The sequence below is a fragment of the Silurus meridionalis genome, chromosome 15 (genome assembly GCF_014805685.1).
Source record: "Silurus meridionalis isolate SWU-2019-XX chromosome 15, ASM1480568v1, whole genome shotgun sequence".
NCBI lineage: Eukaryota > Metazoa > Chordata > Actinopteri > Siluriformes > Siluridae > Silurus > Silurus meridionalis.
In genome coordinates this window covers 13,143,185-13,262,809 of record NC_060898.1, presented here as the reverse complement: position 1 = coordinate 13,262,809, position 119,625 = coordinate 13,143,185, and the positions used below count along the sequence as shown (strand labels likewise).

The window sequence follows — 119,625 nt, the reverse complement described above, 5'->3', positions numbered from 1 at the left end:
AGCAATACTTTAAATGCTATAATACATTTCTAAGACTTGGTTGTTGTTGTTGTTGTTGTTGTTTACTACAAGCTGAATACTTTTTTCACATAAATATATGTTCAGATACATTTAAAAGCTTATTTCAGATCTTTGTGGCATCATAAAAAAAAATGTAAAGGATTTTGGGGTAATTTTATACATATTAGTAAATATTTATGAGTAAATATTAGGCATAATATGTGAGTGGTCTGTAGGGGTTGATCAGTTCATCAGATTATTGATTAGAAATAAATACCCGAACATTTAACCATTGTATTTAGAAATGGCATAAACAACATGAAGTTGCTGATATATAAGTTGCTGATATGTATATATATATATATATATATATATATATATATATATATATATATATATATATATATATATATATATATATATATATAAATACTCTTGAATCTGAGTTTGAATGCTATGTTCTCACCTTCCTAAAGAAAGTGTGGGGAAAACACCAGGGCTCCATTTAAAAAGGATAAACACTGTATATGTGAGAGCCCATTAAGTGACCTGTGTGCAAGTTGTATCAGATACACTGGCATTTCTAATCTCCACTACAGGCCAGTGGAAGCAATTAAGTGATTTTTTTATAGCAAATTTATTTGCATCTAGTTGAAACAAATTTGGTTTAAAATGTGGCATACAAAATGAGATACACACTCCTACTGTAATATAACATGCCAGGCAATATGTATAAGATGTACTCCACATTTTGATGCAATATGCAGACAAACAAAAACAACAAAAAACAAATGAATAATCCTTGAATTGTGCAGGCATTAATTTTTTTTTTATATATATATAAAGAAATTAATTACCAGCCATGATCACATCCAACAATTGCTTCCTAATTTTGGCCTGTAGTGCATGTTTTTGGCACATAAACATGAACATGTCTGTAGATTTTCTTGTAAGCATAAACATTTTGCCCTTTTATTGATTGTGTATGGCATCAGCTTTTACTTTGAAAACTTCTTGAGCAGTTTCTTCCCCTTGGAGAGTAGTCCTTTTTTCTTTTTCAGGTCTCGCGGCCCCCTGGCAGGATTAAGGGGATGGGCGGAGCCCACAGGGAGCATCGGACGCACAATCGGGGACGCCGGTCTTCCCATGACTGGTGCTGGAACCGTGTTTTCCACTGGAATCTAATGAGAGAACCATCAGGGGGACAGGGAAGGGAATTAAATGTCATCTATCTTCACCTGTCAATAGCTGACCTGAAAAGATAACTGGTGCTGTGCTGCTTTAGTGCTGAGCAGTGTCTCCAATCACATAGTGTGAGCTAATAGTAAAAAAATATATAAATCAATTTGAAATATGAGGTGAGCTGTACCATGATAAATGTTTTAATACCTTAAAACTATTAAATGGCATCTAACCATGATATTGTTGAACTCTTGAATCTGATTAAGGGTGATTAATATTTTGTAAAGCCAGCTCTGTCAATAGTGCAGCTTCAACTCAAGTATATATTAATGCACTTGTTCCAGTGTGCTATTGTTTCTATAGTAACACTCTTTCACAAGGCATAACCAATTACGCTCCAGATAAATTGGATATTGTAAAGAATGTGTGCAATCTGTGGTAACTGATTATGTTTAATTAGACAATTATTTAAAATGTATAGAAGTCTCCATTGTCAGCACTTCATCAGTCAGAGACAAAACTGGTTTGTTGTTGTTTCACTTCAATAGCTTATAGCTGATATAATGTGAACTGTATTTAAATGCAACCATAATTAGTTAAAACCTATGTCATTGTTTAATAAGTAAACAAGAAAACAGCTAACAGCTGTGGTGTATGAAGAACAAAACGTGTTTGGACCTTCTAGAAAATAATCAATTTTGGGTTGTAACTGTAATGTCGGCTTTAGTAAACCACCCCATCACTCTTATCGATTGCATTTGGGGTAAAGTTTATTTTATTTTTGGTTAAACTTTTTTCTTTTCAATTCTTTACCAGAAACGAGAAAACTTCTTAGATAGAAAATGACTTTCCTCTACTGTTTTAGCCAAGCAGGTAAAAATAAAGCAAAGGAAAGCAGTGAAATTATTTTAGAAAGGTTCACAAGTCAGACATGAGAAATAAACCAAAAAATACAAATCACATAAATGAACACAGACATCCACCGATTCGGCGTCATGAATTTTTGCTTCAGCATTGCATTTATTTCTGTTGATTACAGTGAAGTAATGTGTTTGGGTTTAGGTTTTTTTTAATGTGCATGTTCTCAGAGCAGAATTTGGAAGACGGTGTGATACACAAAAAAGAAACAAAGCCTCTTAAATAGAACACAATACAACACACAGGCCAATGTGTACTGTTCTTATATAAAAAGGTAATAAAGTTCATTTTGAAAAAGGCATGCTTGTCTATTGACTTGGTCATTTAAAACGGGTTTTAAAGCACAAACCCAGCTTTAGAGTCTCATTCTCATGTTTTTTCCTCGATGCAGGAATGAGATTCAGTCTTTCGTCATTTCGCTGCCAATATCCCACAGTGTATGTGCTAGCTGTGCTGTCTGTCTCAGTTCACGGTGGGCTTTGCTTCTTCCATTCCAAAAAAAGCAAGACCGGAAACCACGACTGCACGTTCACCACACACAAAACAAACAAGCACAAGAAGAAAAAAGAAAAACACAGAGACGGCGAGCAGACGGAACTCAAACGGAGGATGGATGGACACAGGGCCTAGCGCTGAGAACGGCGATGGTGTACCCGTTTAGGCTCTGGGCGTGGCGTCGGCACTGGCTCTTCCTGCTCATGGTGGGACGGAGTCTCTGTGAGATAGACCTCCACGTCATCAGGCACTTCTTCTAGAAAGTTGGAGGGAACCAGACCACGATGTCCATTTATCACACCCTGTGGAACAAAAATAAGCAGAAGTTAAGCACAAGACATGAAGTTAACTAAGCAAGGTCACGCTTTGAGCTTTACAATCTAATGCAGATGTACCCAAACGCTTTAAAAATGTTTTCACGGTTAGTCAAATTCACTTATATTTTCCACAATTAATTTCAATTTACATTTTTTGCAGCTTAAAAATAAAACAAGTATTATGTTAAATTAAAAATTATGTTTTGCACAGTGGGATTTCACAATCACTAATGCACTCCCATACCATCAGAGGTGCGGCTTATTTACACTGATAACAAACCAGATAGGCCCTCTCCTCTTTAGTCTGGAGGACATAGTTTCCAAAAAGAAATAAAAACAATTCTGGAATTGTTCCACAATTTTGCAGTGAACATGGGGCTGCTGCACTTCATCCTGCAACTTTTGGACAAGCTGGACTTACGTGAGAATCCTATTCGTGGACTTCAGTTCAGCCCTTAACACCATCATCCCAACACTCCTCCAGACCAACCTAACCCAGCTCTCTGTTCCTATCTCTACCTGTCAGTGGATTACTAGCTTTCTGACAGATAGGCAACAGCTAGTGATACTGGGGAAATTTATGTCAAACAGCCGTACCTTCAGCACTGGTGCCCCCCAGGGATGTGTTCTCTCCCCACTGCACTTCTCCCTGTACACCAAAGACTGCATCTTTACAGACCCCTCTGTTAAGCTCATGACGACTGTGATGAATCTGCATTTAGAAGCGAGGTTCAGCAGCTGGCTGTCAGGTGCAGTCATATTAACCTGAAGCTTAACACAGGAGATTTCAGGAGAAACCCCCTACACTCCCCCCACTCACCATCATGAACAGCACTGTAACAGCAGTGGATTCATTCAGGTTCCTGGGAACCACCATCTTTGAGGGCTTGAAGTGGGACAATCACATCGACTCTATTGTTTACAAGGCCCAACAGAGAATGTATTTCCTTTGCCAACTGAGGAAGTTCAACCTGCCATAGGAGCTGCTCAAACAGTTCTACTCAGCCATCATCAAGTCTGTCCTGTGCACTGCAATAACTGTCTGGTTTGGCTCAGCTACACAATCAGACATCAGAAGACTACAGAGAGGTTCAAAAAGCTAAAAGGATTATTGATGCTCCCCTGCCCACACTTCAAGGACTGTATACATCCAGAGTGAGAAAAAGGACCCAAAAAAATCACCTTGGTTCCTCACATCCAGGCCATATGCTTTTTTAACTTTTGCCATCTGGCTGACGCTACAGAGCACCAAGCACCAAGACAGCCAGGCACAGGAAAGGTTTCTTTCCCCATGCAGTCTACCTCAAACACTTAAACGCTCTCCCCATTGTCCAATAAAATAAAACATATGTGCGATACCACTTTTAATAATCTAAATCTGTACTTTTTTGTGCAACAAAACTTGTACTTTATTTTCTTTATAAAAATGTGCTACAACTTATATACTTTTATTGTTTTTTATTTATTTATTTCATAATTTTTTTCCATGTGCAACTGAAAGCTTCTGTCACCAAAACAAATTCCTAGTAAGTGCAAACATACTTGGCAATAAAGCTCCTTTTTTTACATTTCTGATTCTGATTCTGACTTGTAAATGCAAGTAATCTATCACAGATTGTAGTCTATCACAGATTGGTTAAGTTCTGCCCATCTTTACTTCTGAGATAATCTGCCTCTCTATGATACACTATTTATAACCAATCATCTTACTGACCTGTTGTCAATTAATCTAATTAGTTGCAAAATGTCTCCAATTTTAATAACACTTACTTTTTCCAGACATTCGGTGCCCTGTCCTAATGCGACATGTTGCAGCCATCAGATTCAAAATTACCTTAATTTTTCCTTAAAATTGTACTTTACCTCAGATTAAACATTTGATATGTTTTTTTTATATGATTTTGTGAATAAAATATGCATTTATGAGATTTGCACATAATTGCATTCTGCTGTTATTTAAATTTTAAAATGGGAAAACAAGGATAAAGGTTTATTACTAAGTCTATTGTTTAATCAACAGATTGTTTAATCTAATTGTGAAATCAACAGACATTATCACTGAACAATTCTACATTCTGGGCTTGAAAGAAATCAGCCACAGCCTCACTTCTTCATATCATTCTCCTGGAGGTGTTGTCACTCTAATAACAAATTGTAATCCTTAATCTGAGTTGATGCCTTTTTACCAGTTAAGATTAAATCTCATATTGATTTTATTTTATTAACTATTTTTTTTTTTTTTTAATTGTTATCTAACACATTTCACTTTATAACAATCACTGTTTGTCACTCATGTGAAAATAGTTTGCTTTTATAAAACCTTTACATTCTAATTTTAAGTAGCAAGCCAATGTGATGGTCTCAGCTGTGTTCATCAGTTGTCCCTTTTTGTAGACCGCTTGAAGGTTTTTTAATCTCCCCACCAGTCTTGAATTTTGTTCACAAATGCTGAATTAAATTTCCTGTTTACATCTTCATTTAATAATATAATGCTAATGTTTTTGGTACAGACTCTTGCTAATTTTCCAGTTGCACAAGTGTCTAAAAGTATCTAGATCCTTTGCCTGTTCATTCTGATTGACCTCTTTTTGGATTATGTATTGTTTTTTTATTAAATCATTCCTATGTAGAAGTTCAAATAAAGAAAGGTAACCACCCGAATAACCCGTAAAGATCTCTGGAAGTTTTGTTAAGTGTTAATTACTTACATAGTAGAAACCGTCTTCATCAATCTCCCCAAATACAGCAATGATGTCACCAGCACAGAACGTCAGTTCCGCCTGGATCAGAAAGCATCAACTGCGTTAACAAAGGGAATGACTAGAAACACATTAAATTTGTTTGTGTGTGTGTGTGTGTGTGTGTGTGTGTGTGTGTGTGTGTGTGTGTGTGTGTGTGTGCGTGTGCGTGTGCGCGCACCTCAACATCTGCATTTGGTGAACTCTCCCTGGGGTCATAATCATAAAGAGCAACCATTCTTCTTGTAGCCACTGGGTGCCGGCCGCCTTTTCGACTGTGCTCTATAGAAAATAAGAAAAGAGAAAACCTCTTATATGTGGAAACCTTACAGTAGTAGATTATTAAAGAACATTAATTCGGGAATGTAGCGAGTTAAACCAGAAACATTTCTTCACACTGTGGTCATAAACTCCTACATCAGACTGCATTAGTTAGTCTCTTAGGTGATCTGCTACTGCAATAAAAATAATTGCAGAGCAAGCAACTAAAGCATGACTATGACAACAGAAGTAGCACAAGCAGAAGTGAAATACAATGTGCGCAACAAATCAGTGGGACAACAGATCGGTACAACAGTGCTTGTTCTTTTCCTTTTATACCACAGCAATTAGCAAATACATAAAAACAGTTACTATAACTGTTATTTCTTACATTATTGCAGCTATACAGTAGACAGCTATTTTTCATTCGTTAACCTTTTTTGTTTCTTAATGTTAATAATAAGGATAAAAAAATGCAGCTTGTCATGTTACTAGTTACTAACATGCAAGGTGATTTGTCTAGCAGCCAGATGTGCTTTTAGAGCTCTTATAGAAAATGTATTAATTAACATTCAGAACCAGGAAATCAACAATGTTCTACAATAGTTTATATGAACTAATACAGGGTCCATACAGGGCCACAATACAAGGTATTTTTTGCTATCCTTAGCTCTGTTTACTGTTGGAGGTAACAATGACTTCCCATGTTTGCGTGGGCTCTCTTGCATATATTCTCATTTCCTCCCATTCAATACCAACAACAAGCCAGAAGATTCTGGCTTCTATAAATTGCTCCTAGGTGTGAAACAATGTGTGAAAATGTGTATGCGTTGTGTCCTGCGTTCAACTGGTTTCCCAAACAGGGTTTATACTCAAATATTAGAAATTCATGAATGAACAAAGAGTAAAACATGTAGATGTTAGAAGATGCAGTACCTATTCTATCCACTGGGGTGTTGAGGGGTAGAAAGCCCTGTTTCATGAGCTGATCCATAGTCTCCTCATCATCAGCCTGTATCTCTGACACCATGTTACATGGAATGAGGCCAGAGCGGCCACGGATCTCTCCACGATAAAACCCATCAGTGTCTTTGTCTCCAAATACCTGCAAGAGAGGTTGGTAAATAACAGCAATGCATATCTTAATTACAGTGAGCATATGATTTAAATGTGATGAATGAGGAAAATGAAAATGAGAAATGGTGAAGCAGGAAGTGAATAGGCTTAGAAAGGAGGACATGAAAGCAGCTATTTAGAGGATGAAAAGTAAAAAATCGGTGGGCCCAGACATACCAGTAGAAGCATGGAGATGTTTAAGAGAGATGGCACTGGAGTTTTTATGTAGACTTCTTAACAAGATTCTGGAAGGTGAATGGATGCATGAGGAATGGAGAAGGAATGTGCTGGTACAAATTTTTAAGAACAAGGGAGATGTAAAGACCTGCAGTAACTACAGGGGAATAAAGTTGATCAGCCACACAGTTTTTTCAAGGTTATGATAAAGAGTAGTGGAAGTCTGAGAGAAGAGGTGACCATCTGTGAGCAGCAGTATGGTTTCATGCAGAGGAAGAGCCCCACAGATGCATTATTTGCTTTGAGAATGTTCACGAAAAAAGTATGGAGAAGGTCAGAAGGAGTTGCATTGTGTGTTTGGAGATTTGGAGAAAGCGTACAACAGGGTGCCGAGAGGGGAGTCTGTATGAGGAAGTCTGGAGTGACAGAGAATTAAATTAGGGTGCTGCTGGACATGTATGAGGACAGTGTCAAAGCAGTCAAGTGTGCAGTAGGAACGACAGACTGGTTCAAGGTGGAGGTTGGACTGCATCAATGATCAGCAGAAGGATAGGTAGAAGAATGCTGAGAATGGAGCTGCCAAGAAGGAGGAAAAGAGAAAGGCCAAGTAGAAGGTGCATGGATGTGGTGAGGGAAGGCATGCAGGTAGTTTGAAAGAGGCAGATGTAGAGGACAGGGTGGCATGGAGACAGATGATCCGCTGTGGCTCCCCCTAACAGGAGCAGCCAAAAGAAGAAGAAGAAGATATGATAAAATATTATCAGTTGTGGCACTCTCACAACATCTCACCTTGATGATCTGTCCTTCTTTAAAAGGAAGTTCTTCATCAGCAGCATCTGGGTTCGGGGACATGGAGAGAGGGTCATAGTCGAACAATGCTACAAAGATACGGAAGGGCTCTTCAGGCTCGAACTCGTCATAGTACGGAGGAGACCGCCGTTCTCGGTCCCTGTAACCTAAGAAATTATAAAGATAAGACTGAAAACTATTGTTAAGCTCATGTTTGGTTACTTCCAAAATGTGTTTTCCTGTGTAAATAAAACTACATCTTCAGCAAATCCAACTTCACATGCATTCATACATTCAGCAACCTGAAAAACCTTTAACCATGATGTCATTTTAGGTCATTTATATTTGTTGAATGACCAATGACCAATGGATTGAGTGTTGACTTGTAAAATCTTCTTGTGCAATTTATTTGCTATAATTTTGAGTGGGGTAATAAGGAAGCAGGTGATGATGCAATGAAATGGTACAACACACTTAAATGGAAACATATAGCATAAGCTGCAGGCCAAATGTGTTTCACTTTGAGTTGAATAAATGCAAACATGGACAAAAAGAAAACACTGCTTTAACCATGCTGTAAAAAGGATCCATAAAGTCTTTATTCTAATTAGTTTTGGATAATGTTACACCTTAAGATGAACACCATACATCTTGTACAACTTACTAAGCCGTGCCAAAGATGGAATGGCAAATGTACCCAATGTGCATTAGAGAAAGCTGATGCAATGCAACATATGTAAGTTTTCGATCACCTGTGAAAAAAACCTTTAAGATTACCTTGTGTTACAAACGGGTGTAACGTACTACCCTTAACTTTTTTTCTAAATTCATGCACAGCCAATGTCAAAGCCTGAAGTTCAGAAGGAAAGGGAAGGGTTTAGCAGGCATCTCATGTCAGGTCAGTGCAAGAGAGAAGCACATTCTGTAAGCAGGAAGCAGACACTTTACTATCAAGGGCAACCATCTTATACCTAGTGTGCATCCCTGAGGTCATAATGCAAGCCTTTATTTTGGCAGTCCAGCGTTTCAACCTCATGCGTTTCAGAAACTTGCTCATGGCATTTTCTTGCACTTTTGTCTCACTGTGCTCTGATAGAACACTGAGCAGCAACACATACCATAAGGAGGCCTGTGGCAACCATGCCTCCGTGAACACCATGTCCTGTGCCGAGCTACACGGCCACAGTAAACATCCTCCATGACTGGAGAACGGTTCCCCTCACTGTTACTCTCAGTGGTTATCTCTGAGGGAAACACCAACCAAAGAGATCTTATCATAAACAGACCACACCACCTTGCTTGGCCTTGCCTAACAAGTCTCTCTGGTTAAGCAAACGAGGCAGAGAGACTGCCATCAAATGAGGCAGGGAGAATAATGTCTATATCCCTAAAAACGTCTCTAATTCTTTTATGTCTTCCAAGTGCTGGCTTAGAAAGCAATTTTTATATTGTGATGTTTTTACCTTGGAGCTTAAACAAGATTGGGACATAGCTGAAGATCAATGATATAATGCTGAGCAGGGTTAAACTGTGTCAAACATGGGGTTTACTGACCAATAGCAGGGACCATGAGGGGTCTGCGCTGAGGTTGAGAACCTCCATGACCTGGCCTTCTATTTGAGTTCCGATCCAACCTTCCTGAGGATGAAACGTTGCCACCGACCTGACAGCAGAAAAGACAACTAAAGTTAAAGATGTTAGTATTTTACAGCACAGAACTACAGCTCTCAAACTCAGAAGGTTAGTAGGATTTTAGACATTTCAGCTTAGATTTATGATCAAAACCAATCATACATTTACCAAATTTAATGAAGCATCCTCAACACAAACAACCAATTATTTGGAAGCAAGAACTACTATTTAAATCTTTCAGAAATCACTACTCATAAGGAATCAATCTCCTAGTTTAGTTATAAAGAGTTGGTAATCATACTATAGATACTGTAGATGCTGCAAACAGCCAGACTGTATGGGGGTTTGCAAAGCCCAGATGTTTTGTGAAATGTGTTAATTTATAAAGATGAACAGCAGTCTTAAGCATATAAAGCTGCACCTTAAGACCACTGTGTGAGTTGCGCCGTCGTCCATCCTCCAGTTGCATTTCAGAGTACAGCTCTTCCTCATCCTCTTCAATAATGTCAGATAAGTCTGACCCTCGGCTGCTTTCTGTCTGGTACTCTTCACTGTGACTGTATTGGGACTGTGGCAATGAAACAACCATTCAGCTCAATCTAAAGATTTGGGTATTTAGTTTTGACAGAATCTCCATCCAAACTACAGCTACCCTACTTACTAAAAAATAAGGAATTTTAATGTAATAAACAGCTATTATTAATCAGTAACATTTTAACAACTGGAACTATTCATGGTTACAACAAACTATATTGTGCATGGTATATTTGAGAATTGCATAGCTTATTGCATAGAAATTGTATAGAGGGACCATGAAATGGTTTTAACAAATGAGAGGACAACATTAACAGGCTCTATAGTATGTGACTAGCAAGCTAGCAATTTTAAGGCTAATAAATTATGAAGTGTTACTATAGTTAATGCATTTAAATTAATCGCATGTTTAGTCTAAACTGTGAAATGCAGATTGGTTAAATGCTTCATTATGATTTGCTTACATGGTAATATATCATAAGAAACATTCACACTAAACATATGAAAATAAGCACTCCCTATCAGGCTGGAGACCTCCCTGTCAATTAAAAAATCTGGAACTATCCATAAATATATCATGAAGAAACCTTTTCTCTTATTCTAAGAGCCAACCTTTTGTACTGAAACCTCCATAGTTTATATGCTGACCTTGATAACTTGAAAAGGTTTAAAACGGGCCAACGAGATAAAATCAGTACTTAATTCTAAGGTTCCTTTTTATTATTCAAAGAAAACAATATATACATACTAAATAATCAGTTTGACAAAATAAGCAATTACTGCTTTTTGCCTTTCTAGAGCAACAACATGTGATATTGGGCTCCCGTACCTGCCTGCCCAGTTCTGAGCCCCTGAGGAAGTCATCCACAGATGCTCCCCTTCTGCGAGACTGATAGCTTTCCTCATCCTCTTCCTCATCTGAGTTCTGAGAGTGAAAGCCCTGACTTCGCCTCTCCATCTATATACAACAAAAAACTTTCAGACACCTCAGTAACCATGCCTGCTGCATTCCAACAGATTTTGCAGTGTGTCAAGAATCTTAATGAGGTCCCAGTCAAAATATTCCTAAGTAAAAAAATGTACTGCATCAATCAGCACTCACCCGGCCGCTCTCTGCAGCCACTCTTTGGGCAGCTTCACGGGCGATGGCTTTGGCCATTGTTTCCGGGATAAGTGTGCCTCTGGGCTGGGGGAGGATTCTCTGAGGAGAAGGTGAGCGGCGGTTAGGGCATGGTGGTGCCTCGAGAGTGTGTCCATGTGGCAAAGCTGGGGGAAGGCCAGACGGAGAACAGACAGGTTCCCATGGTTGTGCAGGACCCCCAGCAGGGTGAAGCATGCCTGGGACCTGCTCTTTGGTTTCCAGTTCTCTGGCACTTGGTGGTCTCTGAGGTTGGGGAAGGGGCAGCTGGGGAATGTGGGGTTGAGGCATTGGAATTGTGGGCTGAGGTATTGGGATTGTGGGCTGAGGTATTGGAATCGTAGGCTGGGGATGGGGGAAGTGGTGAGAAGGTAGAGGCTGAAGATGAGGAGGAGATGGCTGAGTAGGATGGGGAACAGGATGAGGCTGAAGATGAGTGACTGGCTGATTTGGGCAAATAGCAAGAGTTTGAAGATGGGAACATGAATCAGGGCCTGCATGAGGGGGCAGAGGTTGCATTGGAGGTGCGAGTGCAGGTCGCAGAGGAAGGGGCTGGGGCACTTGGTGTTGTAGAGAAGCTTGCATGTGGTGAGGTGGAAGGTGTGCTTGGGGTGGAGGCACGAGCAGGTTGCTAGGAATGACGGCGACATGCGAGTCCTGGCTTTCGCCTTGTGCTGATAAAGTCCTGACCACAACCTCGCGGGCCTCCAAACACTGGATACAGTTAAGATCCACTGTTGCAAAGTCAGCCAGTGGGTACAGCACCTCAGCAATCTGAAACCAATAATAATTGCAAATATTTGTAGCGGTCTCCTAGTTTTCTGATGTATTTAGTCAAATTACACCCCTGAATTTGAACACACTGAATTTCATTCATGACAAATTGTATGATTTTACAAATCCATCATTACATTTTGATGGAGTCAGGTTTTAATTTATTTTGGCCTTTGTATTGATTGTGTTCATCACAGTATCCATTTCATATTGAGAAACAGTCAACAGAAATACTATAAAACAGTACCAGCACAAAATATATATATTTTTAAATATGTATACAATTAATTAGTCAGCTCTGTTTTATATTTGAATTGAATAGTCTAACTACAGTGTATTTAAAACAGTTCACATCACTTCTGCTCACCCAGACAAATATCATTTTCCCTTCTGATTTCCAACTCAAATGCTCACCTGCTCCAGCTCATGAAGTTTTGTTCCTTTAGCTGATGGGCTACATAAGTTGAGTTTGGAATACTGAACATTTTTCACTCTGCTTGGCAGTGGATGCAGAGAACTAGGGTTGAAAACCCCTGAAGTTTGAAGAGTAGTTGTAATGACTCATATTCTCCAACAGAGGGCAGGAGTATTGCCTAAAACAGCTTCCCCAGCCCTGAGCCAAGAGTCAAGTTAATGCTAATCAAATCAGTCAGTCAGAGTTTTGACAAGGCAGAATTAAAGCTCTTAACTCTGCATGAAAGTACATCTCCAACACCTACCGGTCTAAAACATGACAAATATTTTCTGATAGATTCCCACAGTTTATTTGAAGTTTGGAAGGATTACATAAGTATGGCTGGTGTTGATAACTGAAGAGATTCACACACTCACCCTCTGGCCTTTTGTGCACACTGCGTAGCCAATGACATTGGCACCATTGGAGGTCCCCATGGGAGTCAATGATGGAGGCTTCCAGTGGACCTGCAGAATCCCTGGAGCCTGTCCACACTGAACCTGCACCTCATTGGGGGGCAATGGAGGGCCTGTAAGGGATAGATAATCCAGTACAATTAGTGGAGTTTGAAACATATTGTCTTTTTGGTTCAGGGCATTTCCATCCCAGAAGAAACAGTCGATTTTTATGGATCGATACACAAGTGCTTTACACTTTCTTTGATGAGGAAAAAGCTCCAAACAGGCTAATTAATTCAAGTTAATGGTTTGTTCATCGAATTAGGTGTTTAGGTGTAAATGCAATATATTTAAACACTAATTACTAATTACTTAGTTTGTCCATGCATAATGTTAAATACAGATGATTCGTTCACTTTTTTTTGTAAAATTTAATTTGTCTGTAAACACTGATTCCCTATAAAAGAGATTTCTGTTGCAAATGAGAGTGGACAGCATATTTATTGAGTACAATTTGGACTGCTGCGTTGCCACACAAGTATGTTCATCTAAAAAACTGCTTGGAATTTAAGGATGGGTATGTTTTAAATAATTAAATTAAAAGAGATTATATAAGACTGTTTTAAATAGTTTGTAATCTGAATTTTATCTTTTTTTCTACACTCTAGTGTTAATGATGTATTTTATTTTCAGTTTCACTGGCAAAGTTTGGTCTCAGGTATTAAACCTTCCAAAGCTATTTTAGTCATTTTAATAGCCAGGATTCATTCCAACTATTACTTATATCTATTGATCTCTGTATGTATAAGGCCAGACTTTGAATACAAAAAAGTATAGTTATATAAATAAAAGACACGAGTTGCATCTAACCTGCAGCCTGTGTGCAAAACTCGACCCCAGCCTCCTTTTTCTCGCGCTGTTCCAGTGGCATGTGCCAGGGCACCTGGTGTGGTTTGGCCACCACCCTCACCTTGTACACGGTGGTGGCTTTCAAGTTGCTGAAGCGCAGTTTGTAGCAGCATGGCTTCACCACTGCATGCTCAATGCCATCCAAAAACACTGTGTGGGAATAGTTGCTGTTGCTGGGGAGCCAGGAGAGCTCTGCTGAATCACGCATGATGTTGTCCAAGCGCAGGCCTGTTGGGGCCACCGTGACGTTCCGTCCGACCAGCAAGGTGCAGCGGAGCTCATCAGACAGACCACGGTCTGTCACACTCTGCACCGACACGCGATATGTGCAGGCAGCTAGGTCCAGCTTTTCAACTAGAAGTTTGGTCCTGCCACTGAAGGGCACAGTAGCACGCACCTCCCCGTCCACTAAAATGTTGTAGCCATTGATGTTGCCCCAACCAAAGGGCACTAGAGGTTGCTCCCAAGCCACAATGACGCTCCTTGCCAGCTGTTTGATTAGGTTGATTTTTCTCGGGTAAGGCACAATGTCATCAGACAGCTCCTCAGCATCCAGAGTGCCAGTCCCATTACTACAGGGCCCAAGAGAGTCAATGCTTAAACTGTCCAGGGAAATGCCTCCGTCTATGGCTGTCAGGCTTAAAGAGCCATGCTCCAGCTGGCCCAGATCCTCTGCTCCATCCATCATTGGCTTTTCCTTGTCCTGGACAAACTCTACAAAATTCGAAGGGACCAAGCCACGCTGGCCATCCAACAGTTCTCCTGGAAGAATCCCAGAAGATGAAGACTGACACACTAATTCAGGACAACAACATATGACTCATGCAATTCAAAACAAACATTATGTAACATAAATGCTATACTTCTGACACACATAACTTTAAACTGTAAAATGAACACATAACATATTAAGTCTACATACTGAATGTAAAGAACCCTCTATCAATAGAAAGGTTCTCGACCAACAAGGACAAAATGATTACTTGCTGCCTAATATATAACACCCACTAACAGGTGCCATGATGAAGACATAATCAGTGTTATTTACTCACAGGTCAAAATGTTATAATGTGATAATATTATGTCTGTTCGGTGCACATTTAGGGTGTTTCTACCTAGAAATGCAATATACAGTGTGAAGTCAATGAAAGAGATCCTTTTAGAATCTGCTGAAAATCAATCCGGGAATGTTGATGATCCGGTAATAAATTTTGAAAAAAAATAACACTTCACTTGCACAATTTTTCTGATTGGACACTACAAATTATCCTGTTTTATTTAGTGTCTTGGTCATTTAAACCAGGGCCAAAATAGAGAAATTTGTAAATATTGCAAAAAACATAGAATCTTCTAGAACAGTGGTCCCCAACCTTTTTTGCACCACGGACCAGTTTAATGTCAGACAATATTTTCGCAGACCGGCCTTTAAGGTGTGGCGGATAAATACAGCAAAATAAAATTATACGAGCAGCAGAAAAACGTATTTTCTAAATATAATAATAATAAACGTGAATCCACTGTGTTGTTTTTTGTTCATTTTGCTAGCTTTGGGGTTCGAATTTAGCGGTAATGTATTATGTGTTACCGGCCGGAGCAGCCCCTTTAAGAAGGTAGCGGATGGAGGTAACACATGTGACCGAGGCATCTTGACATGCATCATTTGTGAGTCATGGACACGTGGCGGAGAGAATCCGGTAATTTTTCCAAAATAAAACATCGTTTAGAATCAGATAAAAAATAAAACGGAAATAATGTTAGTTATGTATGTTCTTTCTGTGCGGCCCGTTACCAATTGACCCACAGGCCCGGGGGTTGGGGACCACTGAGTACTTTATGAACTGGGAAAAAAAAAGTAAAAAGTCATACATTTTAAACCTATTATATGCAATTATATATCAAAATGGCAATACTGTGTATCATAACCAAATCTCGACAGTTCAATCTGCATCCACAGCTCTAAATTATGATCTCAAGATAGATATTTAATTAGTGCAAAAAGGAAAGCGTTCTAAAACCAGAGCTAGTGACTCAGTGAAAAGATGCTTTAAGAGCCACATTTTTTTTTTTCACCCGGCCATGTAGCTGTGGGGTGCTTAACAAATTAGCCTCCCTGACGATTTGCAGTTTAATCTGTCATCCCTTAAAGAAGCAATTACTAAACACCTGCTGAAAACTGACATTAAATTCAACCCAAATGACTTATTATATCATACACATCCTTGGGAGTCCTGGATTGAAACAAAACAAGCCAAAGGTTTTGAGAGTGTGGGTCACCTTCATAGAATCCATCATCATCCATGTCTCCATATACATAAAGATATTTTCCAGCAACAAGAGGCAGCTCAGCCTCAGGATGCTCATTGGGCCCATCATAGGGATTATAACTGTACAGAGAATGGGAGAGAAAGATTTGAATATGTTTTATTATAAACAAAAAACTCAAAAGTAGTCGCTGCACCATGGTGAAATATTAAAACATTTCCTTAGAGAGAACTTGATATTTCAGTTTAAGATGTTTTCCTAAAAATGTGTAAGTATTGGTGCAAATGAGCACAATTTAGTTTTTATTTACACTTAAATTAAGGGAAAGAAAGCTCTTATTTGCAACTCAATAAAGTACAACAAAAATCTGAAAAAAAATAGTGTCTCTTTAGAATCATAACAATAATAACGATCCTTATTATTATTCAAATGACAGCAGACTTTTTTTAACAGCAGAAGCTAAAAAAATCTGTACCTGTAGCGGGCAGTGCAAAGCCGAACCTGTCCGGTGTATCTGGCCTTGGACCTTGGAGCTGGACTCACCTTATCGTCCATCTGTAATCACAAATTATTATTGTCATTTAAGGCATAAAAATTGCTTTTAGGCATATCCTTATTATATATCACTTACTATTAATTCTGCATAAAAACATTAGAATTAAATGAAGCTTGGAAAGATGTAGCAGACTGTTGATGCCTATGGTGAGTTTAGGTGGCCGTGGTTTGTAAATCTGACAACAAAAGTAGTATGAAGCTGAAACTTAAAACATGTACACCACAGAACATATTTACACAAAGTGCATTATTTCATTTGCACTAAAAATGTTTGCTTTAAAAGATATAAATACAGTTGAAAATTAATGGGTGACTAATTGGTGCACATGCTACATTTCTACAAGAGACAAATTACAAGCTGCACAAAAGACTCTTGGCTTGCTTGTGCCAACAGCAGAAAAAGAAGCAATTTACAAAAACAAACACATAGTAGATGAAAGACTACAGGACTTTTAAATTCAATGAGATTTGAAGATGATGAACACACCTCTGACATGCTCAGTGATCTTGGTCTTGCTGCTGTGGTGAAGTCAATATGCAATGGAGTCTCAGGCGTGTCTCTGCTGACCTGCAGTGGCTGGAGGAGCTTAGTGATTAGCGAAGAACCTGAAGATCTCTCATCACCTGCACAACATAGAGTTACACAGCCAAACGCCAGCGCCTGTCAATCACCGCCTGGGCCTGGACAGTCACCTGAGAGAGACACTCTGGGTTGAATTTATATGAGAGAGAATGTTTCATTAAGCTACATGTTCATGTATAACTTACAGAAATTATGAAATAATCAATTCATTCATGTATAGGGAATTAAAGCGTTGGGGCAAACCACAATCTTTCAGTTTTAGTTGCATTTTTGCCCTAGATAGTATTCTCTTATTTGTTTAAAATATTTCTCTCAGCATTGACTGTCTTTAGCCATCATACAGCAATACTGTAATAAATGCAAAATAACTACAAAATATAGTGCACACGCAAATATATATATATATATATATATATATATATATATATATATATATATATATATATATATATATATATATATATATATATAAAGCATCCAAGAAATTATTCACATCATTTTACTTTTTCCACATTTTATTATGTTACAGCCTTATTCCAAAATAGATCAAATTCATTATTTTTCTCAAAAGTCTACAAACCATACTCCATAATGACAATGTGAAATAAGTGTGTTTTAAATCTTAACAAAAAATCACATGTACTTAAGTATTCACAGCGTTTACTTAATACTTTGTTGAAGCACCTTTGGCACCAATTACAGACTCAAGTCTTTTTGAGTTTGATGCTACAAGCTCGGCACAACTATTTTTGGGCAGTTTCTACCATTCTTCTTTGCAGAACCTCTCAAGCGCCATAAGGTTGAATGGGGAGCGTCGGTGCACAGCCATTTTCAGATCTCTTCAGAGATGTTCAATTGTGTTCATGTCTGGGCTCTGGCTGGGCCACTCAAGGACATTCACAAAGCCACTCCTTTGTTATCTTGGCTTTGTGTTTAAGGTCGTTGTTCTGTTGGAAGATGAACCATCTCCCCCAGTCTGAGGTCCAGAGCACTCTGGAGCAGGTTTTTATCAAGGATGTCACTGTATATTGCTGCATTCATCTTTCCCTCGATCCTGGCTAGTCTCCCATTTCCTGTCATTGAAAGACATCCCCACAACGTGATACTGCCACCACCATGCTTCACTGTAGGGACTGTATTGGCCAGGTGATGAGCGATTCTTGGTTTCCCCCAGACATGACGCTTGGCATTCAGGGCAAATAGTTAAATCTTTGTTTCGCAGGGTCTGAGAGTCCTTCAGTCTGAGAAATGGCTTCCATCTGGCCACTCTACCATACAGGCCTGATTGGTGAAGTGCTGTAGAGATGGTTGTCCTTCTGGAAAGTTCTCCTTTCTCCACAGAGAAATGCTGAAGCACTTTGAGAGTGACCATTAGGTTCTTGGTCACCTCCCGGACTAGGCCCTTCTTCCCTAGTAGCTCAGTTTGGCCAGGTGGCCTGCTCTAGGAAGAGTCCTGGTGGTTCTAAACGTCTTCCATTTACAGACGATGAAGGCCACTGTGCTCATTGAGACCATCAGTCCACAGATCTGTGCCTCGATACAATCCTGTCTTGGAGGTCTACAGACAACTGCACTGTTAACTGTGGGACTTTATATAGACAGGTGTGTGCCTTCGAAGATCATGTCTAATCAACTGAATTTACCACAGGTGGACTCCAATCAAGTTGTAGAAACATCTCATGGATGATTAGTGGAAACAGGATGCAGCTAAGCTAAATTTTGAGTGACATGGCAAAAGCTGTGAATATTTATGTACACGTGATTCTTTACAATTTATTTTTTATTTTTGAATACATTTGCAAAGGTTTTGGAACAAAACCACTGCGATAAACAGGGGATTACTGTATAGTAAATGACTCCACCTACCTTTCCCAGTGCAACTCTGCAGCTCGTTGAGGAGGTTACAGATTGCTCTCCGTGACCTGCTGGTTTCTGGCCAGAGCTCAGGATCGTTGTGAAAACCCAAGTGAAATTTCTCCAACTCTTTGGACAGAATGTTACACTTCTCACACTGTGTCCGGCATTTTTGTTCCAGGTCGTAAACTTTGCCCTTTGTGGTTTGTAGAAGAGAGAAAAAAAAAACAGATCATGTTTTGAATCTATGAATCATGCATCATTGTGCTTGTTTGACTTTTTACATTTTATACAGCATAGACATTAATCCTTATTTAAAACGTTGCACTGAATATGTGGCACAGATATGAGACATGTATTAAAAATCACTTCAAAAATATGCTACCACATCACAACACATCAGAAATGTATTTGCTTTTTTTTACATGCAAAGATTTCCACCGTTCACTCTGACAGCAGATGTTTATATTTTGGACAAGTCTGTATGCAACATTCATTTACATGATGATAATAAGGATGAATTAGTTCAACTGATAGACAGTCACAGTGAGGTTTCTCATTATGTGTGTCATTTCCTGTCATCATCTTTATCAACGGCCTGTGCTTCAGTTTAGCAAATCTGTTAAGAGAGCTTAATGAGATCATATCTTGTCCAAGACCATTCTGAACTCTATAGGGATGTTAATTAAAGTGGTCTAAGGCTGCTTTCATATACATGTATGTATTAAAAGAGTTTTTCTCCACTTATTAGCATGGCGGAGAACACCATTAGATGTGATATCACTGTACTGGCTTTTGGCATTATTATATAATTATCTAATCATTTATTTAGAACCCATACTGTGCCTTCCATTGATACATGTTTGAATTATTTTTATTTCCAGTGCTGTATTTCTTATTAATGAATTATGCAATTTAACCCAACATACTATTCAGCCACCCTTCTTTCCCTTTCTATCGAATTATCTGTCACATAAAACCAAACAGGGAAGTCATTATGGTACAAAATGCAACACGTTTAGTGTAACAATTGATGCCATTCACACAAATCCCCATTTTAGGAAATTAGTTAGAGGATGTGTTCATGATCTTACCTCTAGCAGATTAACCTTTTCTTCATGGTCTTTATCAACCTGAGCCTGAGCCTGAGAAAATAAACACACCATAAGTATCTTTATATATCGTTATCCCACAGTGCCATTCAGGTGTTTAATCAGATGGTGTTGATTTATTCCTATAACTGCTCTGAATGTTCTGGCTGTGACATAAATCATAAGATTATATGAATGAACTTGTTCCTCAACTCTATTGTTTTATTTTAACAGCTCGTTTACAAGAGCTTGTATGGTGGTCGGTCCACATAACGACATAACGTAAAACATATAATAAACACAAGATTTATAGAAGTTTATAGCTGCTATATCACAAGTGATAACAGGAAATCTATTAACAGATGTTATAGCTTAAACTCATGAAAGAAATTGTAAGAGAAATCTATTGTGGAACTGACTACTGTGTGTGGTGTGATACTGTGTAAAGTTTGTCTGTGTGTGTGTGAGTTCCTCTTCTTTATCGTGCCTTAGTTTTTGCTTTTCTTATTCAGGACAATAATGTTTAAGAAAGCATGAAAACAGGTGCAATAAAAAGCATATGGCCTATCAGCAGGAGACTGCGATTTCCATTTATGACCATGACAATGAGTGGTCAGAAGGAGTCAAGATAGGAAAATTGTCCGTCTCCTTAGAATAAGCCTTTATTTCGAAATTCGTTTCTTTGCATATCCCAGCTTGTAAGATGCTTGGGTCAGCCATTATAATGCAATTCTGATGCAGAAGGGATTAAGGGTCCTGCTCAGGGGCCCAACAGTCATGGGCGTAAATTTCATTTAAGAGTAGGGGGGGACAATAATTATAAAATTTCTCGTGAGCAATTTTTGAAGGGGGACACAAATAATACAGTCAAATTGTACTTACAGTATAAAGACAGTGTTCCCACAGTGAAAAACGTTGTTTCTATCATTATTATTGTAGCATGGAGACTGCGTCAATTACAATGGTAATTCAAACTGCTTTACATAAATAAAGTAAATCTATCATAAAAAAAATAATCACAACAATAAAAACAAGGAATTAAAAAAAAAGGTTTAACATTTTATTTACAAATTAAGACACTTAAGAACAGAATAGAAATTGATTATAAAAATACAGTGGGGACATTTCAGATGTAGCACAGCGCTCATTTAGTAAATGCACAGTTAAAGAATATGCTAATTGTGTGTTAATGCTAAGTTAACATTATGCCAAGTCGTCCTAAATAAAACACTGCATGGGAAACGGCTTTGGTGTGTTAGTGTCAGTGCACTATGCTACAAGCTATTGTAAACAAGCTAACGTTAACTAGGTAAGTCATATTTTAATCGCTAATATAGCAGATTCATGGAAAATTACATCATTAATCAGCATTTTTGCCGCAACTAATTTATGAATAAGTCTGCATCAACTACATTAAAGAGAATCGTTTTATTTAAAGTGAATAAAATACCCTAGTTAATGGAGTTGAACATTAATTGAGCCGCAGCCACACACCTGACTCGTGTGTGTAGAGTAGGTGAGATGAACCGCACACCTGACTCGTGTGTGTAGAGTAGGTGAGATGAACTGGGAACACAGGCAGTGGGTCAAACCACTGTGAGGAAGGGGGGAACTCGACTGTTTCTAAATGCATTTTTGCGTTTTTTTTTCTACTTACACAATTATTTAGGTATGCATACATATATTTTTCACAATAGAGAGTGCGATATTTATTTATTTATTATCATGAGGGGGGGGACAATGCTCGGATGGGGGGGGCATGTCCCCGGGATTTACGCCCATGCCAACAGTGTTGCTGGGGCTTAAGCCACTAACCTTCAGACCATTACCAAAAGCTCATATGCAAAAGTGGACTGATACTGCTTTCTTCAATGTGTGTTATGTCAATTTTTGGCTGGCTTCACATGTCTTAGTGGAAGCGGTCACCCTCCCTGATAGGTAGCTGTCATACTGCATGAGAGAGCTGGAAGGTGGGTAGAAATCAGCAGGTTACCAGATTGAAAAGAAAAAAATAAACAAAATCCTGCATATGTGTGTTTGTGAGTGTGTGTGTGTGTGTGTGTGTGTGTGTGTGTGTGTGTGTGTGTGTGTGTGTGTGTGTGTGTGTGTGTGTGTGTGTGTGAGTTGCAGAGTCTTTGCCTTCGCAGAAGCTGGATCTCCTGCTGTGTGGAGCTGAGGATCTCCAGGGCTTGTTCATGCTCTGTCTCCAACTGCTGCTTTGCTTCTGCAGCCTCACACATACACTGACGCACACACACACACACACACACACACACACACACACACACACACACACACACACACACACACACATACAAACACAGAAATATTCATAATAAAGAAATATTTTTACAGATTTTTCCTTTCTCTTTGGAGACAAAAAAATCATCAGCTTGTAAACAGACGAAACTGCATTAAGCAACAAATCATGATGCTATAATATATATGATACCTGGAATTAATATCTATGGAAGAATATTCAAGACAATATTCAAAAAGACATGCAAATTGTGTTTTGTATTTATATATATATTATATATTGTATTTTCCATATGTGGACGCATAAATTGTGACATAATCCAAACGCAATTGCACGATAATTGCCCATTTGCGTTTTTGCTTTTGCGCATGCACAGTGACCGCCAAATTTCGAATGGAAAAGCAAAGTCCATTTGCAACTGTATTTCCTGTGTCTTACAAGTTATGACTATGTCATATTTAAATAGCAATATTAATTACCACGTTTGCTTTTTTACTTTCTCTGCGTCGCGTATGTAGACTGCCAAAACTCAGACGGAATCGCAATTTTGCATTTGATTTTCCTAAGCCTTGCACGGTTTGCATTAGCATTTCCGATTGCTTGCACTGAAAGCTGTCAATCAAGTGTCAGGGGGGCGTGTTTGTATTGTGAAGTGACATCACTCACAGTCGACAGCCAACAGGGAAAATGCCAGTAATAGACAATTTTGCGGAATGTAATAAGCAATTGAGCCTTCGCAAAGCAATTGATTGACAGGCGTTCTTGTCATGGCGGCATTGCTTGTCTGACATAGCAACACTAACTAAGGAGGGCGGGTTTTTACAAAGGGCCAATTGCTTATACATTTATGAAAACTGTATTTACCTTACTCCATGTAGAGTATATCAACTGTCATCAGCTTGCTAAAGCTAGCGAGCATCATAATGTCATCCACAATTTCACTGACTATCACCGTTGTTCAAAACATTCCGCAAAATCATCCATCACTGGCATTTCCCCTGTTGTCAGTTGACTATGAGTAAAAATGCATTGGAAATGCAAATGCAAAAGTATTTTTTTTTTATGTTTTGCCAGGCTACATACGTGACACAGAAAAGGTGAAATAGCAAATGTGGTAATTAATAATGCTATTTAAATATGACATGGTCATAACTTGTAAGACACGTGAATTAAAGTTGCAAATGGACTTAGCTTTTCCATTTGAAATTTGGCAGTCACTGTGTATTAAAAATGGTAATGCAAGATTTGCAATTGATTTTATATATTGTCCGGAATATCCTTCCATTAATATTCCTGTGGTATAAGAAAAACCACATTCTGCTGACAGGAAAATAATCACTTCTTTTGTCACACACTGGCATCATCATACTACTACACACTATCAACTCACAAGTTTTAACAAACCATCCTGCATTGTTTTATAAAAGACTTTTGCAATCCTTATGAATGAGTGATGAAGGCTATACATATCTACAGTAACTTTGTATACTATTAAGCTTTTAAAAAAAGAAAAGCAAAGGTACATCTTTAAACTAAACAGGAAGTGAAGTCGGAACAGGAAGTAAACTCAGAATTAAGCATATGAAATGTGTTGTAAGGCTTAGAAACATAAAGCAGCTTAAAGGCTCTGACTTATTTCTCCAACTTTATTTTTCCTCTCAGTGAGAAGTTAAGCTTCTCTCTCCCTCTCCCTCTCTCTCCCAAAGACACACTCTCAGTGCTTTGCATAATCACAGGCTTGTCTGAGGCATGATGGAAGTTCATTTCAACACAGTGAATAAACAACCCTACTATATTAATCTGTCTATTAAATAAGTAAAGCACTGCTTCTATATTCATTTCTAATAATCATTTCATCTCCTTTCCATATTTAATGAGAAATCAACCTCCCCTTGCATAGTAAAAAAACTTTCTAAGATGTATCATCAAGAAGTTAATGGATCACAAGCAAATGATCCAGGGAAACAAAATTAATGACTTGTTTTGTTATCTTAATCATTGTCGTGTCCCCTTCCTTTTTCCCTCCATCATTCTCTTTATTACATAATCAATAATGACTGGCGTGGAAAGAACAAATACTTTTTCCATTTTTTACCTCAATCAATGTAAGAGGAAACACACAGATCATAGACCAGAGTACAAAACCAAACCTTTTTCTACATGCAATCAGCTTGGTCCTGCACTTTAATATCACCTTTACTAATGTATTAGCTTTATGTAAGCTTTTTAGAGGTTAAAGATACTTTCACTATTGCTATCACTTCCAGTAATCCATTGCAATACTTCAATATACAGTACATACTTTAAAAGTACAGTAAATTCAGAGACAACAGGAAAACTGATAAAGCTTTACTGATAAGTGAAAATTAAAACGTATGTTACTGAGCCCTTGCAGTGGACCTGCTTTAGAACAATAACATGACTTATTTTATGTGATGTAATATAAAGGGTTATGGGCAGCGTCAAACAGAAATGTGAACCTCAAAAACTTTAAGGTAGTAAAAATGACATGCATTGGTTATAAAACTGCCAGGACTAATATAATCCACATATATATGTTGCATAGAGTAATAAGATTTGAATCCTGAAACATCCATAAGTGATGATTTTGTTATTTAATAAATCATATATTGAAAACATGAGCAAGTGTGCTACAAATTAATATCATTTTGAAAATAACCTTATCAGTAAAGTCAAGGCTTGAAGGAATAAAAATGTGTGCTAAGTGACTAAAACGTATCCCGTTTTATCCACTTTTGCAATGCTTATGAATTTACATATGAGTTATGAAGGGCGGTAAGTAGGTAGTTAAAAAGTTATTATTATAACTAATGAAATTGTAAAGTTCCCTACCTTTAAGGCCTGCTCAAGATTCTCCAGTTTGCCTCGGAGCTCATCCTTTTCCTGTCTTGCCGAGTCTCTCTGCTCACTTACACTCGCCAACGTCTTTCTGAGCTTTTCATAGTCTGACTTTACCTTAACATAAAACAGCGACAAAAAAAAGAAGTAGAAAAGACATTGACGGAACTCTCGTTCAGACTGTTGTGCACTTACATGCATTGTGGATCTTGCTTATTGTACTGATGAATCAAAGCATTGAACATTTCAATTAAATCTATGGGGGAAAGTATCCACAAAAGCTCAGCTGATTCAGCTGCACTTTTTCCCGAATCATGAAACACAATCACAATCGGAGACGTAAGCACTATTATTTCCAAACATCATTAATCTTCCTGACATGTTCATTTATTAGGAGTTGCACTTTCTCACTCGACTCTTGTACATACAGACCCATAAAACAAAAGAAACAAAAAATTTGGGATGATTCCTGAAGACCCAATTATAAATGCAAAAAAACAAACAAAAAAAAGATGAATGAATGTTATGTGTAATAAATGTTGCCTTTCGGACTTAATCGGTTTCTATATAATAAATGTGTATATAAACAATTATACATATTAGAAATCTTAAAAAATCTTAACATATAAAAAAAAAACATTCGATAGCATAACTCTTACAATGTAGTTTCTGAGATTTAAATATAGTGGCTCTATAGTCTATAGTTTTTTTTATGTTATTGATTTATTGGTTTGTGCCATTTTGTATATAATAAAGATTACCAGGACAGATCAGGGCAGTAAAGGGTAAAAAAACGTGTTTGCAAAAAAAATATAAAATTTGATGACATTGTACAAACAATATACCTAAACTTGCACCACACCAGAAGGTAGCAGCAGTAGGATCTAAAAACAAACAACTCCATCGTAAAGCGAAATCATTTTCTTCTTAATTGTCATTACTCAATCCGCTCCTATCGCTAATTGCATGGAAATAGAGCGGGGCATGCAAAACAAGATTCAGCTCTATGTTTGCCAGTTTCTGTTTTTCTTGTAAAAAAAAAAACTTTCTTTCGGCTTCTCCCGTTGGGGGTCGCCACAGCGGATCCTCCGCACGTTTAATTTGGCACATGTTTTTACGCTGGATGCCCTTCCTAACACAACCCTCCCCAATTTATCCGGGCTTGGGACCGGCACTGAGAGTGGCTGGGGATGGTTCCCTGACCGGGAATCGAATCCGGGTCGCAGCGGTGGGAGCACTGCGTCTTAACCACTAGACCACCAGGGGACCTTGTTTCTGTTTTTCTTGTACCGTATACAAATGCAAACCACCACCACCTTTTGGTTTGGAAGAGGTGCCAGTACAGAATGCAACAAAATCAGCTGTTGTCTCTCTGGTGTGTTCAGGAGACAGCTGTTTTTATTTATTTATTTGTTTATTTATTTATTTTATTCAGACTTGCTCTAACATTCCAATTCTGTTTAGAAGCTCTGTAATCTGTGTTGTCTATGGACACGTGCGCCATCTCATTTATCAGGAAATATTTCATCAAAGCAGGACTTGAAGAAATGAACTGATTTGTATCTCACATCATTTGAAGCATTGCAGATAAGAAAATGTCTGCCCTGATGTCAGAGTGCATCAATCCTGGGTGTATTTACTCTGTCTTCCTCGTGTCGTTAACACCTCACCCATATGCCGAATGCATCCTTGATCACAGAGTGGGGTGGGCGAGAGTGTGTGAGACGCAGGGTGGGCGAGAGTCACTCTGATTGAGCAGCAGGCATTTTATCTCCAACACTGCTCTGGGGTTCGAACAGATGGTTCCTTTTCACTGGGCAGCAAGCGAAGAAGAACAAGATGAGGATTACACTGAGAGAGACAAGCCGTGCCCAGGCCACTTGGCAAAATTCACCATCGATAACAACACCATTAGTGGCCGGAGTCCCAATTTGTGCTCTCAGAGTGTTATCCATTGTCGGTGGTGAGAAGACAATAGTTTCAGTTTGAATGCCACCAGAACTTATCCAAATAACAGCTGCTGACGGCAAATCTGAACCCCTTCAAATTATACATTAAGGAACAGGATTTTTACCAAAGAGATAATATTTCCTGCATACAGGCACAAAAAGAATAGAAGCCTGATGTTTTAAAATTTTTGAGCCTGTTGTAGAATTCAATTCAGCAATATTCTGCATGTGACAAAATGCACAAACTGAATGCCTCACACTTGTACATTTGCATTTGAGAGAGAATCATGTAAGTGGGGAAATAAAAAATGTTGATTACATATTCTGTATTTACAATTATAAGCACTGTGTGCTAAGCTTGCTGGCTTCACCAAATGCAAGTGAAATTAGGGGTAAATGAATCCTGTTGAAATTGAGCTGAAAGTGCCAACTTTCCATGGAGTTAATACAGTTTTTTTGGATGAGGGATAACATTGGACCAAAATTATTCCCTCATTATTTTACTTATGAGTGAGCAGATCATTAGTCTACATTTGATTTTAAGTTTATATATAAGTCCAAAGTGTTGTCACTGCCAGTAAAGTAAGCCAAACATTAAAACAAACCTATCAGAGTGCTAGCAAAACAATTGTGAGACAAAATGAAGTATTTGGTAGATTTGAATAAATAGACATTGCACTGTTGAGCTCAGAAACAACAAAAGGCTAGGAAGACAGGTTATGGTAAATGAAAGGAACTGTTCGTGATCCATATGATATTGACCTTATATCACAAAACATATGCTGACAGAACTGGCTTTCTTGTGTTTATTGATGATGCAGAACAATGAATTCTGTATCAGATTTAGACAAATTCTTCAAAATTCTTTGGATGGCAATCCAACTCTTTTTAAGGCAAAGAAGTGGACTGCTCTGCAATGGCCAAGTCAATCAAATGACCGTAATCTAATTCAGCAAGTATTTCTCTTGCTGACGGCAAAACTAAAGAACACGTAGGAACAGAGGACCTCTGCAGTAAAGTGCTGATAGAGCTTCACCAAAGTTAAAACCCAGTTTTTGATCATAAACATGGATTCCAGACTTCAGGCAGTCACTGACTACAAACAAATTGCACACGTTTTAAAAATTATCACATATTTTATCCAATTACTTATGATCAGTGGGCAGGCTAAACATACAAAGTGCTAAAATTCCAATGCAATTCGCACATTCATAACAGAATTGTTTTCACAAATCAGCTATTTGTGTGGGTTTTTTTTATTATATATAAACACCTCATTAACAGTAAAAAAGCAAAACAAATCAAAGTAGATATAAAATAATTTCAGACATTTAATACTAACTTATACTATGCTTTACTTTACAGAAGACACTTAAAAACAATGTTTTCTTAGGATTATAAACTGAGCTGAGTTCACATCAGGCCGAGGTTATTAATGGCTATTGATCAGACCGTGGTGTCAGATTGTGTTAGATGGATGCGGTGAAAGCCACAAGAAATTTTTAAAAAGCTGAGTAAAAAACAGACATATGATCTGTTGATAAACTCCTACCTCTTCGTGCTGCTCCGCCTTCAGGCTGTGACTGAACAGCTGTAGATTCAGGCGTTTCCTCTCTTTTTTTGCACGCTGGAGCTCATGCTTCTGTTAGATAGAAAAAGAAAGCAGATGATTAGCTTTGTGCAGTGCAGTAAAGCATGGGGTGAAGAATTTCGCATGCATTGGAGGCCAATTAGGATACAAATGGGGATTACATGATTCATCCTAATTCAATCCATCCTCAGATTCAATGGTGTGTACATAATGATAAATCTCATGGGGGTTCACCAGAAAATGATGCCACAAATTTATATTGACTTTTTTTATGTAACACTTTATGACTGATGCATTTTTGTCTAACCAGTTTCTACTTCAGTGGTCAGAAATAAAAGCATCAGCACTAAGATACTTAGTCGCTCTCCAAACCATGTAAACCAGATCTTCACAGAGCTTGTTGTATGCACAGGGGCAATGCAATGCTGGAAATGGTTTGAGTTTCCAATTTCAAGTAAATGCATAATTTTACAAATGCACAACACCATATAGTGTATGATATTTTACCCAAATATCAAAGAACTTATACATAACTATTTGATACCAGTTGTATGATACAGTGGTAAACTCTTCACTATATCACAGTGTTCTAAAGTAGCAACATTGAAACACATAAAGTAGTAATTTCTGAATTGTCACCTTTGTTCAGTTTTCTTATTAACCTTAATTGGAAGGACATTTGTAAATGCACAATCAGATTGTTATACCGCTGTACTCTATATAGCAAAATATTGTGGACATCTGAAATGAACACCAATATGAAATGGCAAAAAGTTGGAAACACTCAATTGAATGGTATGCCTTTGTTTGCTGTAGAATTATGATCTTCACTGAAACTTCTTCTTTCAGCTTCTCCCATTAGGGGTCGCTACAGTGGATCATTTATCTCCATACTACACTTTCCTCTACATCTGCCTCTTTCACACCAACTACCTGCATGTCTTCCCTCACCACATCCATTAACCTCCTCCTTAGTCTTCCTCTTTTCCTCATTACTGGTGGCTCCATCCTCAGCATTCTCCAAACAATGTCCCCCATGTCCCTCCTCTGCACATGTCCAAACCATCTCAATCGGGCCTTTCTCACCTTGTCTCCAAAACGTCCTACATACTCCCAATGAAAATCTCAACATCTTTAGCTCTGCTACCTTCAGCTCCACCTCCTGTCTTTTACTCAATGCCACTGTCTCTAAACCATACAACATCGCAGATCTCACCCCAGTCCTATAAACTTTCCCTTTTACTTTTGCAGATACCCTTCTATCACAAATCACTCCTGCCAATCTTCTCCACCCACTCCACCCTGCCTGCACTCTTTTCTTCATTTCTCTAACACACTTTCCATTACTTTGCACTGTTGACCCCAGGTACCCTGCAACCGCACCACTACACTGTCCTCCCTCTCTTTCACACATGTACTCTGTCTGACTCCTACTGACTTTTATTCCCCTTCTCTCCAGCACGTACCTCCACCTCTCCAGGCTCTACTCAACCTGCTTCCTACTCTCACCACAAATCACAATATCATCTGCAAACATCATAGTCCATGGAGACTCCTGTCTGACCTCGTCCGTCAACCTGTCCATCACCACTGCAAACAGAAAAGGGCTTAGAGCTGATCCATTATGCAGTCCAACCTCCACCTTGAACCTGTCTGTTGTTCCTTCTGCACACTTCACTGCTGTCACATTGTCCTTATACATGTCCTGCACCACCCTCGCATACTTCTCTGACACAACTGACTTCCTCATACAATACCACAACTTCTTTTTTGGCACTCTGTTGTACGCTTTCTCTAAATCCACAAATACACAATGCAACTCCTTCTGACCTTCTCTATACTTCTCCATTAACATTCTCAAAGCAAATATTGCATCCGTAGTGCTCTTCCTCATCATGAAATCATACTGTTGCTCACAGATGGTCACCTCTTCCCTCAGCCTCGCTTCCACTACTCTTTCCCATAACTTCATGGTGGTACTGATCAACTTTATTCCCCTGTAGTTAATGCAGGTCTGCACATCCTTCTCCATTCCTCAGGCATATTCTTACCTTCCAAATTTTCCAAAAACTCCTTTGGTCAACAGTAGCCTAATTTCCACCCGTAACCTGTTGGCTAACAATACCTGTGGCGATCAACAGAGCTCTGACCCAAGCCGAAATAAACAACACCAGTCAGCCTTCGTAGGCATCAGTGTCCAGCATCACTAATGGTCTCATGGTAACTCTGTCACGTTCCAAATTCAGTCTAAGTTAAAACTTAGTTAAATCTAAGTGAAGGCTTCGATGACCAAGTTCATATTAATGCACATGGTTACAAAAGGGATTTTCAACAACTATATCTGGTTGTAATGGTCAGGTGTCCACATACATTTGGCTACACAATGCAACTCTAGTTAGAATCAGAAACTGGTTATTGCACTCCAGACTACCTTGATAATGCTCTTAATAACACTTAATATGGCAAACTGTAATATATGAACAAACTTACTTGCTTACAGGCTTACTCAAGCTAACATTTCCTCCAGGGCACAAAACCCTTTGGCCTGCATAAACTACAAATGAGCTCCACTTTGTCACCCTTCATTTCATGTGCCAAAAAAAGAAGAGAGCTATTAAAAGCAATGCACCGCTTTCAGCCATCATGCACATCTTACACTGCCTAAAATCAGTACAAGCATCATTAAAAAATGAAGAAACAATCAGCAGCATCCAGCCGTAATCATGGTCTGGTAAATACCTGTTTAATGGGATGGCAGTAATTTAATATGCAGTGTGTATTGATTAAGCATCACTGAGAAGTGAGAACTAGATAAAGCACTGTCTTTGGGTTTCATTTTAATGGGTAAGGCTGAAAGAGCATACAGTATATGCTCATCTTTTTTTGCCACAGAAAGCTGTATATAGTAGAACAATTATTATTACACATTTTAAATTGCAATATTACTATTACTATTATTGTCGAATAAGCAGGGCTGGTATTGGACAGATGTTTTTTTTTTTACTTTTAAAAGATGAAGATTTAAAAAAAAGGAGGTGAAAGATACAGTTCTAAAGATTTTTTTTAATGAGTCTCACAAGCTCGAGGTGTGAGTTTCCATAATGTTAGTCAAACCATTTCAATGCTCAATGCTAAATTTTTTCCTGTGAATATGAAAGATATATGTATCTAAAGAATACTTTAACACTCTTAAAACAGGTGTACAATTTCAGCCTTTTTGCTGGTAATAAATTCAATCAGGGACACTGATTCAGGCTCAATTCCTTCATTACTTCATTTGTTATAGAAAGCATTTTTTATAGACTAAACTTTTAAAGCAGTGATAGTCTTTTAATTTAAACACAACGCTATTAACTGAAGCAGGCATCTGACTTGCAACATTATGCAGCTTTGACAGGCGTAACAGTAACCCGGGAGTAAAAAAAAAGAACACCAAATATTGGTGTATTATCTCACACTTTGCTTTTAGTGAATGATTCTTTTGCATGCCTGTATAACTGAAGAACAGGGCACATTTTAAGGAGTTTTTAAGGAGCTTCTGGTTTAGTAGAGGACTTTCAAAGCCGCTCATTGTCGCTCAACTCTGACTAAATGTTCAGTCGCCTGCTAACCACTTCACATGTCAAAGTGCATCAGCTGCCCTGCTTCTGTCTGACATCCTCATGGTGATCAGAGTGAACTGTGCCTCTCCGTTTGTCAGATGCAGCATCAGCACCAACATGACAGCTTCTGTACAACAGGAAACTGAACACAACATGGCCTGGCACAAATCTACTGTGAGGGCATTTATTTGTGAGAATGCAGCTGGGAACATTCAGGATGTCATGTTCCATCTCATCAGACCACCAGTACAAATCAAATAAAAATCCATTGTAGTCTGATCTACACCTTAGTCCAAATACAGTTGATCTGTCAAGAGAGGTTAGTCATCTGACATTTACTTATTTAAATTTACACCTGAGCTATGCTATGAAGCCACTGAAATATGTCTGTGAATTGCATATATTGCATATTTACATGCAGTTCTTCAGTGACTTAAACAAATATTATTAAAACCGTACCGTTTTGCTGAGTACTCAAAAGTTAACGTGTAAAGGCAGAAATCTTGCAGAAATGAAAACAGGTTTTTTTTGTACTCACAAAAATCTAATAAAAGCCAAGTCAAGTCAAGTTTATTTCTATAGTGCTTTTCACAACAAACATTGTCTCAAAGCAGCTTTAAAGAAATCAACAGTTAAGGTGAATGGTGTGCATTTATCCCTGATGAACAAGCCGTGGCGCCTGTGGCAAGGAAAAACTCCCTTAGATGTTATGAGGAAGAAACCTTGAGAGGAACCAGACTCAAAAGGGGAACCCATCCTCATTTGGGTGACATCAAGAGTGTGTTCATAAATCTTTCAACAATACAGAACATTGGAGAGTGAGAATAAGCTCATCTATACGGTTACTTATGCCATGTCACATGTAACTTTCATCAAAATAGACACTTTTTACAACCATGAATCAGCAATTTTAAAAACACAACACATTAAACCTTAAGCTGGATAGGCTACAACAGTAGAAGTCCACTTCAGCGTAAACTACTATCCAGCAAGAACTGGAATCTGCGCACAATCTCACAGAAAATGTGAATGGACAATGATACAATGTCTTTGTGAAAAGTACTATAGTAATAAACTTGAATTAAATTTAATTTAATTTAATTAAATTGAACTAAAGATTGAAAAATAGTATGAAGGTGATGTTTTTCCATTTTTCAAATGAATATGTTCAACATGCTTCACAGTTCTGTGTACTCAGTAGAATTTTAAATGTGAAAATCCTGGGAGATCAGCAGTTTTTTAAACCCAGCACATCTGGCACTAACAGCCATGCTACTGTCAAAGTCACTGAGATTACATTTTTTTTAAATCACATGATGGTGATTCTGGCGCTTTTCAGTCTGCACTGTCAACTCTTTTGCCATTTTGCTCTAAACCGGGCATAGATATTTTGAGGAGGTAGGAAAGTTAATTTTTTTTACAAATATAAAATGGGCAGCCATGTGCAGGAAAAAGATGACAAATCAACATCGAGCATCACCGTTACCCTGACCAGAATCCAGAACAAAGTCCTGCTAACAACCATCTGCAAAAAGAGAGAGATAGAGAGAGTGAGAGACAGTAATTAAGACTGACACTCAAAGCTGAACCTTAGCCCTTGGCCCTCATTCCTGCAGATGCTCAAAGAAGCTCTACTCATTTGTGCACATTCACCTCCCCCCCACCCCATAAACATGGCACAATTGAGTTTCAAGATTCAGGGTTTAGGTGAAATTAGGTTTTGCAACATTTTAGTGAAAAGGGTACAAGATTAAATTGGCAAGATGATGAAAAACAGCATCTAAAAGAGCTTAAAAGGTCTTCCTTATTCCTTATTGTAGCTGTATTATTCTTAACTGTTATAAAGTGTGTTTTTAGCATTAAACCTCATCCAATAGTCATTAGTATTCATAACACAGACTTCATTAGCAACATTCATTAGTTTTCTAAGAACCTTCTACATGAACAAAGAAGCTTTTTTTAAATCATATTTTTTGGTTGAAAAATGAGGAGTCGTATCAACAAAAATGAGCATAAATTTTTTTTCAATAAATTGCATTGATCAGGCATAACATTATGGCCACTGCCTAATATTGTGTTGGTCCCCCTTTGACCTCCAAAACAGTCCTGACCCATCATTAAATTGTAACAGCACTTTGAGGTACAGCAGCAATCTTGGATCGAACCACACGGGCCAGCCTTCATTCCCCATGTGCATCAATGAGCCATGACGCTTATGTCGGTTCACCACTGTTCCTTCCTTGGACCACTTTTGAGAGACACTGACCACTAAAGACCGGGAACATCACACAGGGGCTGCAGTTTTGGAGATGCTCTGACTCAATCAAATCAAACTCATATCCTTACACTTTACCATTTTTCCTGCTTCTAACACTTTGAGGACCCAAACCTGTTCCAGCATGACATTGCCCCTGCGCACATAGTGACCTTTGACTTCAATCCTATTGAAGACCTTTGAGATAAATTGGAACACTGACTGCACCCCAGGTCTCCTTACCCTGCATCAATATCTGACTTTACTAATGCCCTTACAGCTGAATGAGCACAAATCTCCAGCACCACACTCCAAAATCTAGTGCAACATCTTTCCAGAAGTTATTATTAAGAGGTTATTATAACAGCAAATAGAGACTCGGTGTGGACAGAGATGTTTAAAATGATGTTCAAATCTTATCAGACAAACTTTTGTCTATATAGTGTATGCTATAAACTCAAAACACTAATGACTACCTACCTACCTACCTACCTACCTACCTACCTACCTACCTATCTATCTATCTATCTATCTATCTATCTATCTATCTATCTATCTATCTATCTATCTTTCTATCCATCCATCCATCCATCCATCCATCCATCCATCCATCATTTTTTTTTGCTATCTATCTCCTGCTCAGTAAAGTGCTATATGCATCATCCCAAATCCCATACTAAACAGTTATGGAAAATAATGTGCCCCCAGCTGTTATTCATGTAATGGAACAGCTTCTATATAGCTATTTTAGGATTGAAAGCTACAATCCAATTACAGTGTACAACTCATCTTGCAAGATATAGGTTAGGTTTGTGATGTAAACTGAATATAGTGACACTAACTTGGCTCTGTTGACTAAGGTTTATGAATGAACTGAATTATTTCAATTAAATTCTAGTCTATTTTTATAGCACTTTTACAAAACATAGGACACTGCCTAAAAGCAGATTTTCACAGATAATGCGTTAATAAATAATTAATAAGATTGATCTTTATAGGGGTAGGTTTATCCCTAATAAGAAATCTGGTAGTGAATGTGGTAATAAATAATAATAATGAAACTCCCTGAGATGGCATAAAGAAGAAACCTTGAGGGGAACCAGACTCAAAAAAAGACTCAAAACTCCATTTATTACATCTAAACATTGTTGAGGTGTGCAGTGATGGTGATCAGCTGCAACCTGTAGTCCTGAGTCAGTGTAGCAGACTATCATATCTAAACATATTTAATTTGGGCAAAGAGAACACTTGTGCTGTATGGATAAGGAACAAAGGTTTCATTTGATTGGAGTAATGAAATGCTTTTATATAATTAATGAAAGGAACATCAAACATGAATATGACGCAGACCAGGATGGAGATGAATGAATTTCCTAATTTAAACAACACAGACTCTGAAAATAAAGGCTTCTGGAGAGGCATTTTGAATGATGCATCAGTAACTATGTGTAAAAAATAGATTTTGTCGATAATGAACTGAAAAAACAAACAAAAACTAAAGGGGGGAAAAATAATTCCATGATATTTGACCTTTAATAACCTCAAACAAAGACAATGAAGTTACAGTCTTCAGTGAGCAGCTGCCTGGTTGGTCCCTCAGCACCGTAAAATCACTGCCACATTATTCCTCCCTCTGAGATTTGGGCTTCATATAGGAGGCCAAGCATAACATTTCTGCAAGTTTGCATTGTACCACCAAAACAAGCTCCAATAATAAAAAGCAGTATGTGTGTAAATATGCATCTCGGCTCCTATGCGATCACTCAGTCAACATCTGAACATGTTGGGTCAGCGTCAATTTCCGCTCGAGAGGCAGCTGCAATTTCGCACGCGATTGAGGTTGTAAAATAGACAGGCAATTCATTTATTTAGACACTCAATTGCTCTTCCACCAGGTCAGGAAGGATGGGAATTTACTGCTGTGTCTTTAATTAATGTCTCTAAGCATCAAGTGATAATTTGTGTCCTGTTTCCAATGTCACTGACTAAATGTAAATTGTAGAAGGCAACAAAATTTATTTGTGTCATATTATTGTTATATATGGTCATTCTAAAATTCCACAAATGAACTTACCAATCTAAGAAAATTTCAAGCTTGAAATTAATACAAAATAGTCTTAATATAACTCTTTTTAAATTATAATAATCTCATAATAAGAAATATCATTGCTGAGACTTTTTTTTGAGCTAGCAACCCTGATGCTGGACCTTACCACACTAGAATGTCTGTGCGAGGTATTTAGTATAAATGACCATGAGTTGATGAGAGGACACTTTATCCACAGAGGCTAGTTCATATTACACAACTATAAATGCCCAGAGACGTCTATGCCAAACCCTGATATCCAGTGTGTCATCTTTAATCCATGATATTGTCCTGTCCATGTCAGCTTCTAAGCCACATCTGAGTCATGAAGGGGATTAAATAAAATTCCAAGAGTAAATCTGGGTTCGCTGATATTTTAGGATATTACGATGAATGCAACTGTGGCTGCAGAACAACTGGACAGTAACTGCTTTATAAATCCGCCAATAGGCACCCAGCAATATATTGTCATTCATTTGGCACATAACAGCTTGTTAACTGCTATTTGGTCGCTGATTAATAAGTAGGATTTCAGTATCATAGTCTGCATGTAAATCCTAATTACTATTTTTTACTGATTTATTTAAGAGCAAACAAACCCATCAGAATATAATATTATATGAAACCACAATCTGTTTCTCATCAACACTGGCTAAGGTAGATAGCTAAAGCAGCTTGACGTATTATTTTCTCCAAAATGTCACAATTTTACAAATAATGCCTCGGTTGTATCATTGGCCAGTGGCTGTAATCTACTTACAACACTGACACCAGCATTAGTGTACTTAATGTGCACCAAATTTTATCTTAACTGGTCATACAATTCCTGTTAGACAGTTATTTAAATTGAACTGTCTACCCAACAAGCATTTAAAGTTTTATATTACATGCAATACATGCAAGTTATAATAAGTTACAGAAGCACCATTAGTGCTTGGACTCCGTAGCATGAATAACACATAAAAAGAAAAAGGAGAAAGAAAAAGAAAAAGAACAATCCTCTTGCTTGGCCCCTTATAAGCCTCGTCACGTGTTCCTGCGGCACAAGTGGCTCTGCTCTGTCTGGTAGAAACCGCGCCTTCACACTGACATTTGAGAAGGAAATTGAAAGTGATGTGGAGAAAAGGTGAGCTGATTAAACTTACTAAACTCTGGCATGCTGAGATTTTGTTTTTCACCTCCCGCTCGAGAATCTGACACCTCTTCCTCCTCTCACTCACTTCAGTTTCCTGTTGGGGAAAAACACAGCAAATCTCAGTCTTTAAGGTTGACTTCTGAGGTTTCAACAACTGATTTGAGCAATCTTTAATCGCAACACATCACAATGTTTTAATAGTGAGAATAAAGATTAAATACCTTTTTATACACACACACAAACTGTAGTTGAACGTATCCCATTTAACATGGTACAGAAAGACAATATGGATCATTTATTTCCACATTGTTACTGTTTTAATTATCTAACCTACAGCTTGGACTGAATTTTGTGAGTCATCCTGGATAAAAGCAGCAGTCGAGGGAATAAACTGAGAACAGCCTTAGAAGTTTTCCACTTTTTGCTAACATTACCATCTGTAGTAATGTACCTTTGGAGACATGGGACTGAGACATTTATTCATCTCAAACAAAAGAGATCAATATGGCAGTGCTATAGTCATTTAGTTTGTCCGGCTTTCTTACTTCCTCATTTATCCACTCTGCTCAAACAGATCTTTAGCTTTTATGCTAATTTTGCTAACTAGCCGAGTTGAATTTCGTTAACTGGATTTCTCATTAATACAACATGATTATCGCTGGAAAGCTGAAAAAAGATTTTAGGAGCAGAAACTTGGACATCAAATCGTTTGTCCTGTTAAATGTTTTATCTGCTCTAAACAACTCCCCTTCTGACACCACAGAAAATACAGCATGAATCAGTAAACTACAGGGTCTAGAATCCATTCATATATCAGAAAATAATAGATATTATATTTTATTTGATGTTTTCAGGATGGTTCTGCTTTTTATATCAGGTTTTATTCACTATGCAATTGACAACACAAAAAATGCAAATGTAATTGATGCATGACTAAGATGTAAAACTGTGAGTTACATAGTGGATAAAGTCTTTAGTGCTCATGACGTAAAAAGCTTTACAGCAGCCAGTGTCTGTGTACATCATCAGTGCGTGTGCGTGTATGCCGTTGCTATAGAAACCTCTTCAGGTGAAAACAATAGCCATGAAAGCAAACAGCTGGGCTAATGTTTACTTACAGCTTTTCTAGCTAACGGCTGCCGGGTAAAATCATGCACATTTAGTCAAGCGTGATCAGAGCTGCATGGAAATACTGACAGCTGCACATTTCATACAGTCGTTAAACACTCGTCGTTAAACAAATTCAGGCAGGTGATATGTTAATATTCATTATAACAACATAACTAAATTGTAAACTAAAAAAAATGGAATCTCTGTGTACGTTTAGAGCAATTTTTGCTTATTGTCAATGGCCTATTGTGGCATTTATTTATTTTTTTTATATATTTTAAAATAGAATTGCTTAAAGTGTAGCTTCTTGCATAGATTATCTGGAAAAATGTAATTATGCATGTATTATTTTCATTTAAATTATTGCACAGTTTTTAAAGAGCTGTATCTTAAAATGAATGCATGTTTGTCAATGTGGCTGATGATTGTATTTGGAGCATTGCTCAAGGAGCCACGCTAGAATTAGGATTAGTCAGAAGTGTCTCGTCTGCATTAGCACTGTACTTTAGTGAGAGTCTCGGGAGAGCGAGACGAGACTCTACACGGAGACGGCGTGGGATTTAGAAACAGACATGCAGCATGCCTTCTTTTCTCAGCAGCCCCATCTGAGCTCAGCCGAGCGAGGACAAGAGCAACAAGAGAGGAGGAGGAAAAGGAGATGGAGGGTGGAAATGAGGATGAGGAAGATCCAGAAAAGAGCTGCCATCAGCGCCGGCCGCCTCCGCCACTGTCTGAGACGTCACACCCACACGAAAATAAAGTTAACTCTCTAGAAAGTCAACGTCAAGATTTTTGCCACGCCCCTTTCCAGCTCTATCTCAGACACAGAGTTTTACCCACATTAACATCATGCTTTAAACTTAAAAGTGCCCCTGAAATTACAGTTGATGTTTTAGGGTTTGTCTTTTGAACCAAAGGAGGTATATTATTTTAATTATTTTTAAAGCTTGCCAGGAAGGGCAAAGTTAATTGGAATTGATATCTTGGACAATATCAACAAAAATGTTGGCGCACACCAGGCTAGTAGTTTATAATATGTTTATTTTAAATGTTTAGATTTGGAGAAACACAAACAATATTAGATTGATTAAAAAATATAAGTTATGTGGCTTTCCACCTCTTAAAGATATTTAAAAGACAATAAGTTCACAGGGATCCCACAGGACACAGCAAAAAAGGTTTTAACTATGACGTGAGCTTTTGTTTGAAGGACATACATGTAACTTTATTGCAAATAAAGGCCTTGTTGTTTTACATAAAACCACCAGAAGGACACTATTCCCCAGGAAAATCATACAGTCATTCTAATAAAAGAACTTCATTCTGACTAGCAACAGAACGACAGTGATCCACAAATTTGGAACACTAAACAGACAGATATAGAAAGCAGCACTGTGTTACACTAATAGTAACAGTCTCTCAGTTGTAAGGACACCAATACAAATAAAAAAATAAAAAATACATGTTTAATTGTGTTCTTGTTTTTATTTTATCGTTCATCCCTTCCAGAAAAGAATATTCATACTGTAATATATAACATACTTATTTATTCTGTACTTATATATTTGTATACATTTTTATTTCAATAGTAACAAGGTGGAGTTTTGTACATGATTTTTTAAACAAATGTAATATTAACTTGGCGCTGTTCAATGGTGAAAAACGCAATCACTATCTGCTGAAGAAAATGACTGAGCAGCTCTGGGGTTAAGGGCCTTGCTCAGGGGCCCAAGAGTGGCAGTTTGTTGTAGCTGGGATTTTAACTCACGACCTTCAGATCCAAAGTCCAATGCTTTAAAAACTAAGCTACCACCTCCCACAACTCTCTATTTATACACAACCAGGGCTTCTTCAGCAGGAGCAAGTAACATTGCTTTATCTACCACTAAAGCATCAGAAGCCTCCTGGTGTTGTCCCTGCAGCTCTCTGTGACCATCAGACTATCTAGCAATCGACACCATTTCAAACAAGAACTGCAAAACTCTACAGTTATGTGGTACAGGTTATCATTCAGAGAATCAGAGAATCAGGTAAAAAGCAGTTTTGGTTACTTTACACTTTCTGGAAGGTTTTGCACTATCCATATGCCATCAAAATATGTGAAGAGTACATATCTTTCCCTGAGACGATAGTTTCCTCTCTGAAACATCGGAATCATTTCTGAACAAATGCTTTGTGTGTTATTTAAAATATACATTTAACAACATTTACATTTTTGCTTCTTCTCTATCTGTAGACAAGGGAATCCAAAATCCTGTCTGTAGTAATCACACCAATTACAAATACAATACAGAGATTTTTAAATCTGAACTACTCCTTTAATCTCAGACCCGCATGACATTGCGTGACTCTGCATGACCTCGTCTTTCTCCATCTGCTTCCTGTCTGTAAATCTTCTCTTTTTGTCTCTCTGCTACACTTGCTGTGAAACCATAGCTGTCTCAGAGGCATGAATTTGTGAACAAGCAGTGAACAAGCAGAACAGCAGTGTGGCCCATCAATTACACAAGAATCCTAAGTAATAAGCCTGTTTAAATGTAAATTTCAAATGTTCAAATGTAAAAGAGCAAATTTAATTCACACCCAAATGTACACCCAAACTTAGCATCTAATATGTACGGCATATCCAAGAATTCATTACTTTTCTAGCTATAAAGCTAATGTAGCTAAAAAAACAATAGAATTCTATAGCCAGTTTAGCATCATACATTCATCAAGTTGATCAGTAATTTAAACCAAATTTGTATACAGTCACATTTAAAATTGATGCCACACTCATAAATTCAGGACTGCACAAAAATCATTCGAAATATCTGCTCAAAAAAATTAAATAAAAAGATTTCTTTCCACACTAAATCATAATCATGAGAAGATTAATTGTTTAAATCAACAGTACTTTACATTTTATTTCCCATATTTACATTACATTTTCACAGTATTTACATTTCCTGAAGAAAATGCGAATGGTGCTTGACAGTGCAAAACTCGTGATCAGATACGCTTCCTTGTCAGTGCAAAGTGCACAAAGCAGTTATCCTTTTTTTGCCACATGTCTATGTTGCCCATTATTTTCCAGGATGTGAAATCAATGACTTCGTGTGCCATCGAATGAAGGTACAAAAAGAAATTCTGGAAACAAAAAGCTAGTCTGGGATTCAGAATAAGGTAAAGGTGTGGTTTAATGCTTGAATTGATTTGGATAATAATATTTAATTAATAGCACAGTCGGTGTAGTCCTGGTTATAGAGTTACAGGCTGACATGATAAAGCGGAGTTACTGCTGCCACCCTACAATTAAATTTTCCTATAACAGCACATCCTGTGTGGCATGTCTCTTAAACACCGCAATTTTCCAAGATTTACTATTGCTGCTTTTTAGCCATTTACATAGTTACATTTATTGTTGCTGCATGACCATTAGTTATAGTTCTTAATTTTTATATTTCTCCCATCAGTCTCCATACCCCCCTGTCCTCTGCTTCTGCCTTTTTTCAACCCAACTACCTGCATGTCTTCCCTCACCACATCTATAAACCTCCTCCTTGGTCTTCCTCTTTTCCTCCTTCCTGGTGTCTTCATCCTCAGCATTCTCCTACCGATATACCCCATGTCCCTCCTCTGCACATGTCCAAACCATCTCAATCTCGCCTCCCTCACCTTGTCTCCAAAACATCCTACATGCGCTGTCCCTCTGATAAACTTATTTCTAATCCTGTCTATCCTCATCACTCCCAACGAAAACCTCAACATCTTCTACTACCCATGGCAGAAAATTGTATTAGTGAACAACATAATCAATATAATTCAAACACACAAACACACACACACACACACACACACACACACACACACACACACACACACACACACACACACACATATATATATATATATATATATATATATATATATATATATATATATATATATATATATATATATATATATATACAATTCAAAATTGCTCTGTAAGGCAATTATGTGATGCTGAAATGAAAACTACAAGAATGAAAGTAACTTCAGATATGCCCTGCTTCAACAAGAAACACTATATACATTTTGTTTTGGCTGAACTAATTATACACCTGAAGCTCCATGACTATATGTAATATTTTGCAGCCAAATATTTAAAAAGTCTCCTTGTAGAAGAAAAACTGCAAAGCTGACAGTGTACTTACAGACACTCTGAGACAACATATGAGACACGAGTGTTGCTCTCTCATGGAGGTTTCCTCTATAACCATGGCAACCAAACAGCTGCTGTGAAACGTTTCGTGTTACAAGGTCCGAGAAATGAAACCCCGAGCTGATCGATCGGACGTTAGACACAAAACAAAACACATGACACACAAACCACAGTGAAAGTGAGTGTTTATGAGTTTTGGACATGCACACTCAAGTGGGAATGATATATAGTGATATAAATGTCTATGTATTAATTATACATAAGGGTAGAGCAACTTGAGCAATTTTTCTCTCATCCAGAGCTGCTCACATGCTGCAAAAACAAATGATGAAAAAGATTTTTTTTTTTAAATAAAAACAAAAGCAGGGAAGAAAAATGGGAAAGAAAAAATGTCTACCTGTGTCAGTTTGTTTTCTACAGCATCTTGACTGATGGATGAACATATTCCTTTCCTCTCTTCTCGTTCATTCTGCTGCTTCCTCTGGGTGTGTTAATGTCAGTGTGTACTGGGCCTGCGTATCTCTCTCTCTCTCTCTCTCTCTCTCTCTCTTTCTCACACTCATTCTCTCTCTGCAGAGCTCCCCCCACCATGCATCATGGCTGCCCCTGCATCCTCCTCCCACCTCCCACCTCCCCGATCGTGTGTGCGTGCGTGCGTGTGTGTGCGTGAGTGTGTGTGTGTGTTTATGTGTGTGTGTTTATGTGTGTACAGAGAGGTGATAACAAACGAGGTTTCTCAGGGAGTGGTGAAGTCATGGCCCTTCTCCTATTGTGCCAAAAGCCACCAGAGCTAACTAGGGTGCCTAATTAGTCAGATTAATGCCGCTCACCCACTCACTCGCTGTGCACAGTATTAAAAAAAAGGAAAGGACAGAAGAGGAGAAGCTCTCTTTCTTCCTCTCTGGAAGCATCTGTTAGAGAATGTGAGCAAGAGGGAAATCCCACAAAGTCTGCTCTGCATGACGAGGTGTAAAACGATGCCATACGCGGCTTTAGTCCAGCTGCAGCACTGCCACAGGAGGCGTCACAGGCAGAAAATGTGATAGAAATGTGGTTCTACTTTTGGACGATGTGGAAATGATTCGTCTGACAGAACGGAATTATTGAAGGATCATGTAAAACAAGGTGAAAACTATTCAACCTCTAAGTGAAGAATATTCAATATCTGATACACTTCGAGGCAAATGGCATCATAAGTATAAAAATAGGACATTGTTTTCCTATAAAATTTTAATTACCTGCTAAATAAAATATTAATAGAATGTTTAAGAATGTGTCAGACACGTTCCAAAAAAAGTTGGTCTGCAAATCAAACTAATATACTAAATGCTGTATATTTTTGCACTACCTGTTAAAAGCTTGAACACACCTTCTCATTCAATAGTTTTTCTTTTATTTTTATTGCTTTGGATAATTTATATTAATACTGAAGACACTGAAATTATGACAGAACAATTATGGAATTATTTAGTCAACAAAAACATGATTCTTTAAATAGCTGCCTTTTGCGTTGATGACAGCTTTGCATACTCTCAGTCAGCCTCATGATGTAGTCACGTAGAATGACAATCTTGAAGGAGTTCCCAGATGTGTTGAGTACTTGTTGGCTGCTTTTCCATTTTCACTGATCTAATGTCAATTCCTTGTGTTTCTTGGCCCAAACAAGTTTTTTCTGCTTATTATAATTCCACAGTAAGGGTTTCTTTGCTGCAGTTCAACCATGAAGGCCGGATTCTGATTCTGAGTCTGAACAGTGGATGTTAAAATATGTCTGCTACTTAAACTCCGAGAAGCATTTATGTAAATCTGCAGTTTCTGAGCCTGGTAATTCTAATAAACCAATCCACTGCAGCTGAGGTAGCTCTTGGTCTTTCCTTTTCTGGGACGGTCATCATTAAAGCCTGTTTCATCATAGCGTTTGATGGTTTTGGCAACTGCACTCTAGGATACATTTGAGGTTCTTGGGATTTTTAAGATTGACTGGCCTTGATTTCTCAAAATAATGATGGACTATCTTTTCTTTTTACTTACCTAAGTGTCTTGCCATAATATGCATTTGTACAGTAGATGTTGAAGCACTAAAAGGGTATTGACTCTGTACTCACAGCTGATGGTCTAAAGCAAATCAAGAAGGGAAGAAATGTCACAAATTAACTCTTGAAAGGCACACATGTGAACTGAAAACCATTCCGAGTGATGGAATCTGATAAACGAATGCCTTAAGTGTGCCAAGTGCCAACTAGTGGACAATCTAAAATACAAGTAGCCCCCTGGCTTACGATAGATATGCTTTCCGATGACCCCATCATAATTGAAAATAGCGTCAAGACATGACCTAGCATACCCAGGAGTCTGGTGATCAGCATGGGGTTGTAATTTAACAAATTACAGTAACTAATTTAGCAAATCAATTTATAGTACTGTAATGTATAACCTTTACAGTATATATGTATGTTGCAGTGGGTGCATGGACGAGCACCGGTTCACGAGTAGAAGGTGGAGCCAGACGTGCTCTGTTTCAGTTTCTGGTGACGCTGATAAAGAGGAAAAGTAAAAAAAGCAAAATTGGGCTTTGAAACACAAAAAAACCCAGAAAAAAATATGCACTGTAACACCGAGACAACTGGACGCTGTTGACCGCTAGTGTGAGTAAGTCTTCTCACAAGGCTGGAGATGCGCTCCTCCTGGCAGGGTCCCAACTCATCGTATGAAACTTAAAATAGCGTAAAGTTTTTAAATGTTTTGTATATTTTCTTTTTTATATTTTGTATCGCTATCTTCAGAATCAGAATCAGAAAGAGAAACAGCTTTATTACCAAGTATGTTTACACACACAAGGAATTTGACTTGGCAACAGGAGCTTCCAGTGCAGGAGGAAGTACAGATATAATATAACAAAATATAAGTGAAACAAACAATTAAATAATGCACTATATACAAAAGTAGAAATATTGTTTAAATGAATGTACAGATATGGTATTTACAGGTCCGCAGTTTACAAATGTACCATTCCGATCCTTTGTATAAACGTGTCAGTTATGATGACCAATGTGTAGTTATGAATTTTTTAATTGTTTATGTTGAGTATAGCCTGCGGGAAAAAATGTTTTTGTGCTTGGCTGTTCTGGTGGACGATGCCCTGTAGCGCCGAACAAAAGGCAACAGTTTGAAGAGAGAGTGGGCTGGGTGCGTGGGGTTCAAAGTGATTTTCTTATCCCTTTTCTCCACTCTGGAGGAGTGAAGATCTTGAAGGTTGGGCAGTATGCCACCAATAATTCTCTCAGCAGTCCTGACTGTCTGCTGTAGCCTCTTAATGTCTGATTTGGTATCTGAACCAAGCCAGACAGTTATGGATGTACACAGGACAGACTCAATGATGGCCGAGTAGAACTGTTTCAGCAGATCCTGTGGTAGGTTGAATTTCCTCAGTTGGCAAAGAAAGTACCACCTCTGCTGGGCCTTTTTAGCAATAGAGTCAAAATTATTGTACCACTTCAGGTCCTGAGAGATTGTGGTACCCAGAAACTTGAATGACTCCACTATTGTTACAGTGCTGTTCACGATGATGAGTGGGGGGAGTGCTGGGGGATTTCTCTTTAAGTCCACAATCATCTCCACTTTTTTATATTAGAGGCCAAACTGAAGTCTTCAAACGAGATCCTTGCGTAGGTCCCAGGTCTATCAAGATGTTGCAGAATATAATTCAGTCCCATGTTGACTGCATCATCCACAGACCTGTTTGCTCTGTAGGCAAACTGAATAGGATCAAGCAAGAGTCCAGTGATGTCCTTCAGGTAGACCAGGACCAGTCTTTTAAATGACTTCATGATCACCGACATGAGAGCAAAAGGTCTGTAATCATTAAGACCAGTGATTTTGTTTTTTTTGGGGACCGGAATGGTAGTAGAGAGTTTGAAGTATCAGGGAACTACACACAGCTTCACTGATTTGTTAAAGATCTGAGGGAAGATGGGGGCCAGTTGGTCAGCACAGACTTTTAGACAGGCAGGTAAAACACCATTTGGGCATGAAGCTTTCCTAATCGTCTGTCTTCTGAAGTCTCATTTCACATCCTCTACACATATCTTAAGTGCAAGTTGAATGGAGGAAGAGGCAGGAAAGGGAGTTGCAGGGGGGTAGGTGAATGTGTGAAGTGCAGATCAGAGGGGGTGGTGGGTGGTAGACTGGGCTTTTCAAACCGGCAGTAAAACAAATTCAGATTTTCAGCCAGTTGTTGATTCTCCACAGACTGGGGGGTTGTCTTGTACTTGGTGATGTTCCATAGTGATGCTGGGTCATTGGCTATTTTTTCAGCTTTTCATAGCTTTTCATCCAATATATGGTAAAATATGATCTCCTTTGTTAGTTTGTTCCTGGCCTGGTTATACAATAGTTTATCCCCACTTCTATAAGCATCCTTTTTGCCATGAGAAAGCTGTTTGAGTTTCCCAGTAAACCATGGTTTATCATTATTGAATGATACAAATGACCTGGTGGGAATGCACATATCCTTGCAGAAACTGATGTATGAAGCTACAGTCTCTGCGAGCTCGTCCAGATCAGTGGCTGCAGGTTTAAAAACACTCTAATCAGTGCAATCAAATAAGGCTTCTAATTCCTGCTCTGCTTCATTAGTCCATGTTTTAGACCATCCTTAGTACAGGTTTATCTGAAAATCAGATTCTTCCTGTTGGTTGGTATGAGATGAACTAGGCAGTGATCAGAGAGCCCCAAAGCTGATTGTGAGACAGAGTGATATGGATCCTTTATTGAGGTGAAACAGTGATCCAATATATTACTGTCTCTATATATTATTGTCTGTATTTTGGCAGTTCACGGGAAAGATTTGCTTTGTTAAAGTCTCCAAAAATGATTACAAGAGATTAAAAATCATCATCGTAAGCTTAAAAAATTGTAAGTCAGACAATTGTAACTCAGGAACTACCTGTATCAAACATTTTTCAAGTAACAATAGGTCTCATTGATTAATCTTTTAGTAAAGTTGTACTTGGAACTAAGGTTTTCCAAAGATTTACAAATGTTTCAGAAACACTGCTTGTAGTAGTTATGTAGTAATAACTACACATCTCCAAATGTAGTAATGACTACAAAGAATTCTAAAGAATTCAAGGGCATATTAGTGAGTATAAAACATTTGATCAGGGTAAAGCTGGACAAACATTTTTTTTTTTACGCAAATCTCACAATTATGGCAATAAAATGTTTATTAATATATAATATTAATAATAAAATACAAGTAATAAATTGTCTATCAGCTAAGGCATTTGTCTACTTCCTTGGTGCCGTCTCTAAATGATCAATTTTATTGAAGTTAATTTATGTTATGGGTTTGTTGGCTTACTTTCAAACATAGCTAACAAATGAAATCAACTGGTTTTCACAAAACGTACCCTTAGTTTGTTGCCTAATGAACGAGTCTTTCAAAGCATTTCTATGAGTCCCTGTGTACATATACACTAATATGCTAAATGCTGTAAACATAATAACATGTAACCTCTACAGTATTTTCTATAGGTTTACCTACACTCATGAAATTTACACATTGAGGGTTTTTTTCCCAAAATACCCAAATTCTTGTGTAAATGTTTATATTAAGATTTATAAATAAATCGGTTAATGAGACCCGTTGTGTATAACAGATGAATTCGACCAAACAAAATTAATGCAGCTGAGCCATTGTAGCATGTGGGCTACCAGAGGCACACAATAACCTTCTATCTACCTTCTAACTACTAATAAGATGAAACATTCTTCTAGGATAAAAGTAATGGCACCCTACAAATAGAAAAAAAGAAATCTTTTCAAATAACACAATACATAGATTAACTTGTTGTCCAGCATACCTTCACATGGAACACATAAACAAGCACACTAATCCTTGTTTTGGGCCTTACATGATAGCGAAAATATGAGGTTTAGCAAACAAGCCCTACTTATTTCTGCTTACATGATTACATGTCCACGTTTGTTCTTATCCTGTCAAGTGCTTGGTGAAATAAACTCAGCTAATTCATCCACATTTGGCAAGGAGCAGGCAGAAATCAATTGGGGAAATAGCTTCCCAGAGTAACTGCAGTCACCATAGAATTCCCAGTGGCCGTTCAGGCTCTTAAATATATGTGCTGTCATGGGACGTGAACAAATTACCCTCGAGACACGGGTTTCAAATACACCCCAGAATGCACTGTAAAAAATAGGTCAAAAAAGGATGATTCTTTTACTACATGCTGCAATCATGGCTTGGGGTACTTTAATAAATATATTTTACTGATGTAAGAATTTGTGAAATATTTATTTTCTGTCATCTTAATGCTATAAATTGTCATCACTCAAATTGTAGCCTCTGAATGGTCTAACTGGCCACAGTACTAATTTTCCTATTGCAGATTTTGGCAGGTTTTGACCAATGACCAAACCTTTGTAACCATGCATTATTAAATTATGGATTATGGAACAATCGAAGAGTCGATGCTTCAAAAGAAGAATCCTGATTCCACTACAAATCTCATAGGTGAATCTTTGCAAAAGTATTATGAAATGACAATCCTGCCAAAATATGCTTAAATATATGCTCAATGTCTGAGTTCACATAGATCTACTGGTTTTCTCCCAATAAGTTCATATACAGCCTATTATGATAATGCTGTAAATAAAAATGTAAAAAGTAAGAAGCTTTTAATTTTAACATGCGTGAATAAATCCAACCAACCCTGTGACAGATTTGAGTTTCACTTTCTATGATCTGTGACACAGAAGCATATTGGTGGTAGGGAATACATTTTTTAACAATGTCTGGAATATTCTGTAAAGGTTTATTCTATTCTAATTGATTTTTGTAAGTTAATTTTTCATTGTTTTTCAGGGCATTGATGTTGCGTTATACGCTATACATGTTCACACAGGCAATTTAGCCGATTTAATTTGATTTGCCAACATGTGTAATGCAGATTTTGTCTGCAGTGTGGCCTTGTGCTTATTTACTTGTTATTTTTTAGGTTTATTGAACCAAAATGTTTCTATAATTTTTCTTCTATATCTTTGTGTGATGTTCTGTACATTGTGTCTTTAAAATATCATGAGGCATCATTTTACCAATGTTTATGCACATTGCACTTTAAAATGATAAATAAAAGACATTGTCATTTACGTCTATTACTTGACAGGGATTTTGGGCGCTTTATTAGAAAGTCTGTGTGCTGTGTTTGAAAGAAAATAAAAGTTGTTTTACCCACTTGTTGACTACATACACACAATTCGACTATGAAGTCGACTAAGTGCAAGACCTGACCATTCTGATTTGACTATGTAAATTTACTATGTAAATACTTAGTCAATTATTCTGATATTTAATTTCAATTAATATAAATAAATGGACTGTCACAATTATTAAGGTTTATAGTTAGATATAATGTTGTGAAACATATATTAGACAAATTAGTTCCTGTAAGGCTTTACATTTATAATATTGGTCATTCCCTCACTAACATTTTCTTTCTTTTTTCTTTGCAACCCCCCCATCTCTCTCTCTCTCTCTCTCTCTCTCTCTCTCTCTCTCTCTCTCTCTCTCTCTCTCTCTCTCTCTCTCTCTCTCTCTCTCTCTCTAAAGAAAAAACACAGCTCGCCATTTTACAGGGAAGCCAGAAAGTGCAAACTCATCTGTCTTGAAGACGTGCTGGGAGACTGTTGCATAAGTGTTGCTGATACAAACTTCACCAAAAGCATCCAAAACATTACATAAAATATAAATATAAATATAAATATATATATATATATATATATATATATATATATATATATATATATATATATATATATATATATATATATATATATACAGGAGTGCAGAATTATTAGGCAAATGAGTATTTTGACCACATCATCCTCGTTATGCATGTTGTCTTACTCCAAGCTGTATAGGCTGGAAAGCCTACTACCAATTAAGCATATTAGGTGATGTGCATCTCTGTAATGAGAAGGGTGTGGTCTAATGACATCAACACCCTATATCAGGTGTGCATAATTATTAGGCAACTTCCTTTCCTTTGGCAAAATGGGTCAAAAGAAGGACTTGACAGGCTCAGAAAAGTCAAAAATAGTGAGATATATTGCAGAGGGATGCAGCAGTCTTAAAATAGCCAAGCTTCTGAGCGTGATCATCGAACAATCAAGCGTTTCATTCAAAATAGTCAACAGGGTCGCAAGAAGCGTGTGGAAAAACCAAGGCGCAAAATAACTGCCCGTGAACTGAGAAAAGTCAAGCGTGCAGCTGCCAAGATGCCACTTGCCACCAGTTTGGCCATATTTCAGAGCTGCAACATCACTGGGTGCCCAAAAGCACAAGGTGTGCAATACTCAGAGACATGGCCAAGGTAAGAAAGGCAGAAAGTCGACCACCACTGAACAAGACACACAAGCTGAAACGTCAAGACTGGGCCAAGAAATATCTCAAGACTGATTTTTCTAAGGTTTTATGGACTGATGAAATGAGAGTGAGTCTTGATGGGCCAGATGGATGGGCCCGTGGCTGGATTGGTAAAGGGCAGAGAGCTCCAGTCCGACTCAGGCGCCAGCAAGGTGGAGGTGGAGTACTGGTTTGGGCTGGTATCATCAAAGATGAGCTTGTGGGGCCTTTTCGGGTTGAGGATGGAGTCAAGCTGAACTCCCAGTCCTACTGCCAGTTTCTGGAAGACACCTTCTTCAAGCAGTGGTACAGGAAGAAGTCTGCATCCTTCAAGAAAAACATGATTTTCATGCAGGACAATGCTCCATCACACACGTCCAAGTACTCCACAGCGTGGCTGGCAAGAAAGGGTATAAAAGAAGAAAATCTAATGATATGGCCTCCTTGTTCACCTGATCTGAACCCCATTGAGAACCTGTGGTCCATCATCAAATGTGCGATTTACAAGGAGGAAAACAGTACACCTCTCTGAACAGTGTCTGGGAGGCTGTGGTTGCTGCTGCAATGTTGATGGTGAACAGATCAAAACACTGACAGAATCCATGGATGGCAGGCTTTTGAGTGTCCTTGCAAAGAAAGGTGGCTATATTGGTCACTGATTTGTTTTTGTTTGGTTTTGAATGTCAGAAATGTATATTTGTGAATGTTGAGATGTTATATTGGTTTCACTGGTAAAAATAAATAATTGAAATGGGTATAAATTTGTTTTTTGTTAAGTTGCCTAATAATTATGCACAGTAATAGTCACCTGCACACACAGATATCCCCCTAAAATAGCTAAAACTAAAAACTACTTCCAAAAATATTCAGCTTTGATATTAATGAGTTTTTTGTGTTCATTGAGAACATGGTTGTTGTTCAAATTAAATCCTCAAATAAAATTAATCCTCAAAAATACAACTTGCCTAATAATTCTGCACTCCCTGTATATCTATCTCCCAGCACGTCTTCAAGACAAATGAGAGGTAGATGCATCTCATAATGTAAGTTAATAAATATAAAATAAATATATATATATATTTTATATTTATTCACTTACATTATGAGGCGCATCTACCGTAAAGTGCCTGCTATAGAAACAATAAAGGATTACAGTGAGCTCATTAATAATAAAATGTAGTTCATGTTACAGACGGAACTACTGTCAGAACCATGCTGTTATACAAAAGTAATGTAGACCTTCTGACCAGTCCAACTTAAGAATTAAACCGTATTGCTGTATAATTTTCCATGACAGCAGCTCTGACAGTAGTGCAGCTGCAAATCACAGGTTTATATTAATGTGTTCTTTATAACGTGTTATCATTTCCTTAGTATGAATTCAGTCACATCGATCTTCTATGGTGAACCATCTATATAAATCAACATTTTTGTGTGTAATTGCTGATTTGGACAAGTTTGCTGTAAAGAGATGTCTAGTGCCAGGCCTTTTGCAACAGTAAAGCTTGTAACTATAGGTTTAACAATTTGGAAAGGGTCTGCAGAGTCATATGCCTTGTGGTTTCTCTGTAACATTCAGTAGGTACTTTGGGTCTTATATAAGAGAGTATAAAATGCAGTTGACTGTTTGTTGCTTCTATAATGTAAGTAATATAATGTTAGTAACAGACTTGCCTTGTAGACATTCCACTGCATTAAATGTAAACACGTGAATAAAAGCTATGGCACGCCATGGATTTTTTTAAATAATAAAAATGATAATTCTAAACAATTGTAACTATGGCCAAAGTGTAGTGGTACCATACCACCGAGTCTTAGTATTTTATTAATAAAATATATATGACACTGATTGCTTTATACCGTACTTGAAATGTGGTTAAAGAAGTGTGTGTGTGTGTGTGTGTGTGTGTGTTACAGGTTATTACAGAGGTGGTTCGAGGTCTGCAGACAGTCTGCAGACAGGAGTCCGCATAATACAACCGTCTGTGAATAGTCACAGTTTCTAATTGTTGTTTCTTCTGAGTTCAGTCATGAAGAAAAGGATTGATCGAAAAGAGGCAGGGGGTCAGAGCCGACATGGCCGAAGAGCTGAAACAGAGCTGCATTAAACGTCTCCTCCAGTCGATGCGATGGAGAGGATAATAAGGTTACTCTGGTTCCTCTGGAAGAACAGAGTCTAATTCTGAATCTAATTCTATTAGATAGGAGCAGCCTGGAGCTTGAATCATGCTTTCATTCCCTCATCTCTCACGTCCACATCCACACCCTGAGAACTGCACAATCGCGAAGCCCTCGACTCAAGCGTTTGTTTGAATTTGCTAATTAACTAGACGGCGCCTCTCTCGCCACCGTTATTAGTCTCTATTAATTATCAGCTACTGTCATTATACTTATGACTGTTATTATCCTCCAACCAATTACACCAACAATGCTTGAACCGCACCCCAGCATTTGCCCGGCGGTGGTATCGCCATGACGATGCTAAGGGCGGGAAGAGGCACAAGGTCATTCGTCAGCAATGAGTGATTCTCTCCATGCTGTCTGTCATGGCAGGTTGCCTGGCAACCAGTCAAATGGATGCAGAGATCACACGTGATCCAGAAGTAACTCTTTGCTGCATCTTATAAACAACAGCATTTAATTAAGTTTGGATGTAAGCCAGCTTTCGCATGCTCATCGTTTTCATACTCTACTTCGGACAAAAGATTTCTGCACTCCCCTTTGATCCCCAACTATAATCCTATTTTTCCATTGTCCCATGTAATCAACTAAAGGATGCTGAAAAAACAAAACACTTTGGCTAATGTGTCCTTCTATGAAAAGTGGAATTTCATGTGTCTGATTTGGCCGAGAACACTTTGTTGGACAAGAACAATTTGAGGATCCAAAAATAGTATACAAATCACATACAGACATACATTCATACACATACAGTAAGTAAAATATATTCTGACAGGAAATACAATTCTATAAGCGATAAGGAGGCCATGCCTTTTTGTTAGAGGTGTGCAAAGACATTATGTAGAATATATAATTAATAAATAAATAAAAGATTTTTCAATCTGAACTCATGTTATGGACAAAGGAAGACACAGAGACAGCACCACATTACAATGTCGCATCACCTTTCCTGCAGCTATTAAAGATTTTTCAATCTGAACTCATGTTATGGACAAAGGAAGACACAGAGACAGCGCCACATTACAATGTCGCATCACTTTTCCTGCAGCTATTAAAGCTTGTGACCGCATGCACCGCTGTGGTCAGTCGGTTTCCCATCACCCATCTGCCCTGATAGTGGGACAGTTGCCAGGGCAACGATGGCTCCCAACATCACACAACTTGCCACTTGGGACCTTGGAACGGCCTTTAGCCTTCTTCGCCGCTGTCATTTTGGTTTACATTTATCTTTAGCACGTGCGGAGGTGAAGCAACAGAACAAATGAGGCAGGAAAAGAGCATGGACCACTTGAAACTGGAAGGCTCCCCAAAAACCTGATCCTTAAACATGTCAAAACGCATGAACCTACCTTGCTAGTGGAACCTCTCATACGTCTGTAACTTTAAGTGTAAATGATTGTGTAATGTTAAAATAAATAACTTAACATTCAAAGGCTGAATAGGAAATAAAATAGAAAGATATGGAACAGAGTAGGGAGATTTATAAATTAAGGATAATGATAAATACAATATTTTTGCTAAGGAAGCACCAAAAACAAATTCCATGCAAAAACTCCTCAAACTCACTAGTGATTTGTAGAGCTGCTTCTGCTGCCTCAGTGTGGCCACCTCAAGCGTCAAGGTTCGATTTGTCTCCTCCAGAAGGCGAAAACGGTTCAGGTTGGACAGGTGAATAGGCAGGACCTCGTGTTTTAGCTGCAGGAAAAGATGGAAGAAAATTGTATAGGAGAAATGTATTGAATAATTATGGAGGCTGTCAAGCAGGAATGCATCAATAAGAGCTAAATGAGCATGCCGGTCTAAGAAGCCCAAGAAGCCATAGATCCAGTCCAGAGCCTGAGGCTCAGATGTTCATAAAACCAAACAGCAGCAATCAGACAAAATCAATTTTCACAGGAAAAGTCGTTGGGATGGGTTAAGATGCTACTGTGGCATACCACATGCAGAGTCATGTCCGAGCGTTTTCACTGCTGCTTACCGACTCTGCGACACTGAGACACTGTGCTGCTGCCAGAAATAAAAGTGTGGGCGTGCTGTAGCTTTGCTTTGGGAATGCTGCACTCACAAAACCCACTCCATTTTCCACCCATGTCCATTACTGATCATTTATTCATGACTATTATTCGGCTGTGTCAAAAACGCTGCCAGGAGACCTTCGGGAAAAGAGCGCACAAGCTTCAAAGGGAATATAGGGAATAGAGCAAAACATGGAAACAAAAAAATCAAGCTATTTAAATAAGTATACAGACTGATTACAACCAGAACCTGCAGTGGGAGAACATCCTCCTCTGGCCAGAACATGTAATCACATGTTTTTATAATGTTATATTATAAGACAGTCTAAAAGTCTCAGAGGAGTAAAGACTAATAAGTTATTAGTAATGAGAATATCAGAGTTATAACTAAAACTAGTTGAAATAACGTAATTGAGTATAACTTTAATTAAAAGAAAAATGTGGTCAAATGTGACTAATGTTCTAATAAGCATATACCTAACAATAGAAATTGTAAATTCATTAAAAAGTAAATATAATGTATAATAACTATATAATATTTATGGAATATGTTCTGGGCTTTATAACCACTGCCCCTGATTTGATTATTTTCCTATAGCACTATTCCTATTCCTCTATTATTTTTCTATATCAGTATTCCATATCAAATTGAGAACTATTGCAATTAATGAACTGGTTTTTATACTCCTAGTTACTACACATTTAATGCTGTGGAACATCCTTCGGAACAAATTACCTCCTCTTATCACTTTATATAGCCATAAGCAATGGGTTCCTTTCAGTACCAGACCCTAATTTTTCTCTATCAAGAAGATAATAAGAAGCAAATAACCAGTAGCTTGTCATGTTATGGATATTTATAAGAAAGTGTAGTCTTATTAAGTCTTTTCTGTGCCTGGAAGAATTAAATTTCCAGCCTTACCTCTGTTATAAAGTGCTAAACCTGGATACGTCTTCCACAATTTTTAAGTCACCATCTTCCTACACAAATGTCAGTAATTACACATTTCTCTATGTTAACGGCTGTTGTAGAAAATTAATCAACACCTTCTACATGATAAACAGCAACATGCATTATTATTATTGTTTATTTTATTTCCATTTTATTCATATTCATGGTTTGCACGGGTTTTTTTTTTTTTATTACCTTTACTACCTATACCAATTTCTCTCACTTTATTCATTCGCAGTCTTTTTCTAACTTTTTAATAATTTAAGTTTGCACTGATTCTGCATTATAGTGAGTTGAGTTGAATAAAATGAATAATCAAATCATTTACTATGTATTCTAATATTTCTGATATGCACATTATTGTGTTTAGTTACGAGCTAGAAAATTTTCCCTCAGGGTAAATTTGTCTGAGGTGCAAAAAAGGTTGGGGACCAATTGCTTTCACCATGACAGGAAAGTAATGAACCACAACGGCACCAAACTATTTTTCATTCTTAAAACCCTTTCACAGAAGAGACTACAGATTTGACAGATTTTTTTCAACTTTTTGGTGTGTGTATGTGTATGTGTGTGTGTGTGTGTGTGTGTGTGTGTGTGTGTGTGTGTGTGTGTGTGTGTATGTGAGCTATCCTACATAATCCCAGCAAACTCCTACACCACGCTACAAACACTCACAAGCCAGGCAGCCTGTTGGTTTTCCAGTTGGCAATTGTGCAGCTCTAAATCATCACACCAACCAGCAAGGAGGCAGAGATTGAGCCAATGAAGCTAGCTTCTTCAACACACAGCCAATTACACATTTATCAACTAACAGTTCAATCAAAAATGCATTTTAAAACCATTCACTCCTAGCAGTTAAACAGCTGGTTAGAAGCCTAATCAATACATTCATTTGTTGACACTCTTTGTTGCATTGCAATAATGTGACACTGCAACATTTCATGCTTTTTAGAAAGGAACAGGGTCGTGATAAGTAAGCATCTGAGGCATCTCAGTGATAGACAGTATATGTTCTCTTACTGAAGCTCTAGCTATGTACAAACACAAAATTGCTTTCTCCTTTACTCCATCTCAGGTAGTGACATTTTTACATTGTACAGTCCCCAGTTGGAAAAACATTCTTCTGAAAATTGCCTGTCACAAAAGTGCAAACTCGCACAAATTCCACTTGAATAAATTCCTCCTGTTTTTACCTCATCCTAGGGAGGGGTGGAGAAGGGAACAGTGCCCAGGAAGACACACCTACGAACAATGTTTACTGCTACATGCCCCTATGAGCCCCCTGGGAGTGGGGCATATGCATTCTAGAGAGCATTTATTTGGACAAGCACAAAGCGTGCACAGGATGAGTCAGCAAAAATGTAGTCATTTATATATTTTAAAAAAAGTGCAAAAGTTTTAAAAAGGTGTGAAGAAGTGCTGTAAAGTAAAAATGCTTTCAAAAATATATATTGTTATATAATTATTATAAATGCATTATAATTATAATAAATATACAGTATATATATATATATATATATATATATATATATATATATATATATATATATATATATATATATATATATATATATATATATATATATATATATATATATATAATGTTTTTTTTTTTAAGTTACAAAATGCAATAATACAAACTTAAACTTAATTATAAAAACTTAAACTTAATAACTCAAACTTAAACAATTCATGCGCTTGCTTAAAGTCAGGGATTTGTAGTATCGGAATTCAGGTGTGATTAACCAATTATACTATGCAGGTGCTAATAACCATCAATTTCATTTGTATCTTGAAACACAGCCATTAACTGAAACAGAAACAGCTGTGTAGAAGGCTTAAAAGATCTTTCTCAGGATTTCTAAACAGACTGGGGGTTTAAGATGTGCTATTCAAACTATTTTAAGGAAGCACAAAGAAACGGGTTATGTTGTGGATGGATGACGCAGTGGTCGGCCAAGGAAACTTAATGCAGCAGATGAAAGACACATCATGCTTGGTTTGCCTTTGGCAAAGGAAGATGTCCAGCAGTGCCATCAGCAAAGAACTGGTGGAAACCATTGGGATCCAGGTACACCTATTTACTATCCGGAGAAGTCTTGTCTTCAGGTACACGCATCTACTATCCACATAGGTTTTCTTCATGGAAGAATTGCAGTAAAAAAAGCCATACCTCAGAGACCTCTTCTTTCCTCACACTGCAACACGCTGTCTGAGATCCTTCAGCACTGCTTGACATGTACCACCTTCTCTCAGGATGAGAGGTAAGTATACTTCAAGGCTGTTCTCTGTTCTGGCAATGAGATGGTGGAAGGAACTTCCCCTAGATGTCCGAACAGCGGAGTCCCTAGCTATCTTCAAGCGACGTGTGAAGACCTACCTCTTCCTGAAACACTTAAACACTTAAAAAATAAAATAAAAAACCTCTAAACAGAGCTGTAGGCTGACTTATATTAAGTTGTAATCTAGCGTACCAGTGTAGATTTACTCATTGCTAGAGACTCAAAGCACTTTTGAACGTCGCTCTGGATAAGGGCGTCTGCTAAATGCCACAAATGTAATTGTAAATGTATACCTCAGACGTAGAAACAAGGCTAAGCAACTCAACTACGTATGAAAAAATCAAACCCGGGGTACAGAGAATTGGCAGCACATGCTCTGGGATCATGATTCAAAATGTGAGTTATTAGCAGGCTGTAGCAGGAGGCACTTAGTTTGGAGTTGAAGATTTTAGCATTTTGTCCTCAATGCTGAAAAAAACAGGCAAATACTTATTCATCATGCAACACCATGAGGGGGACTTTAAATGCATTTTGCAGCAGGACATCAACTATTAAATATAAACTATTAACACTTCCATTTTTTAAACCATTCTTACTTTACAACATTTAATCACACTTGCCTAAAACTTCTGTACTGTATTGTATACATATATACAATGTAGGCAATGGTTTGTGAAAACCTGACCATTATATTCAATTGTGCTTTTTAAACATCCTATTCCTCATTTGCTCTTATAATAACCTCCACTCTTCTGGGAAGATGTTCAACTAGATTTTGGAATGTGCTTGTGAAGAGTCATGTTTGTTTGCCACAAGTGCATTAGTAAAATCAGGTACTGATGTAGGGTGAGGAAGCCTGGGATGGAGTCGGTGTTCCTAATCATCCTAAAGGTTTTCATAAGGTTGAGGTCGAAACTCTATAGCAGGCCAATAAATATCCTCTACTCCAACATATGTAAACCATATCTTCATGGAGATCACTTTGTGCACAGGGGCATTGTCATGATGAAAAAGATTTGGGTCTCATAATTCAAGCAAAGAAAAACATTTATTTCCATCAGATCCGAAGACATCCTTAATAATTGTGTGCCTCCAACTTTGTGGTAACAGTTTGGGGCAGAATCACATATAGCTGGAAAATGTCGGGTGTGTCAATACTTTTGTCTATTTTGTGCATCACACTGGTGTCAAATGACAGACCAAATACTATGAGAATCGTAAAAAGAATCTAATAGAATAGAAAATTTGCATACTAAAGGATTGTCTACTTAGGAAAAAATAGCAAAAACACCCCATCAACTGGAAATTTCACTTGGGGTACTTCCAGCTCCTTCCCCATGTATGAAACTTAAACGAACATGGCCACACACAGTGTTAAAGTTCCCATTCTTTTGCCTTTAGATCAGTTAATATACAGACACAGTGCTTAGTTAAATCTATACCAGTGAGCAAACTATGAGAAACCATGTTTTTTTCTACAGATGTTAAAAGTGTAAAGGTGTGAGAGGCGTTCACCTCACAGTAGCCCATTTTCTGGACAAACAGCTCAGCAAAACCTATGCATGCGTGATACTACTTGTCCTGATCCTGCAGTAGCATAAAAGCATGGCAATACTGAGTAAAACATTCTGCATAATGTTACATATTTAATGCTCAGTATTCAGACAGGCTAATCACCACCATTTAATTCCCTATTTAATCAATAAGTCAACCTCATAATGGGATGATTAATCAGATATATAAATAGTTGGTAGTTGCAGCCCTAATTTTCTTTAAGCCACAATTAACCAAACACAAAAAAAAACCCATCAAAACATTCTTTAGGTAGAATATTGTTTACAGTTTTTAAAGTTGCTTTTTTTAAGTTGATGCATTTAATATAACAAAAGCTAAAGGATGTTTTGGTGTATAAATCCTAGCAGATGCTAGAGAGGAAAAAAGTGTCTTATATCCCTGAAAATACGTTTAATTACAGGCAAATATTTGTAAAAGGACTGGGTTCAGACTCATCAGTCGCATTGGTGGTGAGCCATCATGAGAACAGACTGCAGCAACTGTGAAGCATGGCTACAGTCCACACACAAACACACACCTACGCACACACACACAAACACACACAATTGCCAATCTATATAATAGCACCTGTACAACAGGTGTGAGTTCAACTAGTTATAAATATAACCTGAAGGGCCTCTCTCTCTCTCTCTCTCTCTCTTTCTGTATTTCTCTCTCTTTCTCTATCTCTCTCTGTCTCACAGTCACTCTGTCTTGCTTTTTCTCTGTCCTGCTCTCTCTCACTGTCTGACTCTCTCTGCTGTTTACAGGACATGCTTGGACTTTTCTTCTACACCCAAATCATCCCAATTAGAACTACTTTATTGAGCATTGTGTATTTTTTTTATTTATTCATCAATATTGAAGGTAAAGAAAACCAGAGAACCCAGAGGAAACCTATACAGACACCTGGGACACACAGAGAGAATAATACCAAGCTTAAGATTGAAGCAGGGACCCTAGAGCTGTGAGACAACCCTACCTCATGCAGCGCCATGTCAATTATACAGCGTTATGCATTTTTAATAGTAAATGTGTTATACATATTTCATAAACAGCCGGGTAATTATTAAAACCAATCACAAATATTGTACACATATGGAACCTGTTGTGTGCAACTGACAGCTCTTGCAGAAGCAAGTGGGTGTAAGAGGTGGATGGGTGGGGCCTGTCTCCTATTGACAGGAGAGGTTGGTGTAATGTGCATCCCTGCAAAAATAATGAACAAGAAAAAGGGGTAGAAATGTAGGTTTTGAAACCTAATCAGCTACTTGTTACCATAACTGTTGTGCATTTCTAAACGACTGTTTCCCCTTTGTAATATTTTTACATCAGAAGTGAAAGAGTCATTGGAGAAACATTAACCCACAAGCCCAGTGATGACTGCACCCCCGCAGTTAAATCCCTCACACACACACATACACACACACAGCAGCTAAGATGTGTGTGTGCGCGCGCGCGCGCCAGAGGCTAAGGAGGGGCAGGTGCATCATCGTTAACATCTCAGCATCTCTTTCTTACACACACACACACACACACACACACACACACATATCTTAGCAGTGCAACAGCTAGCTAGCACCTCATGCACATTCGAGCACATGCTCACCGCCTCCACATTGTAACAGCGTGCGTGCGTGCGTGTGTGTGTGTGTTGCACGGTACCTACCAAGGTTGAAGCTTTCCCTCTTCTTTTTCAACCCCTCTCACACCATCATTATCAGCTGCAGGCGTTGCGGCACCGTGGCAATGACGACATGTCTACGATTTGTGTGTGTGTGTGTGTGCGCGTGTGTCCAGACCACTGCTGGGAGCATCTCCAGGCTCTCGTGGAGCCAAAGCATGGAATTACTCACGCTTTCTCTCACTCTCTTCAGCCTCTCTCTCTCTCTTTTTCTCTCTCTCTCTCTCACACACACACATATACACACACACACTATAATATGCGCATGCTCGCATTCGCACGCCTTTTGCCATCCCTTTGCGCGCGCGCGCGCTCACATACGCACACACGACTGGTACTGATGTAGATACCGAGCTGAACCGCATGAACAGCAATAGTTACACAGTTAAAAGAAAGTTACAAAAATGTAAAATAATAAAAGCAAACTGTTTTATATTATTTTGTTTTCTGCATTTAAATATTTGTTTAATAAATGAATTTGTGAATACCCGATAAACAGAGTAAAAATAAATAGTAAATCATTGTATAACATAAATCGCAAAATGTCATTCACTCAAACTCAGTTTGCTAGCAATAACTTATTTCTATATATCTGTATACCATCTGTATATACATACATTGTGCATAAACATATTATTTATATCTCATATTTAAAATTTGTATATCTCATATTTCTATACATATTTTGTGCCTTACACACATCTTTCTTTCAATTTAAATTTCTCTACATTTCAAAAGTTTGGACACACCTTCTCACCTTCTTTCCAATTTTTTTTTTTGTATTTGTATTTTTTGTATTTTTTGTATATGGACTTATAAATGGACTTATAAGACATAAGTGTTAAACCATCCAGAAAATGTTTTACAAAGTAGCGACGTTTAGCTTTGATGACAGCTCATGGCATACTCTAATCAGTTTTTTAAGGTAGTCTCCTAAGATGGTTTTCAATTCACAGGTCTGTTTTGTCTTTAAGTGCTTTAGACCATCAGTTGTCTTGTGCAGAGGAAAGGGTGAGTAGAGAGTCAATAGCCCTATTAGTGCAACTATTGTACAAATACAGATTATTGCAAGAAACACTCAGTTACGTAAAAATCAGTCCATCTCAAAGAATCTCAAGAAGTTTAAATGTATGCCCAAGTGCAGTTAACAAAACCATCAAATGTTTTGATGAAACAGGCTCTTATAAGAACCGACCCAGGAAAGGAAGACCAAGAGCTACATCTGCTGCAAATAATGACCAGATTCAGAAACTGACAATTTACATAAAGTTTCTTAGAATAGCAGACGTATATCAACATCCACTGTTCAAAGAAGACTGCATGAGGCAGGTCTTCCTGGTCAAACTGTGGAAAAGAAACCATTACTTTGAAAGAAAAACAAGCAGAAGAGACTAGATTGGTCCAAGAAATGGACATTAGATCAGTGGAAAATTTTCATTTGGTCTGTTGAGTCCAACTTTGATATTTTTGGTTCTAGCCGCTGTGTCTTTGTTAGACGTACAGAGGGTGAACAGATGGTTTCTGAATGTGTGGTTCCCACTGTGAAGCATGGAGGAGAAGGTGTTCTGGTGTGGGGGTACACTTCAGGTGACACTATTGGTGATTTAGACAAAATTAAGGCACACTTAACCAGCATGGATACCACAGCATTTTGCAACATGCCACACCATCTGGTTTGCACTTAGTAGGACCATCATTTGGTTTTCAACAGGACAATGAAGCCAACCACACATTTAGTTTATGTAAGAGCTAAATGTCCAGAAAGGAGAGTGATGGAGTGCTGCATAAGATGACCTGTCTTTATTATCACCAGATCTGATTCCAACTGAGATGGTTTTGGATGAGCTCGATTGGAGAGTGAAGGAAAAACATTTACAGGCTCTCAACATTTTTGGGAACTTCTCATGACTGTTGGATAACCATTCTAGGTGACTACATCATTAGGCTGACTGAAAGAAAGCCTAAAGTATGCAAAGCTGTCTTGATAGCAAAAGGTGGCCACTTTGAAGAATCGGAAATCTAAAACATGTTCTGGGATATTTAACATGTTTTTGTTTAAAGCATAATCTTATACATGTTCTATTATAGTTTGTATGTCTTCAGCATTAAGGTGCAATGTTGAAAATGCTATATAAAGTTGGATCTATCCATCTATCTGTCTATCTAACTAACATTTAGCAAAAACATTAATTTATTGTAAGACAACAGTGGCTGATTTAATAAGCTAATCAAAACATTATTTTGCACTTTATCATTTTTAAAAAGTGCAAAAGGTAAATAAATTGCAATCCCGGCATGTTCATGTTCCACAATCTTGGCAGTCTCTCAACATCATGCCAGTCTCTTTTCACCAGCAGTTTCACACCATATGATGAGATGTGTGTGTGTATATATATATATATATATATATATATATATATATATATATATATATATATATATATATATATATATATATATATATATAAACATAATCAATTTAAAGATTTAAAAAAAATTCAATATTATCATTATCGAGTTACAGTTTAGTGTGTAGGGAACACTGCCACTTGCGAATATATATATATATATATATATATATATATATATATATATATATATATATATATATATATATATATATATTATATATAAAGCAGTCACAGACCAATTTAGCAGTGCCTTTTACAGTCTCGCCATTGTCTCGTCTCTGCAGTGTCATATCTTCTTATCAGTCACTCACTGATTCAGCATTCTATGACCATCTCACCTTCAGTAGTGTCACATTGTCTCAGCAATCTCACACCACCTCACATATTAGTAAATACTGATTCCATTAGAAGCGGAAATTGGCTAGCAAACAAAAGAAAATATATGCTGCAATTAAAAATATCTAATAAAACAATGTGGAGTTTACAAATGCTGTTGTGTTTTTAAAAAAGTTAATTAACATATGAATTTTGAATGATTAAAAGTTGTGTGGTTGCTTTGAACTCTTTTATTTTAGTTATCTTATTTTTATGATAGTCATATTACTTGGTGCCTTCTGCCTTCCCATTGTTAGCATCATAGCCAGGAAATGATACACCGGTGGTAGATTAAAAAAGCTGTGCAATGACAGGAAATAGGTTGAAGGGCCAAAAAAAAATTGACATTTCACCAATGAAAGTAATGAGCCTTGTTTGAAAATGTAAGAAATAGTAAGTACAGATATTTGTGTAAAAAATTGAATGGGTGAAAGTAAAAAGTTTTCAGAAAAATAAATAGTGGAGTAAAGTACTAATACCAGAACAATCAACTTAAATACAATAATGAAGTATTCCTACTTTATTACTTTCCACCTCTGGGGTTCATTGATGGGTTAAATTCCCTGTTCAGGTGAAATTAAATCTTTCAACACACATACACTTGACCAAAATGACAGAATTTGCATATTCAGCACTTGTCCTTACTCTTCTTTCACCTTGTCCCTATTTTCCTTTTCTTCTAATTTATCTCCTTCATCTCCTGGCCTACAAGGTCATGACACATGGCCTGCTTTTTGCCAAGTTAATGGGAATTTAAAAGAGAGGACAGAGGAAATGGACACCAGATCTGCTGGTGTTTATCTCACATCACATCAAAGATCTGTGTGACATTAAGAGGGATTACTGAGACACAGCAGCAGGTACTGAGGCTATTAGTGTCTTTTTAATGCTGAAAAGGAACAGATTCTACAGGGATCGTCTCATCTATAGTCTTCTTCTTTCTGTTGCCTGGCAACCGTGGTAGAGCCCCCACCCTGAATCCCACCACCAGCAAAATACACACACACACACACACACACACACACACACAAACAGACACAGTGCAAACACATCAGTTTAAACTACCATGTTAATTTCCAGTGGAGACGGAATACAATACTCACAGAGGTCGTGATTGGACAGCACACTGCAACCACACCTGCTGTACCTCTTGGAACACAAGGTCTTTCATTGGACGACATCATTACTCGTTTCTCATCATCACTCTGTGGTAGCTGGTGGTTTCTGGTTGCAAACTGCATGTTAGTGGGCACACTGGCACCACCTTGTGCTTGACTTCTGATGCATCAATTGATAAAATTTACCTCATGTTCCAGTGGGGTTTTTTTTTAATAAATTTTCAAACCCAGTAAATAAGGAGTTGATTGACTGACCACTTCTATTAGAAAGAAGAATATGACATCTTTTCATCTCAATTTTGTAGATGTTTAAAGCAGTAGATCAGCAAACAAAAATTAAATGTGCATAATGTCCCACCTGCAGTTACAAGGTTAATGTATTTAATAAGCAATGTATTATAACTTCCAGTTTATCATCATCAAATCAAAAGAATATCAAAACCAATAACACAATTTTCATTTGTACAGTTTTGTAAAAAATACCAGATAAGCTCACCATCTTAAACTAATAATATGAAGGCTATACGCTTCCATTACTACAGAGGTAAAATAAATAACAAAAAAATGTGTGACCCGCACAGACTGACCTTCTCTCTGGCTCGGGCGTGACTGGTGTTCCGAGCTGCAATGAGTGACAGCTGCCTTTGGATCCACAGCAGCTCGGTATGAGACTGCTTCAGCAGCTCTTCCACATCTGGTTTCTGTCCCCGCATCTTCTGTTGTTTACATACAACATATCATTATTAGTTTAAAACATTCATATGCACCACTTAAACAACAACAAAAAAAAGATTTAAACATACACAGGGTTAAACTATTTGCATGTTTCAGAAAAATAACCCTTTTAGCATAATAAGAATACAAAAGTCTTAAGCACACTGTAACTACAATTTAGATTATAAACAAATACAGTAAAAATAAAACTGATTTTTTTTACAATAATGTGTATTACAGCACATTTCAAACATTCCTATCCTAAGTGTTGTCCAAAACATTCACTTTAATAAAATATTTGTATATATCAGGATGTTGAAACAGGATGTTGCACCATGCAAAGTTTTAGAGATATCGTGGTATTAACTAGTAATTTTGAATGTATGATCCCAAATTATGCCCCCAAATTATAGTTTGACATTAAATTATTAATTTATAATAGTCTTTTAAGAACTTTATAAAATATTTTTAAATTATCCATAATATTCTTTTAATATACATTTTAAAGTGGAAATGAATGCTGTTAAAAGTCCATGAAGCAAGTTGGTTCCTGTTATACAACAATCAGTTCTGGTCTACTAATAAAAAGCGTTTCATGAGTGTCTATATTTCCTGTAACCTCACTGGGATGTTTTAATTTGTTTTTCTCTCATCTGTGTTCACAATGTAAAATTCCACTTGATATTTTAGAATGGTTACTACAGTGGAGTTAGCAACATCATTATTAAACATAGGAAAAACGAGGCGGTATCAAAAAGTTTCAAGACTACTTTTGTAACATGCCAACAGATGGCAGCACAAGGCTGGATGCACAGTCACAGGGTGCACCGACCTTGATAAGTCTTTGTGCCAAAAGACATCGTCCTGTGTACGACATAGTGCTATTCTGTGTTAATACCACATCTGCTATTCTGACCATATGCCCACCCTGTCACACAGTTTTTTTGCCAGAAACAATATGATCTCACTTCCGCCCCCTCCCTACTAGCCTGATTTGGCTCCTACAGACTTTGCCCTCTTCCTGAAGATGAAAATCCAGCTCAAAACTTGCCTGTTTTGACACCATTGCAGAGATCCAGTGCAAACAGCAGAAGGTGCTTGACACGCTTTAAAAAGAAGACTTCCAGGACACATTCCAGAAGTGGCAGGCCTGCTGGGAGGGCTGTATTACTGTGCAAGGGGACTATTTTAAAGGTGATAGTGTGTAAACATAGATTATAGATTTTTGGGGTAGGGAACTTGGACTGCAGGCTCACATCCTGTATGCAGAATAACCACTCTCTTGTTTGTACAGCATTGCTTTTTTATCAATATATTATAGCAACTATAGCAACATTCTTTTACTAGCTTTTTTCTTTCTGTTTTGAAGAGAGCACAACAGAACTTATTATTTATATAGAAAACACTAAGTGTAAACTTTTCAGTCTGGAAGATTCCCATTCCCAACACCTGCAGCAACTGTCCTGCTCAACAAGATGGGGCCGCAAGATGATGCCAAGGCGGTTCCGGAGCTGTTCGAGCATGTGGCCACCGCCGAGCAAGGAGCAAGTGCGCCGCCTTCTGCCACTCTTTTCCAGAGAGGCTCAGCTCACCGCCCAGAAACTGCTGGCTGATCGCATACTGGAATCCTGCACCTCAAAGCAGGCAAACCTTCAACTAGTTGGATGGCCTCTGGAGGAGCCCAGACAATGTTTTTTCTCCCTTACAGGAAGGTCGGCCGGCCATTTGCCTTCGCTCAACAGCTCCACACCGCCTGCCAGAAGTGGCTGCTGGACAAGGACTAGAGTGGCAACAAGATCTTCGAACTCGTCATGTTGCAGCAGTTCCTCCGCCCTGGACGGCGGGGTGGGTCCAGTGCCAGTGGTAAATAAGGCGGTTCAGCTGGCTGAAGACCACTTGGCGGCCTACCCAGGGGCCGGCAAACCCTCTGCTTCTATCTCTACCTATCTTGCATTACTCCCCTTCCACTTCTCGCTTACTTTCCATTCCCCTCCCTCAGAAACAGGGGCCGATCCCTCCGAATATGCCATGTTGGGTCTGGCTTCGACAGACACGGGGAGAGGGGAGGGCTCCGTCCATCTCTCTCCCGGGGAATTTCCCTCAGGGATTTCCTGCTGGAGCAGACATAAGACAAAACCCTCCAGCATGCCTTTGATCAAATGAAAGAAATTGATGGTCAGCGAGTCCAGCCAGACATTGTACTTTCCTACCCAAACTTCGCAGTCATTAAAGCTAATCTGTACCAAGTGACATAGGACACTCAAACAATTAAGGAAACAACCCAGTGGTTGGTCCCAAGAAAACCTTAGACCGCCTAATGGCCCAGGCGATGTGCGTAGATGGTGTGCGGCATGTCACAAAGGTCATCTGCTGAACCCAACAGCCCTCCCAAAAGCACCATTGCGCCCATTACCTTTAATCGAGGTCCCCTTCAAGAGAATTGAAATGAACCTTGTCGAGCCATTAGAGCGGACTGCACGAGGGCATTGATTTGTGTTTGTTTTGATAGACTATGCAATGCGATACCCAGAAGCAGTGCCTCTCCACAACATCTCAGCACGTAGTGTTGCGGAGGCACTCTTCCGTGTTGTCTCCTGGGTTGAAATTCCGAAAGAGATCCTGACTGATCAGGGCGCTGCCTTCATGTCACAAACACTCCACAAACTTTACAGATTATTGGGGATTAAATCGATTTGTACTAGTGTCTATCATCCTCAGACCAGTGGCTTAGTGGAGTGATTTAATCGAACCATCAAAAATATGATTTGGAAGTTTGTGAACCAAGATGCATGGAACTGGAATAAGTGGCACAAGCCCCTATTATTCGCAGTACAAGAGATCCCGCAAGCCTTCAAGAGGTTTACCCCTTTAGAATTTTTTATACGCCCTCAAGCTGCGTGGAGTGCTCGATGACCTGAAAGCAAAACTCCACACCTTGGGCCAACTAACACTGGGGAATCTCATATTGCTACCCGCTAGGAGCTCTAAACTACTCGCAAAATGGCAAGGACCCTTTTAGGTCACACAATGAGTTGGAGATGTTGACTATAAGGTTTGGCACATAAATAGAGGTGATGTGAAACCAGTGCCTGTGTCTCTAGTGATGGTGGTCCCTGAGAGGGAGGAGCTGAAACTGGAGGTAGGCCCAAATTACGCATCAAAATTCACCCCAGTCCCACATGGAGACCACCTCTCCCACAAGAGCACAGGTGGGGAGGTTGCAAAAAGAGTTTGCAGAAGTGTTTCCCCCAACCTGGATGAACAAACCTCATAGAACACCATATTGAGAGGTATAGTATAGTGGCGCGCAGTCATGGCTATGCTGGACATGGGGATAATCAAGAAATCCCACAGTTATTGGCGCAGCACGATGGTCTTGGTTCCCAAGAGTGACAGGTTGGTCAGATTCTGCGTAGCCTGTCGAAAAGTCAACGCAGTGTCTAAATTTGACGCGTATACAACGCCTCGCATCGATGAACTGCTTGATCAGCTAGGCACAGCATGCTTTTATTCGACACTGGATTTAACAAAGGAATATTGGTGGATCCAGTTGACTTCAATGTTCCATAAAAAAACAAAACTCTTTTCCACTCCATTTAGTTTACAACAGCTTGTCACACTTGCATTTGGCATTTCCAGGGCCCCAGCAACGTTTCAATGATTCGTGGACCAAATTCTCTGACCCCCATTAAGGAGTATGCTGTTTGCCACACCTCCAAGTGGTCCTGAGAACCTTGAGGAGGGCAGGACTCACAGCAAACCCAAAGAAGTGTGCAATTGGGTGGGTGGAAGTACGGTATCTGGGTTTCCACTTGAGTCATGGGCAGGTGCATCCCCAAATAAATAAGACAGCAGCAATTGCAATAAGAGGAGGGAGATTGAGTGCTTCGAGAGACACGAAGAGATGTGTGCATGCATGAGTAAGTAAAAGTAACCAATTAAGAAACCTGGTTCTGCCAGAACTGGTTGCTGCCTTGCTGTCCTTCCTTGCTAGCTTCCCCTGAACCGTTCGCTCTCTCACACAATGTTTATGTAGACTCTTCTTGTTTTCTGTAAAAAAATAAAAAATCTCAAAACACACAAATAAATAATTCAATAATCCAGTGTTTCTATTTTAAATATTTGTGGCGTTTCCATATTCTTACAAATATAGAAAGTATTCTTTTTAAGTATTACTAATTATTATATTATTATTATTAAGTATTAATAGTATTAATAATTATTTTTTCACATGGATTCATCTGAAAAATATTTAAAACATGGAACAAAAAAATCCAGACAGTTATTAGGAAATTTTACATTGCAAACCCTTTACTGAAATAAGTGCATACCTGTGTGATAAATGTGCCACTCCTTTGCTTCGGCTTCTTTTCTCAGTTAGACTTTTCAGTCCTACATCTTCTTCAACCTCACTGAAGAGTTTTGGGTGCTCATGGAGGTGCAGATGCAGGCCATTATTGAGATTCTTACTTTAAAGTATAACCAGATACAGGGGGATAAACAGAGATGTGCTTCAGGAGCTCATTTCACCCTGTCTGGTATACTTTGTTGTGAAGACTTGTGTATGTACATCTCTCTTTCTCTCTCTCTCTCTCTCTCTCTCTCTCTCTCTCTCTCTCTCTCTCTCTCTCTCTCTCTTTCTCTCTTTCTCGCTCTTTAACTCTTTCTCTCTCTTGCTGTGTGGCCATATGTCAGAGAGGAACGAGATGCTCACACAGAGATATGTTGCAAATAAAAAGAGAATGCCAAAATGCAAAAAATCTTTAGAAAAAGGTGCTATATGATTCATATAGGTATGTTTTTTTCCGAAAGGTTTGAAGGAAAGAACTGAAGCTTTTATTTATTTAAAAATTATGAAATTCAGAAATGTTGAAATGGAAATTTGCCTGTAAGTCTGCTGCATATCAGGTCTAATTTTAGAGCCCCTTCCTGCTGCTTCCATCATGCCATGGGTTGCTTCTATAGGATTTTATTGCTATTAATATTCTTTACTTATTTATGGAATTCAAGTGCTGAATAAGAAGGTTTGACCTAAGCATAAAATAGCTTGCAGAAAATATTCGCCCCACTTGAGATTTTTCCACATTTTACTCTTCCAATCCATAACTGAAATTGATGAAATATGTTGTTACTATTTGAGATACACAATATGTGTAACATTTGAAGTTGTAAAATATATTTCGTGCCAGACAGACAAAATGTTGTGCTTTGTGGAGAGTTTTGCATGTTCCCATTATGTTCATGTGGGTTTGTTCTTGGTTCTGGGAATTTCCTTTTACTCTCCAAAAAAATGTTGGTAGATTGGTTACATTAGAACGTCCCTATTTGTGTGCGAGTGTGTGAACAGCAGATAAAGAAATGCATGAATGAAACTCTTGCTGCAATTACATCTGCAAGTCTATGTTTCTTCCCGGTTTTTGCACAACTGTATCCTGATAATTTTGTTCATTCATATTGACAAACTTGCTTACGTGATTGGATAAAAACATTAAGTGATTTTTAGAAAGTTTTGCCACAAATATTTGATCTGACTGAGGCCTGGGCATTAAAAAGTGTTCATGGTTAATGATTTAAGTTTACGTGCATTTACCTTTTCAGTGCATCTTTGGCAGTATGCCAAATCAAAATGAATGAAGAACCGTGATACTCAAAAAAGTTACCTACAGAAAATGTAGAAAAAATGTATTGAAGACACATCGTATTTAATGTAGATATGTTGCTTTAGGGTTTTGTTGTTGTTATTGTTCTTAAACTGCGTATGTACAATGATGCAAAAATATTTGGACACCCGACCAGTCGTTTCCCACATGGAATTGTTGAACCTCCCTTTTTTTTTTGGTGATACTTTCCACTGGAGATGATTTTGTAACACTGCTGTGGGGATTTGCTTATTTTTCATATTAGTTCAGAGTTCTGCATATTGTCTTTTCACAGTCCAGACACTAATGTTGGCCAAGGAGGTCTTGCACAGCATCTTTTTGCACACAGGTTATTTGTTATGCTGAAACAGGTTTTGGTCTTATAGTTTTTTGTAAAACCTTGATGTTACATCATGCAGGAAACATCCATGCAACAGTTTATTTGTAGAAGTAGTTTATGGGAGTACAACATTTGAGTTATGGTCATGGGTCCACATACTTTTGGCTAGACAGTCAATTTTTCATGCCTCATATGCAGAAAGCAGTGGCAACAATGGCAACCGTTTGTAGTTTACTGTTTGTTTTGTTAAATGTAGACAAAGAGACACTAATGGTTTTGAAGAGTCCTAACAACTTAGTGTCCTTGTCAACCTGCGGCTTGGGTCCACTATTAGGCTTGGTTTCTATGGCAACCGTAGCTACCGGCAACGTAAGACGTAACATGACGCAATTCAATGGCTTTGCCCAATAAGAGCGCGGGACGCTTTTGAATCATCCAATCAGTCGAAAGCGAGCTCGTTCCTACCGGAAGAGAAAGTAGCTGCTGGTGATAAGAAAATAATTAGCCTGTTAGCTCATATACTGATTTTTTTTTCTTGCGATACAACTTTAAATGAATTTTGAATGTCAGCCTTTTTCGGATGGTAAGAAAATGATTTTGTACGAGGTGTTTATAGTTTTAGTTACGCCCTCACGAAGCAGTTCTGCGTGCAACCTCTGAATTATATTAAAGTACGAGTCGAGTAACTGTTAAGCTAGCTGCTTAGCTACTGATGTAAAGATAGACATTATGAATGAGATGCAGCAATATTTTCTGTTATACGTATTTTATAGGATCCGGTCAGTTAGTTATTTAGTCTGTGTAGTTCTGCTTTTATAATTGACCGTAGCTATTACATTATACGATCACATTGAACTCTTACGTGTATTAATACGAGTGGGTTTGAATGTAACTTCAGCAAATATCAGTGCCATTTCATTTAAATATATGTTTATAGTTATGTATTTCAAAAGTATAATATTTGTTGCCGAGTGTCTACCGACAGAGGACACAGTTCACAGGAAACAGTATAAAGGACAAAAATGCTCCAACTAAAAATAATGATTTTAATCAGTGCATAATTCTGTTTAGAATATCAAAATATTGAAGTATGTGATCTAATCAAAATGTATTCAAAGTTTTCAATACATACTCAAATATAATTACAATATTTTACTGTATTTTGATTTCAGCGTATTTCAATGTATAGTGTATTGTAATAGTAATAATTATATGCAATATTTGATGTGCTATAATGCACTGCAATATAATACAATGCAATGGTGCTTATCATTTAAATGAAATGTAATTTTTTCATAGTGATGTTTAAGAATCGATTGGAATGTTGTAATAAATGCGTAACAGGTAAGATTACTACCTAAGAAAGAATTGTATTTTATTTATCTATATTACCCATATCTATTTATTTATTTCTATTATCTATTTTATCTATAATTATTTTTCATTGTATTTTATAATACAACATTTTAGAATACATATTTTATTGAAACTATGGAAATAATGAATCTTAATGTATAGGACATTGATTGTGATGTTAGTATTTAGTTAAAAAACAAACTAATGTAATGATATAAATATAAATGTACAGATGTTAAACTTAAATTTTATTGAAAAATCCTCAAATAGTATGAATATACTATTTGAAATAGTATTATATGAAATACTTTGCCATGCCTCTTGTAAATCTTGACAAGTGTTCCTTGCTAGCTGGATGTTTCTTTCTGTACTTGCGATCGAATTCATCCCAGAGCAGCTGGGCAGGACATTCCCTTAAAGATAACACTCGAACCAGCTGTTTGCTCGATGAATAACACCTACAGAGCTTGGATGTATGCTTCGGGTCATTGTCTTGTTGTATGGCGAAGTCAATTTCATTGGTCCCAGTTCAGACAGAATTGCATGGTGTTGGTTTAGTATTCCCGTTGGCTCAGTATTCTTTTCAACTGAAAAAAACAACCGCCTTCCCTGTTCCAAAATAATCCCAAACCATTAGTCTCCCACCTCCATGTTTGACTGTGGGTGTGAGGCAGTCTGCTAATACCTTCCTTCCTGTTATCCATCTTACATTAATATTTTCTGTCAGAGCCAAAAATGTCACATTTGGATGTCAACCTACACTTCTTCCATTCATTCACTGTCCAGTTTTTGTGTTTTTGCTTTTACCTACAAAAGGAACAACATGAGTCTCTAAAATAGATCAGGTGTTTTCAAACATTTTTCAGTCACTTTAGTCTATATATTTTCATATAAAAAGCCACTAATGTATGTATCGAATTGTCACCTCCTACATTTGTTTTGCATGAGGTTGTGTGTAATACGTTGTTATTTTTGACTGTACCAAAATAAATTCCTTTTTTTGCTTGTAGAAAAAAGCAATGAGAACGAGCTCAACTTCACCTCCACTGCACGTGCATGTAAACGAGAGCACACCTGTACATGTGCATGTAAAGAAGGACATGAAGAACAGCCCTGTAAAACCAGCACAAGTCAGTTCTGTCCTTGTTTGTAGAAATAGTTCATATGAAAACCTGCACTAATAGTCCATGTTAAGGCACATTCAGACAGTTAGCAGAAGCCATTTGCTGTTGTTGTTTCAGGTTAAGGCAAAAGGCTGCTTACGGCCCACTGCTAAAGTTAAGACAAGAGTTCCATGGATTCCTCCAGGCAAAGCTTCAACCCGAGAAGCATCGTTCAAGTGGGAGGTTAGACTACTTTTTTTTTTTTATTATGTATTTCTTTATTATGTAATCATTATTAAGGGAATTGTTTTGAAAATAAAACTCTGTTGTCATGCCACTTGTGCTTTTTGGGTTGCCTGTACATGATTCTGTCTCAAGAACTAGTGTCTAAGTGTTTGATTGATATGGTATTATTATTATAACCAGCTAATGAAAAGAGTGCAGGCAGGGTGGAGTGGGTGGAGAAAAGCGGCAGGAGTGATTTGTGATAGTAGGGTATCTGCAAGAGTGAAAGGGAAAGTTTATAGGACTGTGGTGGGGCCTGCGATGTTGTATGGATTAGAGACAGTGGCATTGAGTAAAAGACAGGAGGTGGAGCTGGAGGTAGCAGAGCTGAAGATGTTGAAGTTTTCGTTGGGAGTGACGACGATGGACAGGATTAGAAATTAGTTTATTAAAGGGGCAGCACATGTAGGACGTTTTGGAGACAATGTGAGGGAGGTGCAATTGAGATGGTTTGGACATTTGCAGAGGAGGGACGTGGGGTATATCGGTAGGAGAATGCTGAGGATGGAGCCGCCAGGAAAAAGGAAAAGAGGAAGACCAAGGAGGAGGTTTATGCATGTGGTAAAGGAGGACATGCAGGTAGTTGGTTTGAAAGAGGCAGATGTAGAGGACAGGTATGGAGACGGATGATCCGCTGTGGTGACCCCTAATGGGAGAAGCCGAAAGAAGAAGAAGATTATAAATAGCTAATGGAACTATAATGATAACCTGAATTGGTGCTAAAATTTAACAAAGCCTCCACCTCCACTATATTTTTTTAGCAATAGCTTTTATCATCTTTCATATATATTTTACGGGTATTTGTTCGGTGTGTAACCAAGCATTGTGCTGCAAAATTGTGATAATGTACAGTACATTGTGAGAAAATGCAATTCACAAGTGTGTATTAGCAATATGTGCATCTAATACAGTTACACTGTATGAACTCCAAAGGGGTCATTTAAAGTTCTGAAATTAAAGAACTGCATTCATACAAAAGCCTGCAGCATTACTAGGGATCATCTGTGTTTGTGAATGACCAACACAGCCGGAGATGCTATAATCACTATGTATATTACGCTATATATGTGTGATATGTGTATATTAAAGGTTTTGTTCACATCACCTTGATCGAATGGTGAAGTCTCTGACTCCAAAATTTGACAAATTCTCAGAAAAAATGGAAGACACTAAGTAGCAAAAATTATAGAGATGAGCAGTAGATCTGACATACTGTTTCTTAAGCATCAAACATTATTCTATTTAAAAAGGAACGGAGTAACACAATTGTTTACATTTTTATTAATCCTAAATACTCATTTGTTGTTTAGAGTCCGAGCCATCGCTTGGAGATCGCCCCCCTACCCGAGCCAGATCCTTCCCGCTCTGCTCTCCGTCTGGAAGACCTCTCTACTGATGAAGAGGACGCTCTGCATGGACGCATCAACCAGTATGAGAGGAAGATCAACAGCCTGATGACTGAGGTCAGCTCACTGAAGAACAAGGTGGGTGTTAGAAATGCACTTTACTACTGCATTATCAGATTAGTGGCAAACCCAGAAACTTGCTAGACTGGGATTAAAGAACCATGACCTATCAGACTTTTTAAACACGACTATCATGAACTCACTTCAGAAAAAAAAAAAACCAGTCTATTGCCAATTGGAGCCAACAGAGCAGATTTTATATTTAAAGCGTAATGAGTAAGGTTTGTGTCAACAGTAGCATTTATTCTAGCTGTGTAACAGATAAGTGTTTGACTGCTGACTGTTTTTTGTAGGTGGAACTGCGGAAGAAGGAGCAGGAGCTGGAGCGTCAGTCTGAGAGGTTAAGCGTCTCGCAGCGTGTCATCGCCGAGCAGGAGGAAGAGCTGGCCGAGGTCGCCAAGGAGCTAGAAATCACAGAGCGAGAGAACACACTCCTCCGGGAGTCCATGGAGAAAATGCTGGAGGAAAACAATTATGGCAGGTTCGACACTAAAGCTATGACTTAAAGGGTAGCTTTAAAACTGTTAAAAAAATCTTTATTTTTTATTTCACCAATTACTGCTATTTTTTTATTTAGTAAATAATATAAGTTTATTATTGCACCTACATTACAAAATCTGAAGTATATTTTCTAACAGAATCCAAACTGCCTGTGGATTTAATTTCATGTTTACAGGGAGTGCAGAATTATTAGGCAAATGAGTATTTTGACCACATCATCCTCGTTATGCATGTTGTCTTACTCCAAGCTGTATAGGCTGGAAAGCCTACTACCAATTAAGCATATTAGGTGATGTGCATCTCTGTAATGAGAAGGGGTGTGGTCTAATGACATCAACACCCTATATCAGTTGTGCATAATTATTAGGCAACTTCCTTTCCTTTGGCAAAATGGGTCAAAAGAAGGACTTGACAGGCTCAGAAAAGTCAAAAATAGTGAGATATATTGCAGAGGGATGCAGCAGTCTTAAAATAGCCACGCTTCTGAAGCGTGATCATCGAACAATCAAGCGTTTCATTCAAAATAGTCGACAGGGTCGCAAGAAGCGTGTGGAAAACCAAGGCGCAAAATAACTGCCCGTGAACTGAGAAAAGTCAAGCGTGCAGCTGCCAAGATGCCACTTGCCACCAGTTTGGCCATATTTCAGAGCTGCAACATCACTGAGTGCCCAAAAGCACAAGGTGTGCAATACTCAGAGACATGGCCAAGGTAAGAAAGGCAGAAAGTCGACCACCACTGAACAAGACACACAAGCTGAAACGTCAAGACTGGGCCAAGAAATATCTCAAGACTGATTTTTCTAAGGTTTTATGGACTGATGAAATGAGAGTGAGTCTTGATGGGCCAGATGGATGGGCCCGTGGCTGGATTGGTAAAGGGCAGAGAGCTCCAGTCCGACTCAGACGCCAGCAAGGTGGAGGTGGAGTACTGGTTTGGGCTGGTATCATCAAAGATGAGCTTGTGGGGCCTTTTCGGGTTGAGGATGGAGTCAAGCTGAACTCCCAGTCCTACTGCCAGTTTCTGGAAGACACCTTCTTCAAGCAGTGGTACAGGAAGAAGTCTGCATCCTTCAAGAAAAACATGATTTTCATGCAGGACAATGCTCCATCACACACGCCCAAGTACTCCACAGCGTGGCTGGCAAGAAAGGGTATAAAAGAAGAAAATCTAATGATATGGCCTCCTTGTTCACCTGATCTGAACCCCATTGAGAACCTGTGGTCCATCATCAAATGTGCGATTTACAAGGAGGGAAAACAGTACACCTCTGAACAGTGTCTGGGAGGTTGTGGTTGCTGCTGCACGCAATGTTGATGGTGAACAGATCAAAACACTGACAGAATCCATGGATGGCAGGCTTTTGAGTGTCCTTGCAAAGAAAGGTGGCTATATTGGTCACTGATTTGTTTTTGTTTGGTTTTGAATGTCAGAAATGTATATTTGTGAATGTTGAGATGTTATATTGGTTTCACTGGTAAAAATAAATAATTGAAATGGGTATGAATTTGTTTTTGTTGTTGCCTAATAATTATGCACAGTAATAGTCACCTGCACACACAGATATCCCCCTAAAATAGCTAAAACTAAAAACTACTTCCAAAAATATTCAGCTTTGATATTAATGAGTTTTTTGTGTTCATTGAGAACATGGTTGTTGTTCAAATTAATCCTCAAATAAAATTAATCCTCAAAAATACAACTGCCTGTGGATTTAATTTCATGTTTATATATTTTAAAATATTTTCTCTATCTATAACTTTGATTGAAGATGGTCTTGTTTAATATAACAGAGACTCCTGCCATTTCTGGGACCATTTTTAGGTTCAAAATGAGACATCCACACTTGTGGATCCTACAGCCACACGTTAACTCTAACAAATAGCCACCGCTACACATAACAACTGTTTCACTGGTTAAGTGATAAATGATGAATAAAAAACATGTTTCCACTGCTCGTCTCTGTGTGCATTTTTTAAGGTTGGAGAGAGAGAACCTGCAGCAGGAGAAGGATGTGCTGCTCAGGAAGCTGCTGGAGGCAGAACTCGACAGCACTGCAGCCGCCAAACAGGCCCTGGCACTTCGAGATGCTGTTAGCCGCATGTCGAGGACTGTAAGTGTATTAGCATTTATTCACTGTTATAGACTGTTACAGGCGTTTTACTTTTCACTCTTTATTGTTACCTAGACGATAGATCCAGAGATTGATATTAAAGAACACTGTCTGGTGTATATAATTGTTTTCTACCTTAGGAGAAGCGGTTGACAGGCTCTGATTCGTCATTGCTGGCCCGCCAGAAGGATCTCCTCCTCCAGAAGTTGGACACTTTTGAGAGAACAAACAGGACACTGCGCCGCCTCCTGAGAGAGCAGCATGAGCGTGAGGTACTCTTTTTTTATCTTTTTTACAAGTGAGAGCAGAATTGATCTGTAATTGTGGTGCCTTTTGATTCTTTTTCTTTTCTTTTTTTCTATGACAGATGGATTCGATTCAACTGCTAGAGCAGAAAGACTCTCTCCTAAAGAGACTTACTGAAGTTGAGGAAGAAAATTCGGTCAGTTTTTTTTCCTAAACGGAATAGTAATAACAATAATACATTATTACAGATTATTATTACATATTCTGAAAGTATAACACCTCACTTCTCCTCTGTAGCATCTTCAGATCAAGCTTCAGGATAAAGAGAAAGAAGTTGCTGACCTTTCCTGCTTTTTAGAGAATGAGAAGGTGCTTTGAGCAAATTCACAGCTACAGTTACAATTGATCCTACAGCTTAGTTTATAATGTGTTATGTTTAACACACTCACCATGACAGGAACATGTGAAGACCACAAGCGAACTGTCCAAGTCCTTGGAATCGACCCGAGCTCATTTGCAGGGCCAACTACGCAGCAAGGAGGCAGAAAACAACCGCCTTTCAGTTCAGATTAAGGTAGGTTGTTTTATTTTAAAGTATATGCTGTATGACTTCAAACAATCCTAAAGACTTATATTCATAAGAAATCCAAAGTTAAATGTCTCGGTGATTAGCTGAGCTTAGTCCATCTGTTTTTGTATTAATAAAATACATCATTCCACATCATTTTACAATTGTAAAAAAATTTTCTATATGCACACTATGTTTAAAATACATAATTAATTATGAGTAGCATTACAAGAAACCTTAGGTTTCCTCTTATTTATTGGTTGTAATGTCCTCTGACGTCAAAAACAGGGCGGAGTTGAAGACATGCGTCACCAGATTTAGCCAATAAAAATAATGAATGCAGTGAAGTGTATCTTTAACTCAGCCCCTTTTTTGATGTCATAGGACACTTCAACCAATAAGCAAGTAGAGAAACTACTCATAAGCTACGCTACAGTACTGCGTCCATTAATCGCGGAAATTCGTTTTTCATGGCTGGTTTTGGCACATAACTACCGCGATAGACGGGGGACGACTGTATTAGTGCCTATACACAAGGCCAAACTGTTTCCATGAACCGCGGGAAATAATTTTTATGATTTAGAATTTTTTTTATTATTTTATTTTTGGAAATATTTTGTTATACTTTTCCACTGAGAACTGTATAAAATGTTTATTCATAACAGAATAAATCATTATTATTAGTATTGTGGTTGTTCCTGCCACAACAATTATTTAGTATGTAGAAACAATAAATTTGTGTCTGCTACTTCGTACAAAGTCAATTACAAATGATTTTTTTTAATAATAAGCAATTAAGCAATTAAAAAAAGATGCTGAACCAGTATCTGGTTCTTTTTCCTCTGATTGCTGCAGAACCTTGAACGAGCTGCTGGGCAGCAGCAGGCAGAGCTGGATCACGTACAGGCTCAGATGCGGGAGCTGAAGCAGCGGGCTGAGGTGGATAAAGAGGCACTGAAGAAAGCCACACGGGCACTAAAACAAAGAGCAGAGCGCAGTGAGGACACCGCAGGACATCTCAGTTCTCAGCTGACCGAAATGGTGAGAAAAGGGTGAGGCCCAGTTTGGAGTAGGTAACTGGGTTCTGGGTGCCAGAAACATTATTGTTGTGTTTTTTTTGTCAGCCCACACAAGCATCAAAGTTTAAACTGTTACAAAACTGCATAAGTGAACCGCAAGATGTGATCATATATATATATATATATATATATATATATATATATATATATATATATATATATATATATATATATATATATATATATATATTTCTGACATTGCATATGTTAGGGTTTTTTTGTTATAGTACATATTTAGGTTATAAATATAGTTTAGGAAATTACATGTCAAATCAACAAATCTGCATAGTATACTGTATATAAGATGCTGCAAATAAAAATGTGTGACAACTTGAAGAACCCCAACTCTTTTTAAATTGTAGGAAGCCCGTCTGGCAGATGCTGTTTCAACTGCTGAGAACTGGAGCAGCCAGCACGCAAAGGAGCTAAAGGAGAAAGGCCAGCTAGAGGTGGAGGTCACAGTACTGAACAGGTGAGCACCAAAGTGTTTCTAAAAGTGTTGTTTGTTTAAAAGAGATACAGGGTGCAGACCACAGAACATGCCATCTGTTTGGATTCTTCCAGTCGGATCACAGACCTGACAGACCAGCTGCATTTGCTTGAGGAGAAAACACGAGCAGAGAGAGATGGACTTCTGGACCGACTGCACAGTATGACCACAGAGAGCACCACAGGCAGACTGGAGAACCAGAGCTTAAAGGTGCATCCACAACCTTATGTGTTTCACAACAGATTTTAATCTACATTTTACACATTTTTGATGAATCAAAAATATCAATTCACTCCCCACTTCATAAGGTAGATGTATGAAGACTTGTGAAGTATTTGTTTATTTGTTTTTGGTCATGCCATTTACTACCCATCCACTTCCAAATAGAAGAGTTTACACTATCATGTGCTTCCTCCAAGATGCACAAGGCCATTTTTGCCTCCGAGGGCAGAGTAACACACTCTGTTATAATGCTGTTATACATGCATGAACTCACAGATGTCCAGGCTTGGCTAGAGTTGCTCTGGTTGACAGTAAATAGTAATGTCATGTTTTCCAAGCTGAGAAAATGGCCAAAATTTGCTTTCTTGATTCCCATTCCACATGAATTGCTATGACAGGATTAAACTCATAATGATTAATAATATATTTATTGGTTTTATTTTGCAGCACGTTTTTTTTTTTTTTTTTTTTTTTTTTTTTTTAATAATAATTAGAAAAAATCTAATTACAGACTTAGACATGGTGCTTTTCATGTTTTCAAAAAATACCCAGGCAATTTGGTGCAAATTTGTTCAGTCACACAAAAAAACTATTAAACACATTTTTTTTAATACTTTTTTTATGAGATTCACCAGAATGCCAAATATGCCAAAAGAACAGTTTTTATGTTTCGCAGCAAATCTTCAAAAATCATCAGTTGAAACACACCTTATTCTGCAGCTTGGTTTGCTAATTGTCTAATGAAGTTAGTACAAAATACAAATTTCTTAACATGCTAATCAAACAACCAATTTTGCCATTATCAGAATATTACAGATTTGTTAATTTAATCTTTTTCTTAAGAGTAGCTCTAAAATGATGTCACATTGGGTTTTAGGTAGGGCTGCATCTAACGATTATTTTGGTAATCAATTAATCGGACGAGACATTTTTTCCCAATTAATCAGATACAACTTTTTTTTTATTAGATGTTTTGCTTATTATAACTATAGAAAGTCCTAATTCAGGGTATTTTGTATAAAAGTGTATTTAAAAAATGCAAAAGCCACATAGTCAGTTTAACTTTCTTTAATTTAGGAATTTTAAAGCTTATCAATTCTGCTTGTTGAGTAGTGCATGAGGGATTTCTTATGGGGAATTCACTCATGCTGGGTTGTTCCTTTCTGTAAAAAACTAACAAAAACAGCATTTGAGTATGAAAGGTGAAGCAATTTGTGTAAATCAACATTTTTATTGTATTTTGCAGATGGCAAGTTGACAATCATGCTTAAAAAAATCTATATAAAAGGACTATTTTGACCATTTTTGTTTTAAACAAATACACATATCTTTTGATTATTTGACATATCTTTAAGATAATTGCATCTAGAATATATACTTTATTTTATTTTGTATAATAATTAAATGATATATACATAAACTAAAACAAGCATCTGAATGTAGTAAATCACGTTTAAAAACAGATAAGTTACTGTTGTAGAAGATAAATGCTTTAAAAAATTAAACTGAGAAACGTAGTAAGCTAACAGGCTTGATTAAAAAAGGGGGAAATGAACCAAAACAGTGAAAAAAAGTGATTGTTGCCATGATTGCGCAACCTGATGCTCGCGATTCACGACAGAACAGATCCAGTGCGACTCTCCCGAAGTTATCAAACAAACAGTTTACAGAATAGCACTTGATTAAAAGACACCATTTTCACATGATGATTATACAGTTTTTGCTCAAGGTGCTGATGTTTCACTTTCCTCCATGACACCAGTATGTTTTCTTTTCACGTGCTCGTGCCTCACTGTGGTACTCTCATGCCACACAAGCTCAGCCATGCATAACTTACAGGTGCAGTTTTCTTTTTGCATTCAAAATATAACGTGTTCTCATGCCTTGCCTTAAATATAAAATGCTCCCATGACTTGGGGACGCACACTTTTTTCCTGCTGCCGGTTTACCCAGTACTGTTCGGCGCTTTTGCAAAGAGCTTGAGCTGCCTAACTAATTGAGTATTGTTGACAGCGAATTTCATTATCGATTATTTTTTTATTTTAGAATTTTATCGATTAGTATTTGCACCTCTAGTTTTAGGTGTATTAACAGTTTCAGATATGTAACAAATTTGCATTATTGTGGTGTTTGTGTAGGCAACTTTGTGTGCAATGGAGGAGAAAGTGTCTCTGTCCCGATCTGAGCTGGAGCAGGTCAAAGCTTCAGTGAAGCAGTATGAAAGTTTGGTGGACAGTTACAAGATTCAGGTCTGTTTATCACTTTACTGCATTTTTAACACACACACACACACACACATTCACACATTAAATTAAATACTGGAGCTCCTCAGTGCTCTATACCAAAGCCCTAGATACTTTATGACATATTTTTGCATTTGTGGGGTTGTGTGTTTAGCTGCAGAAGACACGTGCTGAAGCCGATGAGTACAGTAGGCACGCGCAGCAGGCAGAGCGAGAGGCGCGGGCCCTGAGGGAGGAGCTGGATCAGGAGCTGGAACAGGCTCGGAAGCAGCTGATAGGCCGCCTAAGCGAGCTGGACCCATTACCCGATGCCCTGCATCGCACTGAGCTCCAACTTCAGGAGGCAAAAGAAAGAGAGCGTGTACAGGAGAGGAGGAATGTCGAGCTCACTACGAGTCTCGCTGAGCTACGCGTTAAGGTGTGTTGATCTAAAATCCACTTTATAATATGGATGCTCTATACAATGACTCAGTAAAGTGACAAATCCAAATGATTCCTTAGAGTGATTCCTCTGACCATGGCATGTGTGGCATAACTTTAGTTCCTTTAGTGCAGTTGGTTTCCATTTACTATTTGATGCAAAAAAAAAAAACTTACAAACTTGGTTTTCAAGAGAAAATAACTGCTACAATCATCTTGCTTTATTAATTTGGAGAGTAAAGCTAGTACAAAGATGTAAACCCACCCGATGATGGTTGTCCTCTGCACAGGAGAAGATCTGATCTCTGCAGATCTATAGGATCAATGCACATTAGTTAAGATAATTTGATTGTTAATTCATGTGTTCACCTCTTTGAGCAGGTAGAACAGCAGGGTGCTCAGATGGAGAAGGTGCAGCAGAGGAACACAACAATAACTGAGGAAAACAACCAGCTCAAGCACAAAGTGGAATCCCTGGACAGGTCAGTATTTATTTTATTTTTTTTAATGTCTTTTCGCATTAATGGCATGTAAGAATGCAATTAGGACAAAAGAATGTGTCTCCTTAAAAGGAGGAAAAGAGTATGTGTATATGCTGCATTAGCTGAGCTGCTTCATTTAACATTGTTTTCAGTGTTACATGCATATCAAATATATAAAATAGTTTGACTCTGTTTTTAATTTAAACAGGAAGTTGGAGGAGGCCAACTCTCAGAATGGAGATCTTCTGCAAATGATAGCAAAACGAGAAGAGACCATCCTTCACAACCAGGTGCGTTTGGAGGAGAAGTCTCGAGAGTGCAACACTCTAAACCGTCAGCTGGAGGAGGCACTAGAGGAGGCCAGGCGACAGGTCTGTACATTTACAACATATAAAACTGCAGAAAACATGTCACTGCATACAGCAATAACGTAGTTTATGTTTTTTCTGTTTACAAATAAACCACAGTATAATGGTAAAACACTGGGAAACATTTGAAGCATGTCTTGGATGGATCGAGTAATGGGTTTTTACTACAACGTTTGGATTTGCGGGTGGATCTACAATTTTGAAAATAAAAAACAAAAAATGTGTAAACTTGACTGAAAGAAATCTTTCAGTAAAAATGGCTAATCTTGTCTCTATTTATGCCTTTGTTTATGTTGTGGCATTATTTCAGGTAATTTGCATGTAATTTAAATAAATCATTTGAACTCGACAGTATAATTTGTTTATAAATTTATAAAACTTTGAGTGCATTAATAAAGGTAGAGCACCAATCTATTGATTTGGTACATATTTCTGATGTTTTCAATAATCCAAAATATGGTCTGATTGACAGGTGTCCAACACAAGGGAGCGAGCTGCATCTAAAGAGCGAGCCTCTCAGTCCAAAGTGATCGAGTTGGAGACCCAAATAAGCCGAGTCAGTTCAGAGCTCAATCAGCTGCGGCGCAATAAAGAAGAGGTGAGTTATTTAATGTTATATTATTGTAAAGGAAACAGCAGACACACTGCAAACTTTAACCACCCTTTCCTGTTCTTGTCAGTATCAGCTAATTAGTTACTCAAGCTTGCTCTCTAAATTAGATTTATTATTGTCAATACTCAGATAAAATACAGACTGGTGGTGAGGAGGTTGTTTACCTGCAATTGTGTAGAGAAATTAAAAGAAGTCAATTTGAGAGAAATATAGCCACTGTTGAAGTGGCATATGGGCACAATTAAGTGGGCTTCGCTTTATGTACCAATTAATTCCCTATGAATTTATTTGGACCTTTATGTGTTGTAATCCTAACCTAAAATAAATTTTTTAATCTATGAAAAGTCTTTAATTGGAAATTAAATTTAATTACAGCTATTCAGCTTTTCAGAAATATGTGATGTGCAATAGTTCTCTTTATTGCGGGTTGTAACTATTACAGTGTAGTCACTGTTTGGATAATCCTGCCAACAAATAGCTCTGTAATGTTCCATTGTCAGAATTTGCAGCACTAATCAATGAAGGAGGGGTTTGGTAAACACTTTTTTTTTTACTGCATTTCATCTATTCACCTTGGTCATTTTTGCCTGAATTCTCAGGCGGAGAGAAGGCACCAGAGCCGCCTGCAGGACATGAAGGACCGCCTGGAACAGTCAGACAGCACCAACCGCAGTCTGCAGAACTATGTGCAGTTCCTTAAAGCCTCTTATGCTAGTGTGTTTGGGGACTCCGCTCTTAGCAGCACCTCACTCAGAGCTCACTCAGCCATCTGACTCCCATTTACACCTCACACTAAGGATGAGGTGATACAGAACACACACACGGGCGTATATATTTTACACAGGACATGTGACAAGTTTACTTTCATTGGTTTTCTTTTAACGTGAGAAAGAACCAAAGTATGACTCAACTGCAAACCCGTTGGACCCTTACAATAATTATACATTTCATTACATTTTACATGCATCTCCATATTAGAGCTATAGATACTCGGCAGCGTTTATTAGTGGATGCTGCAGCGGTGCTTACTGAGAAGTATATGTTACTTATAAATTTTAAGCAAATAAAAAAATTAAGAACATATTTGTCTAAATATGAACTTTTGATTATTATACTGAATATTTTATTTGGCCATCTCTATTTAAAAAAATGAACAGGTTGGCCTGTGTATTAAAGACACTTGTGGTTTCTCAGAAACTTCAAAATATTGTTGCAAACTGGTGTTTATCCACCTTACTGAATTTCTTTATGTATTTCAAGTAATCGGCCTCTGCCAAGGAAACAAAGGAAATATATTTCATGGCAATTGATTGAAATATTTATAACCAAAATTACTTATAACATTGTCTGGAATGCATTTTGTATTGCAATTGTGAGTTTTTTTTTTTTTTTTTTTTACTTCATCATGTTATGTTAGTATGTTTTGGCTTTAATTAACACTTTCCAACATTACCCAGGGACAATAATGTTGAAGCAGGGATTTAGCCTTTGCATCATCTTTACCTAAAGATGATCAATGCAGTGGTGCTTTAGTGTGTCCACCTCTTCTCATCTCATACACTTTGCTCAAACACATAAGCTTCCAGTTACCACTAGAGGTCGCCTGATCGATTGGTCGGCCGATTAATTTGTGCCATTGGGTTGCTTATTAAGTGTACGTTCTGCGCTTGCGTGAGAGAACATACCTCTCTCATACCAGCAGGTGGCAGCAGTGTGTATTCGGCATCCAAACAGGGAAACCGTAAGCGCTAGAACTTGTAAAGATCTAAAACAAGCAGCGTTTCCACCTGCAGCGATCATTACTAACAGATTCTTGTTTTTCAATCATGTCTGCTGAGTTGCAAAGATAAGAGCAAAAATAACAACAGGTGTTTTTTGTGTGCTCATTCGATAAACTAATTAGCCAATTCTATTCTTTTTACTCGCCCAGAGACAACATAAGGTCTTATGATTCGTTTTTTATTCTAGCCTTATATATTTCATTGGTTAAATATGATTTTTTGGAGAGAGAATAACTTTTAGAGAAAGATGAGAATAACATTTGGACAGAGGATGTAAATTTTTGGAACTGTTGTTAGTGAGCCTTCAAAAAGCTGTAGTTTAGGCACAGGTACAACCAGTGCACTGATTGTGGAGACTTGTAATGTTTAAGCAGTTTTCTGTATCACACCTTATTAATTAAGAATTAGATTGTATGGCATTATGGGTTGAAAAAAAAAGGAAATCATATATCGGCCATCCGCAAACCCGTATCGGTCGACCTCTACCACTGTCAGCGTCATCATATTTCTAAAAACTCTTTAAACATCTAATAGGTCAGCATATGTATATTTTTTATATAAATTTCACTGTAGAGTTTAATGCAATCCTTTGATCGACCCCCACCGAACACACGGTTCTGTAGGCTTCAAACTGAAGATTTCATCGATTGGTGCTACCATTTTAATATTACACTATTTACTCTCAACTGTGTTTGGAGTTTTATGAGCACTTGTTGCTGTAGACAGTAAATATTTATCTGTTTGTTATTATGCAAAATAACGGGCTATAATACATCAGTGTATTTGTGTATTTTATACGTATGAAATGTTTACATTTATGTTGATTTATTTGAAATCTGAGTAAATGTTTTAAACAGTACACATGATTTTTTTTTTAAGTTTAGCATTTGAAAGCAAAAAACATGGTCTGATATACTTTGATTATAATACTCAACACATCTAGATTCATCTAGTAGCTTGTTGAAGCCAATTCAGTTAATGAGTAAGGAATTATTTACAGAATGGAATTGATATAGTTTAACTCAGACACAACATTACTCCATGCCCCCTATTTCAGGTGGAAAAATGTAGTTCCACTGTTTATCTCTGCAACACCATCCTACACTTTTTTTACTCATTAGATACATAATCCTCAGAAAATAGTTTGGGTCAGGACACAGTTTTACATCAGACTGGTGGTCTTTGATGAAGATTCTGATTTTGAAGATGTAGACGTGTGCTTCCTCATGCTCATGACCTTCACTGCAGTCTGTAAAACGATCATTTTTCTCTGTAGCTTTGACATCTTGCGGGACTGCTCACTCAGCTCCTTTTCATATTTCTTCGCCTTCAGTTGGGCTGAAAGTAATTGTAGTTTGTACGATTTTTCAATCAGGTAGAGTTGTTTTTCACAGTTAGCACAAACCTTTTGTTTTGAAGTTTCTGGGGTTGTAGCTGATGTTTCTTCCTATAATAAAGGAAAAGGTTAAATGATGTCACATTAACTGTAAACCCAGTCATAATTCTACTCCCTCACACCATCCTGTCAATTCCACCACCAATACTTCTTCACATTGAAATACAGCGATACAAAACAATATAAAGTATTTGAAAAAGTTTGGGCAGAGCAACATTGAAAATAGAAAAATGATTTCATTATTTCAACACAAAGTTTTAAAAATAGAATCAATTGTTGATATTGTGTTGTATCTTGAGATTTTACATTACCCCCCTCCCTCTTTCTCTCTTTCTCTCTTTCTCTCTCTCTCTCTAGGCAGATGTTCTTATAGTATATTTTTATTACTAAATCCACATTTAAAGGTTCAGTTCACATACCTTACTTGGTGAATTAATGATTGTTGACGTTATATATATTTTTATTATAAATTGGGATATGTGATCCACAGCCAGGTGTTGATGGTGCGAAATTGAAGAATAATTGAATTGAAGTCAGTAAATGACCAAGAATGACTAAATAACCTCTGGAACTGGAAGAAACTGGAAGAAACATTACAATATATTATTGTACATGTCTGTATATTAATGTGGTCTGCAAAGAGCTCTGCAAGACCTTGACATAAAGTATTAAATAAAGACCTACCGTAGACTGAAAGACAGAGGGTATAGCGCCTGAGTGTAAATGTCCAGCGGTGTGGAAACCGTCTGAGGTGAAATGATCTGAACACAATCGCGCAGAGTCTGAAGTTCTCCATCTCGCACCTGTGGGCATGCTGGAGATCCATTTCTGGCGCTGCTCTTCATCGTGAGGAAATCTGTAAAAGAAAGGGCCATGTGTATGTCCATAGCAGCGAAATTATACAACTCGGAGTAAAGTATGTTTCTTGTCCAGGTCTACCTGTGCAGCGTGACACCGTCTCTCTCAGTTTTCCCGCAGTCTTCACATGCGCTCATGTTGCACCAGCTGTACAAATCACCTACAATGAGGAGAACCTCAGAGACACGGGATTTTATAGCAGAGAAGATTACACCGTTCACTGTTCAGTTTCATCAAGGTGTTAATATGTAGAAAGCGCTTGGAATGGGCCATTAACCTCCATTTACATTTCAACAGCCTCCACTTTCTTCACTTCTGAAAGGAGAAATCAAATGAGATTCTAGATTTTTTATATAGATAGATAGATAGATAGATAGATAGATAGATAGATAGATAGATAGATAGATAGATAGATTAGATTATTATAATAAAAATTGTGCATGATTAGGATAAACCTGTAAATATATTAAAACTCAGATCGAAATGCGTATAATAAACGTTTTATCAGGCAAATATTTGTTTGCAGTTTATTTCTTTTCTCGGTCTACTAAATACTTCCATTTAACGCAATCGAACACCACTTGTGGAATATAAAAAAGAAAAACATTTCACGTTATTTTCCACCAAAAAAGTGGGTCTATGTTATATCTTTATAAAATGTATATGAAATTGAATGAATAATGTACTGTAGTGTTGAGCTCATCTCAGGACAACTTTCAAACCCTCATTCACACCTTTGGGTGTGTGTGAAGGGGTTTGGGGGGTAGTATTTCAGCTAATCTATCACCTTAATCAATCTGTCTCCACGTAGGGCATGTCGGAGGACCCCACATTCGAAACCTGAGACCTTGGCTTTGTAAGGCGGCTAGAATGCTGTATATGTTCAGTATATGTTCAGTTTAAAATAAACAAATAAATAATTTACAAAAGAGAAACATGTACAACACTAGATAGATAGATAGATAGACGGACAGACAGGAGGCAGGCAGGCAGGCAGGCAGGCAGATAGATAGATAGATAGATAGATAGATAGATAGATAGATAGATAGATAGATAGATAGACAGACAGACAGACAGACAGACAGACAGACAGACAGTGCCTGTGTGCTGTTTTCTCAGGTTTCAGATCCACTTTCCTGTTTACACTACAGCATTTCACCTGTGAGCTGAACTGAAAGGTGGAGGAGAAGTGATGAGACACGGCGACCTACAGAGGTTAGACTTTAAACTTTTTGCCAAATATTCGGTCATTACCAAAATGCCACACGGTGTGTTCTTTATATTTTTTTATCTGTTGTTATTAATTTAATTATTAAGTTATTAATTTAGAACAGGCATTGGAGCACGTTTTTAAAGCTGGCCATACATTTCAAGCAGCTTTTCCGGATACAAGAAAACAACAAAATAAGTGAGATTTAATAAATAAATACATACGTGAGAATAATAATGTGTTTTATTAAACTAATATTTTCCAATAACCTACTCTACGCGGCCACAATATATTATTATATAATGACTATGCTATAACATTTATTATAATTACTGCAAATAAACAACGTTTATAATTGCACAACCCTTACAATATCTACTCTCAGCTTTTTTTTCCTAAATGAGTATTTTTACCCTAATAGCTTTTTAATCATTTGTTATATTTCAATCGTTTGTATTCAAACAATTATTAAATTGTTTTAGATGAATGTATGTGTGTCGCTTTACCAGGTGAGGGCGCTAACAGTTAAGGCTGTACGGGGAATACATTTCAGTTGTTATTGAACATTCAGAGCGGCTCGATTTAGTTTATTACATGGTTTATTACATGCTGGAGGTAAATCTTTCTTTGCTCTTTAATATTTGATTTGTTCCTGCAGCTGATCTGAATAAAGCTGAGGCTCATGTAGCCTCAGTGGGGGGTGAAGTGCACGATCGCTTTACTGCACGTGGTTTGCAATGAACACCCAGAGTGGCTTTAAAAAATCAAAATGTATAATGTTGTTTTCTCTTTTTATTTACTTAGAGATATAAGCACTTTAACGTTTCCCAAATAAATACGCTGAGATTTTAACCTTCTATAACCTTCTTAAGAAACATGACCCCCGCTTTCACAGGTGCGAATGGTTCATTTTCAGATTAGCATAAATAAATTAGCATATATAAAAAGCAAGAGTATCGTGGGGAAACAAGCAGTTATCTCCATCCCAAAAACCAAATTAGCAAATTTTGTTAACTGCTTGTGATTTGTTTACCAAGTGCTTACAGTATTTGCATCACAAAAAGGAAAACAATTTATCTGGTTTTTTGTCTGCTCCATTCACACAGGACTAATTTGATTATCATACAATATATATATATATATATATATATATATATATATATATATATATATATATATATATATATACATTTTCTTTTAGTTTCCTTCCTACCATGTTGCCCCTCAGCACTTAGTTGTGTTAGTCAGACATTTAAGCCAGTATGACACTGTACAGCTCATATCGCAATGCTGCATCAGCCACTTTATGGACCTCATTATGGTTCTGTGTGTCCATGTTATGTGTTGCACTATAGTCCTAGAGAACAGGCATTTTGTTCCAGTGCACAGAAAACTATATGGCAGTACAAACCCACTTGACTGTTGAAAAAAGACCACATCAGTACCCATACAGTCCTCTGTATTGTCATTTATGACAATAACAATAAATTATGACATCATCTGCCCTACATTACCTTTTTCTCTCCTCTATGAATTTCAGCTTTACCTAATCATGCAGCCACCAAGGGAACATCGTAAAGGTAAATCATTTTGAATCAGAGTTTTCAATTTCCTTGAATTACTTTTTCTTAAAATTTCTTTCAATTCTAGTGAGAAGAGATTAAGATTCTCATTAACATCCTCAAATTTTGGATTAATCCTATCCATCATTCAGCATTTCAACTCCTGGCTTCATCTCATTCCGAAACTGTTTTATATTATCAGCTAAATCGAAAGCTGTCCTTTTTTTTGCACTTTTTTTAACCTAAACGTTAGTACATCCCGATTAAAGTCAATTAGAAATCAAAGAACAGACATTGAACAGACATTGAGTAATTCATTAATTGACATTAACTGTTGAAACAAATTCATAGATTTTTATGATATTAATATAAATGACTACTTCCAGTGGGAAAGAATTTGTTCTTGTGTGACTCTTATGGTGTATGGATACTATACATATTTTTGATGTGTTGTTTCACTGTTGAAAAGTTACAGTTTTATGGTTAAAACAATTCATAGGAACAGCTTTGGTAAGACTTGATCTCATGTTTATCTCTTCTGAACACAGTCATTGCTCTTGTGTAACTTGCCCTTTCTAATACACTTATTTAAATATCTATTAAACATTTACTGACAAAAAGACACATCTGTACATCTTTTCTCAGTTCTGTGTGTTCAGGGTCACCAACTTCCATTGAAAACCTTAGTCATAATAAGTAATAATTGTAGTTTAATAGTAGTTATGGTTTCAATAAATAAATACAAATAAACCCTGCCTGATTTTATGAACATAGTAATAATGAATGGACATTCAGTGCTGCCCAGATGAGAATGACTTTCCTTTTAATCTGGTTTCTCTCAAGGTTTCTTCCTCATATCATCGCAGGTAGTTTTTTCTTGCCACTGGCTTCCACATTAGGGATAAACTTATTGGGAATAGTTTAACCTTTATTATAATCGATTTAATTTGGCAAAGCTGCTTTGGGACAATGTCTGTTAAAAGCTATACAAATAAAATAATTATATAAAGCAACATTCAAAAAATTAAAATTTTCCATCTTAATACTTATCTGTGGTTATCACACCATGCAGAGATTAGGATAGAAACTGTTTTCTTCATTTATCTTCTATTTCTCTGATTTGTCATGTAAATGAGAGTTAATTGTTAGCCTTTATTGCAGATTGTCATATAAAACAACATAAAATCGACTTTCTTTACTTTCTCTGAATGACTAAAACTAACAACTAAAAACTTGTGCTGGAAAATCATTTTAAGTAAAAAAAAAAACGTTTCTGTGTGTTCATGTCGGTGTTCATTGCTCAGGGTCCAGTTGCAAAGCACACAAGCACTGGAATGAGGTGAAAACATTTGAGTCAGAGAGAGAGTTCTACCTTGAACAGACATTAGAAGACCCTTGCCTGCCACAGGACACACACCTCTGGTAACTAAAACATGCCCAGTGCATTTGATCACACACAGCAGAAGTAGTAAGTCATGGTTACGTAACGTAATGACATTTCAGCACACAGACTGGAGCCAGCGACCACAAATCTGACACCTCAGAAGATGGGACCAAATCTTTTCCAGAATTCATAGATGGTCTCATCACTTCTCTCCATCCTCTCAGGATCCACAGCAGCTCGTCTGAGCCACCTCGAGTCCCAACGCTGCAGGAGTGTGAAGTCATCATACGGCAGTTGTATAATGCCAACAGTCTTCAGTCTCAGGAGGTAAGCGCACAAGATCCTCGCAAGAAAATCCTCTCATATGCAGAAATGTCAGCATTTTGTGTTTCCCTCAGATTCTCCGCATCAAGGCCATCCTCAGGGACATCGTTTTCAACCGGAAAATCACCCCAGAGAACTACATTATGGCCAAAGCCTATCTCTGTGATGAGAAAAGGTTATCATTAGTTTCCTTTTTTAGATTTGTACTGCATTGATGGCACTAGTTAATCTTACAAGTGAACGCTTAAATGTCTTTAAACAAATCCAGTTCTCCACACAATGGTGTTCACACTAACCTTGGACAACCATAATACCAAAATTCTGCCCTGTATGCCAAAGCACTGCTTCCTGAAGTTTGGGATTATAACTGAATGCTAGGAGTGATGTGGACCAAATTTGAAACTAAAACCTGTTAAAATTGTGATATTACCAATGCATGTCATATTATTCGAGAGGGTGTGTAAAAAAAAAAAAAGAGACTTTTATTACATATTAGTTACATTAATTGTGTCCTAGACCACAAGGCTAGAAGTAACAAGCCATATGTATAAATGAGTTTCTCTAGTGGGCACATTATAACCATAAACAATCTGGATTTCATCTGAATTGTGATAATAATAATAATAATACAGCTTATCTAGAAAGCAACCTAGGCATTTATTAAGTCACTTATCTTCTATCTGTACACATGTGTGAAAGCAGCCTGATACTGCATTAACCGAGTTCAGGGGAATGCTGTGCATGTTTTGTTTGAAATCTACTCAGTATTTTTTGCCTACTCAGCAGAGCTGAGGAACCAGAGATGTTTCCAAAGCTTCCTTTTCGATCCCTGCCCAAAGGACTGTAAGTATGATTCATCTCACAGGATATACACAGCTAGTTTAACTTAAACTAATAGAGTGATCTTTTCTTTCCTCTCTGTGTCACAGGGCAGTGTGTCCGGCCAACATGGCAGAAAGAGTGATCCTTCCTTCACTCAAACAGAGCTTCAGCAGGAGAACTCGCGCTGTACAAAGGAGCCGCTTATGGAGAAAAACTACTTAAAAAAACTTGACCCAGTTATTTGCTCAATTGTAATTGATCACAAATAATATATAGATAAAACTTTTCAGATACCTGACTATAAGATTGGTAATTTTTAAACATCCCATTCTACATTTAGGTTGTTGTAATAACCACCGCTCTTCTGTGAAAATGTTTCATTAGATTATAGATTGTGGTTGTAGGTTTGTGCTCGTTCAGCCACAAGTGTGTAAATAAAGTCAGGTACTGTTGTAAGGTGAGGAGGCCTAGGGTGCAGTCAGCATTCCAGTTCATCCCAAAGGTGTTTAATTGGGTTTAGATCAGAGTGAATCTCCTAGGGAAGGGAAAATTTAATTCCACCGCATCCAAAGACATCATACACAATCGTGTGCCTCTGTCTTTGTGGGCACAGATTGGGGAATAACAACATATTAGGACGCCTGACTTTTCCAGCCATATTTCTGTCCATATGATACATTTGTGTTTCCAGAATTAACTTGTTTTATAAACAGAACCATTAACAAAAAAACCCCATATAAAATCCAAACTAAATCCAACAATTACCAGATTTCACCAGCAAGGGGCGATCAACTACAAAAATGTAAAAACACCTGAAAGCTCTTTGTTTTTAAAAACAAAGAATTTCAGGGCATTTAGTTTTTTAAACAATCTTTGTCATTGATGCTAAGATGTATATTTAAAATGACAAGGCATTTCATTTAATCTGCAGTAATTCAGTACAAATTACAGGTAAAATTGTCCAGTTTATTTAAGGGTTAAAACTTAAAAATCTTTATAATTCTTGTTATCCAGCATGTACAGCGATTGATTATTTTAACTAAGAAATGTTTTTCCATTTTCTATGCATAAAGCAGTTACTGATTTCAGATCCTGTTAGTTTCTATTCATTATTTTCTTATAGCAATTATTTGTGATAAATATACAAAAACAAAAGAAACGCTTTTTCAGAGGGGTATACAGTAATTTCGATCTGATTTGCACAAGATATCGTCATGATGTTTGTGCATCCTTACACATGACTGTGATAAATACAATTATGGAAGAACCTTTTCAGTTTGTCAATTAAGAAAATAAAAAAAAGTCCTGGATTCAAGGACTATATTTTTAAACCTCAATGTGCACTGAACAATAAAGCTGTAAACACGTTGTAAACAATAAACCAAACATGGTATTTATTTGTGTAAATAAAAATGCATTTACCCACACCAATGTTTTTAAAGGTCCTTTATAAAGTTGTACTTAAGATAAGAACTAGATTACTTCATCGAATTCATACGTGCAAATTGTACACATAAAAAGAAGTATGGAGTTTATGCTGCGGGAGGATCCATGGCGTCATGACTAGGCTGCTGAGAGACACGCCTGTCTAACACTTTGAGCCCAAGTATTGAGCAGAGCTGTGACAGAGTGCTTGTCGGGAAGCTGAAGCAGTTTCGACGTCATGTTCCTATAGACATTCTGCAAGAAAGGGTTTGCCTCTGAAAGAAAGAAAAACTCATTTGATATTGAATTTTGGCTTTCAGATGTTACAGATTCCAGATCTATCAGTTGAATTCCAAAAAAGTTAAAATGCTATTCCAAAACACCCCTTATTTCATTAGTATACTGAATTTAGGTAACTGCTTACTCACCATATTGCTGATCATCACTGTCCCATTGGGGGCTCTGTTCAGGATAGTCTGATGGAATGCTCAGGTGGAGGGGAGGAACACTTGGAAGGGTCTTGTCATCTAGAACAATTTAAAAGATCATACAAAAGGCCCAAGTTGTTGGTTTTAGGTTCCCTATAACCGGTCTTCTCTGTGATAATATATGCTTATACATGGAAAGAAGAAAGACATTTTTCTCACCCAGTTTGCAGATGAGGTGCACCGTTCCGTTGTTGCTGCAGAAAGACGGGTCCAAGTTGACAAGGAATTTGGAATCAAGGCGTGCGACCTCCCCTTGCAGGATGTTGGGAATAGTTTGACGATCATCTTCCTCAAACTTCCTCTTCCGAGTTGGAATGATAGGCCCTCTGCAGGGCAAGTGAGAGAGGTGTGGTTGAAGCAGAATAATCAGGGTTCCTACACATTTTTCTTTTTTAAAAAAATCCATACTTTTCCAGACTCAAATTGCCAGACTTCCCCTAAAGATTTTTAAGACCATATTTAACATCTAAAACGATGATTTCAAATTACGTTACAATTTCTGATGTTTTCCATCTGTTTAGTCACAGGGTCGGGGGCGCTGTACTGTCATGGCAACTGCTTCCTCGCAACATCACAACCCATCACAGCCGTGTAGATCCAATCTAGCATCGATCTTTTGGCAGCTGCCTGGAACGCTAACCCCACAGAAACGATGTCCACGCTGGTATGCCGTTTTTAGTTAATAAAAACGTAGCTTTTTTTAAAACGCTCTCCAAAGTGGATACATTTGAAAACACTTTTTTAGCAGCGTAGACTGTAAAAACGATGACACATTTTAAGTCATTGCTGTGACATTCCAGGCGGAGATGATGCATCTTACATTTTGCTTGTGCGCAGTACAGGGACGTAAGCGTTTTCAGAGGTTTCAGTGTGAATGAGCAACTTTTCTGAAAAGACTGAAAACGAAAGTGTGGATGTGGACCGTTTTCGAATGTATCCAGATTAGGGTACATGTAGCGTTTGTTTTACATAAAAAAATAAATAAATAAAAAATAAAATAATAATAATAATAATATATATATATATATATATATATATATATATATATATATATATATATATATATATATATACACACACACACACACACACACACACACACACACAATTTCCAGACTATAAAGCGCACCCTTGTATAAGCCACACCCACTGAATTTTACAAATATTTTTATTTTTAACATAAGCCGCACCTTGTGTATAAGCTGAAACTAATGAACTTTACACAGGTTTTACCAAAAGACAGTGTCTGTTACACGGTGTAACGGGTGAAATATGTTGTGGCTCCTTTAAGAGCAGAGCGCTACAATGGCTTGTATCTAAACAGTAGCCGACCAAGAAAGTCATTGTTCACTGTCTTCCTCCTTCCTTTCACAATTACTGTATTTCTCTCGGGATTTTATCCTTTGGCATCGCCGTGCATTTAAAAATCAACACCGGTATATATATATATATATATATATATATATATATATATATATATATATATATATATATATATATATATATATATATATATATAGAGTGGAACCCGGTTATCTCGCCTCGGTTACCTCGACAACCCTATTAAGTCGACGTTTTGAAGTGGAACCGCCAAATTCTCGCTTTTCTAAGCATTTTTATCGGTTATGTTGACTTTTTTATGTCGCGGAACCCTAATATCTCGAGCACAAGGGGGGAAAAAATTTTAACGTCAGTTATGTCGATCGGCACTGTGCAGCCGCAGAAGAACTCGCGAAAGTGGCGGAAAAATCAAACCTTACAGATACTACAGGTGTTTGTATTGTATACTGGTGAATCTCTGCTGTTAGTAAGTGCACATATGCATGTTTTTGTTAAATGTTTTGCGATGAACGGAGCGCGGTGCTCCGGCTTCAACTCCTTACCGAGAGCCGTGCTCCTTACCGGCCTTGCGAGCAGGGTAAGGAGCACGGCTCTCGGTAAGGAGCACAGCTCTCGGTAAGGAGCACAGCTCTCTCGGTAAGGAGTTGAAGCCGGAGCTTCAGAGAAAGCGCCCGAGAAAGCACCTGCCACACCCCCTTCTGCCCCCTTTTCTGTCCCTCGTTTTTGGTTTCGGGTTCGGTTTTGGATCTTCCGGGGTTTTCGGCTTCGCGCCGTGCCGCGGTCGCGGTATTTTGAATTTCCTATTTTTCCATTCACAAACTCTCTCTCTCTCTCGCCGCTTATCTCCCCTCGGCATCGCGGACGTAAGTTTTTCGGACACTTTGCTTTGTGTGTTTGTGCGGATTACTTCAGCCTGATGGTCATAAGTTTTCAGAAACTTAGTTACTGTTTTTTTTCTTTTTTTCCACATGTGGACTTAATGTGAGACGGCACTGTGCAGCCGCAGAAGAACTCGCGAAAGTGGCGGAAAAATCAAACCTTACAGATACTACAGGTGTTTGTATTGTATACTGGTGAATCTCTGCTGTTAGTAGGTGCACTTATGCCTTTTGTTGTTAACAAACGTATGTACATTTTATAGCATGCCTTCATCAAACAAATCGCGGCAACGCTGTTGTGTAAAACCCTCAAAAACACGTGCATGCACATTCTCATTTATTAACGCACATCATGTACATAAAGAAATTTCAAAGCACGCCATTTTGATTTTTGTTTATCTCGATCATCGGTTACCTCGATGCTTTTGGCGACCCCTCGACATCGACATAACGGGTTCCACTGTGTATATATATATATATAGTGGAACCCGGTTATCTCGCCCTCGGTTACCTCGACAACCCTATTAAGTCGACGTTTTTGAAGTGGAACCGCCAAATTCTCGCTTTTTCTAAGCATTTTTTATCGGTTATGTTGACTTTTTTTTATGTCGCGGAACCCTAATATCTCGAGCACAAGGGGGGAAAAAATTTTAACGTCAGTTATGTCGATCGGCACTGTGCAGCCGCAGAAGAACTCGCGAAAGTGGCGGAAAAATCAAACCTTACAGATACTACAGGTGTTTGTATTGTATACTGGTGAATCTCTGCTGTTAGTAAGTGCACATATGCATGTTTTTGTTAAATGTTTTGCGATGAACGGGAGCGCGGTGCTCCCGGCTTCAACTCCTTACCGAGAGAGCCGTGCTCCTTACCGGCCTTGCGAGCAGGGTAAGGAGCACGGCTCTCGGTAAGGAGTTGAAGCCGGAGCTTCAGAGAAAGCGCCGAGAAAGCACCTGCCACACCCCTTCTGCCCCTTTTCTGTCCCTCGTTTTGGTTTCGGGTTCGGTTTTGGATCTTCCGGGGTTTTCGGCTTCGCGCCGTGCCGCGGTCGCGGTATTTTGAATTTCCTATTTTTCCATTCACAAACTCTCTCTCTCTCTCGCTCGGCTTATCTCCCCCTCGGCATCGCGGACGTAAGTTTTTCGGACACTTTGCTTTGTGTGTTTGTGCGGATTACTTCAGCCTGATGGTCATAAGTTTTCAGAAACTTAGTTACTGTTTTTTTTCTTTTTTTCCACATGTGGACTAAATGTGAGACGGCAGTGTGCAGCCGCTGTTTTTTTTTTCTTTTTTTCCACATGTGGACTAAATGTGAGACGGCAGTGTGCAGCCGCTGTTTTTTTTTTTTTTTTTTTTTTTTTTTTGAGCGATCTGTGTGTTTATAATGTTGGAGAATTATTATTATTTTTATTTAATTATTTTTTAGATTTTATTGCTGCAAACATGTACTTTCTACATCTAATGTTGCAGGTGCTTGTTTTGGATAACTTTTAAGTCAGAAAACTCTGGAGAGGCAGTACAAAGTAAATTGTGGTCTATAAAATTCACTTGTGGTGTGCATTGATTAGTTTAGTCATTTTGCGATTCAGAATTACTTGTGGTGCTTGCCTGCTTCCTGTAGGAAACCCCAGCTCTGTGATGAGTCCAGCGAGCGTATCTCAATCAGAGGACCAGCTGTATATGGACAAACTCAAACAGCTCTCCAAATATATATATATAAAATTATTAATAATAAATTTGAAAACTGAACAGGGCAAAAGTATGGAAACATTTTTCAATACACTGTTCTTTGTCCATGCTAAAACAGACCTGGAATGCACAATTAAAATTCCATATTTTTCAGACTCTTCCAAAATGCATAGAAACCTACATAAATCTTGCTCAGTTCACACATTTGGTCATTTCTGGCACAAACAAAATCGTACAAATTTGAAGTCGAAGCGAACTGTTGTGATTACTTCATATTGTTAAGTGGCACTCACGTGATGGGTGTTCCATGAATGGCGGTCATTGCAGGCGCAAACGTTCGATAGAGAGAGTGGTTGAAAACTGGTGAGCGGATATTGGCCAAAACGGCATCGAGCAGTGGCTGGCACAGGTACTGCTTTTTAGAAGGCACTGTTGGAGGAGGAGGTGTAGGCTGAGGAAGGAATGCACAAGGGGATTACAACATGATTATGGGATTTAAATAAAAATGCAGCAACTTATTATGTAATGCACCTGTTGAGCTTACAACTGGCACACATTTTGATTCGTTCTAAATGAACTTTAGCACTACAAATTTTTCAGGTATACAATGCAATATCATGTATTTCAGTAATTAGATCATGATCAAATTCATTTTACATAAATACATGATCACACTTGAAGCACACTTATGAGAATGCAATCAAACAAAGAGCATTTGTTGCGTTGCCTGGTCACAGATCCAACAAGGGAAGAAATGTGCCAAATTTATGATTTTTCTGTCTGTGAATTATTACCGTTCTCATTTTCCTCGCAGAATACAAGAACAATATACAAGCTACATGAGTCAGTGGAAAAACAACAGCGTGTTTGAAGGTGGTCAAACACACTGTGGAAGATGAGCTGACTGAATTAAGTAAAGAATGTGGTCTGCACATGTTGATAAAAGATAACAATATTTCAGTATTATTAAGTGCTACTTTATAATAATAATGATAACTTTCAGTGGGCAGTAATATCCTTAATTCTTATCTAGTTTCCAAGTGTGTGAAATAGTACCAAGTGAACTATCCTTTAGGTATCAGCCAACCGATTGCACATGATTGGATAGTGTACCTCTGACTGGTCTTAGGATTGTAGTGTTACTGTCTTCAGACAGCAGGGTGTAAATGCAGTGTGCACGTATGACCTACCACCGCCATGTCGTTTTTGAGCTTCTCCAAGGCTATTTCACACTTCTGTAGAGTTTTGAGAGGGCATCTAGTGAAAGAGAAAGACATGTCATAAACCCAGAGAAATTCCAAAACTATGGAACATCTCAATGCTGAACAAGCATCTCTGTTCACCTTGTGTTGGGATCAGTGAGAATGTTCAGCAGACTTTTCATCTTGCTCAAATCCTTCTTCCTTTCTAAACAAGAAGTAATAAACCAACATTTACACAGAAGGACATTTGTACGAAGACATTTACATTCTGACAAAACTTGAAAAATAATACCTTCATTTTTGTCAATCTTGTTAATCATCCGGCGCAGCGGTTCAATATATTTGGAGAGCTGTTTGAGTTTGTCCATATACAGCTGGTCCTCTGATTGAGATACGCTCGCTGGACTCATCACAGAGCTGGGGTTTCCTACAGGGAAGCAGGCAAGCACCACAAAGAATTCTGAATCGCAAAATGACTAAACTAATCAATGCACACCACAAGTGAATTTTATAGACCACAATTTACTTTGTACTGCCTCTCCAGAGTTTTCTGACTTAAAAGTTATCCAAAACAAGCACCTGCAACATTAGATGTGTATATGTATATATATATATATATATATATATATATATATATATATATATATATATATATATATATATATATATATGTGTGTATATATTCTACAGTATCATGAGATGTAGCTAAAAAATTATATGCCATAGATTTAACCAGTGATCTTCCATGTTGGAGAATTATTATTATTTTTATTTAATTATTTTTTTAGATTTTATTGCTGCAAACATGTACTTTCTACATCTAATGTTGCAGGTGCTTGTTTTGGATAACTTTTAAGTCAGAAAACTCTGGAGAGGCAGTACAAAGTAAATTGTGGTCTATAAAATTCACTTGTGGTGTGCATTGATTAGTTTAGTCATTTTGCGATTCAGAATTACTTGTGGTGCTTGCCTGCTTCCCTGTAGGAAACCCCAGCTCTGTGATGAGTCCAGCGAGCGTATCTCAATCAGAGGACCAGCTGTATATGGACAAACTCAAACAGCTCTCCAAATATATATATATATATATATATATATATATATATATATATATATATATATATATATAAAATTATTAATAATAAATTTGAAAACTGAACAGGGCAAAAGTATGGAAACATTTTTCAATACACTGTTCTTTGTCCATGCTAAAACAGACCTGGAATGCACAATTAAAATTCCATATTTTTTCAGACTCTTCCAAAATGCATAGGAAACCTACATAAATCTTGCTCAGTTCACACATTTGGTCATTTCTGGCACAAACAAAATCGTACAAATTTGAAGTCGAAGCGAACTGTTGTGATTACTTCATATTGTTAAGTGGCACTCACGTGATGGGTGTTCCATGAATGGCGGTCATTGCAGGCGCAAACGTTCGATAGAGAGAGTGGTTGAAAACTGGTGAGCGGATATTGGCCAAAACGGCATCGAGCAGTGGCTGGCACAGGTACTGCTTTTTAGAAGGCACTGTTGGAGGAGGAGGTGTAGGCTGAGGAAGGAATGCACAAGGGGATTACAACATGATTATGGGATTTAAATAAAAATGCAGCAACTTATTATGTAATGCACCTGTTGAGCTTACAACTGGCACACATTTTGATTCGTTCTAAATGAACTTTAGCACTACAAATTTTTCAGGTATACAATGCAATATCATGTATTTCAGTAATTAGATCATGATCAAATTCATTTTACATAAATACATGATCACACTTGAAGCACACTTATGAGAATGCAATCAAACAAAGAGCATTTGTTGCGTTGCCTGGTCACAGATCCAACAAGGGAAGAAATGTGCCAAATTTATGATTTTTCTGTCTGTGAATTATTACCGTTCTCATTTTCCTCGCAGAATACAAGAACAATATACAAGCTACATGAGTCAGTGGAAAAACAACAGCGTGTTTGAAGGTGGTCAAACACACTGTGGAAGATGAGCTGACTGAATTAAGTAAAGAATGTGGTCTGCACATGTTGATAAAAGATAACAATATTTCAGTATTATTAAGTGCTACTTTATAATAATAATGATAACTTTCAGTGGGCAGTAATATCCTTAATTCTTATCTAGTTTCCAAGTGTGTGAAATAGTACCAAGTGAACTATCCTTTAGGTATCAGCCAACCGATTGCACATGATTGGATAGTGTACCTCTGACTGGTCTTAGGATTGTAGTGTTACTGTCTTCAGACAGCAGGGTGTAAATGCAGTGTGCACGTATGACCTACCACCGCCATGTCGTTTTTGAGCTTCTCCAAGGCTATTTCACACTTCTGTAGAGTTTTGAGAGGGCATCTAGTGAAAGAGAAAGACATGTCATAAACCCAGAGAAATTCCAAAACTATGGAACATCTCAATGCTGAACAAGCATCTCTGTTCACCTTGTGTTGGGATCAGTGAGAATGTTCAGCAGACTTTTCATCTTGCTCAAATCCTTCTTCCTTTCTAAACAAGAAGTAATAAACCAACATTTACACAGAAGGACATTTGTACGAAGACATTTACATTCTGACAAAACTTGAAAAAAAAATACCTTCATTTTTGTCAATCTTGTTAATCATCCGGCGCAGCGGTTCAATATATTTGGAGAGCTGTTTGAGTTTGTCCATATACAGCTGGTCCTCTGATTGAGATACGCTCGCTGGACTCATCACAGAGCTGGGGTTTCCTACAGGAAGCAGGCAAGCACCACAAGGAATTCTGAATCGCAAAATGACTAAACTAATCAATGCACACCACAAGTGAATTTTATAGACCACAATTTACTTTGTACTGCCTCTCCAGAGTTTTCTGACTTAAAAGTTATCCAAAACAAGCACCTGCAACATTAGATGTAGAAAGTACATGTTTGCAGCAATAAAATCTAAAAAAATAATTAAATAAAAATAATAATAATTCTCCAACATGGAAGATCACTGGTTAAATCTATGGCATATCATTTTTTTTAGCTACATCTCATGATACTGTAGAATATAAAACAAAATTTTCTTATGACACAAGTTGCCAAGGCACATGGAACAGTGCCAGATGAAAACATCATTCAACTCCTGATTTTAATGGAACACTGATATGGATGGACATTTTTGCCAGGTCAGATTTGATACAGCACTGATCTACAGTAACACCAATATGACAAACAAAAGCACTGTCTACCATATGAACGCTAAATAAACGTCTCTTATAGTCCCGAAAACATTGCATGTATGCCAAGAGACCTGCATTGAAATGTCTGCTGTATACCTGGAGTGCTAAGTGGTCCAGGAGATGGCACTTGCATTGAGTAACTCTGTGGTGTACGTGCTGTGGCGGGACTCTGTGATGGCTGCGGGGAAGGACTGGGTTGGAAACCTCCCGGAGATGGGGTCGGACCAGAACTGAAACACGAAACAAAATATATTTGCATGGCCATTATGTCTTAACATCAATTAATGCTAAAGTGTCTTCTTTATTACAGAAATGACATGCCTGGAAATTGCATTATTGGACAAATGTACTGAATCAAAAGACAATTTGTGACACGGGTCTTCCTCTCTTTCTTTTTTGGTCAATAAATTCTAAAGACATTCAGAGTTGCCATCATAAAAAATTAATAACTTGTGCCTGACCAGAATTGAACAGCATTGGGCTATGAAGTGAACTTTAACATAATGTGACAGACTAGACTAATTCAACTCCTTTGCTTCCTGTGTTTCAGCCTTAAGAGGATTTCTTAAAGCTGAAAACAAGAAAGCTTTCAAGTAAGTGCTGATGGAGAACTTTACATGAATGTCACTTAGGTTAAATTTCTCAATTTTTAAGTGTTAAGTTACACATATCATATATAATAAATTATTTCCAGAATAGATTTTGAGCCCTAAGATTTATGAAGTGTACCTGACAGAGTTTGGTTGTGACAAGAGTGGCTGTGGGGAGGGTTGAGGCTGAGGGGGAGGAGGCATGGACGGCTGAGGTGTCTGCACTTGGACTGGAGACGGTGAAGACATCTGTTGAGTCTGTGGAGAAAAAGACATGCTAATCTAACTAAACCACCCTAGTGTCCATTTAACTTTTGGATTGTTACAAACACAAAACACCAGCTTACACTCAGAAGTCCACTCTTCCACGTACCTGTACATCTTGCAGAAATAGCAATAATATGTAACCACCCTTTTCCACTAGATACAAAGTAAGAAGGGACAAAAAGGGGCAAGGGGGGCAGCTGTTATGTTAAGGCTTGCTCATGGACAGCCTCTCTGTCCCCAGGGGGTGTAGAGGGGGAGCCACAGACATGGGCACCTACTGGAAAGCCAGCACTCTGCCCCTGGTGTAAATACCTGTGGCATTTGCTGTCCTCCCATGGCAGCAGGGTTTGGAGGAATGGCAGAATTCGGAATGGCACGGGGCAACCGAGGTGGCATTTGCATCCCAGCACGGGGCATCATCTTTGAGGAGGACAGAGGGGACAACAGACATGTCACAAGCAAAACAATAAATGCAGTGCGCATCAGCGGATATGAGAAGAAGCACATGCACACATGCACACTCAGAAAACTCAGGACTAAAGGCACAGAAGCACAAACATAAGGAGACATTTTGTGATGCTACGATAAAGCAGGAGTTCAATTGTGACTTTCTTCTTGTGCAGGTTAAGAACAGCAATCCACATGCTAATGGGCAGCATGCTAACTACTGTATCATGCCACATGAGAGATGTGATATGTATATCTATATCTAATGAACTTATTAATAAATTATACGATTCAAGTAAATTACACATTTCAAGTTAAAGAGTTCCTCCTAACCTAATATGCAGTCAGTCAGCAATGAAAGCTTATTAGGCTAACAAGTAATAGAACACTATTCATAAATACAGGTCAATATGTTATAATTGAATGATAATGTTAAATCACAGAGGATGCATGTTAATTAGCTTTGGAATTTATTCCAAATTGAGCTAAATGATCATTTTTATTACATACACCGTAATAAATAAGTGGAGGTTTTAAATGATGCCTTTATTCTAATAGGATATAATTTCTATAACAATTATTTCTTATGTCCGCATGAAAATTAAAGAAATACTTAAACAATTATTTCTGACATGTTGAAGCTTTCTGTAAGGAGCGGTTTACATAATACTCGTGGTCTCCAGAATCGGCACTTCTGACCAGTCAGAGGTATATAGTCTTACACCAACATGCTCATACCATGACAAAAAAATTGTTAATAACTTGTGTACAAAGTGATGACAGGAACTTGTTTTGCGGACGTTCCATAATGTCAAATGTATCTAAGCTAATCAAAAAGGGTGGCATGCGCAAGGTTCATTAATGCTTAATAAAAACTGATGTTGAAAAATTGCTATGGTATAAGAGGAATAAAACACTGGGATGTGCTGTTAAAGGAAATATTAAACTGCATACTGATCACAGTAGCATTTGTGGGTCTACCACACCAACAGTCATTCCTTGTTTTACTATAACAGCAACAAACCAAGTTTTTTTTTTTATTCCTTACTCACAAGACATACAAAACAAAACCATATATTGTAACAGCAGTTATATCAAACAGTTAGTAAACTCACAAGCACATGTATGCAGTGACTCAAAAGAAGCAGAGCATGCAGTCAGTTTGTTAGCCATAGAAAGCAAGCAAAAAAAATAGACCCCTCTCAAGCTCTAAGCACTAAAACTTCTTAACATTTTTCTAGTGTAGTACTGTACATCAGACACACGGGTCTGTGAGTCAGACTGGAGGCACATATGTGGTACAATACACCTCAAAGTACATAAAGAGACATGAATGCTGTCATTCCTTCGCAGAATGACACACACAGAGGGACAGTTCATGAAACCTCTTAAAGAATCCACTTAATGTTTGGGAAACAAGAAAGTTCTTTTGTTGAGTGCTCTTCTTTTTGTTTGTTTGTTTTTTTCAAACAGGCTCCCCCTCCTCGTAATATCCCAAGTAGGATATTATGTAATAGACACATTTCCACCGATGAAATCAACATTAGTCAGAACTCTTTTTACTTCAAGCTAAAATATCCCAACACGCAAAACAATAAAAAAAAAAAATTATAATAATAATAGTTTCTAATTTTACTAATGAACATAAACCAAAGCTTGAACAAAAGTAAAGGCACTTTTTTAACTTGCCATCAAGTTAACTATAAATTTATTATAAACAGGTCATACAGTAAATCAATAACAACAAAAATTCTAACATAAAAAGAACAATATTGGCACATGCCCCTTGGGGCAAAGCTCCTGTCACATTTAAAACAGGGTTTTTGAAAATTTTAAAAAGTCAAATAAAAGACTTAAAACCATGAAGAGTGAAATTTAAGACCTATATCACAATATAAAAAAAGAAAGAAAAAAAAAGAAAGAAATATACCCACATGTTAGGAACTGGCCTTAACCAAGCCCTAAACACTATAGCCAAATAATAGCCAATTATCGCTAAATTTGCACTTCCCCATAGCTGAAAAATAAAATCCGTTTTACATCTGTAGTACAGTCCAGGAGAGATTTGCACTAACAACAGAAGCTGATTGGCTGTTGCATGTTTCTCATATTTGGCCTAGCAAAAGGAAAATCTACAACCTCATGGAAACAAAACAAATAAATGTTTCAATGAGCTTTAGAGGTAGCGTGACATTAAAAATTAAAAACTGTTCACAATTATTTAAGACCTAGAAGAGTGAATTAAAAACTTTAGATTTTAGACTTTATTTTTCTTTAGACTTTTTAAGACCACACGGAATCCCTGTAGATCCCTTTGACTAACTAAAAATGAATGTGTATCGAACAATCAGTTTTTAATCTGAAAAGACAAAAGTTCTAAGTAGTTCTACTAGAATATCTGAAAACCATGGTGGAAATGCATCATATTACATGCTTATAAATGTGGCTCTTATAACTGGAAATAAATTAGGATCCAATAGTTTCAACGATACCCACATCAATGCAATTGTTTTTCCTCATGAAATCTTTTTGTGCTGGCTTTTTGAGAATTCAGTGGGTCAACAACCAAAAGAACACAATCCATTAATTATTAATATTAAAGTACACCCAGTTGGCATGCATTCACTCCAGGCTCAATCCATTCTTTCACATCCCATGTGGGGCCGTTATATCTTGCACATCGCTTACCGAGCCAGAGACTGTCACAAGCTGGGCCTGAGCTGCTGCTGCTGCTGCTGCTGCTTGTTGGACCTGCTGCTGCTGCTGCTGCTGCTGTTGTTGCTGCTGCTGCTGCTGTTGTTGTTGCTGCTGCTGCTGTTGCTGCTGCTGCTGCTGCTGTTGCTGTTGCTGCTGCTGCTGTTGTTGCTGGTGCTGCTGCTGCTGCATAACTCTAGCCTGCTTAGAAGCAAACATACGAAATGCACACGCAAGCAAGCAAGCAGAAGGTCAAGAAATGCAAGAGAAAATGTTATTTTGATTGGAAGACAAATTAAGCACATGTATCATTTTGTCTAAAAGAGTAATGCTGTATTGTTACATTGTTAATTACAGAAACCGCATAGAGTGCAAAGTTTATTTTGAAAAATGGCTGTAAAAAACATTGGGTCATTATAGTTAAATGTTACTACTTGTGAATTTTAGTGAATTGTGCCATGAGCAGCATTGTGGAAAAAGTGCATTCAGTGCAATGGGTTGCACTTCTCTATACAATCCTGTGATCATCCATGGTTAGTCCACCCTGCAGGCTAAAAATGCAACTGAGCCACCTTCCACCCATTGAGCTCACTTTCGAAAGGATCGACATGGCCAATATAATGTCTCAGGCCATTGTAACAGACCACAATTCCACAAGTCATCCTGACTGGCACACATTTTCAGCAAACTTTACGAATTATCGGGAGTAACATCTGTCTCCCATGTCCTTTTTTTCCCCCACCCACCTACACATTTTAGTAATCTGGCCATTAAACAAACTATTCCTACATTTATAACAGGCAAAAAGCATTCTGGCAATATATTTCAAAGTAATTTCATTTTGCTTTTGCATTCCCTCTTAGTATGACATCCTACATCGTGGTTTTGATTTAGTTTGTTTTGTGACAGACATGTTGTAGCAAAAGAACACCTGTCTATATGACAATGTATCAGGCTTCAAAAGGAATTTATAGAAATGTTAACATGTATGTTTGTTAACATAACAATGATGCAGTGACTCACCTGGTAGAGCTTCAGTTGTTGTTGTTGTTGTTGTTGTTGATGTTGTTGCTGACTCAGGGTTCCAATTGCCTGGTGTTGGCCAGGGGCCATTTGACCAGCCAACGGCTGTTGCACAAGAATCTGCTGGGGGGGCTGGGAATGTGGAGGCATCTGACCTGGCTGGGCTTGAACTTGAAGCTGCTGCTGTTGTAAATGCTGAATGGACTGAGCCTGAGGATGAGCCTGCTGTTGGAGTTGCTGAAACTGTATTGAATGATGCTGCTGAAGTCGTGACTGAAACTGGGAGGAGATGTAATCAAATTAACCACAGATGCAGTGCATGTTCACCAACTAAATATATTTAGATGAAATTTGAGTTTAAATGTACTCCCAGTTTTTTTGTTTTGGATATGGACAGCACAATACTGGAAAAATTCTCCAACATATGAATACTGAACCCAATGAATATACCAAGCAAATTAACTTTTTTTTTACTTCATGAAAAGCATAGCATACACCTACAGAACATTGTTTTCAAGAGAGGAAGGATGTTTTAGTTTAAGTTCTTTGTAATATGATGAGCTTCATTTATTTTAGCGAAGCTGGTGTGGGAATGACAAATGAAAACAAGAACTTGCTGGCTTCACTCATTCTTACAACATTAAATGCATCTAAAGGAACAAGTATAATGTGATATTTGATAAGTGAAATGTCACATTGCAGTGGTATAAAAGCTATACTTTGTATGTACTGTTATTTAATCATCATATTTGGTTATTACCTCACTCCTTTTGGGAAGTCTTTTTTTTTTTTCATTCACCTTCACTAAAACATAGTGATATTGGTTTATAGGGAAGTGGGTGCTCAGTGGATAAGATGTTGGACTTCTGATTGGAAGGTGTTTAATTCTCACAACTACCAAGCTGCCACTGCTGGGCCCTTAACCCTCAATTGCTCAGCTGTATAACTGATAATGTCAGTGATAAATGTAAGTTACTCTGTATAAGGGCATCTGTCAAAAATGGCATAAATGTAAAAAAATCTAAATTTATATAATTTCACCAGTAACATTATTAGTGCCTATTAGGGTTTGGGCAAAATGACGCTATAGTATCCATATTATACTAAATTACATAATATATCATAAAACAAAGCAAAGTTAGTCATCATTTCAAACAATGATAACATGTTCCAGGCAAAATAACAATCATGTTCATATTGTAGTTAATTTTATTTACATGTTCTGACCTGATTCTGTTGCTGTTGTTGCTGCTGCTGTTGTGCCTGTGCCTGTGCCTGCTGCTGTTGCTGGTTCTGGTGTTGCATTGACTGATTTTGAATGTGCTGCTGCTGTTGCTGTTGTTGTTGTTGCTGTTGCTGCTGCTGCTGCTGCTGCAGCTGCTGCAGTTTTAACTGCTGCTGGGCCTGAATCTGCTGCTGCATAGCGTTCTGCTGCATGACGGTCGCCTGCTGTGGCTGGAACTGCTGAAACTGGATGGGCTGCTGTTGCTGCAACTGCAACTGCACTGCCGCTGCAGCTGTCACAGATTGACAGAAAATAAATTTGCAAAGAGATGCTATTTCAAGAGTAACAGCAATGACACTTCTCACATCAGTGCATCTGGAAGCTGCACGTACCACCCTGCTGATTTCCTGCAACTCCTTGCATGGTGTGCTGGCTTATTGGCATCTGATTCATTGTCCCCATGACACCCATTTGTGCACCAGGAGGACGTGTGGACATGCCAACAGTTCCAGGGCCATTGGCACCACCTACACCAGTAAGATTCTGTAGAAGGTTCAACTGATCTGAGGTGGGCAAAAAGAGGAAGAACTGAAATACTGTATTTGTACAAGCAAGCTACAAATTTACATAGTGACTGCATACGCCATATCACGTGTAAATGTGTAGCATACCTTGTCCTCCTTGTGCCTTTTTATCTTTAGAAAATAAATAAATAATAAATAAAAATATCAGCACATTGCAATATATATTAAATACTTTGTCGTAGAACACAAAGCATTGGATCAACAGAACAATATGAACTTAGGACTTACGAATGTCTCTGAAATGAATGATCAGCCTGGCAACCATGGACAGATACTCCTCCTGTTTACATTCACATCATGATTTTACTAATTATCAACATGATTATTATGCTGGTTATTTCAAATATTACTCAGACACTACTTACTCTACTCTTTGCTTTGTTAAACACATGATTCTCCATGTCATTGCTGGATTTGGTGTGAGCTGTTCCAGCTTTGCGCATGGCATCTTCACTGTAAAAAAAAAATAAATAAATATGTCTTAATAAAAGTGTGGCTTAAACTCTTTTCAAGTACAACAGCCGAGAAAGGCTGAAAAAGTGAAAGATAGCAAACTTTTGCCAGAAAATATATTATTCCATCACATTTGTAAATCCTAGCAAGTACAGTGGAACCCGGTTATCTCACCTCGGTTATCTCGACAACCCTATTAAGTCGACGTTTTTGAAGTGGAACCGACAAATTCTCGCTTTTTCTACGCATTTTTTATCGGTTATGTCGACTTTTTTTTATGTCGCCGAACCCTAATATCTCGAGCACAGGGGGGGAAAAATTTGAAATTTTAACGTCAGTTATGTCGATCGGCACTGTGCAGCCACAGAAGAACTCGCGAAAGTGGCGGAAAAATCAAACCTTACAGATGCTACAGGTGTTGTATTGTATACTGGTGAATCTCTGCTGTTAGTAAGTGCACATATGCATTTTTTTTGTTAAATGTTATGCGATGAACGGAGCGCGCGCTCCGGCTTCAACTCCTTACCGGCGCGGGCGAGCAGGGTAAGGAGCACGGCTCTTGGTAAGGAGTTGAAGCCGAGCTTCAGAGAAAGCGGCCGAGAAAGCACCTGCCACGCCCCTTCGCCGTTCACGTTTGAGACTTTTCTGTCCCTCGTTTTGGTTTCGGGTTCGGTTTGGATCTTCCGGCTTTTTCTCTCTCTCTCTTTTCAGGTCATTGACCAGCTCCTCCCGTGTAGTTCTGGGCTGATTTCTCACCTTCCTTAGGATCATCGAGACCCCACGAGGTGAGATCTTGCATGGAGCCCCAGTCCGAGGGAGATTGGCAGTCATGTTTAGCTTCTTCCATTTTCTAATGATTGCTTCAACAGTGGACCTTTTTTCACCAAGCTGCTTGGCAATTTCCCCGTAGCCCTTTCCAGCCTTGTGAATGTGTACAATTTTGTCTCTAGTGTCTTTGGACAGCTCTTTGGTCTTGGCCATGTTAGTAGTTGGATTCTTACTGATTGTATGGGGTGGACAGGTGTCTTTATGCAGCTAACGACCTCAAACAGGTGCATCTAATTTAGGATAATAAATGTAGTGGAGGTGGACATTTTAAAGGCAAACTAACAGCTCTTTGAGGGTCAGAATTCTAGCTGATAGACAGGTGTTCAAATACTTATTTGCAGCTGTATCATACAAATAAATAGTTTAAAAATCATACATACATATATACACATACATATACACATTATATATATATATATATATATATATATATATATATATATATATATATATATATATATATATATATATATATATATATACATATATACATATATATATACACATATACACATATATATATATATACACACACACACACACACACACACACACACACGTGTGTGTGTATATATATATATATATATATATATATATATATATATATATATATATACACACACACAGTGCCCTCCACAATTATTGGCACCCCTGTTTAAGATGTGGTCATGGACTTCAAAAAATTCTCCTTTTTTTTAAAACAACATAGAACCCAAATGCAAAAAAAGAGAAAAATCCAACCTTTTATTTAAGTACATTACTTTGGTGGTAAAAAAAAAAATCACATTTAGAAAAAGAAAAAAAAAACTTGAAATCATGTGTGCCACAGTTATTGGCACCCCTGAGGTTAATACTTTGTACAACCTCCTTTTGCCAACAAGACAGCACTTAATCTCCTCCTATAACATTTCACAAGATTGGAGAACACAGAGAGAGGGATTTTTGACCATTCTTCTTTGCACAATCTTTCTAGATCATCCAGTGTCCTGGGTCCTCTCTTATGCACTCTTCTCTTTAGCTCGCCCCACAGGTTTTCGATTGGGTTGAGGTCTGGGGACTGAGATGGCCATGGGAGGACCTTGAGTTTGTGACTGCTGAACCACTTTTGTGTAGATTTTGCCACATGTTTTGGATCATTATCCTGCTGAAAGACCCAATGACGACCCATCTTCAGCTTTCTGGCAGAGGCCATCAGGTTTTTATTTAAAATATCCTGGTACTTCAAAGCGTTCATAATGCCATGCACCCTAACAAGGTTCCCAGGGCCTTTGGAAGAGAAACAGGCCCACAGCATCACAGATCCTCCACCATACTTCACGGTGGGCATGAGGTGCTTTTCGCATACTCATCTTTTGTTTTATGCCAGACCCACTTAGAGTGTTTGTTGCCAAAAAGCTCAATCTTAGTCTCATCTGACCAAAGCACACGATCCCAGTTGAAGTCCCAGTACCGCTTAGCAAACTCCAGACGTTTACGTTTGTGAGTGTTAGTGAGAAAAGGCTTTTTCCTTGCATGCCTCCCAAACAGCTTGTTGGCATGTAGAGGCGTCTGATGGTTGTTTTGGAGACTCTGTGACCCCAAGATGCCACTCTTTGATGCAATTCTGTAACGGTGAGCTTGGGAAATTTTTTTACTTCTCTTACCATCCTCCTCACTGTGCGTTGTGGCAAGATAAACTTGGGACCTCTTCCAGCCTTGTTTGTCACTGTTCCAGTTGTTTTAAACTTCTTAATGATTCCTCTGACTGTAGATACCGGCAAGTTAAGGCGAGTGGCTATTTTCTTGTAGCCATTGCCTGACTTATGAAGGTCGACACACATCTGCCTTACTTGAATGGTGCGTTCTCTTGTCTTTGCCATGTTGACAAATGGGTAAGAGAATTAGGCCTATTTATACCCCAGGGAAACAGGAAATCATGAATTACTAATTAAAAGTCCCTAGATACCCTGACCAACCTTAGCAACTACAGAAAAATATATAAAAAAAAAAATTTGTTAGGGGTGCCAATAATTGTGGCACACATGATTTCAAGTTTTTTATTTTTTCTAAATGTATGATTTTTTTTTACCACCAAAGTAATGTACTTAAATAAAACAGGGGTGCCAATAATTGTGGAGGGCACTGTATCTGTATATGTATGTGTGTGTGTGTATATATATATATATATATATATATATATATATATATATATATATATATATATATATATACACACACATATATGTAATGTATATATACATATATATAATAAATTGAGCTGATGACACTATTGCAATGTCTGACTTCCCAGGGTGAATAAAATCACATGTAGTATAGATGAGGCTGTAACAGCAATTCTGCAAAAATGCAAGAAAGTGAATGGGATATTGGCTTACATCGTTTAAATAGCAACATTTTTAAATAGTTAAGTCATTTAAAAAGATGTCTTATTTATTTATTTTTTATGATGTATATATCTGTTACTTCATAAAATAAAAAGTTGTTAAAAAGCTAATATAAATCACATTTATGGCATTTGGCAGACACTCCTGTTCCCAGCAACTGCAATTATCCACCTTTTTTGGTAAGGTGAGAGTTAAGGGCCTTTCTCAAGGGCCCAGTACTGGCAGTTCGGTGGTGCTGGAGTTTAAACTTATGATCTTCCGATCCAAGGTGTAACACTGAGCTACCAGTACCCCATGGCAGTCCACTGCTTCACCTGCCCCTATGGACAAACTACCACTTGCATGTTGAGTCTGATATCTGCCACTCTAACAAGACAACCATTTGAGTAAAATTATTAGTCCAGTCGTCACGTCATAATTTTTTTCACTAGCATTAGGACACTAAAAATACAAACTCTATTCGGAGACAATGTAATTAGAAAAACAAGTTGTTTTTAATAGAAGTAGTACTCTTGTAGGTACTGCTAGAAGAGGTAGGTCTTTAGTTGTTTTTTTAAGATTGCCAGTGAATAAGCTATTCGGACAAGTGGAAGTTAATTTTACCACATAGATGCCAAAACATAAAACAATAGATGCATGTCTGCCTTGTATCTTTGGACAAGTGGAGCACCGATTGAAAATCGGAGGGAGCATGGGGCAGTGCGGGTGAGATAAGACCTAAGATGTAGAGGGCTACTGGTCCTTTTTTGGCTTTGTAGGCAAGCATGAGTGTTTTAAATCTAATGTGGGCATCTACCAAAAGCCATTTCACACAGTTATACATGCTGTACCAAAAGTTATCTGCAAAACTAAACTCTGTATTTTGGTCTGCAATCAAACAACTTCAGTGTAATAATAACTATGTATATATTTACTTGTGATCTCTCAAACTTTTGGTACTTTTACCACCTGTTTCTATATAAATATAAAAGTAGGCTATACATTACATAGACCATTACTTGAAAGTGATGCCTATACAGTACCTGCTAATATTAACTATATTTACTAAATTGCTACCAAATCTTGAAAGTTTGATCAAATATTTTTTGCAATATAACTTTAGTCTGTGATGTACCGCCTACAAACGAATCGAATCTTTGAAAGACTCTTTAAAATGATCGTAAATAAAAACTACTCGTATTTATAAATCGCATTTTTTCTTTCTAATTTCATCCAGTCAGTCCATGAGTGAATCGAAAGTATTATTCATCTTCAGTTGCTGCTTGAATGCCTTAAGCACATTTTAACATATGAGCCATTTGAAAAGAGAAAATGTCGAACATTATTAGGAATGTAGAATCAAATGAACCGACTCACTGGGAAAAAAAACCCGAAATGCCACAAAATGCAGACATAATAGAATATATTATAGAAGTATTAATTCTAATACTACGTCTGTGTGTCTGTATATGTGTATATGTGTGCGTGTGCGTGTGTGTGTGTGTGTGTGTTTCTGTTTATATATTTCCTAGCCGAGATTCTTTAGCTTCCCTTGATACCAGTTCTACTTTTCTGTTACGGGTAGTGTGTATAAAAAAAAGCCATGAATTATTAACGAACACGGGTAGAAAAATATTATATATTATTTTGTCAATTTTAATCTGCAAACGTGATATGACAAAATGAGCTGCATATTATTACCAATTCTGTCCGTATACCGTTTACATTTCCCTCAATAGATGCTAAGTCTAATGCTAATCACCGTAAGCTAGCATGAAGATTAGCAAAAGCTGACCAGGCGGAACTTATACAATTTCTCAAACGGTTTTAACCCCCTGTACAATTTAATTCGTATTTTTTAAGGACTTACATTTGCGTGACTACTTTTTGTCGGAATCCCTGACTCCTCCAATCATTATCAGGCCCCGGAACCTCCATCCCAGACATTGTACACCTCTTATCAGTTCACACTGAATTAGTCTGCCAATGAATCGGATACTTGAATCGGTTCTTTAGTCGGCTCATTTAGGTCAACATTGAGAGCCGACAAATTGAATCTTCTTGATGGCACAATTATGTCTTACATAATTTAAATGGTAAAACTATTTAGAATAAAACTTAATTTTATGCAAATACGTAAAATTACTGATATGGTAAATAAAGTGGGGACTGTCAGGGCTAGCAAGGTCTTCTCTGCTGGCTAGAATCACTAACTTATCAGAATCACTTATGTTTAAATATATTTTTGTCTACAAATATGTACAAAATTATTCCAATTAACCTATCCTCTTCATTTCAAAGCTTTTCTCTCTGGTGTGCCAATTCTATGATTGTCCATTACAGTTTCTATATTTGGTCACTATGGATGGGTTTTTAAAAAGTTAAGAAAAGATTACTAAAACAGTTCTTAAGCTTTTTTATGAACAATTTATACTTTTTTGTTTCTGTAGAATTAACACAAAACACATTTTTTGCCTAAATTTCATATCCCCAGAAAAAACATAATGGACAGAAAAAATGCACAGAAATGCATGGGAAACCTGTGATAATTTTATGAGGTTAATATTGATGCTTCTGCTTGAGATGATGTATGGATATATGTGGGCAGTGCAGGTGTGACTGCAGTGATAGTAGACTTGTTGAATTGTGTTACTTTGGTTTCTTTCTATTGTAATAGCATTTATTCTGACAGTATGAGGTGTCTGTCTGTGATGCAGTGCTCTGTTATACCGCGTTTCACTATAATATTGATGGTTTCTATAGACGTGGTATCATAAGGATGGTAATAAGAGGTGGCTTGATTCAAGTAGAACACCACTGAAGGCCTAAGTGTGAAATGCGCAACTGTCAGAGCCGTGACCATGCATAGGAAGCGGGAGTAACTCAATCATGTTTTATAGAAATACAAAACAGAAACCAGAGTCAGGAAGAGCTACGAACGCCCTTGGCGGAGATCAGAGGCTAAATGATGCCCACGCCCTTGGTGAGACTTGGTACCGCAAAGTTACTTTCGGAGGGACTGTAATCCGTAACGTTCGCCTTCAGAAGGGTCTTGGAGCGCGGCAGCACCTTCGGTGAGACTTGGGAGCATGACGGTGCTTTCTGAGGGACTTGGAGGCGTGACGTCACCTTCAGAGG

At 37.8% G+C, this 119,625-nt stretch overlaps 5 protein-coding genes across 15 annotated transcripts; 2 read left to right on the top strand and 3 right to left on the bottom strand.

The window, feature by feature from the left end:
- Positions 1-431: 431 nt before the first annotated feature.
- rimbp2a (RIMS binding protein 2a) lies at positions 432-66,219 on the bottom strand. Of its 7 annotated transcripts, none has more exons than XM_046868460.1 (23): positions 66,189-66,219; positions 55,379-55,507; positions 37,924-38,007; positions 28,798-28,887; positions 25,291-25,413; positions 22,318-22,420; positions 20,181-20,233; positions 19,099-19,282; positions 17,137-17,273; positions 16,570-16,649; positions 16,107-16,216; positions 13,794-14,594; positions 12,903-13,054; positions 11,262-12,071; positions 10,989-11,117; positions 10,047-10,193; positions 9,548-9,656; positions 7,994-8,160; positions 6,848-7,016; positions 5,832-5,932; positions 5,621-5,692; positions 2,754-2,897; positions 432-1,181 (listed from the first exon to the last, which is right to left on the bottom strand). In XM_046868460.1, exons 6-23 carry the CDS (start codon positions 22,415-22,417, stop codon positions 999-1,001), a joined length of 3,648 nt encoding a protein of 1,215 aa, XP_046724416.1. In that variant the 5' UTR covers positions 22,418-22,420; positions 25,291-25,413; positions 28,798-28,887; positions 37,924-38,007; positions 55,379-55,507; positions 66,189-66,219; the 3' UTR covers positions 432-998. The 7 variants fall into 7 exon arrangements, with proteins under 7 accessions (XP_046724416.1, XP_046724419.1, XP_046724415.1 ...); XM_046868463.1 differs by lacking the exon at positions 66,189-66,219 and adding an exon at positions 62,285-62,294; XM_046868459.1 differs by lacking the exon at positions 66,189-66,219 and adding an exon at positions 55,791-55,808.
- A 7,096-nt stretch (positions 66,220-73,315) lies between these two features.
- Positions 73,316-87,530, top strand: odf2a (outer dense fiber of sperm tails 2a). Its single transcript, XM_046868448.1, has 19 exons — positions 73,316-73,479; positions 75,263-75,382; positions 75,494-75,598; positions 76,951-77,124; positions 77,400-77,587; positions 79,586-79,718; positions 79,859-79,990; positions 80,086-80,160; positions 80,262-80,333; positions 80,422-80,538; positions 81,388-81,573; positions 81,974-82,083; positions 82,176-82,311; positions 84,462-84,572; positions 84,721-84,984; positions 85,368-85,468; positions 85,677-85,839; positions 86,309-86,434; positions 87,049-87,530. The coding sequence occupies exons 1-19, from the start codon at positions 73,477-73,479 to the stop codon at positions 87,220-87,222; spliced, it is 2,490 nt and encodes an 829-aa protein (XP_046724404.1). The 5' UTR covers positions 73,316-73,476; the 3' UTR covers positions 87,223-87,530.
- Positions 87,531-90,084: 2,554 nt separating this feature from the next.
- si:dkey-228b2.6 (uncharacterized protein LOC563918 homolog) lies at positions 90,085-90,622 on the bottom strand. Its single transcript, XM_046868449.1, has 3 exons — positions 90,566-90,622; positions 90,311-90,482; positions 90,085-90,207 (listed from the first exon to the last, which is right to left on the bottom strand). Exons 1-3 carry the CDS (start codon positions 90,619-90,621, stop codon positions 90,181-90,183), a joined length of 255 nt encoding a protein of 84 aa, XP_046724405.1. The 5' UTR covers position 90,622; the 3' UTR covers positions 90,085-90,180.
- A 977-nt stretch (positions 90,623-91,599) lies between these two features.
- si:ch211-222n4.2 (uncharacterized protein LOC101885505 homolog) lies at positions 91,600-97,023 on the top strand. Of its 3 annotated transcripts, none has more exons than XM_046867962.1 (7): positions 91,600-91,699; positions 93,235-93,274; positions 94,561-94,678; positions 94,760-94,967; positions 95,039-95,139; positions 95,748-95,807; positions 95,894-97,023. In XM_046867962.1, the coding sequence occupies exons 2-7, from the start codon at positions 93,247-93,249 to the stop codon at positions 96,006-96,008; spliced, it is 630 nt and encodes a 209-aa protein (XP_046723918.1). In that variant the 5' UTR covers positions 91,600-91,699; positions 93,235-93,246; the 3' UTR covers positions 96,009-97,023. The 3 variants fall into 3 exon arrangements, with proteins under 3 accessions (XP_046723918.1, XP_046723917.1, XP_046723916.1); XM_046867961.1 differs by lacking the exon at positions 91,600-91,699 and adding an exon at positions 92,253-92,309 and having other exon boundaries at positions 95,751-95,807; XM_046867960.1 differs by lacking the exon at positions 91,600-91,699 and adding an exon at positions 92,253-92,309.
- Positions 97,024-97,217: 194 nt separating this feature from the next.
- Positions 97,218-118,495, bottom strand: med15 (mediator complex subunit 15). 3 transcript variants are annotated; one of them, XM_046867957.1, is made up of 18 exons: positions 118,358-118,495; positions 113,209-113,296; positions 113,072-113,123; positions 112,931-112,954; positions 112,652-112,822; positions 112,262-112,551; positions 111,035-111,313; positions 110,006-110,215; positions 107,183-107,290; positions 106,743-106,861; positions 106,110-106,243; positions 105,403-105,537; positions 105,251-105,314; positions 105,098-105,164; positions 104,201-104,358; positions 97,859-98,025; positions 97,640-97,738; positions 97,218-97,486 (listed from the first exon to the last, which is right to left on the bottom strand). In XM_046867957.1, exons 1-18 carry the CDS (start codon positions 118,432-118,434, stop codon positions 97,350-97,352), a joined length of 2,379 nt encoding a protein of 792 aa, XP_046723913.1. In that variant the 5' UTR covers positions 118,435-118,495; the 3' UTR covers positions 97,218-97,349. The 3 variants fall into 3 exon arrangements, with proteins under 3 accessions (XP_046723913.1, XP_046723914.1, XP_046723915.1); XM_046867958.1 differs by having other exon boundaries at positions 110,006-110,212; XM_046867959.1 differs by lacking the exon at positions 107,183-107,290.
- Positions 118,496-119,625: the final 1,130 nt, after the last annotated feature.

What these genes read in the sequence shown, in the direction of transcription:
- rimbp2a (XM_046868460.1), bottom strand. Translation starts at nt 22,417, where the DNA reads ATGTGTGAGGCTGCAGAAGCAAAGCAGCAGTTGGAGACAGAGCATGAA. An exon ending in GATCACTGAGCATGTCAGAG is followed by an intron (nt 16,650 to 17,136) that starts GTGTGTTCATCA and finishes TTGTGATTACAG; the next exon opens with ATGGACGATAAGGTGAGTCC. An exon ending in TGATGATGGATTCTATGAAG is followed by an intron (nt 14,595 to 16,106) that starts GTGACCCACACT and finishes GGATTCTTCCAG; the next exon opens with GAGAACTGTTGGATGGCCAG.
- odf2a (XM_046868448.1), top strand. An exon ending in TCAGCTCACTGAAGAACAAG is followed by an intron (nt 77,125 to 77,399) that starts GTGGGTGTTAGA and finishes TGTTTTTTGTAG; the next exon opens with GTGGAACTGCGGAAGAAGGA. An exon ending in TGCGGCGCAATAAAGAAGAG is followed by an intron (nt 86,435 to 87,048) that starts GTGAGTTATTTA and finishes CTGAATTCTCAG; the next exon opens with GCGGAGAGAAGGCACCAGAG.
- si:dkey-228b2.6 (XM_046868449.1), bottom strand. Translation starts at nt 90,621, where the DNA reads ATGAGCGCATGTGAAGACTGCGGGAAAACTGAGAGAGACGGTGTCACG. An exon ending in GACGGTGTCACGCTGCACAG is followed by an intron (nt 90,483 to 90,565) that starts GTAGACCTGGAC and finishes TTTCTTTTACAG; the next exon opens with ATTTCCTCACGATGAAGAGC. An exon ending in CCTCTGTCTTTCAGTCTACG is followed by an intron (nt 90,208 to 90,310) that starts GTAGGTCTTTAT and finishes TGTTTCTTCCAG; the next exon opens with TTTCTTCCAGTTCCAGAGGT.
- si:ch211-222n4.2 (XM_046867960.1), top strand. Translation starts at nt 92,289, where the DNA reads ATGGTTTATTACATGCTGGAG. An exon ending in CCACAGGACACACACCTCTG is followed by an intron (nt 94,679 to 94,759) that starts GTAACTAAAACA and finishes ATGACATTTCAG; the next exon opens with CACACAGACTGGAGCCAGCG. An exon ending in ACAGTCTTCAGTCTCAGGAG is followed by an intron (nt 94,968 to 95,038) that starts GTAAGCGCACAA and finishes TGTTTCCCTCAG; the next exon opens with ATTCTCCGCATCAAGGCCAT.
- med15 (XM_046867957.1), bottom strand. Translation starts at nt 118,434, where the DNA reads ATGTCTGGGATGGAGGTTCCGGGGCCTGATAATGATTGGAGGAGTCAG. An exon ending in TGGACCACTTAGCACTCCAG is followed by an intron (nt 105,538 to 106,109) that starts GTATACAGCAGA and finishes TGCTTCCTGTAG; the next exon opens with GAAACCCCAGCTCTGTGATG. An exon ending in CAGTGATGATCAGCAATATG is followed by an intron (nt 97,487 to 97,639) that starts GTGAGTAAGCAG and finishes TCTTTCTTTCAG; the next exon opens with AGGCAAACCCTTTCTTGCAG.